Source organism: Ostrea edulis, chromosome 5, assembly GCF_947568905.1.
Source record: "Ostrea edulis chromosome 5, xbOstEdul1.1, whole genome shotgun sequence".
Classification (NCBI taxonomy): domain Eukaryota; kingdom Metazoa; phylum Mollusca; class Bivalvia; order Ostreida; family Ostreidae; genus Ostrea; species Ostrea edulis.
The window spans coordinates 62,607,199-62,751,377 of NC_079168.1; the positions used below are offsets into that span (position 1 = coordinate 62,607,199).

At 37.0% G+C, this 144,179-nt stretch overlaps 6 protein-coding genes and 1 pseudogene across 6 annotated transcripts; 5 read left to right on the plus strand and 2 right to left on the minus strand.

The window, feature by feature from the left end:
* Window positions 1–4,773: 4,773 nt before the first annotated feature.
* On the minus strand, window positions 4,774–5,670 carry LOC130054978 (uncharacterized). The gene has a single exon (XM_056166117.1). The coding sequence runs from the start codon at window positions 5,668–5,670 to the stop codon at window positions 4,774–4,776; it is 897 nt and encodes a 298-aa protein (XP_056022092.1).
* A 37,502-nt stretch (window positions 5,671–43,172) lies between these two features.
* Window positions 43,173–46,967, minus strand: LOC125652882 (uncharacterized; annotated as a pseudogene).
* Window positions 46,968–56,218: 9,251 nt separating this feature from the next.
* LOC125652885 (spidroin-1-like) lies at window positions 56,219–59,429 on the plus strand. The gene is made up of 3 exons (XM_048882357.2): window positions 56,219–56,283; window positions 58,406–59,238; window positions 59,320–59,429. Exons 2-3 carry the CDS (start codon window positions 58,408–58,410, stop codon window positions 59,326–59,328), a joined length of 840 nt encoding a protein of 279 aa, XP_048738314.1. The 5' UTR covers window positions 56,219–56,283; window positions 58,406–58,407; the 3' UTR covers window positions 59,329–59,429.
* Window positions 59,430–70,932: 11,503 nt separating this feature from the next.
* LOC125652884 (spidroin-1-like) lies at window positions 70,933–73,028 on the plus strand. The gene is made up of 3 exons (XM_056165059.1): window positions 70,933–71,001; window positions 72,046–72,824; window positions 72,931–73,028. The coding sequence occupies exons 2-3, from the start codon at window positions 72,048–72,050 to the stop codon at window positions 72,937–72,939; spliced, it is 786 nt and encodes a 261-aa protein (XP_056021034.1). The 5' UTR covers window positions 70,933–71,001; window positions 72,046–72,047; the 3' UTR covers window positions 72,940–73,028.
* Window positions 73,029–86,135: 13,107 nt separating this feature from the next.
* LOC125651081 (spidroin-1-like) lies at window positions 86,136–88,444 on the plus strand. The gene is made up of 3 exons (XM_048879674.2): window positions 86,136–86,198; window positions 87,472–88,241; window positions 88,350–88,444. Exons 2-3 carry the CDS (start codon window positions 87,474–87,476, stop codon window positions 88,356–88,358), a joined length of 777 nt encoding a protein of 258 aa, XP_048735631.2. The 5' UTR covers window positions 86,136–86,198; window positions 87,472–87,473; the 3' UTR covers window positions 88,359–88,444.
* A 17,489-nt stretch (window positions 88,445–105,933) lies between these two features.
* LOC125652883 (spidroin-1-like) lies at window positions 105,934–108,900 on the plus strand. Its single transcript, XM_048882350.2, has 3 exons — window positions 105,934–105,967; window positions 107,834–108,708; window positions 108,803–108,900. The coding sequence occupies exons 2-3, from the start codon at window positions 107,836–107,838 to the stop codon at window positions 108,809–108,811; spliced, it is 882 nt and encodes a 293-aa protein (XP_048738307.1). The 5' UTR covers window positions 105,934–105,967; window positions 107,834–107,835; the 3' UTR covers window positions 108,812–108,900.
* Window positions 108,901–120,746: 11,846 nt separating this feature from the next.
* On the plus strand, window positions 120,747–123,740 carry LOC125652886 (spidroin-1-like). Its single transcript, XM_048882359.1, has 3 exons — window positions 120,747–120,834; window positions 122,721–123,544; window positions 123,640–123,740. The coding sequence occupies exons 2-3, from the start codon at window positions 122,723–122,725 to the stop codon at window positions 123,646–123,648; spliced, it is 831 nt and encodes a 276-aa protein (XP_048738316.1). The 5' UTR covers window positions 120,747–120,834; window positions 122,721–122,722; the 3' UTR covers window positions 123,649–123,740.
* The last annotated feature ends 20,439 nt before the right edge of the window (window positions 123,741–144,179 follow it).

Here is a 144,179-nt window from a genome sequence, read left to right on the forward strand (position 1 = left end):
GGCTACTACCTGGCCAAGGATAATTTTTTTTTTTTTATTGTTTGATTTTTTTATTTGACTTTTACATTATATACATATATGTAATTTAATCTACACAATAATATCATCAATATTCATATGCAAAAGACATTTCATAAATAGAAAGAAGGAGAAAGAGAGAAAGAAAGAAAGAAAACATATAAAACAAAGGGGGCATCGAACACAATCTTAGGTTAAAAAAAAAAACAAAAGCAAAAAAAAACAACTTTTTAATACAATCATAATTTATCATAAATATTTTGCCAGTATCTCTCAAACTCCCTATACCTGCAGTTTTGCAACAACAAAAGTTTTTCAACTGTAATTCTATCAATGATAATTTTTTTGGATGCATCTATACTTAATTTGCTTATACTTGAGAATTTACTAATATAAATATATTGCTTTATCATCAGAATTATCAAATTTTCCACCTTGTGTACATTCTTATTAGCAAATTTTCCAAAAAGAATTGCTTGTCTATCAAAACTAATATGCCTGTCCAGTTTTTCGCAAAGCCATTCTTCAATTCCGTACCAGATCTCTTTCACACATGGACATTCTACAAATATGTGATCAATAGTTTCAAAATCCCTCTTGCAAAATGTGCAAATTGGGCAATCAACAATTCTAAGTTTATGTAAATAGTAGTTGCATGGAAATATTCTGTGTAAGATTTGAAACTGTAACCATTGCAATTTAGATTCTTGAGTTGTTTTAAAAGGAAGTTCAAATATATTTTTCCATTCTAGCTCTGAAAAACCTTCTTCTGTTTCTTCCCATTTTGATATAGATTTAATTTTGGTTGCTTTATGGCTTATCAATTGCTTATACATATCTTTACAACCTTTTTTATCTTTGAAATATATTGAAATAGTAGAGGGAATAATAGGCAAAAGTGGTTTTGTAGTTCTTGTATTGTCTTGTATAAGAACTTGTCTTTGTTGGATTGCTTTCTTTAGTCCTGCATATTCTACAAAATTCATTTTAACTTTCAAAACATTTTGTACATAATCAAAGCTGTACAAGTTACTATTTTCATCAAGAAGATCATAAATAAATATAATCCCTAAATCATGCAGACTTTTAAACAACACTAATCTTCCACCAATAGTAATATTTGGATTATAACAAATATGTTCACAATAAAAATCTGGGTTGATTTTATCTTTTGCAGAATTTATATTTGACCAGCTCTGAAACACATCTATCCAAAAACTGTTGGTTATTTTTATCCTTAAATTATTGATAAAATCTATTCCAAATACCCATATCTTTTCTATACAAGTCCTTAGTTCTGCCCCCAGTAGTTTTGTCCATTTTGCATTTGAATGTAGAATACGTCGAATCCATGTTGCTTTAAGAGCAGTGATAAATTCTTTATAGTCAACCATTTTAATACCCCCATTAGCATATTCTTGAATTATGACATTTTTCTTTACTTTATGAGTTTTGTTATTCCAAAGAAAGTTATATAAATCACTTTCAAAAGCACAAATGGTTTCATCTTTAGGATTTGGAATTGTAAGTATCAAATGATTTAATTTTGGTATCAGTAATGTTTTTATTACTGTTAACCATCCTAAAGGAGTAAGACTTCTATTATTCCACTGCATCATAACTTTTTTTTATTTCCTTCAGTTTAGTCTTATAATTCAGTTCTACCATTTCTTGTAAATTGATACTAAATTTTATTCCTAATAAATCGAATGTTTTATTGTTCCAATCAAATTTCCACCTTGTATGATGGAAAACGTCCTTTGAAAATTTTTTGCTACCTATCCAAATCATTTTTGTCTTTGAAAAATTTATCTTTAGACCTGAAATTATTGCAAAGTAATCTAGGACTCTAATAATGCCATCCATGGAAGTGGGAGACCCATCTAAAATAAGTGAGGTGTCATCTGCATATTGAGATATTTTATATTCTTCCCCATCAATAGTAATGCCTTTAATATCTTTGTTTTTGCGTATTAGAATACCAAGTATTTCAGCACATAGAAGAAATAAGTAAGGAGATATGGGATCACCCTGTCTACAGCCCCGTTCTGGACTGAAGTATTGTGACACAATTCCATTTTGAATGACACATGACTTTATTTGATTGTAAAATAATTTTATCCAGTTTTGAATAGAAATACCAAAATTAAAAAAACATAATGTTTCTTGAATAAATTTCCAGGAGACAGTATCGAAAGCCTTTTCAAAATCTATAAGCATCAGAAGCCCCGGTATTTGTTTGGATTCTGTATAATGCATGATATCATAAATTAATCTTATATTCTCACCAATATATCTACCTTTAATAAATCCAGTTTGATCTGTATGTATTAATTTATCTAGGAAAATTTTTATTCTTTCTGCAATACACCCTGATGCTAGTTTATAAACAACATTCAAAAGAGAGATGGGTCTCCAATTTTTTAGAAACTGTTTCGGTTTTCCGGCTTTCGGAATACAGGTGATCACCCCTAACTTGTTACATTCAGAAAAATTGTGCCTCTCAATGGAGTTATTTATTGCTCGAGTAACAAAAGAACTGATATCTTTCCAGAAAAATTAAAAAAATTCACATGTGAATCCATCAGGGCCTGGGGTTTTATCATTTTTCATTTTTTTAAGAAAATTAAGCACCTCTTTCTCAGTTAACATACCTTCTATGCTTTGTGCTTCATCATAAGTCAGTTTAGGAATATCATTATATTTATTAAGATTATTAGAGAAGTTATCGCTTTCTAAAACAGCTGGTTTTTTATAGAGGGTTTCATAAAAATCTTTTAGTTCCTCAAGAATTTTCTCCTGTTTACAAATAATTGATCCATTCTCTTTTTCTATTCTAGGTATTTGTTTACAAATATAATTTCTAGATTCTAAGGAACAGAAATATTTAGTAGGCTTTTCCCCTTCATCGATCCACTTTACTCGAGCTCTAACAGCTTGTCCTTTCATCCTAGATTTACGCATACTTTCTAGCTCTTTTTGTTTTTCTATCAAAATATCTGACACATTGTCATTTAAATTCTGTTCCAGATCTTGGATTTCTTTTTCGAGCTCATCTTCCATTTTTGTCATTCTTTTTTTCTTGTATGTTGAGTAGGAGATAGTCTTACCCCTAATTTCTGTTAGTAAAATATCTAAAAACAGCTGATCACAAATTGTAAAACATAGGGATGCATTATCTATAAATCTAATATTTTCAGTATTGTAAACTGGGCAAGCATATTGAGTTTTCACTTCATTCATTTTTTCTTTAATTAAATTGACATATTCTTTATCAGTAAGTAGAGAATTGTTAAATTTCCAAAATCCGGAACCTTTAATAAAATTATTAATTTTCAAACTCAACAGAACTGGAGAATGGTCGGATCGATAACTATTTTCATATTCAACACACATAGCTGAAGATAATAAAGATTCTGATACAAGGAAAAAGTCTAACCTAGCTTGTTTAATGGGCGATTTTTTCCTCCATGAAAAGCGCTTTTTCTGTGGGTACATTTCACGAAAAACATCTTTTAAATTTAGAGTATCCATTAGATGAAAAACTTCTATTCTTGCTTTAGGGTTATTTATATTTTTATAATCCATAGAGTCTAGTTCTTTATCCATAATCAAATTAAAATCCCCTGCCATAATAATATGGTGTTCAACATAAATTTCCGTAATTTTTGACAATACACTTGAGTAAAAACTTGGTGAATCCGAGTTTGGACCATAAATATTCACCAGTATAAATTTGTGCTCTTCAACTGTACAATCCAAAATTACATAATTACCACCCTCGTCATATAATTCATTTAAAATACAGAATTCAAAATTATTATTAAATAGTATGGCTACTCCCCTGGAGTTTGATTTAAAAGAGCTGAAATAGGCTTTATAACCCCACTGTGTTTGAATAAACTTTTCATCATTGGGAGTAAAATGTGTATCTTGCAGGAAGTAAACATTAAAATTCTTTTTTTTCAATTAGTTGAAAATATCACGCCTTTTACTAATATCTCCAAGACCCTGGCAATTAATTGTATTCACTTTCAATTGACTACCTTTATGTATTTCCAATGCCATGATTTGAAAAGTAAAATATGCCCCTGAAGTTTAAGAAGACAGTAAGATATAGTGAATAAAGAAAGGAAAAACATAACATATTTACAATAACAAAATCCTGTACGATGTTGTATCATCGTGCAATCATTGCATCGGTAAAGAATTGGTCAAGATGTAACATAAACACAAATAGTAAAGATATTACACAAAGTGACAAACATTTGTGCACCCAATGTGCATATCGGAAACATAAACTGCCTTACAAATCTTGAACTGAAAACAGTAGGACATTTCATATCCGGAATTACAACAAGTGCGTCCCAAGAACGGAAAAGATAAATCCGGATTATATATAAATATTCAAGTTAGAAAAACAAAAACATGATGTACATATTTTACAAATGTTTTGCAAACTTTCTGTGAATTCATAACATAATATAGTACAAAATAGGCCTAAAATATATTATGTTAACTGTTGGAAATCAACTATATTAATCTACGTTCATAAAATGGATATTGTTTTGGTTTTCCAATTGGCTTTAATAAGTGTCTTGTGCCAAAGAAATCACATTGACAATATTCACAGCTTAGCTGCGGCACTTAATGCCAGCTTGTTCATGATGTTAAACCTAAGTGGACCTAAATGTTTACCGAGCTTCCTGGAGACAATGACAGCGACGTTTAGAAATCCTTGGTCTGCCAGAGTTTTCAACATGCGTCGACCGGCCCCGTATTCACCATTGTCACAATAACCATCGTGAATTTTACCCTCTGCATCTTTGAATCGGTACGCCAATATGTTGTGATTTGCACAGGCGAAATCTGGGTCTCGAAGTACTTTTTTATACATATTTCGTACCTGTGCGTATGTATCTGCCGTAGAGGATAAGGACGTGAAAATGTTTCCTTCTTGAGAAAACTTGTCGCCATTGACAATTTGTCCACCTCTTGGTCATCCATCATCAAGATGTCTTCTGCTCTAGGTGGTAACACTCGATCCCGATATATATTCCCATTAGGAAATACAAGCTTGTTACCAACTATCTTGGTTTTGACATTTTCCTCTCTGTACTTGTTGTTCATTTCCTGCAGTTTTTTCTTGTTCTCATTCATCTGCAGCGGCGTTTGCGGGGTTATGTAGAAAAGCATGTCCGAAAGTCCCGATGTTTCTCTCTTCTGTCGGATTGCGCTAAGGATACGATCCTTATTACTAGAGTTTTGAAGTTTTCCTGTTATAGTTCTGGGCCTTGTACTCCCCGAGTTTTTTTGTCCGTTTCTATGAATACGTACGAAATTTACATCTATTTGCAAGTGTTCTTTAATCAATCCGCGAACTTTGTGCGATAAATCTTCATCTTCTTCCTCTGGTAAGTTATGGATCAAGATGTTGTCCCTCATCGATCTGCCTCTTAGATCCACCACTTCGTTTTCTTGTTGGGTCAGTCTTCTGTCCAAGTTAATTACAACGGATTTTAGAACTTGTAGCTCTCTACGTAGGCAAAAGTTTTCCTTTCTTAGACTTTCCAACTCTGATGTGTTATCTTCAAACTGTTGGCCCAAGGATAATTTTTGGCCGCCTTCATTCAGCAAGATTGCTTTCAACATTTATATCCGAGTAACTGTATATGCGTACATCTAGTTGTTGACTTTAAGGGCTAGGCTTGTTACTTTTAGCGCTAGGCTTGTTACTTTCAGGGCTAGGCTTGCTGCTTTCAGGGCTATATTGGCTACTTTGGGTTAGGGTGAAAAATGGCCGTCTTTAAGGGCTAGGCTTGTTACTTTGAGGGCTAGGCTTGTTACTTTTAGGGCTAGTTGTTTACTTTAAGGGCTAGGCTTGTCACTTTCAGGGCTAGTTTTGTTACTTTCAGGGTTAGTTGTTTACTTTAAGGGCTAGTTGCTACTTTCAGGGTTAGTTGTTTACTTTTATGACTAAGTGTTTACTTTAAAGGCTAGTTGCTACTTTCAGGGCTAGTTGTTTACTTTAAAGGCTAGTTGCCACTTTCAGGGCTAGTTGTTTACTTTTAGGGCTAGTTGCTACTTTCAGGGCTAGTTGTTTACTTTAAGGGCTAGGCTTCTTACTTTCAGGGTTAGGCTTGTTACTTTAAGGGCTACTTATTTACTTTAAGGGCTAGGCTTGTTACCTTCAGGGCTAGGTATGCTACTTTCAGGGCTATATTGGCTACCTATATCTGGGTACTTGTCTATAACTACCTATATCTGAGTATCTACATATGGCTACCTATATCTGACTACCTGTATATGGCTATCTATATCTGAGTACCTGTATATGGCTATCTATATCCGAGTACCTGTATATGGCTATCTATATCTGAGTACCTGTATATGGCTATCTATATCTGGGCACGTGTATATAAATACCTATATCCGAGTACCTGTATATGGCTACCTACATGTATATCTGGGTACCTGTATATAACTACCTATATCTGAGTATCTGTATATGGCTACCTATATCTGAGTACCTGTATATGGCTATCTATATCTGAGTACCTGTATATAACTACCTATAGGGGGTAAAACTTTACTATTTGCGCTTCTTGAAGACCAAATGGTCTCTAACCCCAACCTGTTTTAAATCTAACCCCAATGCATTCTAAACACATATTTTTAGGCTACAGTACTTTAAATAGTCCAAACTATCTACAGTAGAAAAGGTTTCCAGGTATCTCAACTCTAAACGCTATCCCGAGGGGGTAAAACTATACTATTTGCGCTTCTTGAAGACCAAATGGTCTCTAACCCCAACTTGTTTTAAGGCTAGCCCCAATGCAATTCAAACATATAGTTCTAGTCTACAGTACTTTAAATAGTCCGAACTATCCACGGTAGAAACGGTTCCTAAATATCTCAATTCTAAATGCAAGGTGAAGATAACGAACAGTGATCAATCTCATAACTCCTACAAGCAATACAAAATAGATAGTTGGGCAAACACAGACCCCTGGACACACCAGAGGTGGGATCAGGCGCCTAGGAGGAGTAAGCATCCCCTGTTGACCGGTCACACCCGCCGTGAGCCCTATATCCTGATCAGGTAAACGGAGTTATCCGCAGTCAAAATCAGTGTGCCAAGAACGGCTTAACAATCGGTATGAAACACGTCAGACAGCATTTGACCCAATGTGAGGTTGTATTGACGAACTAGATCGTTATAACGACTATAGAATTTGCGAAATGCTGACTTCAATCGAGACTATTGAAATCCCTGTACCATCAACTTGTTTGTCAGTAGCTTACCTCGATTTAAAAACTGACTATACCCAGAACAAGCTCTTGCATATCGAATCAGTTGAGATATATAAACACCATATGCAGGTGATAATGGAATATTGCTACACAAATATGGGAAGTTGACGATGGAGAAGCTGAAATCATCCCGTTTGTCATACAGTTGAGTTGTCAGTTTGCCGTTAATGTGTACTTTCAATAAAATATCTAAGTATGAAGCAGAAGTGGACGACTCTGTGGTGTCCTTTATTTCGAGCTCACAGGGATATATCAAATCGACATATGAATTTTTTTTTTACACTTTTTGAAGACCAAATAAAAAGTCTAACCCCAACCTGTTTTAAGGCTGCATTCTAAACACATATTTTTAGTCTAAAGTACTTTAAATAGTCCAAACTATCTACAGAAAAAAAGGTTTCCAGGTATCTCAACTCTAAATGCTATCCCTAGGGGGTAAAACTATACTATTTGCGCTTCTTGAAGACCAAATGGTCTCTAACCCCAACCTGTTGTAAATCTAACCCCAATGCATTCTAAACACAATTTTTAGGCTACAGTACTTTAAATAGTTCAAACTATCTACAGTAGAAACGGTTCCTAAATTTCTCAACCCCAAATGCTAATCCCAGGTGGTAGAACATTACTATAGATTGGTCTTTTTTTTTTTTTTTTTTTTTTTTTTTTTTTTTTACACTTTTTGAAGACCAAAAAAAAAGTCTAAACCCAACCTCTTTTAAGGCTAATTCCAATGCATTCTAAACACATATTTTTACACTACGGTACGTTAAATACTACGAACTAGCTACAGTAGAAAAGGTTTTCAGATATCTCAACTCTAAATGCTATCCCCAGGGGGTAAAACTTTACTATTTGCGCTTCTTGAAGACCAAATGGTCTCTAACCCCAACCTGTTTTAAGGCTAGCCCCAATGCATTCTAAACATATATTTTTAGTCTACAGTACTTTAAATAGTCCAAACTATCTACAGTAGAAAAGGTTTCTAAATATCTTAACCCCAAATGCTAACGCCATGGGGTAGAACTTAGCTATTAGCGCATCTTGAAGACCAAATGGTCTCTAACCCCAACCTGTTTTAAGGCTAGCCCCAATGCATTCTAAACATATATTTTTAGTCTACAGTGCTTTAAATAGTCCAAACTATCTACAGTAGAAAAGGTTTCTAAATATCTTAACCGCAAATGCTAATGCCAGGGGGTAGAACTTACCTATTAGCGCATCTTGAAGACCAAATGGTCTCTAAACCCAACCTGTTTTAAGGCTAGCCCCAATGCAATTCAAACATAGAGTTCTAGTCTACAGTACTTTAAATTGTCCGAACTATCCACGGTAGAAACGGTTTCTAAATATCTCAATTCCAAATGCTAATCCTAGGGGGTAGAACATTCCTATAGATTGGTCTTCTTTTTTTTTTTTTTTTTTTTTTTTACACTTTTTGAAGACCAAAAAAAGTCTGAGGTGACCATTTTTCACCCTAACCCAAGGTAGCCAGTATAACACTGAAGGTAGCAAGCTTAGCCTTGAAAGTAACAAGACTAACCCTAACCCTAACCCTAAACCCTAACCCTAACCCTAAACCCTAAGCCTAACCCAACACGTCAAAGTGTCCTTACCCTAACCCAAACAATAACCCTAACCCTAACCCAAAACATTAACACTAACCCTAACCCTAACCCTAACCCAAACCCCTAACCCTAACCCTAACCCTAACCCAAACCTAAAATGAGCACCCATATCAGGGTTAAGTCTTTAACCAAAGGGATCGGGAAGGGTTAAGGGTTCATAAGGGACAACATGACCCCACTATCCCAAAAAGGGCGTAACCCTGAATCATTGATACCTTTAAGGGGGTAACTCTGAGGTAACTCTGAAATGAGCACCTATATCAGAGTTCAGTTTTTAACCAAAGGGATCGGGAAGGTTTAAGGGTTCACAAGAGACAGCATGACCCCACTTTCCCCAAAAGGGCGTAACCCTGACTGATTGATCCCTTTAAGGGGGTAACCCTCAGGTAACCCTGAAATGAGCACCCATATCAGGGTTCAGTTTTTAACCAAAGGGATCGGGAAGGTTTAAGGGTTCACAAGAGACAGCATGACCCCACTTTCCCCAAAAGGGCGTAACCCTGAACCATTGATCCCTTTAAGGGGGTAACCCTGAGGTAACCCTGAAATGAGCACCCATATCAGGGTTCAGTCTTTACCCAAAGGGATCGGGAAGGGTTAAGGGTTCATAAGGGACAACATGACCCCACTATCCCAAAAAGGGAGTAACTCTGACTGATTAATCCCTTTAAGGGGGTAACCCTGAGGTAACCCTGAAAGGAGAACCCATATGAGGATTAAGTCTTTAACCGGAAAGGTAGGGAAGAGTTAAGGGTTCATAAGGGACAACATGACCCCACTATCCCAAAAATGGTGTAACCCTTAACGATTGATCCCTTTAAGGGGGTAACCCTGAGGTAACCCTGAAATGAGCACCCATATCAGGGTTAAGTCTTTACCCAAAGGGATCAGGAAGGGTTAAGGGTTCATAAGGGACAACATGACCCCACTATCTCAAAAAGTAACCCTGAATTATTGATCCCTTTAAGGGGGTAACCCTGAGGTAACCCTGAAATGAGCACCCATATCAGGGTTCGGACTTTAACCAAAGAGATCGGGAAGTGTTAACGGTTCATAAGAAACAACATGACCCCACTATCCCAAAAAGGGCGTAACCCTGACTGATTGATCCCTTTAAGGGGGTAACCCTGAGGTAACCCTGAAATGAGCATCCATATCAGAGTTCAATTTTTAACCAAAGGGATCGGGAAGGTTTAAGGGTTCACAAGAGACAGCATAACCCCACTTTCCCCAAAAGGGCGTAACCCTGAACCATTGATCACTTTAAGGGGGTAACCCTGAGGTAACCCTGAAATGAGCACCCATATCAGGGTTCAGTCTTCAACCAAAGGGATAAGGAAGAGTTAAGGGTTCATAAGGGACAACATGACCCCACTATCCCAAAAAGGGCTTAACCCTGACTGTTTAATCCCTTTAAGGGGGTAAACCTGAGGTAACCCTGAAATAAGCACCCATATCAGGGTTCGGTCTTAAACCAAAGAGATCGGGAAGAGTTAAGGGTTCATAAGGGACAACATGACCTCACTATCCCAAAAAGGGCGTAACCCTGAATCATTGATCCCTTTAAGGGGGTAATCCTGAGGTAACTCTGAAATGAGCATCCATATCAGGGTTCAGTCTTTAACCAAAGAAATCGGGAAGGGTTAAGGGTTCATAAGGGACAACATGACCCTATTATCCCAAAAAGGGCGTAACCCTGAACCATTGATCCCTTTAAGGGGGTAACCCTGAGGTAAACCTGAAATAAGCACCCATATCAGGGTTAAGTCTTTAACCGAAGGGATCGGGAAGGGTTAAGGGTTCATAAGGGACAACATGACTCCACTATCCCAAAAAGGGCGTAACCCTGACTGATTGATCCCTTTAAGGGGGTAACCCTGAGGTAACCCTTAAATGAGCACCCATATCAGGGTTCAGTCTTTAGCCAAAGGGATCGGAAAGGGTTAAGGATTCATAAGGGACAACATGACCCCACTATACCAAAAAGGGCGTAACTCTGACTGATTGATCCCATTAAGGGGGTAACCCTCAGGTAACCCTGAAATGAGCACCCATATCAGGGTTCAGTCTTGAGCCAAAGGGATTGGAAAGGGTTAAGGGTTCATAAGGGACAACATGACCCCACTATCCCAAAATGGGCGTAACCCTGACTGATTGATCCCTTTAAGGGGGTAACCCTGAGGTAACCCTGAAAGGAGAACCCATATGAGGATTAAGTCTTTAACCGGCAAGATCGGGAAGGGTTAAGGGTTCATAAGGGACAACATGACCCCACTATCTCAAAAAGGGCGTAACCCTGACCGATTAATCCCTTTAAGGGGGTAACCCTGAGGTAACCCTGAAAGGAGAACCCATATGAGGATTAAGTCTTTAACCGCCAAGGTCGAGAAGAGTTAAGGGTTCATAAGGGACAACATGACTCAACTATCCCCAAAAGGGCGTAACCCTGACTGATTGATCGCTTTAAGGGGGTAACCCTGAGGTAACCCTGAAATGAGCACCCATATCAGGGTTAAGTCTTTAACCGGCAAGATCGGGAAGGGTTAAGGGTTCATAAGGGACAGCATGACCCCACTATCTCAAAAAGAGCGTAACCCTGAATCATTGATCCCTTGAAGGGGGTAACCCTGAGGTAACCCTGAAATGAGCACCCATATCGGGGTTCAGTCTTTAACCAAACAAATCAAGAAGGGTTAAGAGTTCATAAGGGACAACATGACCCCACTAACCCAAAAAGGGTGTAACCCTGACTGATTGATCCCTTTAAGGGGGTAACCCTGAGGTAACCCTGAAATGAGCACCCATATCAGGGTTATCTCTTTAACCAAAGGGATCGGGAAGGGTTAAGGGTTGATTAGGGAGAACATGACCCCACTATTCCAAAAAGGGCGTAACCCTGACTGATTGATCCCTTTAAGGGGGTAACCCTGAGGTAAACCTGAAATGAGCACCCATATCAGGGTTCAGTCTTTAGCCAAAGGGATCGGGAAGGGTTAAGGGTTCATAAGGGACAACATGACCCCACTATCCCATAAAGGGAGTAACTCTGAACCAATGATCCCTTTAAGGGGGTAACCCTGAGGTAAACCTGAAATGAGCACCCATATCAAGGTTAAGTCTTTAACCAAAGGGATCGGGAAGGGTTATGGGTTCATAAGAGACAACATGACCCCACTTTCCCCAAAACGGCGTAACCCTGAACCATTGATCCCTTTAAGGGGGTAATCCTGAGGTAACCCTGAAATGAGTACCCATATAAGAGTTCAGTTTTTAACCAAAGGGATCGGGAAGGGTTAAAGGTTCACAAGAGACAACATGACCCCACTTTCCCCAAAATGGCGTAACCCTGAACCATTGATCCCTTTAAGGGGGTAACCCTCAGGTAACCCTGAAATGAGCACCCATATCAGGGTTCAGTCTTTAACCAAAGAAATCGGGAAGGGTTAAGGGTTCATGAGGGACAACATGACCCCATTATCCCAAAAAGGCGTAACCCTGAACCATTGATCCCTTTAAGGGGGTATCCCTGAGGTAAACCTGAAATGAGCACCCATATCAGGGTTAAGTCTTTAACCGAAGGGATCGGGAAGGGTTAAGGGTTCATAAGGGACAACATGACCCCACTATCCCAAAAAGGACGTAACCCTGACTGATTGATCCCTTTAAGGGGGTAACCCTGAGGTATGCCTGAAATGAGCACCCATATCAGGGTTCAGTCTTTAGCCAAAGGGATTGGGAAGGGTTAAAGGTTCATGAGGGACAACATGACCCCACTTTCCCCAAAAAGGCGTAACCCTGAACCATTGATCCCTTTAAGGGGGTAACCCTGAGGTAACCCTGAAATGAGCACCCATATCAGGGTTCAGTCTTTAACCAAAGGGATCGGGAAGGGTTAAGGGTTCATAAGGGACAGCATGACCCCACTATCCCAAAAAGGGCGTAACACTGACTGATTAATCCCTTTAAGGGGGTGACCCTGAGGTAACCTTGAAAGGAGAACCCATATGAGGATTAAGTCTTTAACCGGCAAGGTCGGGAAGAGTTAAGTGTTCATAAGGTACAACATGACTCCACTATCCCAAAAAGGGCGTAATCCTGACTTATTGATCTCTTTAAGGGGGTAACCCTGAGGTAACCCTGAAATGAGCATCCATATCAGGGTTCAGTCTTTAACCAAAGAAATCGGGAAGGGTTAAGGGTTCATAAAGGACAACATGACCTCATTATCCCAAAAAGGGCGTAGCCCTGAACCATTGATCCCATTAAGGGGGTAACCCTGAGGTATGTCTGAAATGAGCACCCATATCAGGGATCAGTCTTTAGCCAAAGGGATTGGGAAGGGTTAAAGGTTCATAAGGGACAACAAGACCCCACTATCCCAAAACGGGCGTAACCCTGACTGATTGATCCCTTTAAGGGGGTAACCCTGAGGAAAGCCTGAAATGAGCACCCATATCAGGGTTAAGTCTTTAACCAAAGGGATCGGGAAGGGTTAAGTGTTGAATAGGGACAACATGACCCCACTATCCCAAAAAGTGAGTAACCTTGAACCATTGATCCCTTTAAGAGGGTAACTCTGAGGTAAACCTGAAATGAGCACCCATATCAGTGTTAAGTCTTTAACCAAAGGGATCGGGAAGGGTTAAGGGTTCATGAGGGACAACATGACCCCACTATCCCAAAAAGGGAGTAACTCTGAACCAATGATCCCTTTAAGGGGGTAACCCTGAGGTAACCCTGAAATGAGTACCCATATAAGAGTTCAGTTTTTAACCAAAGGGATCGGGAAGGGTTAAAGGTTCACTAGAGACAACTTGACCCCACTTTCCCCAAAAGGGCGTAACCATGAACCATTGATCCCTTTAAGGGGGTAACCCTGAAATGAGCACCCATATCAGGGTTCAGTCTTTAACCAAACGGATTGGGAAGGGTTAAGGGTTCATAAGGGACAGCATGACCCCACTATCCCAAAAAGGGCGTAACACTGACTGATTAATCCCTTTAAGGGGGTGACCCTGAGGTAACCCTGAAAGGAGAACCCATATGAGGATTAAGTCTTTAACCGGCAAGGTCGGGAAAATGTTAAGTGTTCATAAGGTACAACATGACTCCACTATCCCAAAAAGGGCGTAATCCTGACCTATTGATCCCTTTAAGGGGGTAACCCTGAGGTAACCCTGAAATGAGCATCCATATCAGGGTTCAGTCTTTAACCAACGAAATCGGGAAGGGTTAAGGGTTCATAAGGGACAACATGACCACATTATCCCAAAAAGGGCGTAACCCTGACTGATTGATCCCTTTAAGGGGGTAACCCTGAGGTAAGCCTGAAATGAGCACCCATATCAGCGTTAAGTCTTTAACCAAAGGGATCGGGAAGGGTTAAGGGTTGAATAGGGACAACATGACTCTACTATCCCAAAAAGGGAGTAACCCTGAACTATTGATCCCTTTAAGAGGGTAACCCTGAGGTAAACCTGAAATGAGCACCCATATCAGTGTTACGTCTTTAACCAAAGAGATCGGGAACGGTTAAGAGTTCATAAGAGACAACATGACCCCACTATCCCAAAAAGGGCGTAACTCTGACTGATTGATCCCTTTAAGGGGGTAACTTTGAGGTAACCCTGAAATTAGCACCCATATCAAGGTTCAGTCTTTAGCCAAAGGGATCGGGAAGGGTTAAGGGTTCATAAGGGACAAAATGACCCCACTATCCCAAAAAGGGAGTAACTCTGAACAAATGATCCTTTTAAGGGGGTAACCCTGAGGTAAACCTGAAATGAGCACCGATATCAGGGTTAAGTCTTTAACCAAAGGGATCGGGAAGGGTTAAGGGTTCATAAGAGACAGCATGACCCCACTTTCCCCAAAACGGCGTAACCCTGAACCATTGATCACTTTAAGGGGGTAATCCTGAGGTAACCCTGAAATGAGTACCCATATAAGAGTTCAGTTTTTAACCAAAGGGATCGGGAAGGGTTAAAGGTTCACAAGAGACAACATGACTCCACTTTCCCCAAAAGGGCGTAACCCTGAACCATTGATCCCTTAAAGGGGGTAACCCTGAGGTAAACCTGAAATGAGCACCCATATCAGGGTTCAGTCTTTAACCGAAGGGATCAGGAAGGGTTAAGGGTTCATAAGGTACAACATGACTCCACTATCCCAAAAAGGGCGTAATCCTGACTGATTGATCCCTTTAAGGGGGTAACCCTGAGGTAACCGTGAAATGAGAATCCATATCAGGGTTCAGTCTTTAACCAAAGGGATCGAGAAGGGTTAAGGGTTCACAAGAGACAGCATGACCCCACTTTCCCAAAAAGGGCGTAACCCTGAACCATTGATCCCTTCAAGGGAGTAACCCTGAGGTAAACCTGAAATGAGCACCCATATCAGGGTTAAGTCTTTAACCGAAGGGATCGGGAAGGGTTAAGGGTTCATAAGGGACAACATGACCCCACTATCCCAAAACGGGCGTAACCCTGACTGATTGATCCCTTTAAGGGGTTAACCCTGAGCTAACCCTGAAATGAGCACCCATATCAGGGATCAGTCTTTAGCCAAAGGGATTGGGAAAGGTTAAAGGTTCATAAGGGACAGCATGACCCCACTATCCCAAAAAGGGCGTAACCCTGACTGATTGATCCCTTTAAGGGGGTAACCCTGAGGTAACCCTGAAAGGAGAACCCATATGAGGATTAAGTCTTTAACCGGCAAGGTCGGGAAGAGTTAAGGGTTCATGAGGGACAACATGACCCCACCATCCCAAAACGGGCGTATCCCTGACTGATTGATCCCTTTAAGGGGGTAACCCTGAGGTAAACCTGAAATGAGCACCCATATCAGGGTTAAGTCTTTAACCGAAGGGATCGAGAAGGGATAAGGGTTCATAAGAGACAGCATGACCCCACTTTCCCCAAAAGGGCGTAACCCTGAACCATTGATCCCTTTAAGGGGGTATCCCTGAGGTAACCCTGAAATGAGCACCCATATAAGAGTTCAGTTTTTAACCAAAGGGATCGGGAAAGGTTAAGGGTTCACAAGAGACAGCATGACCCCACTTTCCACGAAGGGGCGTAACCCTGAACCATTGATCCCTTTAAGGGGGTAACCCTGAGGTAACCCTGAAATGAGCACCCATATCAGGGTTCAGTCTTTAACGAAAGGGATCGGGAAAGGTTAAGGGTTCATAAGGGACAACATGACCCCACTATCCCAAAAAGGGCGTAACACTGACTGATTAATACCTTTAAGGGGGTAACACTGAGGTAACCCTGAAAGGAGAACCCATATGAGGATTAAGTCTTTAAACGGCAAGATCGGGAAGAGTTAAGGGTTCATAAGGGACAACATGACTCCACTATCCCAAAAAGGGCGAAATCCTGAATTATTGATCCCTTTAAGGGGTAACCCTGAGGTAACCCTGAAATGAGCATCCATATCAGGGTTCAGTCTTTAACCAAAGAAATCGGGAAGGGTTAAGGGTTCATTAGGGACAATATGACCCCATTATCCCAAAAAGGGCGTAACCCTGAACCATTGATCCCTTTAAGGGGGTAACCCTGAGGTAAACCTGAAATGAGCACCCATATCAGGGTTAAGTTTTTAACCGAAGGGATCGGGAAAGGTTAAGGGTTCATAAGGGACAACATGGCTCCACTATCCCAAAAAGGGCGTAACCCTGACTGATTGATCCTTTTAAGGGGGTAACCCTGAGGTAACCCTTAAATGAGCACTCATATCAGGGTTCAGTCTTTAGCCAAAGGGATCGGGAAGGGTTAAGGGTTCATAAGGGACAACATGACCCCACTATCCCAAAAAGGGCGTAACCCTGACTGATTAATCCCTTTAAGGGGTAACCCTGATGTAAACCTGAAATGAGCACCCATATCAGGGTTCAGTCTTGAGCCAAAGGGATTGGGAAGGGTTAAGGGTTCATAAGGGACAACATGACCCCACTATCCCAAAACGGGCGTAACCCTGACTGATTGATCCCTTTAAGGGGGTAACCCTGAGGTAACCCTGAAAGGAGAACCCATATGAGGATTAAGTCTTTAACCGGCAAGATCGGGAAGGGTTAAAGGTTCATAAGGGACAACATGACCTCACTATCCCAAAAAGGGCGTAACACTGACTGATTAATCCCTTTAAAGGGGTGATCCTGAGGTAACCCTGAAAGGAGAACCCATATGAGGATTAATTCTTTAACCGGCAAGGTCGGGAAGAGTTAAGGGTTTATAAGGGACAACATGACTCCACTATCCCCAAAAGGGCGTAACCCTGACTGATTGATCGCTTTAAGGGGGTAACCCTGAGGTATCCCTGAAATGAGCACCCATATCAGGGTTCGGTCTTTAACCAAAGAGATCGGGAAGGGTTAGGGGTTCATTAGGGACAACATGACCCCACTATCTCAAAAAGGGCGTAAACCTGAATCATTCATCCCTTGAAGGGGGTAACCCTGAGGTAACCCTTAAATGAGCACCCATATCGGGGTTAAGTCTTTAACCAAAGAAATCATGAAGGGTTAAGAGTTCATAAGGGACAACATGACCCCACTATCCCCAAAACAGCGTAACCCTCAACCATTGATCCCTTGAAGGGGGTAACCCTGAGGTAACCCTGAAATGAGTACCCATATAAGAGTTCAGTTTTTAACCAAAGGGATCGGGAAGTGTTAAGGGTTCACAAGAGACAGAATGACCCCATTTTCCCCAAAAGGGCATAACCCTGAAAGATTGATTCCTTTAAGGGGGTAACCCTGAGGTAAACCTGAAACGAGCACCTATATCAGGGTTCAGTCTTTAACCAAAGGGATCGGGAAGGGTTAAGGGTTCATAAGGGACAACATGACCCCACTATCCCAAAAAGGGCGTAACACTGACTGATTAATCTCTTTAAGGGGTTGACCCTGAGGTATCCCTGAAAGGAGAACCCATATGAGGATTAAGTCTTTAACCGGCAAGGTCGGGAAGAGTTAAGGGTTCATAAGGTACAACATGACTCCACTATCCGAAAAAGGGCGTAATCCTGACTGATTGATCCCTTTAAGGGGGTAACCCCGAGGTAACCGTGAAATGAGAATCCATATCAGGGTTCAGTCTTTAACCAAAGAAATCGGGAAGGGTTTAGGGTTCATAAGGGAAAACATGATCCCATTATCCCAAAAAGGGCGTAATCCTGAACCATTGATCCCTTTAAAGGGGTAACCCTGAGGTAAACCTGAAATGAGCACCCATATCAGGGTTAAGTCTTTAACCGAAGGGATCGGGAAAGGTTAAGGGTTCATAAGCGACAACATGACCCCACTATCCCAAAACGGGCGTAACCCTGACTGATTGATCCCTTTAAGGGGGTAACCCAGAGGAAACCCTGAAATGAGCACCCATATAAGAGTTCAGTTTTTAACCAAAGGGATCGGGAAAGGTTAAGGGTTTGCAAGAGTCAGCATGACCCCACTTTCCCCGAAAGGGCGTAACACTGAATTATTGATTCCTTTAAGGGGGTAACCCTGAGGTAACCCTGAAATGAGCACCCATATCAGGGTTCAGTCTTTAACCAAAGAGATCGGGAAGGATTAAGGGTTCATAAGGGACAACATGGCCCCATTATCCCAAAAATGGCGTAACCCTGAATCATTGATCCCTTTCAGGGGGTAACCATGAGGTAAACCTGAAATGAGCACCCATATCATGGTTAAGTCTTTAACCGAAGGGATCGGGAAGAAATAAGGTTTCATAAGGGACAACATGACCCCACTATGCCAAAAAGGGCGTAACCCTGAATGATTGATCCCTTTAAGGGGGTAACCCTGAGGTATTCCTGAAATGAGCACCCATATCAGGGTTCAGTCTTTAACCGGCAAGGTCGGGAAGAGTTAAGGTTTCATAAGGGACAACATGACCCCACTATCCCAAAACGGGCGTAACCCTGAATCATTGATCCCTTTCAGGGAGTAAACCTGAGGTATCCCTGAAAGGAGAACCCATATGAGGATTAAGTCTTTAACCGGCAAGATCGGAAAGGGTTAAGGGTTCAAAAGGGACAACATGACCCCACTATCCCAAAAAGGGCGTAATCCTGACTGATTGAGCCCTTTAAGTGGGTAACCCTGAGGTAAACCTGAAATGAGCACCCATATCAGGTTTCGGTCTTTAACCAAAGAGATCGGGAAGGGTTTAGGGTTCATAAGGGACAACATGACCCCACTATCGCAAAAAGGGCGTAACCCTGAATTATTGATCCCTTTAAGGCGGTAACCCTGAAATGAGCACCCATATCAGGGTTCAGTCTTTACCCAAAGAGATCGGGAAGGGTTAAGGGGTCATAAGGGACAACATGACCCCATTATGCCAAAAAGGGCGTAACACTGACTGATTAATCCCTTTAAGGGGTGACCCTGAGGTAACCCTGAAAGGAGAACCCATATGAGGATTAAGTCTTTAACCGGCAAGGTCGGGAAGAGTTAAGGGTTCATAAGGTACAACATGACTCCACTATCCCAAAAAGGGCGTAATCCTGACTTATTGATCCCTTTAAGGGGTTAACCCTGAGGTAACCCTGAAATGAGCATCCATATCAGGGTTCAGTTTTTAACCAAAGGGATCGGTAAGGGTTAAGGGTTCATAAGGGACAGCATGAACCCACTATCCCAAAAAGGGCGTAACCCTGACTGATTGATCCCTTTAAGGGGTTAACCCTGAGGTAACCCTGAAATGAGCATCCATATCAGGGTTCAGTTTTTAACCAAAGGGATCGGTAATGGTTAAGGGTTCATAAGGGACAGCATGAACCCACTATCCCAAAAAGGGCGTAACCCTGACTGATTGATCCCTTTAAGGGGGTAACCCTGAGGTAACCCTGAAATGAGCACCCATATCAGGGTTCAGTCTTTAACCGGCAAGGTCGGGAAGAGTTAAGGGTTCATGAGGGACAACATGACCCCACTATCCCAAAACGGGCGTAACCCTGAATCATTGATCCCTTTAAGGGGGTAACCCTGAGGTAACCCTGAAAGGAGAACCCATATGAGGATTAAGTCTTTAACCGGGAAGATCGGAAAGGGTTAAGAGTTCATAAGGGACAACATGACCCCACTATCCCAAAAAGGGGGTAACCCTGACTGATTGATCCCATTAAGTGGGTAACCCTGAGGAAAACCTGAAATGAGCACCCATATCAGATTTCGGTCTTCAACCAAAGAGATCGGTAAGGGTTCATAAGGGACAACATGACCTCACTATCCCAAAAAGGGCGTAACCCTGAACTATTGATCCCTTTAAGGGGGTAACCCTGAGGAAACCCTGAAATGAGCAACCATATCAGGGTTAAGTCTTTAACCAATGGGATCGGGAAGGGTTAAGGGTTCATAAGAGACAGCATGACCCCACTTTCCCCAAAACGGCGTAACCCTGAACCATTGATCTCTTTAAGGGGGTAACACTGAGGTGACCCTGAAATGAGTACCTATATAAGAGTTCAGTTTTTAACCAAAGGGATAGGGAAGGGCTAAGGGTTTACAAGAGACAGCATGACCCCACTTTCCCCAAAACGGCGTAACCCTGAACCATTGATCCCTTTAAGGGGGTAACCCTGAGGTAACCCTGAAATGATCAACCATATCAGGGTTCAGTCTTTAACCAAAGGGATCGGGAAGGGTTAAGGGTTCATAAGGGACAACATGACCCCACTATCCCAAAAAGGGCGTAACACTGACTGATTAATCCCTTTAAGGGGGTGACCCTGAGGTAACCCTGAAAGGAGAACCCATATGAGGATTAAGTCTTTAACCGGCAAGGTCGGGAAGAGTTAAGGGTTCATAAGGTACAACATGACTCCACTATCCCAGAAAGGGCGTAATCCTGACTTATTGATCCCTTTAAGGGGGTAACCCTGAGGTAACCCTGAAATGAGCATCCATATCAGGGTTCAGTTTTGAACCAAAGGGATCGGGAAGGGTTAAGGGTTGATAAGGGACAGCATGACCCCACTATCCCAAAAAGGGCGTAATCCTGACTGATTGATCCCTTTAAGGGGGTAACCCTGAGGTAACCCTGAAATGAGGACCCATATCAGGGTTCAGTCTTTAACCAGCAAGGTCGGGAAGAGTTAAGGGTTCATAAGGGACAACATGACCCCACTATCCCAAAACGGGCGTAACCCTGAATCATTGATCCCTTTAAGGGGGTGACCCTGAGGTAACCTTAAAAGGAGAACCCATATGAGGATTAAGTCTTTAACCGGCAAGATCGGGAAGGGTTGAGTTTTCATAAGGGACAACATGACTCCACTATCCCAAAAAGGGCGTAACCCTGACTGATTGATCCCATTAAGTGGGTAACACTGAGGAAAACCTGAAATGAGCATCCATATCAGGTTTCGGTCTTTTACCAAAGAGATCGGGAAGGGTTGAGGGTTCATAAGGGACAACATGACCCCATTATCCCAAAAAGGGCGTAACCCTGAAATATTGATCCCTTTAAGGGGGTAACCCTGGGGTAACCCTGAAATGAGCACCCATATCAGGGTTAAGTCTTTAGCCAAAGGGATCGGGAAGGGTTAAGGGTTCATTAGGGACAACATGACCCCACTATCCCAAAAAGGACGTAATCCTGAACTATTGATCCCATTAAGGGGGTAACCCTGAGGTAACCCTGAAATGAGCACCCATATCAGGGTTAAGTCTTTAGACAAAGGGATCCGGAAGGGTTAAGGGTTCATAAGTGACAACATGACCCCATTATCCCAAAAAGGCCGTAACCCTGAATTTTTGATCCCTTGAAGGGGGTAACCCTGAAATGAGCACCCATATCAGGGTTCAGTCTTTAACCAAAGAGATCGGGAAGGGTTAAGGGTTCATAAGGGACAACATGACCCTATTATCCCAAAAAGGGCGTCACCTTGAACTATTGATCCCTTTAAGGGGGTAACCCTAAGGTAACCCTGAAATGAGCACCCATATCAGGGTTAAGTCTTTAGCCAAAGGGATCAGGAAGGGTTAAGGGTTCATAAGGAACAACAACCCCACTATCCCAAAACGGGCGTAACCCTGAATCATTGATCCCTTTAAGGGGGTAACCCTGAGGTTACCCTGAAAGGAAAACCCATATGAGGATTAAGTCTTTAACAGGCAAGATCGGGAAGGGTTAAGGGTTCATAAGGGACAACATGACCCCACTATCCCAAAAAGGGCGTAAACCTGACTGATTGATCCCTTTAAGAGGATAATCCTGAGGTAAACCTGAAATGAGCACCCATATCAGATTTCGGTCTTTAACCAAAGAGATCGGGAAGGGTTAAGGGTTTATAAGGGACAACATGTCCCCATTATCCCAAAAAGGGCGTAATCCTAAACTATTGATCCCTTTAAGGGGGTAACCCTGAGGTAAACCTGAAATGAGCACCCATATCAGTGTTAAGTCTTTAGCCAAAGGGATCGGGAAGGGTTAAGGGTTCATAAGGGACAACATCACCCCACTATCCCAAAAAGGGCATAACCCTGAATTTTTGATACCTTGAAGGGGGTAATCCTGAAATTAGCACCAATATCAGGGTTCAGTCTTTAACCAAAGAGATCGGGAAGGGTTAAGGGGTCATAAGGGACAACATGTCCCATTATCCCAAAAAGGGCGTAACCCTGAACTATTGATCCCTTTAAGGGGGTAACCCTGAGGTAACCCTGAAATGAGCACCCATATCAGGTTTCAGTCTTTAACCGGCAAGGTCGGGAAGAGTTAAGGGTTCATAAGGGACAACATGATTCCACTATCCCAAAACGGGCGTAACCCTGAATCATTGATCCCTTTAAGGGGGTAACCCTGAGGTAACATTGAAAGGAGAACCCTTTGTGGATTAAGTCTTTAACCGGTTAGATCGGGAAGGGTTAAGGGTTCATAAGGGACAACATGACATGACCCCACTATCCCAAAAAGGGCGTAACCCTGACTAATTGATCCCTTTAAGTGGGTAACCCTGAGGTGAACCCGAAATGAGCACCCATATCAGGTTTCGGTCTTTAACCAAAGAGATCAAGAAGGGTTATGGGTTCATAAGGGACAATATGACCCCATTATCCCAAAAAGGGCGTAACCCTGAACTATTGATCCCTTTAAGGGGGTAACCCTGAGGTAACCCTGAAATGAGATCCCATATCAGGGTTCAGTCTTTAGCCAAAGGGATCGGGAAGGGTTAAGGGTTCATAAGGGACAACATGACCCCACTATTCCAAAAAGGGCGTAACCCTGAATTTTTGATCCCTTTAAGGGGGTAACCCTGAAATGAGCACTCATATCAAGGTTCATTCTTTAACCAAAGAGATCGGGAAGGGTTAAGGGTTCATGAGGGACAACATGACCCCATTATCCCAAAAAGGGCGTAATCCTGACTGATTGATCCCTTTAAGGGGGTAACCCTGAGGTAAACCTGAAATGAGCACCCATATCAGGGTTCAGTCTTTAACGAAAGGGATCGGGATTGGTTAAGGGTTCATAAGGGACAGCATGACCCCACAATCCCAAAAAGGGCGTAACTCTGACTGATTGATCCCTTTAAGGGGGTAACCCTGAGGTAACCCTGAAAGGAGAACCCATATGAGGATTAAGTCTTTAACCGGCAAGATCGGGAAGGGTTAAGGGTTCATAAGGGACAACATGACCCCACTATCCCAAAAAGGGCGTAACCCTGACTGATTAATCCCATTAAGTGGGTAACCCTGAGGAAAACCTGAAATGAGCACCCATATCAGGTTTCGGTCTTTAACAAATGAGATCGGGAAGGGTTAAGGGTTCATAAGGGACAACATGACCCCATTATCCCAAAAAGGGCGTAACCCTGAACTATTGATTCCTTTAAGGGGGAACCCTGAGGTAACCCTGAAATGAGCACCCATATCAGGTATAAGTCTTTAGCCAAAGGGATCGGGAAGGGTTAAGGGTTCATTAGGGACAACATGACCCCATTATCCCAAAAAGGGCGTAACCCTGAACTATTGATCCCTTTAAGGGGGTAACCCTGAGGTAACCCTGAAATGAGCACCCATATCAGGGTTCGGTCTTTAACCAAAGAGATTGGGAAGTGTTAAGGGATCATAAGAAACAACATGACCCCACTATCGCAAAAAGGGCGTAACCCTGACTGATTAATCCCTTTAAGGGGTTAACCCTGAGGTAACCCTGAGAGGAGAACCCATATGAGGATTAAGTCTTTAACCGGCAAGGTCGGGAAGAGTTAAGGGTTCACAAGAGACAGCATGATCCCACTTTTCCCAAAATGACCTAACCCTGAACCATTGATCCCTTTAAGGGGATAACCCTGAGGTAACCCTGAAATGAGCACCGATATAAGAGTTCAGTTTTTAACCAAAGGGATCGGGAAGGGTTAAGGGTTCACAAGAGACAGAATGACCCCACTTTCCCAAAAAGGGCGTAACCCTGACTGATTGATCCCTTTAAGGGGGTAACCCTGAGGTAACCCTGAAATGAGCACCCATATCGGGGTTAAGTCTTTAACCAAAGAGATCGGGAAGGGTTAAGAGTTCATAATGAAACAACATGACCCCACTATCCCGAAAAAGGAGTAACTCTGACTGATTGATCCCTTTAAGGGGGTAAACCTGAGGTAACCCTGAAATGAGCACCCATATCAGGGTTAAGTCTTTACCCAAAGGGATCGGGAAGGGTTAAGGGTTCATAAGGGACAACATGACCCCACTATCTCAAAAAATAACCCTGAATTATTGATCCCTTTAAGGGGGTAACCCTGAGGTAAACCTGAAATGAGCACCCATATCAGGGTTTAGTCTTTAACCGGCAAGGTCGGAAAGAGTTAAGGGTTCATAAGGGACAACATGACCCCACTATCCCAAAACCGGCGTAACCCTGAATCATTGATCCCTTTAAGGGGGTAACCCTGAGGTAACCCTGAAAGGAGAACCCATCTGAGGATTAAGTCTTTAACCGGCAAGATCGGGAAGGGTTAAGGGTTCATAAGGGACAACATGACCCCACTATCCCAAAAAGGGCGTAACCCTGACTGATTAATCCCATTAAGTGGGTAACCCTGAGGAAAACCTAAAATGAGCACCCATATCAGGTTTCGGTCTTTAACAAAAGAGATCTGGAAGGGTTAAGGGTTCATAAGGGACAACAAGACCCCATTATCCCAAAAAGGGCGTAACCCTGAACTATTGATTCCTTTAAGGGGGTAACCCTGAGGTAACCCTGAAATGAGCACCCATATCAGGTATAAGTCTTTAGCCAAAGGGATCGGGAAGGGTTAAGGGTTCATAAGGGACAACATGACCCCATTATCCCAAAAAGGGCGTCACCCTGAAATATTGATCCCTTTAAGGGGGTAACCCTGAGGTAACCCTGAAATGAGCACCCATATCAGGGTTCGGTCTTTAACCAAAGAGATTGGGAAGTGTTAAGGGTTCATAAGAAACAACATGACCTCATTATCCCAAAAAGGGCGTAACCCTGACTGATTAATCCCTTTAAGGGGTTAACCCTGAGGTAACCCTGAAAGGAGAACCCATATGAGGATTAAGTCTTTAACCGGCAAGGTCGGGAAGAGTTAAGGGTTCACAAGAGACAGCATGATCCCACTTTCCCCAAAATGACGTATCTCTGAACCATTGATCCCTTTAAGGGGGTAACCCTGAGGTAACCCTGAAATGGGCACCCATATGAGGATTAAGTCTTTAACCGGCAAGGTCGGAAAGAGTTAAGGGTTCACAAGAGACAGCATGACCCCACTTTCCCCAAAAGGGCGTAACCCTAAACCATTGATCCCTTTAAGGGATGAGCACACAAATCAGGGTTAAGTCTTTAACCGAAGGGATCGGGAAGGGTTAAGGGTTCATAAGGGACAACATGGCTCCACTATCCCAAAAAGGGCGTAACCCTGACTGATTGATCCTTTTAATGGGGTAACCCTGAGGTAACCCTTAAATGAGCGCTTATATCAGGGTTCAGTCTTTAGCCAAAGGGATCGGGAAGGGTTAAAGGTTCATAAGGGACAACATGACCCCACTATCCCAAAAAGGGCGTAACCCTGACTGATTAATCCCTTTAAGGGGTAACCCTGATGTAAACCTGAAATGAGCACCCATATCAGGGTTCAGTCTTGAGCCAAAGGGATTGGGAAGGGTTAAGGGTTCATAAGGGATAACATGACCCCACTATCCCAAAACGGGCGTAACCCTGACTCATTGATCCCTTTAAGGGGGTAACCCTGAGGTAACCCTGAAAGGAGAACCCATATGAGGATTAAGTCTTTAACCGGCAAGATCGGGAAGGGTTAAGGGTTCATAAGTGACAACATGACCTCACTATGCCAAAAAGGGCGTAACCCTGACTGATTATTCCCTTTAAAGGGGTAACCCTGAGGTAACCCTCAAAGGAGAACCCATATGAGGATTAAGTCTTTAACCGCCAAGGTCGGGAAGAGTTATGGGTTTATAAGGGACAACATGACTCCACTATCCCCAAAAAGGCGTAAACCTGACTGATATATCGCTTTAAGGGGGTAACCCTGAGGTATCCCTGAAATGAGCACCCATATCAGGGTTCGGTCTTTAACCAAATAGATCGGGAAGGGTTAAGGGTTCATAAGGGATAACATGACCCCACTATCTCAAAAAGGGTGTAACCCTGAATCATTGATCCCTTGAAAGGGGTATCCCTGAGGTAACCCTGAGGTAACCCTGAAATGAGCACCCATATCGGGGTTAAGTCTTTAACCAAAGAAATCGGGAAGGGTTAAGATTTCATAAGGGACAACATGACCCCACTATCCCAAAAAGGGCGTAATCCTGACTTATTGATCCCCTTAAGGGGGTATCCCTGAGGTTACCCTGTAATGAGCATCCATATCAGGGTTCAGTCTTTAACCAGAGAAATCGGGAAGGGTTAAGGGTTCATAAGGGACAACATGTCCCCATTATCCCAGAAAGGGCGTAACCCTGAACCATTGATCCTTTTAAGGGGGTAACCCTGAGGTAACCCTGAAAGGAGAACCCATATGAGGATTAAGTCTTTAACCGGGAAGATCGGGAAGGGTTAAGGGTTCATAAAGGACAACATGACCCCACTATCCCAAAAAGGGCGTAACCCTGACTGATTAATCCCTTTAAGGGGTTAACCCTGAGGTAACCCTGAAAGGAGAACCCATATGAGGATTAAGTCTTTAACCGGCAAGGTTGGGAAGAGTTAAGAGTTCATAAGGGACAACATGACCTACTATCCCAAAAATGGTGTAACCCTGAATCATTGATCCCTTTAAGGGGATAACCCTGAGGTAACCCTGAAAGGAGAATCCATATGAGGATTAAGTCTTTAACCGGCAAGATCGGGAAGGGTTAAGGGTTCATAAGGGACAACATCACCCCACTATCCCAAAAAGGGCGTAACCCTGAATCATTGATCCCTTTAAGGGGGTAACCCTGAGGTGACCCTGAAATGAGCACCCATATCAGATTTCAGTTTTTAACCAAAGGGATCGGGAAGGGTTAAGGGTTCACAAGAGACAGCATGACCCACTTTCCCAAAAAGGGCGTAACCCTGAATCATTGATCCATTTCAGGGGGTAACTCTGAGGTAACCCGGAAATGAGCACCCATATCAGGGTTCAGTCTTTAGCCAAAGGGACCGGGAAGGATTAAGGGTTCATAAGGGACAACATGACCCCTCTATCCGAAAAAGGGCGTAACACTGAATTATTGATTCCTTTAAGGGGGTAACCCTGAGGTAACCCTGAAATGAGCACCCATATCAGGGTTCAGTCTTTAACCGAAGGGATCGGGAAGAGTTAAGGTTTCATAAGGGACAACATGACCCCACTATGCCAAAAAGGGCGTTACCCTGAATGATTGATCCCTTTAATGGGGTAACCCTGAGGTATACCTGAAATGAGCACCCATATCAGGGTTCAGCCTTTAACCGGAGAGGTTGGGAAGAGTTAAGGTTTCATAAGGGACAACATGATCCTACTATCCCAAAACGGGCGTAACCCTGAATCATTGATCCCTTTAAGGGGGTAACCCTGAGGTAACCTTGAAAGGAGAACCCATATGAGGATTAAGTCTTTAACCGGCAAGATCGGGAAGGGTTAAGGGTTCAAAAGGGACAACATGACCCCACTATCCCAAAAAGGGCGTAATCCTGACTGATTGAGCCCTTTAAGGGGGTAACTTTGAGGTAACCCTGAAATGAGCACCCATATCAGAGTTCAGTCTTTAGCCAAAGCAATCGGGAAGGGTTAAGGGTTCATAAGGGAAAACATGACCCCACTATCCCAAAAAGGGCGTAACCCTGACTGATTGATCCCTTTAAGGGGGTAACCCTGAGATAACACTGAAATGAGCACCCATATCAAGGTTCAGTCTTTAGCCAAAGAGATCGGGAAGGGTTAAGGGTTCATAAGGGACAACATGACAACATGACAACACTATCCCAAAAAGGGCGTAATCCTGACTGATTGATCCCTTTAAGGGGGTAACCCTGAGGTATCCCTGAAATGAGAACCCATATCAGGGTTAAGTCTTTAACGAAAGGGATCGGGAAGGGTTAAGGTTTCATAAGGGACAACATGACCCCACTATCGCAAAAAGGGCGTAACCCTGAATTATTGATCCCTTTAAGGCGGTAACCCTGAAATGAGCACCCATATCAGAATTCAGTCTTTACTCAAAGAGATCGGGAAGGGTTAAGGGTTCATAAGGGACAACATGACCCCATTATCCCAAAAAGGGCGTAACACTGACTGATTAATCCCTTTAAGGGGTGACCCTGAGGTAACCCTGAAAGGAGAACCCATATCTGGGTTCGGTCTTTAACCAAAGAGATCGGGAAGGGTTAAGGGTTCATTAGGGACAATATGAATCTACTATCCTAAAAAGGGCGTAACCCTGAATCATTGATCCCTTTAAGGGGGTAACCCTGAGGTAAACCTGAAATGAGCACCCATATCAGGGTTAAGTCTTTAACAGAAGGGATCGGGAAGGGTTAAGGGTTCATAAGGGTCAACATGACTCCACTATCCCAAAAAGGGCGTATCCCTGACTGATTAATCCCTTTAAGGGGGTAACCCTGAGGTAACCCTGAAATGAACACCCATATCTGGGTTCGGTCTTTAACCAAAGAGATCGGGAAGGGTTAAGGGTTCATTAGGGACAATATGAATCTACTATCCTAAAAAGGGCGTAACCCTGAATCATTGATCCCTTTAAGGGGGTAACCCTGAGGTAACCCTGAAATGAGCACCCATATCGGGGTTAAGTCTTTAAACAAAGAGATCGGGAAGGGTTAAGAGTTCATAAGGGACAACATGACCCCACTATCCCAAAAAGGGCGTAACCCTGACTGATTGATCCCTTTAAGGGGGTAACCCTAAGGTAAACCTGAAATGAGCACCTATATCAGGGTTAAATCTTTAACCGAAGGAATCGGGAAGGCTTGAGCGTTGATAAGGGACAACATGACCCCATTATCCCAAAAAGGGCGTAACCCTGACTGATTGATCCCTTTAAGGGGGTAACCCTGAGGTAACCCTGAAATGAGCACCAATATCTGGGTTCAGTCTTTAGCCAAAGGGATCGGGAAGGGTTAAGGGTTCATAAGGGACAACATGACCCCACTATTCCAAAAAGGGCGTAACCCTGAATTTTTGATCCCTTTAAGGGGGTAACCCTGAAATGAGCACTCATATCAAGGTTCATTCTTTAACCAAAGAGATCGGGAAGGGTTAAGGGTTCATGAGGGACAACATGACCCCATTATCCCAAAAAGGGCGTAATCCTGACTGATTGATCCCTTTAAGGGGGTAACCCTGAGGTAAACCTGAAATGAGCACCCATATCAGGGTTCAGTCTTTAACGAAAGGGATCGGGATTGGTTAAGGGTTCATAAGGGACAGCATGACCCCACAATCCCAAAAAGGGCGTAACTCTGACTGATTGATCCCTTTAAGGGGGTAACCCTGAGGTAACCCTGAAAGGAGAACCCATATGAGGATTAAGTCTTTAACCGGCAAGATCGGGAAGGGTTAAGGGTTCATAAGGGACAACATGACCCCACTATCCCAAAAAGGGCGTAACCCTGACTGATTAATCCCATTAAGTGGGTAACCCTGAGGAAAACCTGAAATGAGCACCCATATCAGGTTTCGGTCTTTAACAAATGAGATCGGGAAGGGTTAAGGGTTCATAAGGGACAACATGACCCCATTATCCCAAAAAGGGCGTAACCCTGAACTATTGATTCCTTTAAGGGGGAACCCTGAGGTAACCCTGAAATGAGCACCCATATCAGGTATAAGTCTTTAGCCAAAGGGATCGGGAAGGGTTAAGGGTTCATTAGGGACAACATGACCCCATTATCCCAAAAAGGGCGTAACCCTGAACTATTGATCCCTTTAAGGGGGTAACCCTGAGGTAACCCTGAAATGAGCACCCATATCAGGGTTCGGTCTTTAACCAAAGAGATTGGGAAGTGTTAAGGGATCATAAGAAACAACATGACCCCACTATCGCAAAAAGGGCGTAACCCTGACTGATTAATCCCTTTAAGGGGTTAACCCTGAGGTAACCCTGAGAGGAGAACCCATATGAGGATTAAGTCTTTAACCGGCAAGGTCGGGAAGAGTTAAGGGTTCACAAGAGACAGCATGATCCCACTTTTCCCAAAATGACCTAACCCTGAACCATTGATCCCTTTAAGGGGATAACCCTGAGGTAACCCTGAAATGAGCACCGATATAAGAGTTCAGTTTTTAACCAAAGGGATCGGGAAGGGTTAAGGGTTCACAAGAGACAGAATGACCCCACTTTCCCAAAAAGGGCGTAACCCTGACTGATTGATCCCTTTAAGGGGGTAACCCTGAGGTAACCCTGAAATGAGCACCCATATCGGGGTTAAGTCTTTAACCAAAGAGATCGGGAAGGGTTAAGAGTTCATAATGAAACAACATGACCCCACTATCCCGAAAAAGGAGTAACTCTGACTGATTGATCCCTTTAAGGGGGTAAACCTGAGGTAACCCTGAAATGAGCACCCATATCAGGGTTAAGTCTTTACCCAAAGGGATCGGGAAGGGTTAAGGGTTCATAAGGGACAACATGACCCCACTATCTCAAAAAATAACCCTGAATTATTGATCCCTTTAAGGGGGTAACCCTGAGGTAAACCTGAAATGAGCACCCATATCAGGGTTTAGTCTTTAACCGGCAAGGTCGGAAAGAGTTAAGGGTTCATAAGGGACAACATGACCCCACTATCCCAAAACCGGCGTAACCCTGAATCATTGATCCCTTTAAGGGGGTAACCCTGAGGTAACCCTGAAAGGAGAACCCATCTGAGGATTAAGTCTTTAACCGGCAAGATCGGGAAGGGTTAAGGGTTCATAAGGGACAACATGACCCCACTATCCCAAAAAGGGCGTAACCCTGACTGATTAATCCCATTAAGTGGGTAACCCTGAGGAAAACCTAAAATGAGCACCCATATCAGGTTTCGGTCTTTAACAAAAGAGATCTGGAAGGGTTAAGGGTTCATAAGGGACAACAAGACCCCATTATCCCAAAAAGGGCGTAACCCTGAACTATTGATTCCTTTAAGGGGGTAACCCTGAGGTAACCCTGAAATGAGCACCCATATCAGGTATAAGTCTTTAGCCAAAGGGATCGGGAAGGGTTAAGGGTTCATAAGGGACAACATGACCCCATTATCCCAAAAAGGGCGTCACCCTGAAATATTGATCCCTTTAAGGGGGTAACCCTGAGGTAACCCTGAAATGAGCACCCATATCAGGGTTCGGTCTTTAACCAAAGAGATTGGGAAGTGTTAAGGGTTCATAAGAAACAACATGACCTCATTATCCCAAAAAGGGCGTAACCCTGACTGATTAATCCCTTTAAGGGGTTAACCCTGAGGTAACCCTGAAAGGAGAACCCATATGAGGATTAAGTCTTTAACCGGCAAGGTCGGGAAGAGTTAAGGGTTCACAAGAGACAGCATGATCCCACTTTCCCCAAAATGACGTATCTCTGAACCATTGATCCCTTTAAGGGGGTAACCCTGAGGTAACCCTGAAATGGGCACCCATATGAGGATTAAGTCTTTAACCGGCAAGGTCGGAAAGAGTTAAGGGTTCACAAGAGACAGCATGACCCCACTTTCCCCAAAAGGGCGTAACCCTAAACCATTGATCCCTTTAAGGGATGAGCACACAAATCAGGGTTAAGTCTTTAACCGAAGGGATCGGGAAGGGTTAAGGGTTCATAAGGGACAACATGGCTCCACTATCCCAAAAAGGGCGTAACCCTGACTGATTGATCCTTTTAATGGGGTAACCCTGAGGTAACCCTTAAATGAGCGCTTATATCAGGGTTCAGTCTTTAGCCAAAGGGATCGGGAAGGGTTAAAGGTTCATAAGGGACAACATGACCCCACTATCCCAAAAAGGGCGTAACCCTGACTGATTAATCCCTTTAAGGGGTAACCCTGATGTAAACCTGAAATGAGCACCCATATCAGGGTTCAGTCTTGAGCCAAAGGGATTGGGAAGGGTTAAGGGTTCATAAGGGATAACATGACCCCACTATCCCAAAACGGGCGTAACCCTGACTCATTGATCCCTTTAAGGGGGTAACCCTGAGGTAACCCTGAAAGGAGAACCCATATGAGGATTAAGTCTTTAACCGGCAAGATCGGGAAGGGTTAAGGGTTCATAAGTGACAACATGACCTCACTATGCCAAAAAGGGCGTAACCCTGACTGATTATTCCCTTTAAAGGGGTAACCCTGAGGTAACCCTCAAAGGAGAACCCATATGAGGATTAAGTCTTTAACCGCCAAGGTCGGGAAGAGTTATGGGTTTATAAGGGACAACATGACTCCACTATCCCCAAAAAGGCGTAAACCTGACTGATATATCGCTTTAAGGGGGTAACCCTGAGGTATCCCTGAAATGAGCACCCATATCAGGGTTCGGTCTTTAACCAAATAGATCGGGAAGGGTTAAGGGTTCATAAGGGATAACATGACCCCACTATCTCAAAAAGGGTGTAACCCTGAATCATTGATCCCTTGAAAGGGGTATCCCTGAGGTAACCCTGAGGTAACCCTGAAATGAGCACCCATATCGGGGTTAAGTCTTTAACCAAAGAAATCGGGAAGGGTTAAGATTTCATAAGGGACAACATGACCCCACTATCCCAAAAAGGGCGTAATCCTGACTTATTGATCCCCTTAAGGGGGTATCCCTGAGGTTACCCTGTAATGAGCATCCATATCAGGGTTCAGTCTTTAACCAGAGAAATCGGGAAGGGTTAAGGGTTCATAAGGGACAACATGTCCCCATTATCCCAGAAAGGGCGTAACCCTGAACCATTGATCCTTTTAAGGGGGTAACCCTGAGGTAACCCTGAAAGGAGAACCCATATGAGGATTAAGTCTTTAACCGGGAAGATCGGGAAGGGTTAAGGGTTCATAAAGGACAACATGACCCCACTATCCCAAAAAGGGCGTAACCCTGACTGATTAATCCCTTTAAGGGGTTAACCCTGAGGTAACCCTGAAAGGAGAACCCATATGAGGATTAAGTCTTTAACCGGCAAGGTTGGGAAGAGTTAAGAGTTCATAAGGGACAACATGACCTACTATCCCAAAAATGGTGTAACCCTGAATCATTGATCCCTTTAAGGGGATAACCCTGAGGTAACCCTGAAAGGAGAATCCATATGAGGATTAAGTCTTTAACCGGCAAGATCGGGAAGGGTTAAGGGTTCATAAGGGACAACATCACCCCACTATCCCAAAAAGGGCGTAACCCTGAATCATTGATCCCTTTAAGGGGGTAACCCTGAGGTGACCCTGAAATGAGCACCCATATCAGATTTCAGTTTTTAACCAAAGGGATCGGGAAGGGTTAAGGGTTCACAAGAGACAGCATGACCCACTTTCCCAAAAAGGGCGTAACCCTGAATCATTGATCCATTTCAGGGGGTAACTCTGAGGTAACCCGGAAATGAGCACCCATATCAGGGTTCAGTCTTTAGCCAAAGGGACCGGGAAGGATTAAGGGTTCATAAGGGACAACATGACCCCTCTATCCGAAAAAGGGCGTAACACTGAATTATTGATTCCTTTAAGGGGGTAACCCTGAGGTAACCCTGAAATGAGCACCCATATCAGGGTTCAGTCTTTAACCGAAGGGATCGGGAAGAGTTAAGGTTTCATAAGGGACAACATGACCCCACTATGCCAAAAAGGGCGTTACCCTGAATGATTGATCCCTTTAATGGGGTAACCCTGAGGTATACCTGAAATGAGCACCCATATCAGGGTTCAGCCTTTAACCGGAGAGGTTGGGAAGAGTTAAGGTTTCATAAGGGACAACATGATCCTACTATCCCAAAACGGGCGTAACCCTGAATCATTGATCCCTTTAAGGGGGTAACCCTGAGGTAACCTTGAAAGGAGAACCCATATGAGGATTAAGTCTTTAACCGGCAAGATCGGGAAGGGTTAAGGGTTCAAAAGGGACAACATGACCCCACTATCCCAAAAAGGGCGTAATCCTGACTGATTGAGCCCTTTAAGGGGGTAACTTTGAGGTAACCCTGAAATGAGCACCCATATCAGAGTTCAGTCTTTAGCCAAAGCAATCGGGAAGGGTTAAGGGTTCATAAGGGAAAACATGACCCCACTATCCCAAAAAGGGCGTAACCCTGACTGATTGATCCCTTTAAGGGGGTAACCCTGAGATAACACTGAAATGAGCACCCATATCAAGGTTCAGTCTTTAGCCAAAGAGATCGGGAAGGGTTAAGGGTTCATAAGGGACAACATGACAACATGACAACACTATCCCAAAAAGGGCGTAATCCTGACTGATTGATCCCTTTAAGGGGGTAACCCTGAGGTATCCCTGAAATGAGAACCCATATCAGGGTTAAGTCTTTAACGAAAGGGATCGGGAAGGGTTAAGGTTTCATAAGGGACAACATGACCCCACTATCGCAAAAAGGGCGTAACCCTGAATTATTGATCCCTTTAAGGCGGTAACCCTGAAATGAGCACCCATATCAGAATTCAGTCTTTACTCAAAGAGATCGGGAAGGGTTAAGGGTTCATAAGGGACAACATGACCCCATTATCCCAAAAAGGGCGTAACACTGACTGATTAATCCCTTTAAGGGGTGACCCTGAGGTAACCCTGAAAGGAGAACCCATATCTGGGTTCGGTCTTTAACCAAAGAGATCGGGAAGGGTTAAGGGTTCATTAGGGACAATATGAATCTACTATCCTAAAAAGGGCGTAACCCTGAATCATTGATCCCTTTAAGGGGGTAACCCTGAGGTAAACCTGAAATGAGCACCCATATCAGGGTTAAGTCTTTAACAGAAGGGATCGGGAAGGGTTAAGGGTTCATAAGGGTCAACATGACTCCACTATCCCAAAAAGGGCGTATCCCTGACTGATTAATCCCTTTAAGGGGGTAACCCTGAGGTAACCCTGAAATGAACACCCATATCTGGGTTCGGTCTTTAACCAAAGAGATCGGGAAGGGTTAAGGGTTCATTAGGGACAATATGAATCTACTATCCTAAAAAGGGCGTAACCCTGAATCATTGATCCCTTTAAGGGGGTAACCCTGAGGTAACCCTGAAATGAGCACCCATATCGGGGTTAAGTCTTTAAACAAAGAGATCGGGAAGGGTTAAGAGTTCATAAGGGACAACATGACCCCACTATCCCAAAAAGGGCGTAACCCTGACTGATTGATCCCTTTAAGGGGGTAACCCTAAGGTAAACCTGAAATGAGCACCTATATCAGGGTTAAATCTTTAACCGAAGGAATCGGGAAGGCTTGAGCGTTGATAAGGGACAACATGACCCCATTATCCCAAAAAGGGCGTAACCCTGACTGATTGATCCCTTTAAGGGGGTAACCCTGAGGTAACCCTGAAATGAGCACCAATATCTGGGTTCAGTCTTTACCCAAAGGAATCGGGAAGAGTTAAGGGTTCATTAGGGACAACATGACCCTACTATCCCAAAAAGGGCGTAACCCTGACTGATTGATCCTTTTAAGGGGGTAACCCTGAGGTAAACCTGAAATGAGCAACCATATCAGGGTTAAGTCTTTAATCAAAGGGATCGGGAAGGGTTAAGGGTTCATAAGGGACAACATGACCTCATTATCCCCAAAAGGGTGAAACTCTGACTGATTGATCCCTTTAAGGGGGTAACCCTGAGGTAACCCTGAAATTAGCACCCATATCAGGGTTCAGTCTTTAGCCAAAGAGATCGGGAAAGGTTAAGGGTTCATAAGGAACAACATGACCCCACTATCCCAAAAAGGGCGTAACCCTGAATCATTGATCCCTTTAAGGGGGTAACCCTGAGGTGACCCTGAAATGAGCACCCATATCAGAGTTCAGTTTTTAACCAAAGAGATCGGGAAGGGTTAAGGGTTCATAAGGGACAACATGACCCCACATTCCCCAAAAGGGCGTAACCCTGAACCATTGATCCCTTTTAGGGGGTAACCCTGAGGTAACCCTGAAATGAGCACCCATATCGGGGTTCAGTCTTTAACCACAGGGATCGGGAAGAGTGAAGGGTTCATAAGGGACAACATGACCCCACTATCATAAAAAGGGCATAACCCTTACTGATTAATCCCTTTAAGGGGGTAACCCTGAGGTAACCCTGAAAGGAGAACCCATATGAGGATTGAGTCTTTAACCGGCAAGGTCGGGAAGAGTTAGGGGTTCATAAGGGACAACATGACCCCACTATCCCAAAAAGGGCGTAACCCTGACTGATTAATCCCTTTAAGGGGGTAACCCTGAGGTAACCCTGAAATGAGGACCCATATCAGGGTTCAGACTTTAACCGGCAAGGTCGGGAAGAGTTAAGGGTTCATAAGGGACAACATGACCCCACTATCCCAAAACGGGCGTAACCCTGAATCATTGATCCCTTTAAGGGGGTAACCCTGAGGTAACCTTGAAAGGAGAACCCATATGAGGATTAAGTCTTTAACCGGCAAGATCGGGAAGGGTTGAGTTTTCATAAGGGACAACATGACCCCACTATCCTAAAAAGGGCGTAACCCTGACTGATTGATCCCATTAAGTGGGTAACCCTGAAAAAAAATCGGAAATGAGCACCCATATCAGGTTTCGGTCTTCAACCAAAGAGATCGGGAAGGGTTAAGGGTTCATAAGGAACAACATGACCCCATTATCCCAAAATGGGCGTCACCCTTAACTATTGATCCCTTTAAGGGGGTAACCCTGAGGTAACCCTGAAATGAGCACCCATATCAGGGTTAAGTCTTTAGCCAAAGGGATCGGGAAGGGTTAAGGGTTCATTAGGGAAAACATGACCCATTATCCCAAAAAGGGCGTCACCCTGAACTATTGATCCCTTTAAGGGGGTAACCCTGAGGTAACCCTGAAATGAGCACCCATATCAGGGTTAAGTCTTTAGCCAAAGGGATCGGGAAGGGTTAAGGGTTCATAAGGGACAACATGACACCACTATCCCGAAAAGGGCGTAACACTGAATTTTTGATCCCTTTAAGGGGGTAACCCTGAGGTGACCCTGTAATGAGCACCAATATCAGAGTTCAGTTTTTAACCAAAGGGATCGAGAAGGGTTAAGGGTTCACAAGAGACAGCATGACCCCACTTACCCAAAAAGGGCGTAACCCTGAATCATTGATCCCTTTCAGGGGGTAACTCTGAGGTAACCCTGAAAGGAGCACCCATATCAGGGTTCAGTCTTTAGCCAAAAGGATCGGGAGGGATTAAGGGTTCATAAGGGACAACATGAACCCACTATCCCAAAACGGGCGTAACCCTGAATCATTGATCCCTTTAAGGGGGTAACCCTGAGGTAACCCTGAAAGGAGAACCCATATGAGGATTAAGTCTTTTACCGGGAAGATCGGGAAGGGTTAAGGGTTCATAAGGGACAACATGACCCCACTATCCCAAAAAGGGCGTAACCCTGACTTATTGATCCCATTAAGTGGGTGACCCTGAGGAAAACCTGAAATGACCACCCATATCAGGTTTCGGTCTTTTAACAAAGAGATCGGGAAGGGTTAAGGGTTCATAAGGGACAACATGACCCCATTATCCCAAAAAGGGCGTAATCCTGAACTATTGATCCCTTTAAGGGGGTAACCCTGAGGTAACCCTGAAAGGAGAACCCATATCAGGGTTAAGTGTTTAGCCAAAGGGATCGGGAAGGGTTAAGGGTTCATAAGTGACAACATGACCCCACTATCCCAAAAAGGGCGTAACCCTGAATTTTTGATCCCTTGAAGGGGGTAACCCTGAAATGAGCACCCATATCAGGGTTCAGTCTTTAACCAAAGAGATCGGGAAGGGTTAAGGGTTCATAAGGGACAACATGACCCCATTATCCCAAAAAGGGCGTCACCCTGAACTATTGATCCCTTTGAGGGGGTAACCCTGAGATAAACCTGAACTGAGCAACCATATCAGGGTTAAGTCTTTAACCAAAGGGATCGGGAAGGGTTAAGGCTTCATAAGGGACAACATGACCCCACTATCCCAAAACGGGCGTAACCCTGAATCATTGATCCCTTTAAGGGTGTAACCCTGAGGTAACCCTGAAATGAGCACCCATATCAGGGTTCAGTCTTTAACCAAAGAGATCGGGAAGGGTTAAGGGTTCATAAGAGACAACTGAACCCATTATCCCAAAAAGGGCGTAACCCTGAACCATTGATCCCTTTAAGGGGGTAACCCTGAGGTAACCCTGAAATGAGCACCCAAATCAGGGTTCAGTCTTTAACCGGCAAGGTCGGGAAGAGTTAAGGGTTCATAAGGGACAACATGACCCCACTATCTCAAAACGGGCGTAACACTGAATCATTGATCCCTTTAAGTGGGTAACCCTGAGTTAACCCTGAAAGGAGAACCCATATGAGGATTAAGTCTTTAACCGGCAAGATCGGAAAGGGTTAAGGGTTCATAAGGGACAACATGACCCCACTATCCCAAAAAGGGCGTAACCCTGACTGATTGATCCCTTTAAGTGGGTAACCCTGAGGTAAACCTGAAATGAGCACCCATATCAGGTTTCGGTCTTTAACCAAAGAGATCGGAAGGGTTAAGGGTTCATAAGGGACAACATGACCCCATTATCCCAAAAAGGGTGTAACCCTGAATCATTGATCCCTTTGAGGGGGTAACCCTGAGGTAACCCTGAAATGAGCACCCATATCAGAGTTCAGTTTTTAACCAATGGGATCGGGAAGGTTTAAGGGTTCACAAGAGGCAGCATGACCCCACTTTCCCCAAAAGGGCGTAACCCTGAACCATTGATCCCTTTAAGGGGGTAACCCTGAGGAAACCCTGAAATGAGCACCCATATCGGGGTTCAGTCTTTAACCAAAGGCATCAGGAAGGTTTAAGGGTTCATAAGGGACAACATGACCCCACTATCCCAAAAAGGGCGTAACACTGACTGATTAATCCCTTTAAGGGGGTAACCCTGAGGTAACCCTGAAAGGAGAACCCATATGATGATTAAGTCTTTAACTGACAAGGTCGGGAAGAGTTAAGGGTTCATAAGTGACAACATGGCTCCACTATCCCAAAAATGGCGTAACCCTTAACGATTGATCCTTTTAAGGGGGTAACCCTGAGGTAACCCTGAAATGAGGACCCATATCAGGGTTTAGTCTTTAACCAAAGGGATCGGGAAGGGTTAAGGGTTCATAAGGGACAACATGACCCCACTATCCCAAAAAGGGCGTAACCCTGAATTATTGATCCCTTTAAGGGGGTAACCCTGAGGTAACCCTGAAATGAGTATCCATATCAGGGTTCAGTCTTTAACCAAAGAGATTGGGAAGGGTTAAGGGTTCACAAGGGACAACATGACCCCATTATCCCCAAAAAGGGCGTAACCCTGAACCATTGATCCCTTCAAGGGGGTAACCCTGAGGTAACCCTGAAATGAGCACCCATATCAGGGTTAAGTCTTTACCCAAAGGGATCGGGAAGAGTTAAGGGTTCATAAGGGACAACATGACCCCACTATCCCAAAAAGGGCGTAACCCTGACTGATTGATCCCTTTAAGAGGGTAACCCTGAGGTAAACCTGAAATGAGCACCCATATCAGAATTATGTCTTTAACCAAAGGGATCGGGAAGGGTTAAGGGTTCATAAGGGAAAACATGACCCCATTATCCCCAAAAGGGTGTAACTTTGACTGATTGATCCGTTTAAGGGGGTAACCCTGAGGTAACCCTGAAAGGAGAACCCATATGAGGATTAAGTCTTTAACCGAAGGGATCGGGTAGGGTTAAGGGTTCATAAGGGACAACATGACTCCACTATCCCAAAAAGGGCGTAACTCTGACTGATTGATCCCTTTAAGGGTTAACCCTGAGGTAACCCTTAAATGAGCACCGATATCAGAGTTCAGTCTTTAGACAAAGGGATCGGGAAGGGTTAAGGGTTCTTAAGCGACAACATCACTCCACTATCCCAAAAACAGCGTAACCCTGAATCATTGATCCCTTTAAGGGGGTAATCCTGAGGTAACCCTGAAATGAGCACCCATATCAGAGTTCAGTTTCTAACCAAAGGGATCGGGAAGGTTTAAAGGTTCACAAGAGACAGCATGACCCCACTTTCCCCAAAAAGGCGTAACCCTGAACCATTGATCCCTTTAAGGGGGTAACCCTGAGGTAACCCTGAAATGAGCACCCATATCGGGTTTCACTCTTTAACCAAAGAGATCGGGAAGAGTTAAGGGTTCATAAGGGACAACATGACCCCACTATCCCAAAAAGGGCGTAACCCTTACTGATTAATCCCTTTAAGGGGGTAACCCTGAGGTAAACCTGAAAGGAGAACCCATGTGAGGATTAAGTCTTTAACCGGCAAGGTCGGGAAGAGTTAGGGATTCATAAGGGACAACATGCCCCACTATCCCAAAAAGGGCGTAACCCTGACTGATCAATCCCTTTAAGGGGGTAACCCTGAGGTAACCCTGAAAGGAGAACCCATATGAGGATTAAGTCTTTAACCGGCAAGGTCGGGAAGAGTTAATCGTTCACAAGAGACAGCATGACCCCACTTTCCCCAAAAGGACGTAACCCTGAACCATTGATCCCTTTAAGGGGGTAACCCTGAGGTAACCCTGAAATGAGCACCCATATAAGAGTTAAGTTTTTAACCAAAGGGATCGGGAAGGGTTAAGGGTTCACAAGAGACAGCATGACCCCACTTTCCCCAAAAGGGCGTAACCCTGAACCATTAATCCCTTTAAGCGGGAAACCCTGAGGTAACTCTGAAATGAGCACCCATATCAGGGTTCAGTCTTTAACCAAAGGGATCGGGAAGGGTTAAGGGTTCATAAGGGACAACATGACTCCACTATCACAGAAAGGGCGTAACTCTGACTGATTGATCCCTTTAAGGGGGTAACCCTGAGGTAACCCTTAAATGAGCACCCATATCAGGGTTCAGTCTTTAGCCAAAGGGATCGGGAAGGTTTAAGGGTTCATAAGGGACAACATGACCCTACTATCCCAAAAAGGGCGTAACCCTGACTGATTAATCCCTTTAAGGGGGTAACCCTGAGGTAACCCTGAAATGAGCACCCATATCGGGGTTAAGTCTTTAACCAAAGGGATCGGGAAGGGTTAAGGGTTCATAAGGGACAACATGACCCCACTATCCCAAAAAGGGCGTAACCCTGACTGATTGATCCCTTTAAGGAGGTAACCCTGAGGTAAACCTGAAATGAACACCCAAATCAGGGTTTAGTCTTTAACCGAAGGGATAGGGAAGGGTTAAGGGTTCATAAGGTACAACATCACTCCACTATCCCAAAAAGGGCGTAACCCTGACTGATTGATCCCTTTACGTGGGTAACCCTGAGGTAACCCTGAAATGAGCACCCATATCAGGGTTCAGTCTTTAACCAAAGAGATCCGGAAGGGTTAAGGGTTCATAAGGGACAAAATGACACCATTATCCCAAAAAGGTCGTAACCCTGAACCATTGATCCCTTTAAGGGGGTAACCCTGAGGTAAACCTGAAATGAGCACCCATATCAGGGTTTAGTCTTTAACCGAAGGGATCGGGAAGGGTTAAGGGTTCATAAGGGACAACATGACTCCACTATCCCAAAAAGGGCGTTATCCTGACTGATTGATCCCTTTAAGGGGGTAACCCTGAGGTACATGTAACCCTGAAATGAGCACCCATATCAGGGTTCAGTCTTTACCCAAAGGGATCGGGAAGGATTAAGGGTTCATAAGGGACAACATGACCCCACTATCCCAAAAAGGGCGTAACCCTGACTTATTGATCCCTTTAAGGGGTAACCCTGGGGTAAGCCTGAAATGAGCACCCATATCAGGGTTCGGTCTTTAACCAAAGAGATCGGGAAGGGTTAAGGGTTCGTAAGGGACAACATGACCCCACTATCCCAAAAAGTGCGTAACCCTGAATCATTGATCCCTTTAAGGAGGTAACCCTGAGGTAATCCTGAAATGAGCACCCATATCAGGGTTAAGTCTTTAACCAAAGAGATCGGGAAAGTTTAAGGGTTCATAAGGGACAACATGACCCCACTATCCCAAAAAGGGCGTAACCCTGACTGATTGATCCCTTTAAGGGGGTAACCCTGAGGTAATCCTGAAATGAGCACCCATATCAGGGTTAAGTCTTTAACCAAAGGGATAGGGAAGGATTAAGGGTTCATAAGGGACAACATGACCCCACTATCCCAAAAAGGGCGTAACCCTGAACGATTGATCCCTTTAAGGGGGTAACCCTGAGGTAACCCTGAAATGAGCACCCATATCAGGGTTAAGTCTTTAACCGCAGGGTCGGGAAGAGTTAAGGGTTCATAATGGTCCTCTCTCTAAGGACTATTCGAATAATTTCTGAAGTATGTTTTACGCTCTTTGTGATTTGTTTTACCTCTTTATGTACAATGTTTGATTTGAACCAGACGCATGCAAGGCAAAACGTTACCATGAAAGAGATGGTTTTTTTTTTCATTTATAGACTGAACAATGTAAGAAAACATTTGATCATTATAAGCATTCCCTGCAACAAGAAATAAAACTTTTGTTCCATATAGAATAATGTCAGGTAGACTATATTGAACCAAGAAATAAAAATTGTCATAGAAAAAACTGATCTTTATTTTAATAACAGTTGTAATATTTTGCATAGGAATCACTACAAGTCAATCAATTCACTTATATTCTGGTTCATTTCGTTTGAACAGCTCTGAATGCTGCCAGTAAACTTGTCTTTAATAACATTGGTTATGTTTTGCATATCAAAGAATACAAGTCAATCGTCTTACTTATAATCTGCTTAATTTCGTTTCAAACGCTCTGAATGTTCGGAAAGGAATATTCCTTTGAGCGCATTTGGATTTGAAAAGTTCGAATTTCTGGCGAGTGGTTAGACCATCGACACGGCCCACTTCATGAAGGTGTTCTATCTCTTGCCCGGACCAAGTACTGCTGGTCAGTTTTCTTATTGGTTTGCAGTTTATGCTTCTTTGTGGTCCTATGTTTCTTTCAAACACAAGGAGATCGTCATCATCTCCTATTTTCGTGGATACTTCGTCCGTTGTTCTCTCTCCTTTCGAATTAGGGTCGTCTTCATTTTGTTTCGTCCTTTCTTTCCCCAATTCCATATCGACTTTATGCGGGACGGTAAAGTGTAGGCGGTGCAATGGTAGATTTCGTAAGTTTAATTTGGCCAGCCGCAATTTGGATAATATTTCAAGGGAAATTAAGCGATTCTGATCCACGGGAAGATCTCTCACCAGAGGAACAAGTCTGTCGTATTCAACATACAACCCCTGCATCAGGAAAGCGATGCAGGAGATGTATGTTAATACGATCACCGTTGAATCTAACTGGAGGTGTTCTCTTTTCAGTCGCCGTAGGCATATCGACATCCATGGTAATATCTTTGGGGTCTTCTTCAGTCTGCTTTGATACACTAGTCCGCGGTTTTCCAAATCACCGCGGACTAGATCTGACATAAGTTCTTGTGTACTAACATCTACTTCGGAAGGCTGATTATCCGTAACAAGACTCCAAAAATTCCCATGAAATGACCATGCCAGAGTCATATTTCCATGACGGTCGTATGTCGTTACTGCTGGAAAGTGTTTTAATTGGAGCTCCTGAAATCCAGCCTGCAGAACTTCTTTTAATGGAAGAGTATTTTTCTCCAAAAGTATGCACAAGCTTGGATATACCATTTGTGTTTTGGCTTCTCCTCTTCGATGCCAACAGTTTTACCAATGAATTTAGGGTCACGGTACCGATCGTCTTAAACCTGGTCTTGTCAGATTTCATCTCCCCTAAAAAGTCTTCAAATAGAACGTAACGAGAGGCGGTTCCAATTTCGTACAAGTCGCCAAGCAATGCAATAACCAAATGTCTACCAATGACTCCATAACAGGCATCCAAATGGTCGTGCAAACCCACTGAGCGTTTAATCATTTTACGGGTGCTCTCAGAGTTGGTCCATATCTCAGGTGGAGGGATGCTTCGATCATCAAGCATACTTGTTGAATATACGTCTAACGCCAAGAATCCATACTGGTCCGTCAAACTTCGACTTGGCGATAGACCTCCGGGACCAAGATTGACTGCATATCTTGTACTTCTTGCACAGAGTGGTTGTCCCCATAGCACTTTCTCGCAGGCTAATTCTAATTGATAGGATTGCCACGTGGTAAGCACATTTCCAGTGTTTTGAAACTCTCTTAGCATTTCTCGGAGTTCTTTACACATCCATATCCCCAGATGTCGTATGCATTTCAGCGTTTGCGGTGGGAAAGGAACCAGCAACGGAACGTTTTCTAGTAGTTCTTCTAAATTTTTCTGAACAAAAAAATCCCGAGAATTCAGGTGATCAGACGAAAGAGTATCCAGCGATACCACAAACTCCAGTCTGCAAGAACTATTTTTCATCAGCAGGAAATTGTTCTCTAAGCTTGAGATGTAATGATCAGCATCCTTTAGAAAAGCGTCTGATGTTGACCTTGGAAAGCACATGCCTCCCCCAATGCATGCTGAGACAGGATGAAAACGACCATTTGGCTTACGATGTGGAACATCCGCATACAGTTGAACAAATTGTATTTGGTCAGGAAAACGACAACAATTTCTTAGAATATTTTTAATATCCATTGGCCTGCCATCTAAATTACTTCGGAAATTGCCACAGTCTACGAAGGATAAGCAGGTGCTTAGAGTACCTCTATGGCCGATGATATTCTGTAGCCCTGCGGTAGACCACAGAAGGTCAACGTCACCATCTGTCGATATATTGGCAGCAACATGAAGGGTTGTTCGCAATATGAAATTGCTATTGAAATCACAAAGTGATAGTGCGCTGGTCATCTTCTCTCCGAATCGGAAACAAAACAGGATGGGTCTCATGTTCTCAATCTGAGATACCTGGTTTAAGGAAATCTGAAGGCATTTCAATATTAATGAACAGTCATCGGGCAAGACAAACAGTCTTTTAACATTATTCATATCATTCTTTTGAATTGTTCGAGTAGCCTCTCCACACAAAGCAAGAGACATCAACATAGCTTTGAATTTCTCTCGAAATTCCATAAAAAAGTTGGCGGTTTGCTGTCTGGTTTGCACTCTTGAAAGTCCTACTGAATTTCGTCGATGGGTTGGAATTAAAGCTATCCAACATTCCCAACCCCTTTCATAAAATAACTGAAAACCAACGCTACTGCTGAATGTCATCAGTTCACTTTTACTAAATTGTGTTAAGTCTACGTGTTTTTTAAAAACACTTCTTACTTCCCTTAGACTGGCAACGTCGTTTGATAACAGGGATATGTGTCGAACAGGCATTGTGATCGCCTCCAAGGTATTCAATTCCAAGACACACCCGTCAACATCAAAGGAATAGTGCAGCCATACATCTCTCTCTGCTTCATCGACAGTTACACTTCGTCCAAATATTATTTCATTCCTCCTAAGAAAAACCTGGGGATTCTCATATAAAGGACTGTATATCTTGGCTAGATTATTGTTTTCTAATACTGTATCTGCAAAGGACTGCTCATCATCGTCGGTCTCCATCTGCAACAAAAAAGGATAATATAGCTAACAATTAGTCCTATAACTCTAAATACCTAACGCTAACCCTTAACCCTAACCCTAAACCTAACCCTTAGGTATACCCTGAGTATATCCTTAGGTATACCCTGTGTTATACCAAACTAGGTATACCTTGGGTATACCCTGGAGTATACCAAATTAGGTATATCTTGGGTATACCCTGTGGTATACCCTGGGGTATACCCTGGGTATACCCTGGAGTATATTAAATTAGGTATACAACAGGGTATACCACCTTAGGTATACCCTGGGGTATACCCTGACTCTTGGTACACCTTGGGTATACCCTGGGGTACACCCTGGGTATACCCTGGGGTACACCCTGGGTATACCCTGGGGTATACCTGAGGTATACCGGAGGTATACCCAGGGTATACCATGGGGTACACCCTGGGTATACCCTGGGCATACCTTAGGTATACCCCATTTCTACTTATTATTATACGAACATATATATGTCTTCCGAATGCATATATAATATTATACAACAAAAAACACATTCTTTTCCTTGTCATTGTTCACTATCATATTCCAACCCATAATATTATTGTTCAATGTTATAACGATTAGCTATCGTGTTAAGTATTATTAAATGTCACATATAAATTTACATACTAGTCATATTCACTCACTTTGGCTAAGTACATACAATTAATTTAGGCCTATATTGTTATCATAAATCATAAACATATGACAATATATACTTACCATGAAATCGCTCTCCTACAATCCTAATTCATCTTTGGTTTTAATGTTCCATATAGCATCTCTAAGCAAGACGTCAGATACCATCAAACAGCTATCAAGTCAAGAATAAACACGCTTAGAAAGTCACATGACAAAAAGTGGGCGGAGTCCCGCAATCCCGCACCCGCAACACGTCAAAGTGCCCTTACCCTAACCCTAACCCTAACCCTAATTATGTTATAACCCTAACCCTAAACCCTAAACCCTAACCCTAACCCTAACCCTAACCTTTTATCCTCAGCCCTCGAAAGCTTATCCTCAACCCTTAGACACTGATCCTCATCACTTAAAAATTAATCCCCAGCCCTCATATTTTTATCCTCATCCCTCAATAGATTATTCTCAACCTTTTGACACTTATCCTCGTCGCTTACAAATTAATCCTCAGCCCTCAAAATTTTATCCTCAGCCCTCAAAAGCTTATCCTCAACCCTTAGACACTTATCCTCATCGCTTAAAAATTAATCCTCAGCCCTCATATTTTTATCCTCAGCCCTCAAAAGATTATCCTCAACCTTTTGACACTAATCCTCGTCGCTTACAAATTAATCCTCAGCCCTCAAAATTTTATCCTCAGCCCTCGAAAGCTTATCCTCAACCCTTAGACACTTATCCTCATCGCTTAAAAATTAATCCTCAGCCCTCATAATTTTATCCTAAAACCCTCACTTACTTATCTTCAACCCTCAGATACTTTTCCTCAGCACTTAAAAATTAATCCTCAACTCTTTTACATTTATCCTCAGCCTTCAATTGCTTATCCTCAACCCTCAAACACTTATCCTCAGCGCTTGAAAATTAATCCCCAACCCTCAGAAATTTATCATGAACCCTCAAAAGCTTATCCTCAACCCTCAGACACTGATCCTAAAAGATTAAAAAGTAATCCCCAACTCTTATAAATTTATCCTCAGCCTTCAATATCTTATCCTCATCCCTCAAAGACTTATCCTCAACGTTTAAAAATTAATCCTCAACCCTCAAAAATTTATCCTCAACACTCACTTGCTTATCCTTAACCCTCATAAACTTTCTCATCCCTTAAAAATTAATCCCCAAACCTCACAATTTTATCCTCAGCCCTCCAAAGCCTATCCTCAAACCTTGGACACTTTTCCTAAACGCTTAAAAACTAATCCTCAACCCTCAGAAATTTATCCTCAGCATTCAATTGCTTATCCTCAACTCTCATACACTTATCCTCAACGTTTACAAATTAATCCTCAACCCTCAGAATTTTATCCTCAACCGTCATTCCCTTATCCTTAACCCTCATGCACTTATCCACATTGCTTAAAAATTAACCCTCAACCCTCAGAATTTTATCCTCAGCTCTCAATTGGTTTTCCTTCACCTTCACACACTTATCCTCAACGCTTAAAAATTAATCCTTACCCTTATCCTTAACCCTCACTGGGGCTGGGGTATATTAGCGCGGAAGCATCACATTTCAATCAGTTAGAGTTTAGCTGTAGAGGAGCTGGGGAAGAAGTAGGTTTTCTTTATAGTGGTCCATTTACACATTTCTTATTAAATATTATAGTTGGTGCTTAATTTTTCTTTCAGATTTGCATCAAATTTGTTTAATTATCTAAAGTAATGGGTAAGTAATTGATTTTCTTAAATGTCATTCGCCTCACCGTATTTATCTAAATTATCTAAGATAACGTTAAACTTCCACTTCTTGTATTGAAAGAGATAAATTCCTTTTCACTCTTTTTCTGAAATGGTTTATGGATAACAAATTTCTTGGCATTGAAAATACACTACTCATCAAGAAAAAATAGAGTTTTATTGATAACTAGGATAAACAATTCATAGAAAGTAGTTTTAACAAAAATCAAACTCGTTTCATTGATTTCACTGATTGCTTTCTTTAGAGGAAGATAATGAATCAGTTATCGTGCAAGTCTTGGATCGCAGGGTTAATGTTGGAACAACATTTCCCCTATCACCAACGATGTCCTGTAAACCATAGCGCGACCAAAACAAACTTTGTGACAAAATAGGCGATGAAATGGTAAGGGCAGCATGAATGCTCACATCAGCTGGGTACACATTAAAAGCATTTATTTCTATTGGACTTGAATGATCTCTATCACCAAATTTGAATGCAATGATACATATATTAAAATTGTCAATTCTGTGCATCTTTTGAAGACTTGTCGAAGGTGTTCAAAATAAATTCTAGGTCATCTGGTAAAACATGCAATTTTCTTATATCGGAAATTACGTTTTTCTTCATTGTACTTCTGGACAAACTTTTTTCATCCAAATTCATTCTAGTATTTGAAAGTTGCTTTCTGAAATCTTCATAATAAACATACTGCAACTTCTGAAATTCACGTCTGTTGTACTTAGGATAATGCAAATTTCCTTCTCTTGGTAAGAAAGTAAAGTGAAAATCAAAGCCATCCCCTTCTAAACATTTAAAACTTTTTATCCATTTCAAATACTGCATACCGTCAGAATTGTACAACTGTAACGGTAAATGTTTTCTCAATATTTGGTATACATCAATTAAACTTCTCTCTCCTCTCGGTAATATACTGATATACGAAAACGGAGCAGTAATATCTGAAAAATTGTTGAGAATTCCTACTATGCCATCAATGTCCCCAGTTAAACGCAGCCACAGATCTTGGGCGATATTGACTATTCTACAGTATCTTATACATAGGGTTGAATCGCTTTTCAAGAAAGATTCAGCTTCAAAATTATTACTTTCAAACTCGGCAACAAGGCATTGCGTATTTTCTTCTCCAGTTGTTATCAAAACTTCTGTTTCACACATGTTAACTACAGAAAACTGAAAAAGAATAATTTGTACAAGTAAAAATTATAACCAGATAAGTTCCGGTTTATCAAATTCAAATATTTCAATTAGTAATCACGTGGTCAGTTACATTTCAAAGTCTCACAAGAATTAAGATAAAAACAATACCTGATTATTTTTTCCCTATTCATATATCCGAAGAAACAAAAATGGACGAATTCAACGCCAGAGCTTTATATTTATACTAATAGTTAACTCCGCCCACATACAACACGTGATTTTCACTTGACAGTGACGAGATGAACCTCCTAATGAACTCGTAATTATGTTATAACCCTAACCCTAACCCTTAACCCTAACCCTAACCCTAACCCTGCTTAGGATGCCTTTTCTGAAAAAGAACTAATTCCCGGGGGGTGTTGGCAGTTAGATCCTCCAAATTGCGCCAATTATTAACGTCCCCCGACCCCCGGGGCGCTAGGGGCATTTTTGACAAAGTTATGGCAAAATCCAAAAAAAGGTGAAAAATGCCCTATCCCCTAGGGTTCCCATAAAGGATTAGAAAAAACTCCTTCGGGGTTGAATGGAGGGTCAAAATTAATGCCTAACCATCAGGGAAGGGTTAGCCCAGCCCCTAGAAATATGGCTCCAAACGACTCAGGAATGAGGATGGTCTAAGTGGTATACCCAACTTACCCCATTATAATGTATAGGTATGAAAGTACTTAATTTTTTGGGGTATGGCGTAGGTTTTTTTATCCTTGGATTTTTAGGGGGATTTTTACCCTGGTCTGAAGGGAAATGGTCGAAAACATACCCTCCTAAAATTGCAGTCCGATCTTCCATCTTGGGGGGTGGGGAGGGACTTTGAATTTTTTTGGAGTAGTCAAAATTGCCCCGAAGTCTCACATCGGCGGTCAGTTCGAGCCTTTTTTTCAATCCCCACCCCGGGTGCTAAGCGCCCCCCCCCCCTCAGAGATTTTTTCTGGGTGGGGTTCTAAAGAGCGAGTTCTGCCCTACGGATCTGGCAAGTTTCGAGCCTGAAATCAGCCTGGAAAGGGGTTAGCATGGGTCTCGCTGGGTGTCAAAGCTTATCTGGTATCCCTCAACAGTAGGTGAATTTAGCGCCCGGGAACCCGAGCTAGTTGAGCCTTGATAATTAACTCGGTATCCCTGAAAGGCAGGTCTAGCATAGGGCTCGCTGGGTGGCAAAGCTTGTCCGGTATCCCTCAAAAGTAGGTGACTTTAGCGCCCATGAACCCGGGCTAGTTGAGCCCTATAAATCAACTTGGTATCCCTGAAAGGCAGGTCTAGCGTAGGTCTCACTGGGTGGTAAAGCTTATCTGGTATCCCTCAAAAGTAGGTGTTTAGATCACCCGGTTACCCGGGCTAGTTGAGCCTTGATAATTAACTTGGTATCCCTGAAAGGCAGGTCTAGCATAGGGATCGCTGGGTGGTAAAGCTTATCTGGTATCCCTCAAAAGTAGGTGTTTAGATCGCCCGGGAACCTGGGCTAGTTGAGCCCTAATAATGAACTCGGTATCCCTGAAAGGCAGGTCTAGCATAGGGCGTAAATCTTATCTGGTATCCCTCAAAAGTAGGTGTTTAGATCGCCCGGGAACCTGGGCTAGTTGAGCCCTAATAATGAACTCGGTATCCCTGAAAGGCAGGTCTAGCATAGGGCGTAAATCTTATCTGGTATCCCTCAAAAGTAGGTGTTTAGATCGCCCGGGAACCTTGGCTAGTTGAGCCCTATTAAGTAACTTGGCATCCCTGAAAGGCAGGTCTAGCATAGGGCTCGCTGGGTGGTAAAGCTTATCTGGTATCCCTCAAAAGTAGGTGTTTAGATCGCCCGGTTACCCGGGCTAGTTGAGCCTTGATAACTAACTTGGTATCCCTGAAAGGCAGGTCTAGCATAGGGCTCGCTGGGTGGCAAAGCTTGTCCGGTATCTCTCAAAAGTAGGCGACTTTAGCGCCCAGGAACCCGGGCTAGTTGAACCCTATAAATCAACTTGGTATCCCTGAAAGGCAGGTCTAGCGTAGGTCTCACTGGGTGGTAAAGCTTATCTGGTATCCCTCAAACGTAGGTGTTTAGATCGCCCGGTTACCCGGGCTAGTTGAGCCTTGATAATTAACTTGGTATCCCTGAAAGGCAGGTCTAGCATAGGGCTCGCTGGGTGGTAAAGCTTATCTGGAATCCCTCAAAAGTAGGTGTTTAGATCGCCCGGGAACCTGGGCTAGTTGAGCCCTATTAAGTAACTTGGTATCCCTGAAAGGCAGGTCTAGCAAAGGGCTCGCTGGGTGGTAAAGCTTATCTGGAATCCCTCAAAAGTAGGTGTTTAGATCGCCCGGGAACCTGGGCTAGTTGAGCCCTATTAAGTAACTTGGTATCCCTGAAAGGCAGGTCTAGCAAAGGGCTCGCTGGGTGGTAAATCTTATCTGGTATCCCTCAAAAGTAGGTGTTTAGATCGCCCAGTTACCCGGGCTAGTTGAGCCTTGATAATTAACTTGGTATCCCTGAAAGGCAGGTCTGGCATAGGGCTCGCTGGGTGGTAAAGCTTATCTGGTATCCCTCAAAAGTAGGTTACTTTAGGGCCCGGGAACCCGGGCTAGTTGATCCTTGATAATTAACTTGGTATCCCTGAAAGGCAGGTCTGGCATAGGGCTCGCTGGGTGGTAAAGCTTATCTGATATCCCTCAAAAGTAGGTGTTTTGATCACCCGGGAACCCGGGCTAGTTGAGCCCTATTAATGAACTCGGTATCCCTGAAAGGCAGGTCTAGCATAGGGCTCGCTGGGTGGTAAATCTTATCTGGTATCCCTCAAAAGTAGGTGAATTTAGCGCCCGGGAACCCGGGCTAGTTGAGCCTTGATCATTAACTCGGTATCTCTGAAAGGCAGGTCTAGGATAGGGCTCGTTGGGTGGTAAAGCTTATCTGGTATCCCTCAAAAGTAGGTGTTTAGATCGCCCGGGAACCTGGGCTTGTTGATCCTTGATAATTAACTCGGTATCCCTGAAAGGCAGGTCTAGCATAGGTCTCACTGGGTGGTAAAGCTTATCTGGTATCCCTCAAAAGTAGGTGTTTAGATCGCCCGGGAACCCGGGCTAGTTGAGCCTGGGTAATTAACTAAATTCACATAGTTTTTACGCCCCCCCCCCCCCCCCCTCCGCCCCCACAACGACCCCCTCAACTAGATATGATGAGTGTTTAAACTATAAACTATAAACTATAATCGATTAACAAGCAAGAACAAACGAGTATAAATAACTCTGTATACCCTATCTTCTGTTTATTCACAAATGGTCTCCAGTCAGTATTATGATGAGAGTTGGTCCTGCCTCGTGCGTCCACATCACGCAGAGCTCCGGGTTGGTTCGGAATCCTTTCTGAATGCATACACATACTAGGGCCAGTGGTCTCCTTGTCTACACAAAAGTTTTACGATCAGCTCAAGGTCACTGCACACAGGTACTAGTCACTGTAGGATTTATACACAAACAATTCACCATTCATAGACAATGCACATTTAGCACGGGTGGCTATACACTAAAACACGTAACATAGTTTCATGTTAGAAACATACAAATACATGTAACGGTACTAAATACTCGTTATACTCCAGGATTACTCAGTCTAATTTACAGAATCAACAACATCATTTGTTGACAAACTATTACTTTGAGACCATAACTGATCGATTGTTTGAAAATTGTTTAACGTCCCTCTCGAGAATGTTTCACCCATATGGAGATGTCAACATTACCAGTGAAGGGCTGCAAAAATTAGGGTATGCTCGGCGATTACGGGCTTTGAGCAGGGAGGGGTCTTTATCGTGTCACACCTGCTGTGACACGGGACCTCGGTTTTTGCGGTCTCATCCGAAGGATCGTAACTAAACACCATAATCATAATGGTATTTAATTATAGAACATTAACAGTAATCACAGAAATTTACAACAAAGTAAACAAAAGGAATTCCGTTTACGTGAACGATTTTAGGACTAAACATTCAAATTATTATTTATAATACATATAAATTAATAGAAAATGCTTACCCCAGAAAAGATGGACCAGCGCAATATCGCCTCAAAGTGGCATGTGCCATTTGGGTTTAAAGGAATGTTCAAATATTTCAATACTCAAAAATCGAACCACCAGCATAACACAAACTCGAATTGACTGATTTTAATGTGACAAAATAAATATGTATATCACTTATTTTGAAAGCATATTGCGGAAATATATAATCAAAATAAACTTAAAAACCAATAGAAAACTAAATGAAATAAAAACATGGTGGCGATTGAAGTTTGTATACCGGCTTCCTGCTGAGACTAGTCAGTCCCCTTGCCCTCCTTCGTTATGTATACTATCCAACGACGATTTTTTTCCAGTTTCAAATGATGTACCGTTAGAACACTTTTCAGGGAAAAAAACTATGCCCTTGAAGGAGATTTAAACTATGATGATAACATATGTCAGGATCAATTAAAACAAACACCGTCAGCATATTAATACGCAATGTGTGAATTAATTAATTAGACGTAATGGTCTGGTAGTGCTAATTAATTAACGAAGAAAAAAACATTTTAAATTACAAGGTCTACCGCTGTCAATGACTGTATCCCTTGGTAATTAATATAGAATATCTCATAACCTATGTATGTGTGAGCTAAGTGTGCAAGTTGGAAGGTGAGGGCATTTCTATGCAAAATATGTACAATGTTTACGTAATATGTAATATGTGTATGTAGCACAGGAATAAAGCATTACAAAAAGAAAATTCCATTACTATAATGATGTATTGTAGACGACACTGGTTTACATATATATATATATATTTCTCACATTATCACCAGTGTGAGATCGACTTTACCCATGCGAGACAGCCATGTGAGATTTTTCTGTCTCACACTGCTGCGACGTCATTTGATTGTGACGTCATATATTTTCTATGATTTACGTTACACGGTGAAGATTTACGTTACACGGTGAAGTAAAATATTTTGTATTGTTTTCTTTAAATTTTAATGTAGTATACTTTCTGATGGACAACCTTGGGTTTTTTAGTTTACATTTACAGTGTAAACCATTTTCAGGTGTGATCTTTCTGCCTATCTAATTAGTTTTTGCATTGAAGTTCAAATGAGGATTTTCATAATTTAAAATTTTCTCATAGCTCATAAATCTATGCACTAAACTGTAGGTAAAATGTGAGAAAAATAATCCTTCATTATTTACTTGTGTGGGATAGGGAAATCCCACCTCTGGAACAAGATTTGCCGTCTAGGACTCGGCACAGCCTCGTTCTAGACTGCGAATCTTGTCCCCTCGGTGGGATTTCCCTATCCCACACTCGTACTAATGAAGGATTCTATTAATATATTATACATGTATATATAAAGCACAGAAAATTTCACTTTATCTGCATACCCACTTGAGCCCCGTCTAAAGCACAGAAAATTGCACTTTATCTGGATACCCACTTCTGCCCCTTGAACTCACGATCTGCGGAACCAAATTTCCTAGCAGCATGTAACCAGCACGCTAGACCGCTCGACCATCTAGGCACCTGCGGAACCAAATTTCCTAGCAGCATGTAACCAGCGCGCTAGACCGTTCGATCATCTAGGCACTAGGATAGTCGAGCGGTCTAGCGCGCTGGTTAGATGGTCGAGCGGTCTAGCGCATGCAAGGGCATTCGCAATGTCATGTAGCCCAGCTATTTGGTGTACATGAGACAACGATATCCCATTTAGTTGTGCGTATCAGAGCCTTAGGGAGACTGGGATACCATCCCAGCAGCTGGTGCCCGCATGTTACGTCGCCACGTCAAGATACAGGCGTACGTCTCTCGCACCTCCGTAACCGCTTTTAGACGGCGACAGAGACGGCACGCCAAGTTGTCGACCAGTGTGTCCAAGAACGGTTAGGAATCGGTAGCAGGGGTTTGATTAAAGGTCATGATGTCCCTATGTTGGTCCGTGATTTACAGAAACTTGAATATATGCTACTTCAGGACGGTTGCATATGTATCAACATAACTAATTATGGCCCTGTTGTTTTTGAGAAAGATTTTTACATACATGTACTATCCTGTATATCCCCATAAAAAACATTTCCTTTCACCAATCTTGATTTCTCTTTTCCAAAGGATACTTTACATGAAGTTAATTGAAATTGGCCCTTTGGTTCTGAGAAAGAAGTAATAAAACTGTGTTAGGTTTTCAGATAGATGATAGAGTTGCATAGTTAGGCAGACAACATATGATAAGAAAAGTTTACTTGTGTTTATAGATCTGGTGAGCTAAACAATTACATTATGAAACATACATTAAAATGCAAGTCTCAAGTAAATATCATAACATTCACAAGTAGCATTTATTTCAAGGAAACAGGCTATATGTGGTTTTAGGTATCGTGCTGTTAATGATAGTATTTCCTTCATAATTAATCTTATAAAGATACAAATGAAAAAAAAAGAAACCACATTTCTCGCCTCTTTCTGTATCGTGTCTGTCCATCTAGTGTATATATATATCGTCGGTAACTTAGAGAAACTTCACTACAACATACGGTAGCCAGTCAAGACCGAAAAACCAGGTGAGACTTCTTCCTATCGAACCTTAAACTAAAGGATTTGAAACAAAGTTATCTTCATTAATTTGTATTTTTCCTATGATTTGTAATTCTTCGTTGAATTAGACTTCACTCCTCGTTAAATGACCTTTCACTCCTCGTTAAATGACCTTTTCCTCTTCGTTAGATGATGCTTACTTTTAAGTCATCGTTAAATAATGATTAACGATTGGTAAATTAAGCCCATATATTCGTTAAATGCAGGTTTATAATCAAGGCTTTTGCGAACTTGTACAAATATTTTCATGTTATTCTATAAACGGGCATTTATGACGAGCAATGGTAAGGTGAAAATAACAAACTGTGGCCAATCTCGTATTTTCTGTCTTTTAATAAAAATTAAGGAGAACAAAACTAATATCTACAAACAATTCAGAAATGATGTAAAAGTACTTCTACTTGTACGATTTGATAACCTATCGGTACGAATAGATTTCTATTTTATCGCCATTAGTGTACAACAATAACGCTTTCCTGATTCTAGCTTTCTATCAATGTCAAGACTAATGTCAAAACTGCATTTATCTGATATACAATGTAATTATCTAAGTATTTTGTTTTTCTTTACCGACAACATTATTTGGGCCATTCGAGTCAATATACGAGTATATCGTGTATAAAGACATCATTCATAAAACACAAATGAGGCAAAATTTCAATCATATCAGATAACGAACATCTTTGATTACAATTATTTGCTATGTTCAGTCTCTTCTTTCTCTTAAAACACAGAGTAACATGGAATTGTGTTTGAATGATTTACACATTATCCCCACAATAGTTATAATCAATTCGAAAAGATTGGAGTTAAAACAGCTTAATCTAGATCTGATTATGGCTTTAGTAATAACCAAATTTTATAAATAATGGTTGTACAAACTTGCTACTCGGTAGTTAAAACATGCATGTACGACATTTAAGGGACCGAGTGACTTTTTTTTTTGAAAAGCAAACTCATTTGTTAAAATCTTTAAAATGTTTAGAAATATAATTTATTCAAAGTCAACAACCATAACCAAAATTTGGACCTTAATGCATTGATAAAGGATAAATTTTAACTCTGTAATGTAAACAAGACTCGAGCCTAACAAACTTGGTGAATATTAATTTTGTAATTTTAAGCATCCAAATTTTGCAAGGACACAAATTTACCTTTGAAATGGCACGTTTGACTTAAAGAATATATCGATTTGTAAATACAACGTGCCGTTAGGTTGAATCCTCTCTGACTTGTTTCATACCAATTGTTACACCATTTATGACAATGGATAACTCCGATTATGAAGATACAGGGATCACGGTGGGTGTGATCAGTCATCAGGGGATGCTTAGTTGGAACTCACTCCTCCTAGTACACGATCCCACCTCTGGTGTGGCCAAAGGTCCATGTTTGCCCTATAATTTATTTCGTATTCTTTATGGAATTTATAAGGTTGATCACAGTTCGTTATCTTCACTTTTCATCGACACCCATACATTTTCAAAACTATAAAACGATCATATACCCAATATGTGAAAACACAACAACGAATAAACATCTTGTAATATATTTCTATCATATTTCTATAATGATGTATAACCTAAGTTCTTTGTGAAATGTTTTAAACACATTCGATGATAGCTTTTTAATAATTAAGATTGAAAAGCAAACTTGTCTCATTCCCTTTAATTATTAAGTTTTATTCACTGATCGAGGATTTAGTACACATGCATATCGTACGAAAATTGTGCAATTCTCAGTTTATTTTCATTCCTAAATCTATTTGGGTTAAGAAAGTATGTTCCACATACGTTGGTCAAGATCAAATTAACATTTGGTAATGAGAAATGCAGAGTATGTATGAAAATATAATCGACGCATGCATATCTAGTCTCTGTTTGTAAAATTGTCTGATTAGTAAACATTTCTGTGATATCGGAGGAAAATGTGTATTACCGACTCCGTTAAATTACATTCAATAACAGGACTCATTTTGCATGGGATCAAGACTTAATTTTTGTTTAAGATTATTTTACCTTCGAAACCAAAATTGCCTGTTGTCGAACTCGCGTGAATAATCTATCACTTTCTTTTGTCTTTAAACAGATATGCTGAGACTTCTATCCCTCGCTTGCATCATTGCCTGCGCTGTTGCAGACTACTACCCAAAGTCTTATGGACTTATGATGGGTGGTCTTGGGGGCGGATCTATTGTTAGCGGAGGAATGATTGGTGGAGGAATGATTGGCGGAGGAATGATTGGCGGAGGTTTTGGTGGTGGTTCAGCTGCCGCTGCTTCCGCTGCTGCTGCAGGAGGTGCTGCAGCCGCTGCCGCCGCCGCTGCCGCTGGACGAGGTGCCGCCGCTGCTGCTGCCGCCTCTGCTGCCTCTGGTGGTGTTGGAGGATTTGGTGGATGGGCCCCTACATATTATCTCCGACCCTCATATAGCTACCCAGTTTATGGATTAATGGGCGGTGGTCTTGGTGGACTTGGAGGTGGATCTGCTGCTGCTGCTGCCGCTGCTGCCGCTTCTTCTGGTCTTGGTGGTTTCGGTGGTGGATCAGCCGCTGCCGCCGCTGCTGCTGCCGCTGCTGGACAAGGTGCTGCTGCTGCTGCTGCCGCCGCGGCTGCCTCTTCTGGACTTGGTGGATTTGGTGGACTTGGAGGTGGATCTGCCGCTGCCGCTGCTGCCGCCGCTGCTGCATCTGGTGCTGGTGGTCTTGGAGGTTTTGGAGGCGGTTCAGCTGCAGCTGCTTCCGCTGCTGCTGCTGGAGGTGCAGCTGCCGCCGCTGCCGCCGCTGCTGCTGGACAAGGTGCTGCTGCCGCCGCTGCTGCTGCTTCCTCTGGTGGTGTAGGAGGATTTGGCGGATGGGCTCCTTCATACTACATGCCCTCTTATAGCTATCCAGTTATGATGGGTGGTTTCAGAAGCAAGAAGGTATTTTCTTAATCAATTCAAGTTACTGAAAACTAATTAACGATTATGACGTGCGAAATGACGTGATGTTTTTCTTTTCAGGTATACTAAATGAAAAACGAAGACAGGACAGTTTTATTGGTTTTTGATTGTATTGTTTTATGTGTGTATATATATATATATCTAATAAATGTCACAGCAGATGTAAACAATGTGTTAGGTACATATTTGCAAATGGTATATCAGACGTGTATTCCTGTGGAACATCTCTAAATGAAGTTCTACATATTTTTAACAGAGAATGTGTATCATATAAAACAAATAATTCTGAACTATAATGGCCTTAGTAAGCTTGAAGTCATATGCGGTATGACTAGGCACCTGATCCCAACTCTGGTGTGTTCAAGGACCTTATGAAATTTATGAGATTGATCACTTTTCATTGTCTTTACTTTTTCATGCCTACACTTCACCAGTTTCTCTAGTTAAAGAGCTGCATTAAAACCTCATATCTCCGCCCAGGTTCACTTGCTACAAGAGGATACTGATTTCCGAACACATATCTTATGTACCATGTAACATACAGAATTGATATCTATTTTTCAGTGATAATGATTCACGATGTACATATAATTTAGATATTTGCCTATATAGATATAGTTAACAAGAAAATTGAAATATGTTTAGGATTTTCATGGATATATCAACATCCTCAGTATCAAGTGACAATTTTGTCTGATCAAAGCGATTATCTAAGTTCATTGATTTTCTATTCACATACCTAGGGGTCCGTGTTTGCCCAACTCTTAATTTTGTATTCTTTATAATAATTATGAGATTGATCACTGTTCGTTATATTTACCTTTCCATATGTGTCTAAAATTTTCATAGCATAACATTCAGCATATTCATGTTTACCGGTGGATTTGAAAATATCTAAATTTGATCGATTATTTTTACTAATATCATAGATATATATTTATTGCCGATATAAAATAATTCTAACAATTTGAAAGTGCTAAAAGTAACATTTATGAATTCGTCCATCATAAATCGATGTTTTGTCTCTTGAATTATAAGAAACATTAAACGATAATTTGTTAGTATCATTTTGGAAAGGACACCACAGAGTCGTCCACTTCTGCTTCATACTTAGATATTTTATTGAAAGTAGACATTAACGGCAAACTAACAACTCAACTGTATGACAAACGGGATGATTTCAGCTTCTCCATCGTCAACTTCCCACATTTATGTAGCAATATTCCATTATCACCTGCATATGGTGTTTATATATCTCAACTGATTCGATATGCAAGAGCTTGTTCTGGGTATAGTCAGTTTTTAAATCGAGGTAAGCTATTGACAAACAAGTTGATGGTACAGGGATTTCAACAGTCTCGATTGAAGTCAGCATTTCGCAAATTCTATGGTCGTTATAACGATCTAGTTCGTCAATACAACCTCGCATTGGGTCAAATGCTGTCTGATGTGTTTCATACCGATTGTTAAGCCGTTCTTGGCACACTGATTTTGACTGCGGATAACTCCGTTTACCTGATCAGGATATGGGGCTCACGGCGGGTGTGACCGGTCAACAGGGGATGCTTACTCCTCCTAGGCACCTGATCCCACCTCTGGTGTGTCCAGGGGTCCGTGTTTGCCCAACTATCTATTTTGTATTGCTTGTAGGAGTTATGAGATTGATCACTGTTCGTTATCTTCACCTTGCATGTATCCCCAACAACTACAACACTATAGTGTATATCTGAAACGAATTATCACCACCTGAGAAAATCTATAATGTTCTATTGTAAGATTAAAAAAGATACAAATTATCAAATATGTATCAAAATTTATATCTTAAGTAAATAAGATTTTCGCAGGTATAGGATATTTTAAAGAAATTGTGCTATTTATTAGTTTTTAGGTATCGTACTGTTGGTGATGGTATTTCCTTGATAATTAATTTCGTAAAACATCTTTCACTGCATCGTGTATACATATGTGTTAATGAAAGGGTAAAATTAATGAACAATGACCTCAATCTATATTTAACCCATAAGGAATACAAAATTAAGAGTAGGACAAACACGGACCCCTGGACATACCAGATGCAAGGTGAAGATAACGAACAGTGATCAATCTCATAACTCCTACAAGGAATACAAAATAGATAGTTGGGCAAACAGATGTGAGACCAGGTGCCTAGGAGGAGGAAGTATGCCCTGTAAACCTTTCACACCCGCCATAATCCCTATTTTGAATTACAATACCTCGCATGTAAATACAGTATTCATAAAACCCTAATGACACTAAATTTCAATTACATCCTTGATTGCAATTACTTTGGTATGCTCGGGTTCTTTTTCCTCTTTAAAAGAACGCAAAGTAATGTGAAATTGTTTTTTTTTTTTTTTTTTTTTTTTTACACATAATCCCCATAGTTTCTATTACCAACTTATTGGGTTTGAAAAGCTTTTTCTAGATGTGATTTATACTGTATTAGCTAAACTATAGAAATACTTGTTGTACAAATTTGCTATTAAGTTTGTGAATTATACAATATTAATCATCAGTTCGAAACAATCATTTCAATATAACAAACTCCCACCTCTGGTATATCCAGGGGTCCGTGTTTGCCCAACTTTCTATTTTGTATTGCTTATAGGAGTTACGAGATTGATCACTGTTCATTATCTTCACATTTTATCTTCCACATCCACTGGTCAAGATTAATACCTTTTTTAAAGGTCATAGGGAACGATTTTATTATAATGGGGTTGTTTTTGTTTTAAATCAGTCTTGTTTATCAAACCTGAAATCTGCATTTCATGACGTCACAACGACCCAAAAATGCAAAGAGCGAGGAAGCAACGAAGAGACGGAATAAGATTTGAGTCGGTCAGCAGGTGGAATTAACCAGTTAACAATCACGAAAGATATTTCTAACAATAAGCTATATCACACATCATAGACTTAACATAAATATAGCCGTCCATAAAACATCCATTAAATGGAGTGAAATGATTCGAGTGACAATATACACGGGTTGCTAATTATGTTCCCCAAACAAAGTTTGGGAACATATTGTTTTTACTCTTATTATTATTATTATTATTATTATTATTATTCTTTTTCTCCGGTACTTTTTTGTCCGGTAGTGTTCTCAGAAACTACAAAAGGGATCGATATGAAACTTTCCAGGATGATAGTATAGCGTTTGTAGATGTGCATAGTGATAGTCATTTTGTTTGCACGTGCATGCACGCGCGCGCACGTGCATTCCAATTTTGGTATAAAAAATGGAAAATCAGAATATTGAAGGAAGCGATATAAATCCTAAATAGGATGATAGTATATGATTTGTACATATGAAAAATAATATTTATTTTGTCAGCACGTGCACGCATGCGCGTGCACGCGCATTACAAAATTTGTACACTAACTTTGGAATCAGTCTAACTTTTTTGTTGTTCATTGAAATGGCTTGAAATTCATATCAGAGGTAGATATTGAGACTCTTAACTGATTTGCATGGTCAAAATTACCAATTTGCACGTGCATGCACGTGCGCTTCATTTTGATTGGATAATACTAAAACGTTTGTAACTATCTTATTTATGAAGCGAATGAGATGATATTCACAGCATACGTAGACAATATCTGTATCTATATATTGGTGTAAGAAAAAAATGCCAACGCACACGCGCATGCGCGTGCAACGTTTTTAAATTTTCAATTTTTAAAGGACGATAACGTTTTTGTTTTTCATCAAATTCTATTGATATTAATGGTTTAGATGTGTCTTGTTACTCCTTACAAATTGTTGTGGTTAGAATTACTGCTCAGCACGTGCATGCACGTGTGCTGAATTCTGATTGGACGATTTTAAAATCGCTATAACTTCCTTGTATTTGGTGGAAACGTTATGAAATTCACACTGTGGGTATATGATACAAATGCCTGTTGAACGACATCAACAAAAATTCGGAATCATACACGCGTGCACGTGTATGCGCGTGCAACGCTTTCTTTCATTTTTTTTGGTACTGAAATGAGCATATTGAACGTACTACATGTAATTAAAGGCTAAAATAAAATGATTTTTTCCTATAGATTCACAAGGACATCACTTTTTAATTGGGGGAGGTTTGGGGAACATATGTAACGGTCCCCGTTACAATTAGAACTAGTTCTTTGTTTGGTATTGGAGAGGTCAAATACTGCAATGTCTAATGATCCTTATACCTAGAAAGCATATGATAGCAATTGGTATTAAAGAGAAAATAGAGACTCATATGTACAATTACAACATTCATTTCCCCTTAAAATGCACATACAGTTCACCGTTCCAAGAGCAAGTTGTATTAAAACTTTGCAAAATGACTAGTATCTACGCTTGGAATTTCAAGTACACTATCTATTGTACATCCATCATGCATGCATTTATCATATTATATCAATTATCTTTATCGGGGGTTCTAGAAAGAAGGTATAGGGGTACTAGTGTGATCAGAAGAGGCGGCCATCCTCTTTCTCGGGAATATCTGCGAAGTTTCAAAAGATTCGCATTTATAAAATAGTATATACATGTAGAATCTACTAAACTACGTAAATTGTCTGAAGTAATTTCTTTGAATAATTCACTACAAAGCTGTACAAGGCAATTTATATTGGGATAGCATCACTCTTCGTGAATAGATATTATAGCAAATATGGCATGCGTAGATATGAAAGGTGATGATAACGAACAGTGACCAAACTCGTAACTCCTATAAGCAATACAAATTAGAGAGTTGGACAGACACGGATCCCTGGACCCACCAGAGGTAGGATCAGGTGCCTAGGAGGAGTAAGCATCCCCTGTCGACCGGTCACACTTGCCGCGAGCCTTATATCTTGATCAGGTAAACAATGCATGTATTAACTACAGATGCGTCTGAGCTATAAATGTAGATGCAGATTGCATCATGTGTATGATATTACTGGGAAAGAAAAGACACCTCTAACTAATGCTCGTCACTTGTTCAAGGAACACTGTCAAGTTCCTCGGTATTTCAAAACTTGTATAACTTCTGTTTCGGGGGGTATGGTGGGTGGGAACTACATCAGACTTAGAATCATTCATCTTGTATCGCCATTTTTCTCACCTCTAGGTTTGATAATGAAACTGATTATAGGTGAATTGTTTTTGAACATTACAGTGACGTACAGAGTATCTCCACTTTCTTTATAAACTGGGTCTACCTTTCCAAAGATTCGTCAAAATTTCGGATTCCTTAGGAAAATTATAGATAGAAGCATATTTCTGTGTCCTTTCATACAATTAAATGCAGCACACTGTGATAATGTACTACGACTGTTGTCAGAGAAATTTGACAGGTCTACATTGACTTATCGTACCTGACGTCCTCAGCAAAGAGATAATCCATGATGCTCTAAATCTAAACTTAAAAGCTTGAACTTTTAATCAGTCGTGCCCTTTCTCTCTGTGAATAAAAATACATTCATTATTTCATATATGTTGTATACGTTTAAGCTGATTTCCCTGAAGACACAATTTATTTTTACACAAAACTACCTATTACTGTGACTTATACCGATATGAACATAAACTCTTGTATATCGAATCAGTTGAGAGATATAAACACCACAAGCAGGTGGCAATGGGATATTGTTACATAGAAATGTTAAGTTGCCGATGGAGAAGCTGAAATAATCTCGTTTCTAATCAAGTTGGTTTATTAGTTAGTCGTTAATACCTGTATCTATTTGCAATGAAATATATAAGTACGACGTCGATGTGGAAGACTCTGTGATTTTTCAATTTCAATCTAACAGGGATATATCGACATATGAATGAACATTATTATTGTTGATATATAAAACGTCGTCAATATGTCTAAACGATGAGTTGAAGGCCAAAGCAAGAATTGTTCTCTTCTCATGTAGAAGGTTTTGAATAAATGTGCGAACAGTTCAGCTAACAAATAAACACAATTCGTGCCCATGGCAAATCCAACAGACTTTTGGAAGACCTGATCACCAAAGACAACGAAGATATTGTCAATGAGCTACCCCAGCATACTTTTAATTCTAACTTCAAAATACTTTCGAGGGAAACAGAGTGGTGTTCAATAGAATAATGTTTAGATGAATGATCACTAGAAATTAATATTTTCTTTTTCTATTTTTGTTGAAGAAGCCTGTCAAAAAGTATAGGCTTTAATTTATCGTGAGGAACAGTCGTGTAAAGTTTTGAAAAGTCGTATGTTCTGTTGTTGATTTGAGAAACGTTTTACCATTTCACATTTATTAAAAGTTCTTTAGATTTGTATTAGAATCCACATTTGATTAATACCACTTTTGGCATAGGTTGTGGTACTGAACGTTTCGAGGCGTTCATTCAAAGTTGGTAATATTTTTGTCAGGAGCAAAGATCAGGGTTTCATAGAAGATTTACTCGATAACTCATATTCATCCATCTCGTTGACTGGGATATTAAATGTGTTTAAACTGAAGCATGGCATTGAAGAATTTCATCTTTTGGAAGGGCAGTTGGAGAATAAGTACCATTACCAAATGCGGAATTAATGCTAAGTTCGTTTAGAATACAGTTATAATAATTAATTCCCCTACAAACAAAGACAATGTTGTTACAAGCTTTGTCACCGGGTACCCAAACATAGTCCTCATGTAAGCTATCTAATTCTTTGATCATTTTCTGGTTTACTAAACGCAGAAGGATCTAGGGCACGTACTTTTTTATGTGTATAACACTGGAATTACTAAACGCAGAAGGATCTAGGGCACGTACTTTTTTATGTGTATAACACTGGATTTTTGATATTCTTCTTATGCAAGGTGAAGATAACGAACAGTGAGCAATCTCATAACTCCTACAAGCAATACCGTTCATCCATTCTGACAAGGTATCATTATGCTTTATGTTATATGGAAAACGAAAGGTCGTAGCTTTAACAGAAACCGTGACCTCACAAGTCAGAAACGTCAGTGCAAGTGTGCTTTGCATGAACAGTTACGAGCTGGTGATTTTGAACTGCCAAAAACTTAGCATAACAATTTGCTTTGAAAGTATCTTGCACGATTCCAGAGTGTTGTAAGTGGATATGTTCAAAACCTTACGGATAAAAAGATATTAAACTGAGAAGTATAACATGTTGTAAAATATCAAATGAAAGATGAAGATCAATGTCATAACTCCCACAAGAAATGCAAAATAACGAGTTGAGCAAACACGGTCCCCTGGACATACCAGAGGTGGGATCAGGTGCCTAGGAAGAGTAAGCATCCACTTTTGACCGGGCACACCCCTACACAGCCCTACATCTTGAGCAGGTAAACGGAGTTATCCGTAGTCAAAATCAGTATGCCAAAAACGACCAAACCATCGGTATGAAAGACGTCAGGCAATATCTGACCCAATTATAGGTTGTATTGGCAAACTACATCGTTATAACGACCATAGAATTTGCGAAATGATGATTTCTAACTAGACTGTTTAAACTTCTATAACATCAACTTGATTGTCAGTAGCCTGCCTCGATTTAAAAACTGATCATATGCAGAATAAGGCATTGCGTACCGAATCAGTTGAGAGATATAAACATCATATGCATGTTATAATGGAATATTGCTACATAAATATGGATAAGCTGAAATCATCCCGTTTGTCTTAAAGTTGAGTTGTTAATTTGCGGTTAATATGGGCTGCCTCCCTCTGTCTACAAGAAAATCTTCAATTCAATTAAAATAACACTTTGTTACACCAGGTTGATATTGCACCGGGTTGCGTCTCATCCATTTACATCCTACAAGCAGCAAAATTGGCGTGATGGTATATATGGTCATTCCTTTCTACCATCCAACAGATATCAGCAAAAGAGCTACTGATGAAAGTAGTTAATGTAGGCAATAGTTTTTGGGTTAGAATATAACTTCAGAAAACACCACAGAGGGGGGTTACACACATGTTGTCAGCATTGTCAATTAATGTATATGTGCAAAACATGTCCGTGTGTTTGTTCTTCATGCCTCCTTGCAGAAGACTGCAAAGGTACAGTCATTGAGTGATTCAGTATGTCGGTCATTCATAACATAACTTAGTAACTGATCTAAATTTCTTAATCTTGTGCAGCTCACAGCTGGTTTAAGTGAGAAAGTTATTGGATACATTGTTTCAAATGCACATTTTACGTTGGAAATTGAAGAAAATACTTAACAGAAGACGTACGATGACAATCTTTCAAACATATTTATTATATACTGTTCGTTAATTGACTGTTCGTTATCTTCGATTTTCATATTGTTGATAATGTAATGTAAATTGTAATGTATGGTATTTGGAACATTGTTGAACATACATGTTTTACTACTCTTTAGATCTACAAATTTTCAGAAAATAGTGCAGCATACTAAATATTTTAATGAATAGTAAATTACTTTTTTTCACAATACATTATTAATTATTGTAAACCGATATCAAATACGCATCATCTAATTTAAGTAAACCGTAGTGAATATAAATTAGTCTTATTTACAAATAAACATTTACAGACTATGCTTCTCTTCTTATATATTGTATAATAAAAACTTGATCGTTTGAAATTCACATTACCACAATATAAAACTTAAGGCGGCTGTAACCGGTCGACAGGGAATGCGTACTCCTCCTCAGTACCTGTCCCCTCTTCTGGTATGTTCTGGGTCCGTGTATGCTCAAATTTTAATTTTGTATTCTTCATAGAACTTATGAGGATGATCACGGTTCGTTATCTTCATTTTTTCTGGAAACTCCTGTAACATCACCTGCTTCGATTTATTTTTTTCATCTCTTATAGAAGTTCTGTGTGACAGGTCAACAGGAGATGTTTACTCCTCCTAAGCACCTGATCCCAAAAATGATGTGTCTAGGGGTTGACTATGTTTGTGTGTGGGGATCCGGGACAGAATAGGTCTTCAATACCACTTGCTTGTCGTAAAAGGCAACTAAAGTGGGCCGTCCTTCGGATGAGACCTCAAAACCTGATGTCCCGTGTAACAGCAGGTACGGCACGATAAAGATCCCTCCTTTCTCAAAGGCCGTAAGCGCCGAGCATAGGCCTGAATTTTGCAAGAGGGAGAGAGAGAGAGAGTCATTATCCAATATATTAAAGGTTGGTGTATATTTATTTTTTTCTTTAAAAAACACTCAATGAAATAATTCATTTCAGCGGTTTCAGCAGGTGTCAAACATATCTTTTTCACCATTTTTATATCCAATGTGTTTCTGATTTTCATTAAGTGTATTCATAAGCGATATCGCAGCATTTACATTTAGTGTCTTCCCTTTACATTTCATAGTGTAGATATAACATTTCAGCCAAAGAACAAGGTTATTTTGTATAGTTTTCTTTTCATCCAAGAATAGAATTATTTTTTCCTATTGATATTTGAAGGTTGGTTTTATGTTTAAAACAACCTTCCAATTCTCTTACGAAATGCTGAATACTATCACATTCCCAAAACAAATGTTCAATTGTTTCTTCTTCTATCTGACAGAATGTACCATTCTTATCATCTCTAATTTTGATTTTTAATAAGTTTGAATTTGAAGCTAAAATTGTGTTCAGAATTCTATATTAAAACCATTGATGTTTACAATTACTTGTAACTTTAAAAGGCAATCTGGAAATCATTTTCCACCCTGTGTCATTTCGAATATTTCATTTCATTTTCTTATACCAGTAGGTTCTGTGCAGTTTTGATCGAGAATAAAATTGTCTTGATTTTTTGTATCTTACAAGACTCGACACAATCAGAAGGTTTGTTAATTTAAACTTGACTTTTTTAAATGCGATCTTCAGTTTACTAGAGCTCTTTCATTCTTTATTCAATCTAACAATATTCCTTCTTTCCTCCTGTGCACTTCATCACATCTCTGATGTGTTGAGGGGGCATGTTATCTTAATTTTATATTCCTTATAGAAATCATGAGATTTATCACTGCTCGTCATTTTCTTCACTGTTTACTAAAGTAATTAATTGAATTACATTTATTGCAGCCCACATATGTAGTTAATTGAATTACAATTCCTTAATGATTAGACTTTTAAAATATGTGTTAAGAGTGGTTTTACAAGATTATACACATGTGCATATCATACAGCAGTTACGTATCATCTATAGTCAAATGTTACATGTATGCCACTCATTCAGTAACTATCAGGATGATTGATTATTCCTGGCACGCCGAAAAGAGGTCTACATGTACTAATTACAACAACTATCACATATAGTTAAGCATGTATCACCTGGGGGCATTTCATGGTCACCCATGTGTTATTAGTGATTAGTTATTTGAAGCAAGGTATGAGATCATTTAATCTACAGACACTTCTACCAATGTGCTGCTAAAACCCAGAACCTAGATACCAGACCCCACCTCTGGTCTGTCCAGGGGTCCGTGTATGCCCAACTCTCTATTTTGTATTAATCATAGGATTTATGAAATTGATCCCTATTCGTTAATAGATAAAATCAAATAAGTTAGATGACTGTGAAACCAACTCTGTATCGCTATGTAAATTCAATAAAATAATTTTATTTTCCTAAGTTGAAGAGGTTTTTTTTTAAATTGGCGATATACAAGTAGGTATATATTGAGATACAATGTATCAGTAACTTTAAAACTAGGCTATAGAAACTCTTCAATTTCAAGCGAACAGGAGTGTCACCTAAGTGCACATTAATTGCTAGAACCTGCCGAAGCTGAAAGTAAATTTCCAGCTATGAATTATGAAGTACTGCTCAGAGATTTGGTGATCAGTCCAAATATTCAGCAGAGCCAAATCTCGGCCGATATTATGCGTCGTCACAAACCCCTAAACTCCTGGTTTCTTCAGAGTTTCCACATTGGAAATCTCCAAGCTACTCCCTTTTGGCGTTTTACAAGAGGATACATATTCTGTATTCCTTGTAACAAATGGAATTAATATAAATTTTAAGTGACAACAATTTATGATATACAGATACACTGTAATTTACTTTAAACACTTCTCTATAACGAGATGTAGCTTTAAAGGGAAAAAATAAAATATTCTCATAGATATCTCAACATCAATGCATTATATTTTCCTCATTTTCAAGTGACATTTTGATCTGAATGAAATTCACATTCAGCCTATTGTTTGAATTCACCGCTGTATTTCAAAACATATCAATCGTTCAATAATTCATTTTGTTACACGGTGAACTTAAATATACCTATATGTTTCTACTATGAAATAATTAGAAAACTCTGAAAGAGTTGAAGAGAACTTTGATAAATCCATCCGGTATAAGACTACATCATTTTAGCTGTTTTGTATCTTGAATTTTAAGAACTCAAGTATTAAAAACTCAAAGAAACTTTAATACTATAGACTATACTTGAATATTCATCAACAAAAGAGAACTTCGCCATCTACTGCTGTAAGATTAAAAGAGAATTAATTCGAATTACGAAATTCACATCAAGAATTTAAAAAATTGATCTTGAATACTATCATTTGTCACAAGCATCAATTATTTCAAGGAAACAGTAATGTATACTTGTTTTAGGTATCGTGCCCTTAATGATAGTATTTCCTTCATAATTAATTTCATAGAAATACAAATAAAAAAGAAACCACATTTACCGCCTCGTGCTGCAACGTAGCTCTTCATCTAGTATATAAATCGTCGGTAAGTTGGAGAAACTTCACTACACCACACGGTAGCCAGTCAAGACCGAAACACCAGGTGAGACTTCTTTCTATGGAACCTTAAACTAAAGGGTTTGAAACAAAATTGTTTTCATTAATTTGTATTTTTCATATGATTTGTAATTCTTCGTTGAATAAGGCTCCATCTTCGCTAAATGATACCTACAGCTGAGTCTTCGTTAAATAATGTTTAACTCTTTATCGAATTATGCAACATCTCCGTGAAATCCAGGTTTGTAGTACGGGCTTTGCGAATTGTACAAACATTGCCTTGCTATCTTATGCACGGAGAGTTATGACGATACAAATCTATTTCTTTGATTAAGAATTAAGGAGAACAACATATATATATACAATTCAGAGATGATCGATCAAAGAATTTTACCTATGCGATTTCACAAACTATCTTAAAGGATAAAACACGAATTGATTTATATTTCATCGGCATTTGTGTACAACAATACTATCCAAAACTTCTACCAGCGTCATTACAAAACTCTTTTTTCAGATAATTATGAAATACGAGAAACCCACCAGTATCATTTTTAATATCTGATACTTTATCTACGTTGTTTTCTTTCCTGAAAAAAAAATGACCCTACATTTCAACTATACATGATCACGAATGTCTTTGTTTACAATTCTTTGTTATTTTCAGTTTATTATTTTTACAAGTTTAGAGTAATGTGAAATAATGTTTAAATTCTTTACACATTATCCCTATCTTTTCCATTCTTACATTGGATGTCAGTTCTCAAATATATTTGTGCTAACAAAATAAGTTCCAAATCCGTTGGTCAAGATAGAATTAATATTTGATAATAATGAATACAGATTATGTATGAAAACATAATCGAACCCATGCATCAATAATTTCTAGTTTTAAAATTCCCTGAGTAGATGACATTTTTGCAATTTCCAAGAACAATGTACATCATCGTGTTTGTGAAATCTCGTTCCATAATAGGAATAAGCTTGTGTGGAATCCATTTTTATTGAAGAATAGTTCACCATCAAAAACTAAAAAGCCTCATGTGTCACTGAAATGCAGTATGTTATCATTATCTTTGTTTTCAAACAGATATGCTAAGACTTCTAGCCCTCGCTTCCATCATTGCCTGCACCTTTGCAGACTACTACCCGAAGTCTTATGGACTTATGATGGGTGGTCTTGGGGGAGGATCTATTGTTGGTGGAGGAATGATTGGCGGAGGAATGATTGGTGGAGGTTTTGGTGGTGGTTCAGCTGCCGCTGCTTCCGCTGCTGCTGCAGGAGGTGCTGCAGCCGCTGCCGCCGCCGCTGCCGCTGGACGAGGTGCCGCCGCTGCTGCTGCCGCCTCTGCTGCCTCTGGTGGTGTTGGAGGATTTGGTGGATGGGCCCCTACATATTATCTCCGACCCTCATATAGCTACCCAGTTTATGGATTAATGGGCGGTGGTCTTGGTGGTCTTGGAGGTGGAGCTGCCGCTGCTGCCGCTGCTGCTGCCTCTGGTGCCGGTGGTCTTGGTGGTTTTGGAGGTGGATCAGCTGCTGCTGCTGCTGCTGCCGCCGCTGCTGGACAAGGTGCTGCTGCTGCTGCCGCTGCCGCTGCTGCTTCCTCTGGTCTTGGTGGATTTGGAGGTGGATCTGCCGCTGCCGCTGCTGCCGCTGCTGCTGCCTCTGGTGCTGGTGGTCTTGGTGGTATTGGAGGTGGATCAGCAGCTGCAGCTTCCGCCGCTGCTGCTGGAGGTGCAGCTGCCGCCGCTGCTGCTGCTGCCGCTTCCTCTGGTGGTGTAGGAGGATTTGGTGGATGGGCTCCTTCATACTACATGCCCTCTTATAGCTATCCAGTTATGATGGGTGGCTTCAGAAGCAAGAAGGTATTTTCTTTTAGTGCATCTTAATTATTGAAATTTCATTTAAAAACTATGAAATTGGATTGATATTTAAGTAAATTTCAATTTTTAAAAATGTTTTACTTTTCAGGTATACTAATTGAAAGAATGAAGAACGGACTGTTATTGGTTTTTGATTTGATTGTTTGTATATTCTATATGTGTAATAAATGTCCCAGCAGATTTCAATGATGTTTTCATTCTAGTAAATGGCATCTCAGAGGTATACCCTTGTTTTGTGCCTCTTGATGATCTTCGACAGGTGTTTAGGAGAGGTACATGTAGTTGTACTTTCTTCAGTATGTTGGCAGTTATATCCGATATTGTTTATTCGTCTATGAATATAATTTTACTTTAGTGAATTTTTTGATCTAGTTTCCTATATTTCATAAACATACTGTAAACATATGGTGTTTAAATGTAGGAAATCAATTAATTAAGTACTCAATATCATACTGCAATCTATAGGCGGCACTTAAGATATTCTTATGAATTCGTATGCACGTTTGCCCTGATTAAAATGAGTGAACTCAGTGGAAGTGAAAATGAATTCTACAACATATATGGCACACAACTAATTGTGTATATATATATATATATATATATATATATATATATATATATATATAGTGATAAAGAGTGAACTACGGCAACAAAACAAGGAAATCTTATAGAAAGTCTCGTACAGAACATGAGACGTAAGTGCAATATACGATATACGAAAACGTACGCATGATTTAGCAAAATCAAAATTGAAAGCTTTCGAAAGTGAAAAATAGAGTGACCAATCAAAGAAAAGCTAATGTTAGGAGCGAGTACAAAATGAAAACTGATATTGTATCACAGTGTGAAGATCAAAAGAAAATGAATTCGAATGATCTCAACGGCTGTTCACTTTCACATGGGCCAAATGCTATCTGACGTGTTTCATGCTGATTGTTAGGCCGTTCTTAGCACAGTGATTTTGACTACGGATAACTCCGTTTACCTGATCAAAATATAGGGATCAAGGCGGGTGTGACCGGTCGACAGTAGATGCTTGCTCCTCCTAGGCATCTGACCCCACCTCTGGTATATCCAGGAGTACGTGTTTGCCCAACTCTTTGCTTTGCATTGCATATAGGAGCTATTAGATTGATCACTGTTCGTTATCTTTGCATTTCATGAATAGGTGAAGATTATGAGCAGTGGCCAATCTAATTCATATAAAGAATATAAAATTAATGTAGGGAAAACATGAACTCTTGGACATACCAGAGGTAGGATTATATGCCTAGAAGGAGTAAGGATTCCCTGTCGACCGATATTATGAAATATGTCAAATGTATTGTTGTTGTCATTGACGAATAGGTACAAATAATTCTTGTATAATACCTCCACAATACAGGTGTAGCAATATTCCATTATCACATGCAAATGATGTTTGGTTTTCAAGTGATTCGATAAACCAAAGCTTGTTCTGCGTATGATCAATTTTGAAATCGAGTAGCAATATTCCACCATCACCTGCATATGGTGTTTATATCTCTCAACTGATTCGATACCCAAGAGCTTGTTCTCCGTATGATGCGTTTTTATATGGACGCAGGCTACTAGCAAATGAGTTGATGTTACAGGGTTTTCAACAGTCTTGCAAATTTTATGGTCGTTATAACGATCTGATTTACCAATACAACCTGTCATTGGTCAAAATGATGTCTTACATGTTTCATACCAATGAAGGCCTTTCTTTGTACATTGATTTTGATTACAGATCACTTCGTTTACCCGATCGAGATATAGAGTTCACGGCTGGTGTGACCGGTCAACAGGAATGCTTACTCCTCCTTAGCACCTCATCCCACCTCCAGTATATCCAATGGTCCGTGTGTGCGTTAATCTTGATATTGCAGTATTTATAGGAGTTACGATCTATGTTGGTTATCTTCACCTATTCACCATCTATAATCATAAAATTATGCTACATTAAGGAGATCAAATCAAAACATTAAATCATACTAACTATAAAAATAAGTTCTGATGAATACTTGGTCATTAAATGCCGGTTTCCTTTCACAGGCTTGTCTTATTTTGAAAATATGTAGTATTTGACTCATGAAAACGACAAACGAGAATGAGGCTCAGTTATACTCTGTGAGTGATTTTAACATTGGTATAAAAAAATTCTTTGCTACCGGTGTAATGTACAAATGATAGAAGCTTATGTAGTGTACTCCAGAATCAATACATGTTTTTATTTTAAGCAAAGGATCTGTCAATTAAAACACTGAAATGTTTGCTTTGTTCCCGAATGGGTGACAGGTGAAACTGATAATAAATATATACAGGAGATGCTTACTCCTCCTAGGCACCTTATCCCACCTCTGGTTTGTCCAGGAGTCCGTGTTTACCCAACTATCTATTTTGTATTGCTTGTAGGAGTTATGAAATTGATCACTGTTCGTTGTCTTCACCTTTCATACAGAACATGCATTCGAGGAACATGACTTTTTACTAAACCCAGTCAGAATGTTATGTTTGATGAGCAAACGCCCGAATTGTCTAGAAATATTCCGAGATGATATATTGCAAGCTTCGAGAACATTCAAAATTATCATTTAACTGCAAATATACTATTCTAACACCCCTATCTAAACACAATAGGCTATTGGCAAACATATTCTTCTGATAACATTGCCTCTTCTTTTAAACATATTTCGAATGGAAAATTCAGGGAACTCCTGAAGCATTAATGAAAAAATAATGAATTCTGTTCATTGTAAAGGGAAATTTATACCACGACGATGGACACTTGAATGTTGACCAAAGATGGAATAATAGAAAAGATAAGGAAAATATTTTTTCTATGAAATTTGTTACAAAAATGTGTACTTTGTGTGACAAATTGTTGCAAACCTTAATGTGCTTGATTTGTTTACTTGACGTCATGTTCCGAAAATAGAGAGCAGCACTTTAAAAGCATTTTGAATATCCTGTATGTTGAGAATACACACAAAATGAAAATCAAACCATTGAAACACACTTTGTTAAATTGCACAAATGATACAAGTTTCGCAAATATATCTTTTGAAATAAAAGAATAGAAAGTAGTTTTCAGTGTAGAATTAATAAAACGTCTTGTTACACAGACGTCTATACTACAAATCAAATGTTTGACATTTGCATTAAGGAAAGTGAAATTAACAAAGATAAGAAACTATCTATGCTACTAAAGGAATAAATTATAGGTTAGCATTCAGTTACTTCCCTGAATGATCACAATATCATAAATTATGTGAAGATATACCTAATAATAAGGTGACACACTTCATACAATTAAGGAATGATAAATTAGAAACTGCACATCGTAACAATCGTTAGAATAAGAAGTACGAGCGCTGTTCAAATAGATAATCAACCATGAAAAAATATCAACGAGAAAATATAGAATATTCAATCTTAAATTACACATCGCATGTTTTTAAACTTTTTAATTTTTTCAGCAAAATTAATTCATTTCATGCCTAAAACCACTTTACATGTGTTTTAAATGAAACAGTTTGCGTAGTTTTCGAGTTTGAAAGCGATGAAATTCAAATCTTGCGATATGCATATTTTTTTCGATATTTTACGCACCATTATCTGTGACGTCATATGGGACCTCGAGCGAGAAGATTTGAAAACAGTTGATAGCCATTTCATAAACAGATTAGATTTAATTGTCAAACAAACAATTATCACATTAACAGCTTGTAAATACCACTGAATTAGGGTGTTTTGTGCCGTTTAAGGGTGTACTTGCTATCAGTAGAGAGGATTTGGACTGTGTTTTTTTTTCAATTTTCGAAGGAAGGTATGAGGGACAAGACGTACGGAAGCCCATTAGTGCAAACCAAAACTAAATAAAAAACGACATTACTATATAAAAAACGAAATTATTATATAAAAAATGAAATTATTACATAAAAAACGAAATTATTATATAAAAAACGAAAATATTAAATAAAAAACCAAAACTAAATAAGAAACGAAATTATTATATAAGATACGAAATTATTATATAAAATACGAAATTATTAAATAAGAAAAGGAACGTACTGTACTGATGTGAACTGATACATGTAAGTCATTAATTCTACATGACACGGCAAAGTATTCAGTACTTGGCATAAACGAAGGCCACCTGGCACCAGTTTTAGCAGCCACACTGGTACACACTGTATCACACCACTGAAACTTAATTAGTGTAAAATCAAGTGATTGTTAAGGTACCTGACTGATGGGAGCCATATATTTTCTTACTTATACACGGTCAGCTAGCCTATGATATCACACCACTCTACACAAACATGCAATTTGAGGAATTAATGACTGCAGTAGAAACATACTACAGTAAATCGGACAAATCTGTCTATGCAATAAATACATCATTCATTGGCGATCTGAGCCTTCTCTTCAGATTAATTTTGGGAAATAATACTCAAAAGTTTATAAACAGATATTTGGATGTGTTATAAGGGTCTAAATGCTCCCCATCTGTATGCGATATCCGACTACATTAGATAACCAAGGATTTCCAGGTAAACATCGCATAACGTACCAAGTGCGTTATCATGACAGTGGCTTTATTTTATTATGTTCAAGGCGAAGAAAAAGAAATCCAGCCATGATTTATTCGCTATAGCAAATTCTGCTCATCAACTGCTTAAATTCACGTGTGAAATATCTGTAAATAAAATGCATTTCTTGGGCAGCACGGTGTATAAAGGAAAGTAATTTGAGGCAACTCGCATTCTAGATTTGAAAACGTACATCAAACCTACAAATTGGAACGAAAAAGTGCACATAATCCTTCAGTTTATAAGGGATTTATAAAAGGTGAAACTATTTGCCATATTTACTGGTAAATTAGCCGACGAATATACCACGTTATCTTAGAATGTAAATTACTATCCGCTCTACGGAAAGAATTTTGGGTTCCTAGATATTGTCATGTACCAAATACACTGAAATGTAGAGAGTTAATGACAACATGAAACCTAAAACAGTTTTTAAAAAAAACTACTATGTATATCCATAAGTTAGTCTGCTGTCCTTCCTAAGATGTATATATATATTAAATTATATGCATTATGTCCTCCACCTTTATTTTGTGCTAATGCACATACATGTGTATGTATTAGTTATATACTTGTACCCTTGGCAATGTTGTTTAAATACTAACTTATATATTTATGTACCTCGTGTACCATTGTATGAATGATTTGAGTGAAAAAATTAATTGAATTGATTGAAGAAATTCTTAAAGATTTCAAAACAAACCCTCTGAAGAGGGGCTATAGTGATAATTAAATCAATGAAAAAATTACAAGTGGTACTTGATAACTACGATCGAGCCACCTCTGTTATCGGGTGTAAATAAAAGCAAAAAACCGGGTATACCCCTTGTTTTTATCACTAAATACAACCCATAAAGCAAAAGCTTTTAAATTAATGGCACATCCTCCAGAGAGACAAAGACGTTTCCTCTGTTCTACATTGTACCTATAGTGTGGTTCATACCAACGCAATAAAAAATTAAGGGATATGCTCACACCTTCATTTCAAAATAATCAACCTGCATGATAATTGTGAAGTGCAAATAGACTTCTGATGAGGCGGATCTGCATGCAGCTAAACTTCAATCTATCGATTAATCCAATCAATTTGCTAAATTTTCACACCGCCGAAACACTTAATTACTGCAGAATCAAGTGATTGTTGAGGTATGTGGCTGATGGGAGTCATACATATTCTTACTAGATTTATGGGGGCTAGTGTTGAAGTAATTTTGGAGAAATCCTGTAATCCGATACACGAGGTTTGGGACCTTCCAGCGAACATAGTAGATAAACGTGTAGTGAATGGATAGGTTGGCTAATTTGTAATGTCATTAGATTTCTGTAAAACTCCATTGGCGATGATGAAATCGCAGTAAATCAAAGAATTAGGAGCCATGTTTCCTTCCTTGTTAAGCTCCACTGACACACACACATTATATTCTCAAAAACTGTTCTTAATTACGTTTTTTATTTAATAATTTCGTTTTTTATATAATAATTTCGTTTTTTATTTCGTTTTCGTTTTTTATATACTAATTTCGTTTTTTATATACTAATTTCGTTTTTTATATAATAATTTCGTTTTTTATTTAGTTTTGGTTTGCACTAATGGGCTTCCGTAAAGACGTGAATATTTTTTGTCGGTACAACGACTTTGCCATAAAAACCTCCAGTAGAATTTGTCCCTGTACTTTTTCAAACAAGCACTTGGACATAGACGTAGATAAACTGCGAGAAAATTGTTCTATCGAAGCTACGCACTGTTACATATAGGCCTACGGCATATGCTTTCCGTTCTGCTCTCGAATTCAATACACACTCGCACCAACTGACCTTCACCTTGTAACAACATATAGGCAGAACTTTGCTAGCAGTGTCTACCAACTGGTAGTTTTAAAAAAAAGAAATTCAAAGATAAAAGATAATTCAACTTTCAATTATAGATAATAAAATATGATATTTCCCGACTTTGAATTGAATTATAATGCTTTCATTTTTTTTTTAAGGAACGCATACGTGTTTACAACAACAGCACGCCGCGCTCTCACTTCCTAAGTAACAACGTGTTCATAACAAAAAATAATGATTAGGCCTAATAAAATTGCTTTAATAAAATAACTTAAAAGTATTGTGATTTTCACGATAAGTTTGATCATTATTATTTTTTTTTCGAAATGCACCCGTGACAGTAGGCCTATATGTAAATGATACATAATCATATCATAATTTAGGCCTTCATGTATCTAACTTCTCCAAAAATAAATTTAATAATTATTGCACTGTTTATTTTAGAAAAGCAACAACGCTAATTACAGTTGTTTACAGAAATGGCATTACCAAATTGTGTTTAGACAGTGATCCCATGTAAACATTATTTTCTCGCAAATTTATGCAGATTTCATACTCGCTTTTCTCGCTACATTTGGGTCCCTATTTGTATGCACTGGTGGCTAAAAGATATAAGACTCGGGAAATTTGTCAACATCGAAATAAATGTTATCCATGGTAAATAAATTAGGCCCCTAAAACCCGAGTTTTTAAAAATATCTAACACTACTTTTACAACAAGTTGATCGACGAAGGTCGCATATGACGTCACTGTACCACGTGACTACCTATCTAATTAACTAGGCTTTTTGAAATCGGGGCTTAGATTTAAGTCCGTATTGTGGCTAATTATCGCAATACTTCAGCGAACGAACTATTACAATTAATTTCTATAAGGAAGACAAAATGCATATAATTCTGTATACTTTGAAAACACGAGATGTGCCCTTTAATATCAAAACCTTATAATAAAGATATTCAGATTCTTTCAAACACTTCAGAGAAATTCCGGAATAAACATGGAATGACATTTTCTCGATTTCATTTTTGTTTATGTTGCTGTAATCTTTTTAGTGCAGTTCTAGAAAATTGTACTAAGATTAGGACAAGTTTTGGTTATGTGACCGTAAAAATGTGAAGATAACAAACACGCAGGTATCTTAAGGCAGGTCATGCTCCATTTATGCACGTAAACTGCATACTTTTAAAAATCTGTCCTTCACAGAGAGAGGGAGCTACCAACTCTTAAAAACTATTTTGGTTGTTTACATCAGAACATTTTGTATCATAACAACATGACAAACATGTGCTTCCGTATGAAGTCATTGCATGACTGATATAAATAGATCACGGATGTCCCTTAAATGGAAGGTAGCACACCACCCCAGGATTTAAATATTGGTCTAACTGGTGATAATGACGGTAAAACACCCATAATATATCAGAATTATTGATAGAATCCTACCACTTTCAGTAAGAAATAATCATTAAACATTTAAACATGAAACCATCTAGCCCATGTTTTACATTTTGCACTGATGCTATGCAGTTTTCGTTAAAAGTTGTCGCAAGCTTTGACAGCTGGACCCAAAACATATTACTCAAGTAACCGATCTAAGTATGTCATTCAATTTTATTTAATTGCGTTTTATTGTTGAATTTCTCTTCTTACCCTTGAACCCCTAGAGTAGTTTGTTTTATTAAGACGCTAAATACATATTAATACTATTACAGCATATCATACTATAAATTCATCAAATATAAACAATCTATCATAGCAATGTACATATGTATAACAATCATAGTACATATCCATAGAAATGGATGGTGGGATTTGTATAATCATTTCTCAATCCTCAATTACCGTTTGTGGTGCAAAATTATAAATCTTCTTATTGTTTTATTCTGTTCATTTCTAATACTCTGCATATTACTCTACATCAAATATAGACATATAAATAAAAGAACTACAGCTATCGATCTTAACCATGTTGTTTTATTTTGATAATTTAACAGATATAGGAATCTTATGTCATTTAATTTTATTTAATTGTGTTTTATTGTTGCATTCCTCTTCTTACCCTTGTACCCTTAGAGTAATGTCTTTTATTAGGACACTGACTCACTTTTGTTACTATTATAGGGTTCATCAAATATAAACAATCTACCATAGCAATTTTCAACATTTTTATTACTGCTTTATTCATTTCACTTAAACTTTTACATTAAAGTCTGTGGGAAGAGCATGTTTTATTCAAATGTTTTTAAAAGAAATTTTGTGTTCAGATCTCTTGGTAAAAGTTTATATACACTTTCTCTTTATGAAAATATGAAATTAGATTAATCAATTTACTGCATATAATTTTAGAAAAATGGATTTCCATTTCATTTACCATCCGTCTACTTCATTTTTATATTTTGTAACAATCTAGTTTGCCAATACAACCTATCAAATGCTGTCTGATGTGATTCATACCGATTGTTAGACCGTTCTTGGCACACTGATTTTGACTAAGTATAACTCTATTTACCTGATCAAGATATAGGGCTCACGGCGGATGTGACCGGTCGAAAAGGGATGCTTACTCCTCGTAGGCACCTGATTCCACCTCTCGTAACCTCTGGTATATCCAGGGGTCCGTGTTTGCCCAACTCCCTATATGGCATTGCTTATAGGAGTTATAAAATTGATCACTGTTCGTTCTTTTCACCTTCTATTTCGTAATAAACATTTGTTTTAATTTAAATCATTCAAAATTGTTCATTATCGTTTCGTTATGTTTGGAGTACCTTAAATCCCAAACACATAGTTTATCTTAATGTGTTTGGAAAAAAATCATTGAGGTACTTTTTCATAAGATCAGACTCATGTATTTGTAGCAGTGAAAATGGGGTTTTCTGTTGATTATCTATATTTTTACTATGCCGCAAAATCTTTAAAGATAGGATTACTCCGCTTACCTGATCAGTCAATAAGAGTTACTTACTCCCCCTAGGCACTTAATTCCACCTGTGGTACGTCCACGAGGCAGCGTTTGCCATACTCTCAATTTCGTATTCTACATAGCAGTTATGAGATTGATCAATGTTTGCCATCTTCACCTTTTCATATTCCATGGGGATCTGGGTTAGAATAGATATTACAAGTTTATTGTTATTTCGGATTTCCAATATTTCGGCTTGAGCATCACTGAAGAGACATTATTTGTCTAAATGCGCATCTGGTGCATTAACATTGGTACCGTACAAGTTTTACATCTTCAGTACCCCTTGCTTGTTGTAAGAGGCGACTAAATGAGGCGGTCCTTTGGATTATATCGTAAAAATCGACTCCCATGTTACAGCAGGTGTAGCATGATAAAGAACCCTCCTACTCAAAAGCCGTAATTACCGAGCATAGGCCTAAATTTTGCAGCTCTTCACCAGCAATGATGACGGCTTCATATGACCGAAAAAAATTCGAGGAACTTTAACAATATATAATCAATCAATCAACCACCTTTAAATACTGAAAAAATATTGAAAGGGTATCCATTCAATATAGTTTGCATGAATTTTAGATAGAAAATAATTTCAAATGACATTTAACAAGACTAAAGGTGATATGATTAGTGTTGGTACTTTTTACGACGAGGTGATTCCTCGATGCCACTACCTCCATTTAATAACAGGAACCCTCACATGATTTCATTATATTTGTATTCAGTGTCCTCTGTACTACGATTTACGAGGTGTGAGGACAATTCATTGACAATTTTATTTGCATACAACTGTTTCACCTATCCCTATAAGGATTTTGATTAAGATTGCTGATTTATTAAATTGATTATGATTGAAAGTCAATATTGTCAATAGACAAAACGCCGTTTATGGGTCTAAATGCCGTATTCAAGGCCACGGTAAGAGAAATTTTCTCAGGTAGAAGAGTTGTTTTAACACCCCCATATAGAAGCATTAGAAAAAGAATCTGCCTCATAATAGAAATACGAAAATCAACACAACAGCTAATATACAAGCACAACAGTTTCCGAGCACTAAAAAAAAAAAAAAAATTCACTACACGAAAAGATATGGTGGTTTGAATATTGTAATGTGCCTCAGATACTGTATATATATATATATATATATATATATATATATATATATATATAGTAAAATATCTCTATCTCGAAGTCCGAGGGACCTCGAAAAAACTTCGAGATATCCGGGGGTTCGAGATATCCGAAATCGATATTGGATATGGGTTTTTTTTTAAGGAGGAGGATATTTGATGCATAGTATGGGATTTGCATTATAAACAAAAATCCCGTTTCCGTTTCTTATAGTTTTTGTTTAAATATATATATATACATTTAATTGAATTCACAATGTGTTTCAAAATTAAGATGATCGTGCCTGTATACTTACTTTAACTTTACTGATGTCCAGGCTCGACTGGGATGTAGTTATTGCGTTGTAATGAAAGAACCTATGACGTAAGAAACAAAACAAAAAAGACGGATTCAAAAAGAAAAACCAAACTTTTAAATGTTTATTAAAGAAATTTTCCTGTTTTCTCTGTACTAGTTTTAATGATGAAGCGTGTATTATTAAATGCATTATTGTTATTGAGATCATTACCTTCAAGCGTACTTCGACGATTTTGTGCGTTTATCTAACCCACATGTTAATGATAGAGCGTGTGTCATTCAAACCATCATCCCTGGAATCGGGTGTGTTAGTTCCTAATTGGTGGTGAACTTTAGCCATAATGTTGAAAGGCTTCCCTAATCACCCAAGCTGTTAAACCATTAATTGTGACTTGGGTCTACTCGGAAAAGGCGAGCGTTGATTAGCGGTCATTAATTATAATTGATGTAGCCGCGGGTGTGAATATGTGACTTAACGACGTCAGGTATGATAAGCAGAGCGGAAAATTGACTGCACTTCGAGACGAACCAGGTGAATTTAGGTTATGGGACCTTGAAAATACTTCGACATAAGCGGAGTGTTCGAGATTACCGTGTTCGAAATATCAGAAGTTATTTTAATCATTTATATTGGGAAAACGGCCGGGACCGGCGGTCGACTTCGACTCAAGCGGGGTATTCCAGATAAACCATATTCCAGATACAGATATTTTACTGTATATATACCTCGACGTGCAAATCGGAGTTGCAGACACCACATGGCGAGTCTAGCAAAATATCATCCTTAAGTAGCACAGACCCAGGAAACCATCACAATACAGATGGTGTGTATTTCTCGTCATTATATTCAATGGCAAATTGCTATATAGACATAAAAAAAAAAACCTGAAACCCTATGAAAATCACACATAATTCCCTCAGGATAATCGTTATGTTTTTCAAAAATATTTTCCGTCACTTTCATTCCATGGACAGATATCTTCATCACACAAGAATTCTAAAAGCTTGAATTTGTAATCTCATAACATCTATAAGGAATAGAAAGTTAAGATACACAGACCCCTGGACACATCAGAGGTAGAATCAAGTGTATAGGAGGAGTAAGTATCCTCTGATGATCGATTATATCCACCGAGAGCTCCATCTCTTGATCAGTTCAACGGAGTAATCCGTAGTCAAACCAGTGTGTAGAGAATGTCCTATTAATTATTATTGAACACGTCAAACAGTATTTGACCCAATGATAGGTTGTATTGACAAACTAGATTATTTAACAACTATACATTGAATATGCGAAATGCTGACTATTAACGAGACTGTTGAAACCCCTGTAGCATCAATTTCCTTGTCAGTAGCCTACATTGATTTAAAAACTGATCATACACAGAACAAGATCTTCCATATCGAATCAGTTGAGATACATAAACATCACATGTAGGTGATGGAATATTGTTACATAAATATGGGAAGGAAAAGAAGAAGTTGAAGTCATTCCATTTGACATAAAGTTGAGATGTTAATATCCCGTTAAAATCTATGTTCAATAAGAGTCATTTTAATATTTGTAAGGAATAGTGTGTTTATCAATATGCACCTGCATCAGTATATTTATAATTATGTTGGAATGATATATCATGCACTCATAATTTCTGAAAATCACACACAAGTACATGTATCCTTACATAGGTAATAATATTCATAGTACTACTTTTTGATAAAGTGAGTATTTAAAAAAAAAATATTTCTGATTCCAGTTTTGAATAAAATATACCATATTCCAATTTCCGTGTTTTCATGGAAATAGTTTAAAATGCTTAAGGTTTAGAAGCATATTTCATGCTTTCAATTAATTTTTTTCAAATAATATTCTCAATGTTTTTAGAATGAATCACCACCAAAAGTAAAATTATTTGTAATGTGTTATCATCTCTACATGCGTGCATAATTTTTCTCATGCAAAAACTCCACTTTTTACAGCACTATGATCCTTTTAATGAAATTATCTTCCGATTAAAGTGAAAATTTTAAAACACTTTAATTCTTTTATAATTATTTACTATTGTATTTTTCAATGAGTAAATCTATGTATATACATCCATGTTAAAACTGCCATTCTTACTCGGGGCATAGTTATATTCAGTTGGATGTAAAGCAGATTCAAAATTTCTGTCTTAATCGGAAAAAAAAATTGCGAAAATGGCAACTGATGTACAATCATTTCAATTACAAAATCCATAAAAACTCTTATTTCTTATTCGGTATTTGACCCGCAATTTAAATTCAGAAAGGAAATTAAAATTTCAAGAAAAAACCCTGAATTATAAAACACTTAAAGTATAATTTAAACCTTTGATGAAATGTCATGAAATGTTTCAAGAATATAATTTTTTCAAGGAAAACGAGCTTCCTTGATAATCAATTTGAAAAAAATGACCACATTCCCCGCCCCTTTCTCTAACGTGGCTATTGAAAAAGTATATATATCCATGATAAGTTGGAAAAGCTTCACTACACCACCGTAGCTACCAAGACCCAAAAACCAGGTGAGATATTCTTTATATTCCATCGACAACGTCAAAATGTTTATGAACTCTAAAACCAAATAATGACTACAAATTATCGGATTGTGATCTCCTCTCATAATTGTACATTTTGGATATCTGATCTGTATACAAGTACATGCGATTGTTTTACGAATATCAACAAATATGTGTACAGTTATCCAAAATTAATGCAATTTGAAACACAAGAAGGAATTTTAAGGGAAGATTAAGAATTACGGGGAAAAAAAACAAAAATGCATCTAATCTCTATATCATTAACCAAGATTTACTTTCACTCATACAAAATTATAACGAAAGACAAAATTGTACTCTTAAGTATATATTAACCTTGTAAAAGTTATATTCTACAGCAATATTGATATCATATCGAGTTGTACTAAAAATAATGATAGTTAATTTGATATATTATATTAAACAATTCCATACTATAATTAACTATGTTAAGCTATAATTAATTATAGCATTTACTGTCAAAAAACAATTGCACTTTACATTGTTTAACCGTGTGCCAGTATACATCTTCTTTTAAGGTCAAAACCAGAATAGTTTTAATATCAAATAAATGAAAACAATTAGAAGGATATATTATTCCATAATTATTCTCTCTCTCTCTCTCTCTCTCTCTCTCTCTCTCTCTCTCTCGATTCACAATATTCAAAGTAAATATGACATGCAATATCAATAGAATGAAGTGCTTGATGAGATAATCCTAAGAATCTACTGAAACAATAAGAGCAGTGAATTTTTACTACTTATTATGTCAAATTCCATAGTCAAAGTGTTCAAAACGTTGTTTAAAAACATATGGCGCCCAATTTTGTTTTTCCCCATGCTATAATAGATAAAATGTAGGCGATGAATAATAATGAAGTGTTTTGCATAACTCTTTTTACTAAGTACATGCTAGATACAAAAGCAGTCATAGCTTTAATCTCAAGTTATGAATTCCGTATGATTATAAAAATTAAACACATCTTGCTATCCCCAACCCCTGACACTTCTTTCAATTCAACCATCGCTGTTTTCCAAGCTGTTTAGGTTCATAAAAATACCCATATTCATCGATCACTTTCAATTTTATGTTCCCTAATAACATTATCTTGAACTAGATATATAGATTGCACTGATCTATTTATCTACATATATGTTCAAAAGAAAATCTTCAAAATGATCACATCATAATAAACGATCAATTCCTGCTAGTATACAAAGTATGAAATTCTAGACACCATTTTCTTTTGTTTTCCAACAGAAATGTTGAGACTTCTAGCCCTCGCTTGCACCATTGTCTGCGCGGTTGCAGACTACTACCCGAAGTCTTATGGACTTATGATGGGTAGCCTTGGGGGTGGATCGATTGTTGGCGGAGGAATGGTTGGCGGAGGAATGATTGGTGGAGGTTTTGGGGGTGGTTCAGCTGCCGCTGCTTCCGCTGCTGCTGCAGGAGGTGCTGCAGCCGCTGCCGCCGCCGCTGCCGCTGGACGAGGTGCCGCGGCTGCCGCTGCTGCCTCTAGTGGTGTTAGAAGAATTGGTGGATGGGCCCCTACTTACTACCTACGACCTTCATATAGCTACCCAGTTTATGGATTAATGGGTGGTGGTCTTGGAGGTGGATCAGCCGCTGCCGCTGCTGCCGCTGCTGCTTCTTCTGGCCTTGGTGGATTCGGTGGTCTTGGCGGTGGATCAGCTGCTGCCGCTGCTGCCGCTGCCGCCGCTGGACAAGGTGCTGCTGCAGCTGCCGCCGCCGCTGCTGCTTCCTCTGGTCTGGGTGGTCTTGGAGGTGGATCAGCCGCTGCCGCAGCTGCTGCCGCTGCTTCCTCTGGTTTTGGTGGTTTTGGTGGTCTTGGAGGTGGATCAGCTGCTGCCGCTGCTGCCGCCGCTGCTGCTGGACAAGGTGCTGCCGCTGCCGCTGCTGCGGCTGCTTCCTCTGGTGGTGTAGGAGGAATTGGCGGATGGGCTCCTTCATACTACATGCCCTCTTATAGCTATCCAGTTATGATGGGTGGCTTCAGAAGCAAGAAGGTATTTTTAGTTCATCTCATTTACTGAAATTTCATTAAAAATATGAAAATGAATTACACTTTTAGTGGATTACAGTAGTGCAAAATAACACAATATTTTCCTTTTCAGGTATACTAAAAGAAGAACAAAGACAAGGCGGTGCTATTAGTTTGTGATGGTTTTGTTTGTATATAATATATGTGCAATAAATGTCAGCAGATTTCCATACAATTGTTTACTAGTAAATGACATATTAGAGCTGAACCCCTCTGGGTGCCTCTAAATGCTTTCTGACAAGTGTTTAGCAGAGGTAGTAAACTACTCTCCTCAGTAATTTGGCATTAATGTCAGATACGTTTATTCGTCTGTGAATATGGTGTTTCAATTTCCTGAATTTCTGTCTACGTTCTTATACTTCATAATGAAATTGGTGTTTATTAAAGAAACTCAATTAATCGAATCAAGTTACGTCTAGAAATATGGGCATCCTTAGTGATTTAAGTGCTTGTCTCAGTAAAAACCATGCACAATGGTCCAGAACCAAAGTTCGTGAAAAAATTCACATTTCCTATGTGGAACCACATATCAATCAGAAACATTTTGGCAATATATTTTGGACTCATAATCCCGTCGGCTCTGACCTTTACCCTTGTTTCAAAAAATAGTTCGATTCTGGTTTGGAATAGGATATTGATTGATTGAATGATTTATATTGTTTAACATCTCTTTCTAGAGTTTAAACAATATAAAATCAATCAATCTCCTATTCCAAACCATAATTAAATAGGAGAAAACAAACAATAAAATTCACACCTTTTCACGAAAATTTTACATAAATTCCTTCATTTCATGTTTAGGAGGTAAATATGATGAAAACAATTAAATTCAGAAAAATCTATCATGATTAATAAAATTTGTTATATCACTCTAAACTTAGAGCAGAAGGGTTACAAAACTTCCAGGTTTAAAAAAAATTCCCTTTTTAACCACATTCTGAGACTTGTAACTACCGGTAACAGCAAGGGTAAAACAAAATAATGTTACTACTTAGTACTATCAACCATACCCTTCTCTTTGATATAAGAAAAATCTGCCATTGGCTCCACTTTCATTGATAAGATACATGTATTTACCTGATCAAGATATAGTGCTCATGGCGGGTGTAACCGGTCGACAGGGTATGCTTACTCCTCCTAGGCACCTGATCCCACCTCTGGTATATTCAAGAGTCTGTGTTTGTCCATCTCTTTATTTTGTATTCCTTGTGGGAGTTATAACATTGATCACTGTTCGTTATCTTCACTTTTCATATTCTCGCTTAAAGAAAATGAATTTTTACGTATTCTAAAAGATGGTAATTACCTGCTTTTCACAAGGCAAAGTCTAATTTTAAAATAATAAACCTCTTTCAAAGAGGGTTTTTTAAAATTAAATTTACACCATTTTAGAAAAAGCGAATCCCCCTCCTTCTTCAGCCTGGGGGAACATCAACAGGGAAAAAACCCAATTATTTTGCAATTACACCTACTTTCTGATTTAGAGTGTTTGATCTTTATTTAATATAATATAGACTAAATCAATATCAAAATGTTGATCAATTAAAAAAGCAAGTCCTCGCTAATGATGGCTAATGGGGGGAGGGGAAGTGTCGTCTCAAAGTGCTTAATTTCAGATCTTTCTCTTCATGAATTAAACAGAAATTCTGAATTTTTTCACAACAAATAAATTAATGTGCTTACTGATACCTTGAACTTATAAACCACATATATGCCTAATCATCAAATAAGATATTGACACATCATTGGATATTTTGGACAAGAAACTGTTTCAAAGAATGGAATTTAAAACTTTATTTGTCTAATGAGGATTACAATTGGCCCCATGGATAGAAACATCCTCTATTCATGTATGAAAAGTAAAGTTTTCATTCAATATCATTTCATTATTATCAACAATAATGTTGTAATCATGAAGAGAACTTGATACATTGTCAGATTGGATTAAATGTATAAGAGCAAGGTGAAGACAACGAACAGCGACCAATCTCACAACTCCCAAAAGAGTAATAATAAAATCCCGCATTATATATATTAAAACAAAAGTATGTACCATGTAAAACTTATACGGTACCACTTTTGATGCACTAGATGCGCATTTCGACAAATAATGTCTCTTCGGTGATGCTCAAGCCGAAATTTTGGAAATCCAAAATAACAATAAACTTGTAAGAATTAAAAGGAAACACAGAGTGCCAAAGACTGGAGCCAAAATTCCTCTAAGGATCAGAGCTATGCATGACGGAGATAATCCTTAATTTTGAATTTCTAAATTTTATCACAGCAATTAAATATACAAGCTAGTAACGAAATACTTGGCTACTGGGCTGTAGAGACCCTCGGGAACTCACAGTCCACCAGCAGAGGTCTCGACCCAGGGGTCGTAATGTAAAACTTATACGGTACCAATTTTGATGTACCAGATACCCATCTCTCCTTCTGTTTTAAGTAAACCAGAAATGATAAAAGAATTAGATAGGTTACATGAGGAATGTTTTGGTTCCAGCTGACAAAGCTTGTAACAACATTGTCTTTGTTTGTAAGGCTCATTATTACAACTGTATTTTAAACAAACTTGGCATTAATTCCACTTTTGGTAATCGTACTTATACTCCAACTGCCCTTTTAAAGGATGAAATCTTCAAAACAGAGCTTCAGTTTTAGACACATTTAATATCCGAGTGAATGGGTTGAATGAATATGAGTTACGGTACCTATACTGGATTCCTAAACTCCATAAAAACCCGTACAAAGATACATTGCTGGATCCAGTAAGTGTTCATCCAAGCCCTATCTATACTCCTCACGAAAATATTAACAGCTGTGAAGGAAAAATTCAAACATATTGTGCGACTACATGTACCAAAAGTGGTGTAAATCAAATGTGGATTCTAAAAAATTCTAAACAACGTTTAGTAAACTTGAAATCGCAAAACTTTTCCCAACTCAAAAACATCAAAACCTATGACTTTTCAACACATTACACGACCATTCCTCAAGATAAATTTAAAGACTAGACTTTTTGACATCATAGACTGTTCCTTCTTTAACAAAAATTGAAAACGGAAATATTCATATCTAGTGATCAGTCATCCAAAACAATACTTTGTGAAACACCACTCTAATTCTACGCACAAATCAAAACAAAAATATGCTAGAGTTCATCATTGACAATATTTCCGTGGTCTTCCAACAGTCTATAGGAATTCCTAGGGGCACGAACTGTGCTCCTTTGTTAGCTGACCTGTTTCTATATTCATTTGAAGCAGAATTTATTCAAAAACTTTTACATGACAAGAAAAATATTTCTTGCTGTGGCCTTGATCAATTCGATATTTAGATATATCGACGACGTTTTCTCTATTAACAATACTAATTCTCATTCATATATCGATTCGATATATCCCTGTGAGCTCAAAAAAAACCCAGAGTTGTCCACTTTTGCTTCATACTTACATATTTTCTTGAAAGTAGACATTAATGGCAAACTTATAACTTAACTGTATGATAAACGAGATAATTTCAGCTTTTCCATCGTCAACTTCCCATATTTATGTAGTAATATTCCATTATCACCTGCATATGTGTTTATATCTCTCCACTGATTCGATGCGCAAGAGCTTGTTCTGAGTTTGTTCTGCGTACGGTCAGTTTTTAAATTGAGGTAAGCTACTGACAAACAAGTTGATGGTACAGGAGTTTCAGCAGTCTCGATTGAAGTCAGCATTTCGCAAAATCTAATGTCGTTATAACGATATAGTTCGTCAATACACATATCATTGGGTCGAATACTGTCTGATGTGTTTCATACCGATTGTTAGGCCGTTCTTTGCACACTGATTTTGACTACGGATAACTCCGTTTATCTGATCAGGATATAAGGCTCACCGCGGGTGTGACCGGTCGACAGAGGATGCGTACTCCTCCCAAGCACCTCATCCCACCTCTCGTGTGTCCAGGGGTCCGTGTTTGACCAACAATCTATTTTGTATTGCGTATAGAAGCTATGAAATTAATCACTGTTCGTTATCGTTCATCTTTCTGTATCAATGTTAGCAAATCAACAAATACTATGGGTAAATCACTGCATATGTTGACTCGACGTCATATCAAACGGTTGCATTTAGTCAAAAAATTTCTTTCTTGTACTTCCCAAACACGATCAGACGACAAAATGACCGTTAAAAGCTTCCTCTGTTATTGAACCTCTTTTGCAACTTCAAGATGGAAGAGTTTCGTACTTGCAAGAGGCGTTAAAAGGGGTGACCAAAAGCAGATCTACGTGATTCCATTATATAAAATGAAAAATGAACACGTAATCTTCTGAGAAAAGTTCAATTAGCTTTCATTCAAAGCAATACTTCCATGCAGATTTACTTTTATAATTGCTACAAATTTATGGAACGTCTTTAGATTTCTGCTAACAGAGCATCTATCCATAGAATTATGCATAGCAAAAAAAAGTCGGTACCAAGGCATTTTTAATTGGATATTGACTTTATAGGCATAAAGGAACTACTTCATGACATTAGTTCAGATAAATCCAATACCTCCTTCTGGGCGAAAATAATAATTTTGAATGCTTTTTACTGATACAAGCACTTTAAAAGATACAGAATAGTCCAAAAGTATACTGCAAACTATGAGCGGTGCTTCGAACACTCTTATAAGCTCGTGTGTATGTCTTGCTGTGATTAAAATGAGAGAAGCCAATGAATGTGAAAATGTATTCCACATCATATACGGTACACAGCCAATTGAGGGTGTATAAGAAAACAAGCTCATTGACTACATCACTCACCTGAGTCACCTTGATCCATATCTAAAGATTTCCCCTATGTATTCTCATGTAAAACTTTGATCCTTATTGTGGCCCTAACCTACCCCCGGTGGCCATGATTATTGCAAATTTGAATCTGCACTTTTCATTCATGTAAATGTAAACTTCTTTGGCCGAATGCAAGGTGAATATAACGAACAGTGATCAATCTCAAAACTTATATAAGCAATACAGAATAGATAGTTGGGCAAACACGGACCCCTGGACACACCCGAATGTTTCTTGAGATTTTCTCTATATGCATGTATTTATTTGTATGTAAACTTTTGATCACTTATCTAGGGCCCATCCTACCCCCGGGGACCATGACTTTAACAAACTTGATTCTGCACTATGTCAGAAAGCTTTCATGTTAAGTTGTACTTTCCTAGCCCAGTGGTTCTTGATAACAAGATTTTTAAAGATGTTCCCTACATATTTGTATGTAAAACGTTGATCCCCTATTGTGGCCCCATTCTACCCCCGGGGTTCATGATTTTAGCAAACTTGAATTTACACTATGTTAGGAAGCATTCATGAAAATTTGTACTTTTCTAGCCCAGTATTTCTTGAGAAGAAGATTTTCAAAGATTTTACCTACATATCAAAATGGGAAACTTTGATCCCTATTGTGGCCCCATCCTACCCCTGGGGGCCATGATTGTAACAAACTTGAATTTGCACTGTGTTAGAAAGTTTCTTGTAAATGTCAGCTCTTCTGGCTTAGTGGTTCTTGAGAAGATTTTAAATGACCCCACTCTATTTTTTTATTTTTGTAATTATCTCCCCTTTCAAGGGGATATGACTTGAACGTTCTTCACCCAAGGATGTTATCGGCTAAGTTTGGTTGAAAGTGGCCCAGTGGTTCAGGAGAAGAAGTCGTGAAAAGTGTACAGACAGACGAACAGTTCAATAAAGAGTGAACTACGGGAACAATACAAGGAATAACAATAGAAAATCTCGTATCAAATATGTAATTGAACTGAAAAATGCAAACATTGCGCAATTAAACACAATTGGAATATGAAAGCTTTCAGGGTTCAATTTAACAGTACGAAGACAACGGGCGCAATCCCGTAAATTTGAAAGAGAAAAATGCCACAGATATGTAGTATTTGTATGCTTTGCTTTATATGGCGACCAATCAAGGAAAGGCTGACGTTAGGAGAGAGTACAAAATTAATCACTCTTTGATTTTGAATGATCTTAACGGCTGCCCACTTCCAGATCAAAAGGTAAATGTAACGAGTAGTGACCAATATAAGACAAACACGGAACCCTGGACATACCGGAGGTGGGATCAGGTGTCTAGGAGGAATAAGCATTCCCTGTCGACCGGTCGCACCCGATATTATGAAATATATAAAACGTAAGTTTCTTCCCATTGAAGAATATCCGGGAAGGTATAGGCTTCTTTTTTAAACATTCCAAAAAATTTATTTTATATAGAACTGTATATTGTTTTACGTCCCTCTCGAACATATTCCACTCATATGGAGACGTCACCACTGCCGGTGAAGTGCAGCAAAATTTAGGCCTATGCTCTGCACTTATGGCTATTGCGCAGGGAAGGATCTTTATCGTGCCACACTTGCTGTGACACGGGACCTCGGTTTTTGCGGTCTCATCCGAATGACCGCCCCATTTAGTCGCCTCTTACGAGAAGCAAGGGGGTATTGAGGACCTATTCTAACCCGGATCCCCACGGGATCTTTATATAGGAGATAAAATCAATACATGAAAACATGCTGGATCTAGAGGTAAGTTCTGATAAACTCTTAGTCATTGAATGTCGACTTTCTTCAACAGACCTGTTTAATTTTGATTATAGAAGTATACAATGCGAAGTATTTCGCTTATAAAAACGGTACAATATACTGTGTTGGTGATTTCAATACTGATACAAAAAATACATTGATAATGGTTTGATATACACATGATTGAAGCTTATGTATTATGTTCAATGCATGTTTTCATTTCAAGCAAACGATTAATTAATTAAAATATTATGAAATTTTCTAATGCGTATATAAAGAACATCCATTTGAGGAATATGACCACCTAATACTGTTTACTGAACTCAGTCTAAAAATCCTGTTGGTGATCAAACGCCCTATTTATGTAGAAAATTCTGAGATGGTCGATTGGAAGCTTCGAGTACATTCAAATTATCAAACTGCTTGCGATAATTTACTGAAAACGTACAATTCTAATACCAGCATCTAGCAGAATACACTGCTGGCCAATATACTGTAAATGTATTACATTTGGCTGTGTATTCTATTTAGCGCCTTTGGCGGAACGCAGCTTCCGCTAAATCAAGTACATCGCTAAATGCCATCCGTAAATCTAGATGTTTAAAGTAATTCAGGAATGCGCTAAATCAAATCTACGCTAACTTGTTGAAAAAACGATTTCCGCCAAATATCGTACACGCCAAATATAATACGTTTACAGTATATTCTTTAGATAACAATGCCCCTTCTTTCAATCTCTAATAAAGTAAATATATTTCGTATGGAATATCCAGACAACTCCTGAAACATTATCGGAAATAAAATTACTCTGGATTCTGCTCACGGTGAATTGAAATGGACGCTCGAATAAACCAAGAATGGAAAAATCGAAAAATTAAGAAAAACTTTTCTATGAGACTTAATGTGATAAAGTGTTGAAAACTTATGTTCTCGAGAATAAATCAACAAATTGTCTTGTTAAAACGTTTTGCTGCAAACATGTTGTATACTATATTTGAAATATGTTTGACATTTGGTTTAAAGAAAATGAAATTAACAAAGATAAGACAAAATATATGCTACTAAAGGAAACATTATTCATAAACGATTCTCCGTTTAACATTTATAATTAGTTAGCATTTAGTTACTTCCCTGAGTGATCACTATGTTGCAAATTTTGTGACGATATATCTTTTAGAAGCTGACAACTTTCATATAATTAAGGCATAATAAATCAAAAACCGCACATTGTTTTCTGATTTCGGCGGTGAAATCGTATCAAGCAACAGTACCGGCGCTATTCAAATAAATAATCCACAATGAAGCAAGTTTTTTCAACGAGACAATTTAGAATATTCAGTCTTAATATTATTCACGATCAAGAGTCATCAGTTTATGAAAGGTGAAGATAACGAACAGTGATCAATCTCATAACTCCTATAGGCAATACAAAATAGAGTTGGGCAGACACGGACCCCTGGACACACCAGAGGAGGGATCAGGTGCCTAGGAGAAGTAAACATCCCCTGTCGCCCCGTCACAACCGCCGTAAATCCTATATTTTGACCAGGTAAACGGAGCAATCCGTAGTCATAATATATTGTCACGTAAAAATTTCAAAATTTTAGCAGACTGTTTGGACAGCATAGATGGATATGAATAATTTAAGTTACCAAAATGATAAAAGTAAATAAGTTCTTTCTTTCATTTATTGAGATATTCCTTAGGCTACAAATGAAGGAGTCGAATTCGTTCTTCAGCAAGAGTAGCGTTGACAGGTACTAGTATTGGAATGAGTCGATTTTTGAAACTTTACAAAATGGAGGTACGTTAACAATTCTCATCAGAACATTATGAATTTGGGTGACGTAGGAGATATGGACAGTCCACAAAAAAGCAGATCGTGATGTCAAGAGATCTAGAGCTTCTAGACAATCTTTTCTTCCTCGAATATACATATAAGAGAAAACCGGACGATTTCTGATAGTTTACAAGAAAAGGTGAAGATAAACAGCAATCAATCCATCAATACTATAAAGAATATGAAATGAGGGAAAGGGAAAACACGGACCCTGGACACACCAGAGGTAAAGTCAGATGTTTTAGAGGCGTATCTTCCCTCTGTTTACAGGTCACATGCGTCGTGATCCTTCCTTCTAAATTCTTTACACGCAAGATTAAGACACCGTAAAGTATGAAGACCCTACTGTTAGTGATTTTAGGTATATAATAAGTTGCGATATGTCTAGTAGAAACTTTCTCTGTGTACTGTTTGTTGGATTTTGTTTAATTGATGTAGTTTTCCTCTCACTTGTTTAACTTTATTTGAAGCAAAATATACATAAAGATAGATTTTTAGAATTTTTAAAACATATGACTTTTCAACACTTTACTCGACCATTTCTCGCGATGAATTAAAGAGTTGACTATTTGACATCATAGACATGTGAAAGGTGAAGATAACGAACAGTGATCAATCTCATAACTCCTACAAGCAATACAAAATAGATAGTTGGGCAAACACGGACCCCCTGGACATACCAGAGGTGGGATCAGGTGCCTAGATGGAGTAAGCATCCCGTCGACCAGTCACACCCGCCGTGAGCCCTATATCCTGTTCAGGTAAACGGAGGTATCCGCAGTTAAAATCAGTGTGCCAAGAACGGCTTTACAATCGGTATGGAACACGTCAGACAGCATTTGACCCAATGATAGGTTGTATTGACGAACTAGATCGTTATAACGACCATAGAATTTGCGAAATGCTGAGTTCAATCGAGACTGTTGAAACCCCTGTACCATCAACTTTTTTGTCAGTAGCTTACCTCGATTTAAAAACTGATTATACGCAGAACAAGCTCTTGCATATCGATTGAGTTGAGATATATAAACACCATATGCATGTGATAATGGAATATTGCTACATAAGTATGGACGTTGACGATGTAGAAGCTGAAATCATCCCATTTGTCATACAGTTGAGTTATCAGTTTGCCGTAAATGTCTACTTTCAATAAAATATCTAAGTATGAAGCAGAAGTGGACGACTCTGTGGTGTCCTTTATTTCGAGCTCACATATCTCATATGCTTCCTCAACAAATATGGAAAAAGGAAATATTCATATCAAGGGATCAGTCATCCCAAAAAAATTACTTTGTTAAACGCCACGCACAATGATTCCAGGCACAAGTACTCTGAAGTTGACATAAAAATATGCTGGAGTTCCTTATTGACAATATCTTTGGCGATCAGGTCTTCCAACACTCTTGGAATTCCCATGGGCACGAATTGCATTCCATTCTTAGCTGTCCTGTTTTTATATTCGTATGAAGCAGAGCTTATTCAAAAGCTTCTACATGGGGAAAAATATTTTGCTTTGCCATCACCTCAACATAAGATATATCGACAACGTATTATCTATTAAAAGCCTGTCTAGCAAATAATCATGCAATACTGTCCAAACCGTAGGTTACCACATCTTGATGAAATTTGGTGAGTAGGTAGACATCCAAAATAGCAATTTAAAAATACTCCCCAAAAATTGCTAATTTCAACATAGCCGTCATAGGCAGCGCCATCTGTATTTTGCATATTTTCATCAACATTATATACAAAAACCCAGAAAAAGGGTAAAAATCAAATGTAATTTATTTCACTAAAAAATTAATTTTATTTTTTTTTCAAAAGTATTTCAAAGTTACAACAGACACTCCTCTGCCAAAAACGGCGTAAGTCATAATCAAACATGAAACACATCAAAGGGCAGACAACTCCTAAAAATCGACATATTACCAACTTTTCAAAAATGAAGAAAAAGTACAAATTGGAAGGGTCAAATCGTCCAAGAGCAGGTTAGGAAATAATTCATTTTCATACTACTATCAAATTAGACTACTAAACACCATTAAATCATATTATTGAGCTTAGCATCTGTAAAAGGGGTACCAGTAGTAAAAAGAACCTTCATCGTGATATATATCAATCACTACATATTATCATATCACATTCACGAATGACGTCAAACATACATTACATTTTTAAGTTATACAACACATTCTATTCAGCAAATGTTCGGCTTTCACAATAAAGTTACCAGTCAGAAATTACAGGTGATATCATAAATAATCATTCATAAAAATCATTCATAACAAAAATAGCCTATTCAGATTCTGTTATGTGTAAATTGATTACAATGTAAAACTTATACGGTACCAATTTTGATGCACCAGATGCGCATTTCGACAAATAATGTCTCTTCAGTGATGCTCAACCGAAATGTTTGAAATCCGAAATAACTATGAAGTTTTAGAGCTAAATATAGCCAAAAACAGCGTGCCAAAAGATTGGAGCCAAATTCGTCCAAGGATAAGAGCTATGCATGAGGGAGATAATCCTTAATTTTGAAATGAATTTCTAAATTTTGTAACAGCAATTAAATACACATCCGTATTTTCAAGCTAGTAACGAAGTACTTAGCTACTGGGCTGTAGAGACCCTTGGGGACTAACAGTCCACTAGCAGAGGCCTCGACCCAGGGGTCATAATGTAAAACTTATACGGTACCAATTTTGATGCACCAGATAATATGATATCACATAATGAATGCAATCAAAATTATCTATCCTAATTCACTGAGAGACGTAAATTATTGTATGTGTGAAATGCTACATGTAGTACACATTACTTGTTAAGCAATATAAAATAATTCAATGTGCATGACGTTGTCTTGTGTATCTCTGTGATGACCTTTCAATAAACTGCAAGGATTGTGTTTTTTACTTCTCATTGTACTCAGTTATACTAATTTATAGAGTTGATAATGAAATTCCTCACTGTTTTGAATATGAAATACCATTGAGTAAACTTAGTGGTAAAAAATAGAATATAAATCATTGTTATCATGGAAATATAATTGAATTGAACACACTTAATTGACGTTAAAACAATGTTATTGACTATCGACTGACTGTCAGATGTAGACTGGTAAAATACATTTTTCAAAATGTTGTGAAAAAAAGTTCCAGTATGTATGATATAAGCAAAACAAATCTATGTTGTATGATGGAAGAATATCAAATATATAGCCCTAACAAACATTGCAATATGCAAGAGTTGACATGCCAGGTTGTGACAGTATTTTGGTTCAGTGTGAGCCCTGCTGCTAACAATTGTAACACAACCCAACCCTTTCTATTTTCGAAAAATATATGGGCTTTAAAACATGAATACTGTAGTCATTTATCAGAGACCTGCACTGTAAATGCCATGAATGCATATTTCATTTGTAAATAAACATGCAGCCTATCAATTCGTACTATATTTAAAATGCAACTCTTATGATATTAGCATTACCTCTAACATTCTGTTTTTATCTCTTACCAGTTCCCACTGTAATGAGTTGTCTTTTATGCAGTATTCTTTGCATGGGGATGGCTGTGTACCTCTGCTCGCTTTCGCCTTACTGGTTTTGGAATGACCTTCACATTGGCATATTACTTTGTTGATCACTCCAGTACATACCGAACTCATCACGATGCTAACTTTTAAACAAGTAGCTATCGTAAGTCGTACATATTCCACTTTAGTACTGTAAACAAGAAATGCTAAGTCGCCGAAATTTCCAGACCTGTTTGAGCGTCTTAAATGAGTTGTGGTTTCTTTAGAACACTCATCTATATTTAACAATCTATTTTCACTTTCGTAGTGCAGCGATGTTCCACAACAACTCCCGTAAGTTGAAAAATAACATGAAATATTGAGATTACCTCCTTGCATCGTTTGTACAACTGCTTTTTTCACCAAACAATATTGAAGAGTTCTTACAATGGGAGATAAAAACGCCCAAACCCTCAATAATACATTTTTGTAGATTTTTCAAAACAGCGCTTTACAATATCCAAAAATCAATTATATTTTAATGTAAAAATTGAATAAGGTTCTAAACAATATTTTTCAGCAAAATAATAAGCAAAGGAAACATTAATTTTACAATCATCTTTAATAATCAAAACATACTAAATTGTAGCTATATATACTATTTCTAATTCAATTTTCGCCATGTAGATATTATTTGCCAAGCTCAATATTTGTATATATGTTGGAACTAGGAATAGTCTAAGGAATATTTTTTATTTACATCTATTTTTTCACCTGCTCGTGATAGAAATTAGCTTCTCAAAAGGGGGGGGGGGGGTAATTATTAATGTGGGCCTATCTCAAGATCTCATAAAAATTAATCTAATCACCAGAATTCATTTTTACAGTATTTATTGTGTTTTTGATAACACGTTTTTATAAGAAAAACAGAATTTCAAAATGAATGCATTGTAATAAATCAATTGCTACTATTATGCAAATGAGCTGTTACTAAAAATCGATGCAGGATTGGGAAATTTTAGGATGATATTTCCACTTTAACACATATGAAGAAAATATTAAGCAACAAAAAATCCTTGTCTTGTGGCTACCCTTCTGGACGATTTTTGGTATTTTTCATGATTTTCTGACGGATTTACTCTTAACACTAACCATTTTAAAACAAACGGCACGACTTTATCTACAAGAACTCCTCAAAGTGCATGTACCAGCCAGTATTACTACGCTCTGAAAACTCGATGTGCCTCATCCAGCTAAGCGTTCGGACAAAGGCATTAGGAAATGGACGGTGTGGTGTGTCTAGCGCTGCACTGTGGAACACATTGCCTGAAACAATGAGATCCGAAACAAATCTAAAAAGTGTTATAAAACTTTTCTTTTTTAAAAAGCATACCCCTTCTACTCTTAGATCGTTCTCATCTTAATTTATTGACTGTATACAATGTTATATTAGATCGTTCTCATCTTAATTTATTGACTGTATACAATGTTGTATTAGATCGTTCTCATCTTAATTTATTGACTGTATACAATGTTGTATTAGATCGTTCTCATCTTAATTTATTGACTGTATACAATGTTGTATTAGATCGTTCTCATCTTAATTTATTGACTGTATACAATGTTGTATTAGATCGTTCTCATCTTAATTTATTGACTGTATACAATGTTGTATTAGATCGTTCTCATCTTAATTTATTGACTGTATACAATGTTGTATTAGATCGTTCTCATCTTAATTTATTGACTGTATACAATGTTGTATTAGATCGTTCTCATCTTAATTTATTGACTGTATACAATGTTGTATTAGATCGTTCTCATCTTAATTTATTGACTGTATACAATGTTGTATTTGTTTTTCATGCAAATCTAAAAACAATTTATATGTTCCCTTTTCTTAACTTATTGATAATTTAATTGTTGCTTTTAATTAATTGTTTTATATATTTTTAGAGTGATGTCATTTACCTGTACATTTTTTTATAATCCTGTGCAGCATTTTAGAGTAATTACATATTATATTTAGCGCTTTATATATCCTGAATAAAGATTAGACATTTGATTTCAGCTTCTCCATCCTCAACTTCCAATATCTATGTTGCAGTATTCCATTTTCACCTGCATATGGTGTTTATATCGTTTAACTGATTTAATATGCAAGAGCTTGTTCGAATCCTGAGTCGTTAAAACAGGTAGTGACAGGCTCTACATCAGGTGTGAATATCATGGGTCCTCGGAGATGACCTTAAAAACGGACGACCCGTGTCACAGTAGGTGTGGCACCCTCAATTCAATTCTTTATTGTCCTTGAGTTATACAACTCATCGGAATACATGTAGCACATATACATGTACATGTATATACACAGTATATCTAATTGTATAAGATAAACAACAGGTGAGTGGACAGGAGAAGATAGAAGGAGAAGGAATTACAAATTAAAATAATATATAAGTAATCACAGTATGAGATACACATGTTATAAGAATAATACTGTAATTACATTATTGACTTACAATGCTAAACTTCGTATTTTCACAGCTTGAACCAAGAATTTTCTTAAGTTATTGAGTTCTTCAGTATTGTCTACACTAAGGAACTTAATTCATTTAAAGACACTTGGTTTTGTGTAATAAAATACATTAATATATTTCTTTCTAAAATCTTTGTAAAATGGACATTTCAGGATAAAATGAAACTCATCTTCTATATCATTATAATCACATAATTTACAAAGCCTCGCAGTCCTTAAAATATTGTTATGCCTGCCTTTTTCAATATTCAAAGAATGTGAAGACGTTCTGAATTTAATGATAATTGTTTTCCCTTTTAAGTTGATTGGTCTTTTGAGATATAATTGAAAACAAAAGTTATATATTAAATGTTGATAAAGAACACTTTTTGTAGAACTTCAAATAGACGACATTAGGTTTTGTTTGTAAATATCCAATATTCTGAATTATATTATTTTATAATCTTTAAGCTGATTCACACACGACTTTTCAAACAAATATTCTAAACCAATGCTTGACAGATCATGTTTCACATTAACTATCCAACTGTCATTGTTTACAATCATATTTTCTGATAGATACTGTTATTCGTGGTTTTCATTTTTAACCAGAATTTAAAAATTCTCAATTTTCTTCTAACGTACAGTGGAAATCTGCCAAGTTCACAATATACCATACTTTTCTTTACTCCTAACACTTTTTTACAAAAAGAAAGATGCACCTTTTCAATGTCCGATGCTTTATGAAAACCCCAAATTTCACATGCATATGAAAGAATACTGTGTACATCAGAACCGCTGTTCAATGGCCGTGAGTGCAAAGCAAAGGCCTAAATTTGAAGCCCTTCACCGGTCTTGGTGACGTCTCCATCTGAGTGAAAAATTCTCGAGCGAGACGTTAAGCAAGATACATTCAATCATGCTAGTGAAACGATTCGCTACAATTGCACAAAACGTGATAACTTGAATTTTATTAGGCCTCGTCAATATTGTATTCTTTGTAGCAGTTATCAATTTGATAACTGTTCGTTATCTTCACCTTTCATACTGAAAAAAATATTGAAATGATATTCATTCAATAGAGTTCGTATGAATTTCAGAACAAAAATGATTTCAGAGTACATTTAACAAGACTACAAGAGGCAATCTTCATCAGTTTCGCTTTTTGTTTTACAAGATAATACTTCCAACTCTATTTGATAACAAGAACCCGCAAATGATTTAGTGCTAATTGTATTGAGTATCCTCGACACAACGCTTTACGAAGTGTGAAGAAAATTCATTGACAATTAAATCATTCTAACATTAAAACCTATGACTTTTCAACACTATACACGACCATTCCTCACGATAAATTAAAGACTAGAATTTTTGACATCATAGACAGTTGCTTCAACAAATATAGAAAACGGCCCTAAACTGTGGAATGCTCTACCATATGATATCAGAACTGCTGCTAGTCTCTGTATCTTTAAATCTAAACTAAAGACTCACCTGTTTACAATTTATTATAACTAGTCTGTGCAGACACACACGTACATACATACATACAAACACACACACAGATATATATATATATATATATAAAATTGTATTTCATTTTATAGCTGTTTGAAGAGGCATTAAAGCCGAAAGCGCTAACAGTGAAATGTTATATTAGAGTATTGTGTTTCTTGACCTTTAACATATATATATATATAGCGTTTCCAACAAATGCATACTGATCGTCTTTTGATTTTGTTTTTCTAAACTGAAGTAATCCCTATTGTTATAAGACTGATTGTTAATATCCCATTAATAGTTATATTCAATATGTGTCATTTTAAGATTTTGTGTTTATCGAAATGCACCTGCTAAAGTATATTTAGAGGTATAATTGAATGATATATCATACATTTCTAATTTTTGAAAGTGTCGCACAAGTGCCCTTGCATAGATAATAGTATCAATAGTAATAAGTTTTAAGAAAGTGAAGATTCAAAATCGCTATTTCTGTTTCAAATTTTAAATAAAAGATGTCATAATCCAATAAGCAACTTTCGAGATATCAGCTCTTCTGTGATGGAGGTACGTTCAATATTCTATTGAACGCCTGGATGGGTACACGATGTATGCATGTATTATAAACTAGCTATGTAAACAAGGATAAAAGTTATGAAAGCGTAACTATTGTCTTTTATCAGCCGTTGGTATACATTAAACTGACCATATGAAGAATAATATTTAAATGGCCATTGAATTATATATTAACTTATTTTCACTTCCTCTTCTGCATGATTGATACTTTAATCAATGAAAGATGGTGATTATTGATTTTTATTTGAGCTATTTTATCAAATACTCAAAAACTTACTGAAATTGTGTGTTCCAGCAATTTGGGCGATTATTTAATGTCTGATAATCGTCATTTAGGTAATATATGAAGGCAGCGATAAGCATTTGTACCCACCACGTGTGGACGAAAGTATGTTTTACGACTCACTGTACGTAAAAGTTCCACAAAGGGAGAGATCAATTTGGGCAACTCGGAAATTGCGTATTCCTGTATATTTCCATGGAAATAGTTTAGAATTCTTAAAATTTTGAAAGCCTAGTTGATGCTTTCAATTAAGATTCTCTTTTAGGACAGTATTCTCAAACTTTTTAAGATACATCATCAACCGAAGTAAAAAATATTTGTAATTCGTTATCATTTCTAAATATGTACTTCATTTTCCCCTCCAAAATTACACTTTCTTTAGCACTGTGAGGGTCACAAAAACATCTTACGATTAAGATGAAACTTTTAAAACACTGTCATTCTTTTATAATTCTATATTTCTGAATGACTAAACTCATTTGAGTGTAAAGCAGATTCAAAATCTCTGTCTTAATCGTAATTTTGTTTTCGAAAATGACCACTGAAATTCAATTTATTCAATTACAAAGACCCACAAACACTGCCTTTCTTATTCGGTATTTGAGTGGAAATTTCAATTCAGACAGGATATGAAATTATCAAAAAAGAAAAAACCCTGAATTATACGACACATCAAGTAGAATTGAAACCGTTGAAATGTCACATGGAATATTTCAAGAATATCAATTTTTCAAAGAAAACGAGCTTCCTTGATAATCAATTTGAAAAAAAACGACCACATTCCCCGCCCCTTTCTCTAACGTGGCTATTGAAAAAGTATATATATCCATGATAAGTTGGAAAAGCTTCACTACACCACCGTAGCTACCAAGACCCAAAAATCAGGTGAGATATTTTTTCTATTCCATCGACGACGTAAAAAGATTCTAAAACTAAATAATGATTACAAATTTACGGGTTTCATTCACTCATAAATGCACCTCATTGTTATATGATTTGAATATAAGTTCATGCAATTTTTTTTCCGCCAATATAAATAAAAATGTGTCAAGTTATCCAATATAGATAAAATTTGATCGATTCAAAAATACTCGAGAAGACGTATAGATGGAAAGTTAAGAATTGCAGAGAAAAGAAACAAATGCATGTACTCTACAAATGATGAACCAAGGTTTACTTTTACTCATACGATATTAGAGCAAAAGACAATCCACTTTTTCATTGTACTCTTAATGATATACATGTACTAACCTAGTAAAAGTTCAATAATATTTAACTATAGTTTACTATCTTGGATACTTTGAAACATTTTGATTAACAAATACAGTAAAAACAAAAATGAAGATTCAGTTAACTATGACAATATACTTTAACACTTTGTTGTGAGTGAAATATCATTGATGTTCTGAATGAATGCATTTAATCATATTTTGATGTAATTTGTGATGCTACAGTAAATATTAATTAATTAAATCAACACTATGTACTTTCTATTGCTACTACAACAAAATTAAATATTAATTAAATAAATCAACACTATGTACTTTCTATTGCTACTACAACAAAATTAAATATTAATTGTATTCCAAACTAACACAGTTACTTTGATAGTTAAAATGATCCAATTTCTCAATACCTGTAATTGGGTCAGATGCTGTCTGACGTGTTTCAAACAAATTGTTAAGCTGTTCTTTACATACTGATTTTGACTACAGATTCGTCTTTTATCTGATCAAGATATAGTGTTCACGGTGGGTGTGACCGGTCGGCAGGGGATGCATACTCCTCCTAGGCACCTGATCTTACCTCTGATATATCCAATGGTCCGTTTTTGCCCAACTCTTAATTTTGTAATCCTTAATCCTTAAAGGAATTATGAGAGTGATCACTGTTCGTTATCTTGGCATTTTCATGAAATACATGTACGCTTAAAAAATTGGATAGTCTCTTCGATGTATTACATTAAAAACTTTTATACCATAGTTTACTATGGTAAACTATACATTTAATTAATTAGAGTATTTGCTATCAGGAAACAATTGCACTTTACAAATTTTTAACATTATACCTTTTATGTTAGGACCAAAATCAAAAGTGTTTTAATATTAGATAATTATTAAATAAATGATTGACTGATTGTATATTGTTTTAACCTCCCTCTCCAGAATATTTCACTTATATGGAGACGTCATTATCGCCGGCGAATGGCTGTAAAATGTAGGCCTGAGCTTACCTTTTTCGGCCTTTGAGCAGGGAGGGATAATTATCCTACCACACCTGCTGTGACACGGGGCGTCGGTGTTATGGCACGTTATAGAACCAAAATGCTTATATACGATAATCATTGAATATTTACTTGTTATCCTCCTCAATTCAACAGTCAAATTGTTCAAGGTTAAGGTTTAAAAATGACTTCGTACCATTTTGATTTTGCCCATGCTATAATATAATAGGAAAACTTAATTAAGTTCTTGCTAAGTATACGAGTGATACAGATTCAATTATAGTTTAAGTCACAAGTCCTGAATTCTGTATATATGTACAAAGTCAAAACTTCTTGCTTTCCCCAACCTCTTTTTTCAACTCTAATCATTGCTGTTTCCAAGCTGTTTAAGACTATGACGAATAACCACTATGTAGTTTAATATTTGTTAATGATAGTAGATAGTATCTTGATATCATAGAATGAAAGGATTTGGTCTTTGTCGCACCGACATGCAGTACGTTATCAATTTCTTTTTTCCCCAACAGATATGCTGAGACTTCTAGCCCTCGCTTGCATCATTGCCTGCGCTGTTGCAGACTACTACCCAAAGTCTTATGGACTTATGATGGGTGGACTTGGGGGCGGATCTATTGTTAGCGGAGGAATGATTGGTGGAGGAATGATTGGTGGTGGTATTGGTGGTGGGTCAGCCGCAGCTGCTTCCGCTGCTGCTGCAGGAGGTGCTGCTGCCGCTGCCGCCGCCGCTGCCGCTGGACGAGGTGCCGCCGCCGCTGCTGCCGCCTCTGCTGCCTCTGGTGGTGTTGGAGGATTTGGTGGATGGGCCCCTAGATATTATCTCCGACCCTCATATAGCTACCCAGTTTATGGATTAATGGGTGGTGGTCTTGGAGGTGGATCAGCCGCTGCCGCTGCTGCTGCCGCTGCTTCCTCTGGTTTTGGTGGACTTGGAGGTGGTTCAGCTGCTGCGGCAGCTGCCGCCGCCGCTGCTGGACAAGGTGCTGCTGCTGCTGCCGCCGCCGCTGCTGCTTCCTCTGGTCTTGGTGGTTTTGGTGGTCTTGGAGGTGGATCTGCCGCTGCCGCTGCAGCCGCCGCTGCTTCCTCTGGTCTTGGTGGGTTTGGTGGATTTGGAGGTGGATCTGCCGCTGCTGCTGCCGCCGCTGCTGCCTCTGGTGCTGGTGGTCTTGGAGGTTTTGGTGGCGGTTCAGCTGCAGCTGCTTCCGCTGCTGCTGCTGGAGGTGCAGCTGCCGCCGCTGCCGCCGCTGCTGCTGGACAAGGTGCTGCTGCCGCCGCCGCTGCCGCTTCCTCTGGTGGTGTAGGAGGAATTGGCGGATGGGCTCCTTCATACTACATGCCCTCTTATAGCTACCCAGTTATGATGGGTGGCTTCAGGAGCAGAAAGGTACTAACCAGTGATCAAACAATTTTGAATTTCACTTCTATTTTCGGAAGAATCAATTGTATGGAATGATATGATGGTTTTTCTTGCTTTCCAGGCATACTAAAAGGGAGACAAAAACAGAGGATTAATCAGTTTTTGGTTTACTTGTTTGTGGATAGAGATATATTTGTAATAAATCTTATAACAGATTTAGATAATGCTATTCTTTCTTATTTAGTATAACCATTTTAAACTTTATATTTTGTGCAATCATTTTACAACAATGTCAACATACATTATTTTCAATTATAAAGCTAGATTTCAACGTTCTATGTCTAAAATAGCAAAAACATACTGTTCATAAGTTAAAGGACACATCGTATATACATTTTGTCTTTCCTATGCGTACATAGCAATTACTTATAATAGTTAGTTCAACGAAATATTGCAATAATTAGCCACAATATGGATTTAAATCTAAGCCCCGATTTCAAATAGTCTCGCTAATTAGTTCGGTAGTCACGTGGTACAATGCGGTCTCATGGTACCTTCTTCGATCAACTGATTTAGTAAGTAGTGTTAGATGTTTTCAAAAACTCAGCTTCTAATTTGTTCACCATGCACAACATTTATTTCGATGTTGATACATTTCCTTAGTCTTTAGCCATCAGTGCATACAAATATTTATATCAATATATATGTACATGTAAAAACCCAAAGTGTTGCAGAGAAAGCGAGTATGAAATTAGCAATTTTCAAGTAAATAATGTTTATATGGGTCGCTGTCTAAACACTATTTGGTAAGATTATTCCTTTAAACATCTGTAATTGGCGTTGTTTTCATAGTAAACAGTAAAATTATTATTTATTTTTTTGGATTAGAAAAATTATGATACAGGCACCCGTTACATCGTTGACCAATAAGTGGTACATTTCCAAAATATAAGTAAATAAAAATGATCAATTTTAAAGTACAAATCACAATACTTTATTTTTGATAAAGCAATTATGTTTCCTTTTCTTTTCTCTATTTCTATTTTCTGTGACACGTCCTTAGGAGCAGGACGTTTATACTGTACTTGATCTTACGAGTTCAATTTTTTTTTTTTAAAAAACATGAAAGCATCATAATACAATTCAAAGTTAGAAATTACAATATTCTATCATCTATAATTGAAAGTTCAATTATTTTTTATTCTAAATTTTTGTACATCCACCAATTGGAAAAGGCCGGAAGCACAAGTATATAACTTTACCTGATCAATGGATCTTTACGTTTCCAATGTTTTTACCTACGATATCTCAACTGATTCTATTGATAATGTTCAATGTTCGCTTGAATCTTTATAATTGCATTACGTCTATTTTAACAGCTAGAAATTCAAGGATATATATATATATATATATATATATATATATATATATATATGTGTGTGTGTGTGTGTGTGTGTGTGTGTGTGTGTGTGTGTGATAGAATTTAATGCTTTATTTATCTAATGAGGATTGCAATCAGCCCTAGAGATAGAATTATGCTCTCTTCATGTATGTAATTTGAACCTTTTCTATAAAAAGAAAGCTTTCATTCAATATCATTTCATTATTGTCAACAATAATGTTGTAATCATATCCTAAATTAAAAACCATGTCAAGGTATCGTCTCAAATTTCATATTTTGGACTTCATATATTGTGTAATTTTTCTACCTTAAAATCCAGCATTTAATCAAAATCAAGTGAATGAGGGTTTTTATATTGGCTTTAAAATATTTTCAATTGGCGACAGAACTTCATATCTATTATGAATTCTACCGAAGGTTATGCCAGACGATGGGCTAAATATGGAAAAAGAACTTGCTACATTTTCAGAATGGGTTAAAAGCATAAGAAGAATATTAACATTCCGCATTAGATATATTAAAACAAAAGTACGTACCATCTATCCTTCTGTGTTTAGTAAACCAGAAATGATAAAAGAATGAGATAGGTACATGAGGAATATGTTTTGGTTCCAGCTGACAAAGCTTGTAAAACATTATCTTTATTTGTAAAGCTCATTATTACAACTGTATTTCAAACGAACTTGGCATTAATTCCACTTTTGGTAATCGTACTTATATTCCAACTGCCCTATCAAAAGATGAAATTCTTCAAAGCCATGCTTCAGTTTTAGACACATTTAATATCCCAGTGAATGGGTTGAATGAATATGGATTACCGTACTTATACTGGATTTCTAAACTACATAGAAACCCTTACAAACAAAGATACATTGCTGGATCCAGTAAGTGCTCTATCAAGCCCCTATCTTTCCTCCTCTCGAAAATATCAACAGCTGTGAAGGAGATACTTCAAACTTACTGTGCGACTACATATACCAGATTGGTGGTGTTAATCAAATGTGGCTTCTAAAAAATTCTAAACAACGTTTAGTAAACTTGAAATCGCAAAACCTTTCCCAAATCAATAACATCAAAACGCATGACTTTTCAACACTTTACACGACCATTCCTCATGATGAATTAAAGACTATACTTTTTGACATCATAGACAGTTGCTTCTTCAACAAAAATGGAAAACGTAAATATCTAGTGATCAGTCATCCAAAAAAATTACTTTGTTAAACACCACTCTGATTCCACGCACAAGTACTCTGAAGTTGAAATAAAAAATATGCTACAGTTCCTCATTGACAATATCTTCGTGGACTTTGGTGATCATGTCTTCCAACAGTCGGATGGAATTCCCATGGGCACGAATTGTGTTCCTTTGTTAGCTGACCTGTTTCTATATTTATATGAAGCAGAATGCATTCAAAAACGTCTACGTGAGAAGAAAACATTTCTTGCTGTGGCCTTCAATTCGACTTTTAGATATATCGACGACGTTTTCTCAATTAACAATAATAACTTTCATTCATATGTCGATTCGATATATCCTTGTGAGCTCGAAATAAAAGACACCACAGAGTTCTATTCTAACGGAAAGAGAACGCCATTTTGTTCACTCTTACTACCTACACAAATGTTACACAATGTTACAAAATGTTATTCAATGTTACACAATGTTACACTGTGTTACACAATGTTACTCAATGATTAAAAAGAATCAGTTTCACAAACAGTATATTTGTATCTAAACAGGGTAAGTCATTGCAAGTTTCCATTATTTGCTGTCTGACAGGCTTCATACCAATTGCGGCCGTCTTTACACATCGATTTTGACTACGAATTGATATGTTTGCCCGATTGGGAAATGGTCTCACGGAGGGTGTGAATGGTCAACAGGTGATGCAAAAAAATACAATGGTCAATCTTACAACTCATACAAAGAATACAAAATTCAGAGTAGGGCAAACACGAACCCCTGAACACACCAGAGGTGGGATCAGATGTCTAGGAGGGGTAAGCATCCCCTGTTCACACCCGCCGAGAGCGCTATATCTCGATCGGACAAACGGAGCAATCCGTAGTCAAATTATGTGAACAAAGATGTCAGACAGCAATTTAACCAACGGTAGTTTGTATTGGTGAATTAGATCGTTATGACGACCATAAAATGCGAAATGCTTACTTTAAACCGGACTGATCAAACCTTCGTAACATCAACGTATTTGTCAATAGCCTGTCTCGATTTAAAAACTGACCATACGCAGAACCAACTCTTGTGTATCGAATTATTTGATAGACAGAAACACCATATGCATATAGTAATGGAATATTGCTAGTTGCATATCGAAAGTTGACCATGCAGAACCTGAGGTAATATAGTTGAGTTGTTAGTTGAACATTAACATCTCAATAAATATCTAAATATGAATCAGATGTAATGTCTTATTTGAGCTTACTGAGAAATATGCAATGTATTTTCTGTTTATAGCTTGTAGAATTATTGGTACAGGTTTTGGTAGATATGCGCGTCATGATATTTGAAGGCACTCCAAGCCAGCAAAACCACTGTATGCAAATCATCTTTAACGGTTCTGAAAAACTATAGCATGTTAATTAGCATAAATTAAGACAATCAGGCACATACATGTATATCAAAAGGGAAACGTGAAGAAAAATTCTAAAACTCCGTACAAAGTCAATTGAAAACTATCACTATTAATACATTGGATCAAATGTTTACTGGCCTCAGCAAGAAACCTTGCCTCATTACACTGTATATCACACTACAACACGGTTTCTTTACGCGCATTGATGAAAAAGTTTTCCGTCCAATGTTTCGTTTGATACATGCATCAAACAAAGAATTATAAGTTTTATTTCTTATTATTTATTATGTTTTAAGATAGAAAAACAAATAGTTTCTCCCATCAAAAAGCTTGAATTAACGTTTTTGAAATGGCGCGTAGGAATACATGTACATATATGTAAGAATGAAAACAACAACAAAACAGCATGGCTATGCATTCAGGTCAGGAAAAGTTACTGTGCAGATTTAAATAAATTATACGCCAAATTAAAGGTGCAATGGTTAAAAGCTGAATTAAATATAAAGGAAGATAATAAGTGGTGACTGGATTTATGCTGCATTGTGTTGGAGGGGACGTTGAACACTGGTTGTGTCGTTTGAACGGTGGAATGCAACTCGGCTCCATTTCAATATCGAGTAAAAATTTCAACACCTCTTCATCTAAAACGCACTCGTTGACTGAGCCCCATATAACGCAGTTCAATTTCATTAATATTTACCAGATCATAAGTCGCCACTTGCTCCGCCATGTTATCGATCTCGTAAAGCAGACGATTCATACTGGGAACACGTGTAATCTGTCTACGTCTACCAGTAAGTGGTCTACGCCATCAAGTTGGCTATTCTGACACATAATCGCCTATGTATGTTGTTTCTTTAAATTAATTTGTATTTTATTCATATCTTTACTTGTGCTTATTTTTTATACCAATAAAAAACAAAAATCAAACGTATCTAATGCTTGTGTGGAAAATCCCGTTCTATGAATAGCGCTAAAATTAGAACGGGGAAGACGCATTCCAGAGAAAAGTAGTCCCACGTGCTTAGTGCAGATGAACTCCGAACGAAATTTTGACAGAGAAGTCAAACGAATTTTTCAACCAATCAGCATCGTTGTTAAGTCATCACTTTAAATGTTATTAATGATTCGTAGATCATACCGGGTGTTGCTAAAACGCAGAACAGAAAACGGAACGGAAAATATTGTATGCATTAATGCATTGTGAAGAGGTCAACATTTTGCAAAATAAAGGGAATCAGATATTACAAAGAGAGCGGGAAGTCACCCACATAATCCACCGTTCCATATACTTCATACTAATGCATATGTATTTCAATAACTTACTTTGAAAAATATTAATAAAGAAAAAAAATTGACTTTTCAAATTCTATATCCAATGAATACCCCCCCCCCCCCTCCCGAAAACAACACTGTAAAATTTTTAAAACAATTTCCCCCAAACATAGCCTTCTTAAATTGAACTTGCTTTTATTTGTAATAGAGTTTTACACCTGGTATAATACATGTATGTATTCATGTATCACATCAAATTTTAAAGCGAACGAGTCCGGTGTGTATAAAAGGTCAATTGGGATGGATTTATGTGAAAATTCGTACATGTAGCCTACCGATATCCTGCGAATTAGTGTTAAAGAGATACAGCTGGAAACAGAACCAATGAAAACTAAGGTGAAGTTTACAATCCATAGTATGAGAAATTAACAGATACATGTATGAAATAGCTAAAAGGCTAACATATAATTATTTATGCTTGAATGAAATCAAAAGGTCATATCATTATTAATATAAATCTCAAGATACAAGTATTTAGTTTAGAAATAAACTGCTACCAGTCCTAACTATTTAGGATTGGAGTGCTGCGGTCACAAAGTCTCTGTTAGTTAAAAAGGGACGTTTTGCCGCCGGAGGGGGAATTTAAAGTACGTGTTTTCTTTCCATTCTCTATCCATAGGTTTCGCTGCTCCCTAACACATCTGCCAATGTCGATATTTCAAAATTCTTGTAAAACGCTTTGTAAATTTTTATACAAACGTTTAACTTCGCTTAGTCAATTTATGATGCAGAATGTTAACATCAAATTGCTAATTACCGCTTGTACACAAATTCCCAAAATTTCAATTTTAATTATGATTAAAAAAAATTCTTCCGATTTCTGGTGTTGTCCGAGCTACATTAATCATTCTGATTCTTAAATTCTGTTCCGTTCCGTCTTCCGCTCCGTTTTCCGTTCCGTTCCGCGATTTAGCAACATCCGATCATACCTGGGGGAACTTCACAAGTTCACATATCTTGTTCATGATTAACTTTTCAGCTCATCAAGTTGCCACGACCAACTAATTGCAACATTCAATTAAAGGTAGAGCGGAATTGGGGCGCTTGTACAGTTATAGCCGGCGTTATTGAAATTTTGTTTTATATCTTCATGTAATATTGCCATCAGGTATCTTCCTAGAGTCAGCTAAGAAAACAAGGCAAGTGCAAATGATAACATGGAATGGCAAATTTTAAGCATAGGACATTCTGCGGTTTATCATATGAAATAGTTTCAAACACCAGTCTAAACTAGCTACTTTAGGTACTAGTTAATCAATACAACCTATCATTGGCCAGCGGTCAACATTAACGTTTGTCCGCTTGTCCGGTACCAGTGGAAAAACATTTCGGACAAGTGAATATTGATGGGCATTTCTCCGATTGGACAAGTGCTTTTTTTATGTAAAGAAGTCTTCAAACAATTTGGTGAAAAGTTTATCGGTAGTTCAGAGTCGGAAGTAATGCATGAAAAATGAACTTCGATCCCGATATCAATTGCTATTTAAACTAGCTGAGTCATACTCGATCGGGATCGGTGTTCACTTATTGCGTACTACTTTCAATCATCCATGGATCTTACCAACTCATTGATTCAAGACAGGAAGTCGGGATAAAATTTTGTTTTATGTGTTTGTTGTTTTTATCAAGAAAATAAGATTAACAATTAGTCAAGCAGGTATAAAAATAGACTATATCTTAAGTAAATTGAATACAGTTTTCAAATTGACAGTATTAGATCTTTTTGAACAATTTTTCGGACAAGTGAAGTTGAAGTTCGGACAAGTAAATATCTTTGAATGGACAAGTAGGAAAAAAAGTTGATATTGAGCCCTGATTGGGTCAAATGCTGTCTGACTTTTTTCATACCTATTGTTAGGCCATTCTTGGCACACTAATTTTGACTACGGATAAATCCGTATAAATCCGTTTACCTGATCAAAGATATAGGGCTCACGGCGGGTGTGACCGGTAGGGGATGCTTACTTCTCCTAGGCACCTGATCCCACCTATGGTATGTCCAGGGCTCTGTTTTTGCCCAACTATCTACTTTGTAATGCTTATAGGAGTTATGAGATTGATCATTGTTAGTTATCTTTACCTTTCATAAAACCAGGTGCAGTATATCATAAATTTCGGGTCATATATTGTAATACTCTTAATTGTCTTGATGAATGAATACCATCCAATGTAACACCATCACTTATGGCATAAAAATTGTGAACCTCGCCGAACATTTTAGCAATAAATTGTCTGGTCATAGTTTATACTCCTTTTCACTTGTAATATTTTATCAAGTTGAATTGATGGAACTAGAGAGAGTTAATAATTCAATTCAATTCTCAAATTTCTAAAGCATAATTTGCATGTAACATTTTGGAAACACAGATGTCTCTGTTCAACCCAATGCCTTTGAGCAACTGTCATCAATCATCTATTTTACAGGAAGCATTTCAAGAACATTAGAGCTGAGGTCTTTACCACATCCCAATCTTTTAACCCCTCATTACATCTATTAAAAATTGGTGTTGGCACGCATATAGCAGGGCACAGAATTAATTTTTTTATTCGACATACTGCTATGTGATATTCCTATATGAGGCAGTTAGTGTGCTGGTATACGATATGGAGTCAAGGCGGGTGTGACCAGTCAACAGGGGGACTTACTTCTACTTGCCACCCCATCCCACTTCTATAACGTTCAGAGGTCTATGTTTGCCTTAGCTCCTCTTATTATTCTATTTTTTACAGAATTTATAATATTGATCACTGTTCTTTATCTCCATTTTTCCACGCTTACTATGACGTAAGGTTATCTCGTATACTAGTGTTTTAAGCATATCCGGTAAGTTTCTGATGTTTATTTTCTTCTGATATGTTAATGTATTAAAATAAATCATCACAAATATCGTTAGGCGTATTGACACATATAAATCAAAGAGTCCTTTATTATTGTAAATAAAAGTATCAAATTATATAGTAAAGTTAACTATATAATCATCCTTTTAACCAAAAAACAGTAAATCAAAGTTAGGTTACGGAGTGGACCATCTACTATGATATGATGTATGACTTGCAGTAAGGTTCGCCCATGCTCTGTGGTAAAGCAAATGGTTCGCCCATATACTACATAAGACTTATGTTTCGTGTATTTACTGTGGTTAGGCGTATGCATTGCTCTTACCATACTACGATCATTATCGTTCACCCATGTACTACTAAGAGAGTTACATCGGGATACCGTTTGCTTGACCACAGCGCGCAAAGATCATTCCTCAAACAAATATCTGTTGAAACCGGAGGAGGTCATAAAGTTATTAATTCAGATTCTAAATATAATTCCAGAGAAGTGATCGACAACAGTTTCCCATTTGGAAATGCTGATGGAGTTCCTGGATATAGTAATACCTTTACAAAGATACATTGCTGGATCCAGTAAATATTCTACCAAGCCCCTAACTTTGCTTTTAAAGCTATGAAGAAGAACCTTCCAACGTATTGTGCCATGAGACATACATGTACCAGAAATGGTATAAAAATCAAATGTGTATTCTAAAAGATTCTGAAGAACTCTTAGTAAATTTGAAAAGTTTTCGCAATTCAACAATCTCAACATGTACATGTATGACTTTTCAACACTTTACATGACCATTCCTTACAATAAATTAAAAACTAGACTTTTTGACATCATAGACAGTTGCTTCTTCAGTTATATATTGTTTAAGTGGGACACTTGAGAATATTTCACCCGTATGGAGACGTCACTATTGCCGGTGAAGTGCTGCAAAATTTAGGCATATGCTTGGTGCTTATGGCCTTTGAGCAAGGAGGAATCTTTATCGTACCACGCCACACGGTTTTGCGGTCTCATCCGAAGGATTTCATTTAATCGCCTCTTACGACAAGCTAGGATACTGAAGACCTATTCTAACATGGATCTAATGGGAAAAGGAAATATTCATATCTAGCGATCAGTCATCCACAAAAGTACTGTGTCAATCCACGCACAAGTACTCTGAAGTTGAAATTAACAGTATGCTGGAGTTCCTCACTGACAATATCTTCGTATTCTTTGGTGATCAGGTTTTTTCACTGTCTGTTGGAATTTCAATGGTCACGAATTTTCCTTCAATGTTAGATAATCTATCTTTATATTCTTATGAGTCAGAATTTATTCAAACAGCTTCTAAATCAAAAGAAAAATCTCTTGTTGTGGCCTTCAGCTCGACATTGAGATATAACGACGACGTTTTATCTATTAACAATAATCACACCACAGAGTCCTCCACATTTGCTTCTTACTTAGATATCTTATTGAAAAACACGTAGATGTTACAAGGGTTTTAACAGTCTCGCTTAAAGTCAGCATTTTGCAGATCCTATGGTCGTTACAACGATCTGCTTTGACAATGCAACCTGTCAACTGCTGTCTGAAATGTTTCATACCCATTGTTAGGCCTTTCTTTACACACTTATTTTTACTACGGATTACTCCGTTTATCTAATCAAAATATAAGGCTTACGGCAAGGTGTGACCGATCGACAAGGTGTGCCTCCAAGGCACCTGATTCCACTTGTTGTATATCAAGGGGTCCGTGTTTGTTAAACTCTTAATCTTTTATTTCTTATAGGAATAACGAGATTGATCCCTATTCGTTTACAAAATCACTATTAAATCCATTTATATATAGAATGTACGTCTTTGGCATGTTCAGTGAAAGACTACTGGGGTATTCTGACTTTGCATATATGTGTGATAGACATTTCATTATTTTGTTCACACTCTGACCTCACCTTTGGTATATCCAGGGGTCTGTGTTTACACAACTCTCTGTTTTGTATTGCTTATGGGAGTTATGAGATTGATCACTGTTCGTTATCTTTCATGGTACAAGTTATATTAACATGTAAACGTCACTTGATCACTTAACCTGTAACAAATGTTTTGACACTATTGTTAATGTTACATGTGTAGTTATGTGTATATTACGTCATTATCATCCTTACATGATGTAATTATTTCTATATGTAAAACAATCTGTTGGATTTCCTTGGGCACAAATTGTGTTACTTTATTAGCCAATCTGTTTTTGTATTCTTGTGAGGCAGAATGTCTTTAAAAAATTTCTACAGGAGAAGAAAAAATACCTATGGTGGCCTTCAACTCAACATTTAGACATATCGACGACGTTTTATCAATTAACAATGTTCATTTTCATTCATATGTTGATTCGATCTATCCAAGTGAACTATAGATAAAAGACACCACACATAGTTCTATATCTGCTTTATACTTGGATATTTTATTGAAGATAGAAGTAAACAGTAAACTGACAACTCAGTTTTATGAGAAACGGGATGACTTCAGCTTCTCAAACAAGTTGATTTTTTGGGGTTTCAATTTTCATAAAGTCAGTATTTCGCAAATACAACCTCTAGTAAGTTGGGCGAGGCTCAGACTTACGACCTCCTGGTCACGAAGTGAACACTCTACCACTGAGCCACTGCGACCTGCTTACATTATTTAATCTATATATGTATATGAAACATAGGTATTGATTTCTTTGTATATATGTTTCTTTGTTTCATATCAATCCGAAAAAAACAATGTTCATTCTTGTCGCCACAAGCTGTAAGTGAGAAATAGTTATATGATATTGTCTTACATATAATACAGATATCTAAGAATAATTTTCATTTTTGAAAGTACGTCATGTTTCAGAAAACATGCAATTATTTTCTTATGAATGAGTTCTAGTGAAATGAATTCATTAATGCATATAAATAAAATACGCCTTTTTAACGGCTATGAATTGTAACAGAAATGAAATTTCAATGTGAATATAAGACATTTGCTTATCTTAATACTTGAGGCTATGAGCTGCGATTATTGACATCGGAATACTTCATGAAGCGCGTTAATATTTCTTATATGTACATTCTACTTTCAGTCTGTAGAAATGTTCAGCCGTTAATATCAATAAAGAATCAATATATGTGCATTGTTTACAACATGAAGAAATGTCTATCTTTATAATATATAAAGACGTCAAAATAAAAAAAATGAAAAGTATGTAAATGTTCAAAGGTGATGAAGAAGAAATCATCAGACTAACTAAAATAAGTTTTCTTCCTTTCACGATGGTTCCAAACTCGACTTACAGTGATTGAAACTCCCCGCTCGCTAAATATTATCATACGAAAGGAAAAGGAAAGTAGTAGACAATAAAAAAAAACTGTTCCCACACTATCCATTTCAAATTTGGAATGTTAAGTACATTATGATATACATCTTTCTATGCATTTTACCAGACATGTACTATATAATAATTTATAGCTGAATCAAGAGGTTGATCTACCTGCACCATGATCTTCATCCTTTAAGCATGGTCATTTTGTGCCACTCAGATTTAGGATACCATATACTTTTCTCCTCTTTCTTTTTTTTTTTTTAATTTTTTACAAACATTGAAACAGATGGCCATTTTGCGCTTACACCAGATAAACATGTTCATATATTTAAATTTCACATTCAAAACTAGACACGAATTTAAAACACCGAAAAAAGTGAAAAAAATATTGTGCAAAAAAGACCCGGATTCATTAAAAATGCATAAAGATTTAAACCTTTAGTAAATGTTAAAATTGTTCTAACGATATTAATTATTTCAAGGAAGAAAAGCTACCTAAATAATTAATTTTGTGAAAGTACAAATCAAATAGGACACCACATTATCCGCCTCTTTCTGTAATGTGGCTGTTCGTATGGTATATATATCGCCGGTAAGTTGAAGAAACTTCACTACACCACACGGTAGCCAGTCAAGACCGAAAAATCAGGTGAGATCTTCTTTCTATAGGCTAAAGAATAAACTCTAAATTAAAAATAATGTTAACAAATTCACGGATTTAACATTTAACAAGATGTTTTGCTCCTCTTTATCGAATGCTAAGTGTAAATGTGTAAATGTTAAATGGTAAGTGTGCATGCTAAATGCTGAGTGTAAATGTTAAATGTTATAACTATGTGTAAACGCTAGATGCTCAGTGTAAATGTTAAAAGCTAAGTGTAAATGTTAGATGCTGTCATGTAGCCATGTTTATCCTACTACCTTACCATTTCGTCGTTATACACAAACTACACAAGGAATTTCTTTCTTTGCAAAGGAAGAAAGGAAAACAAAGAAATGTTTATACTTTACGATTTTTATCGCCTTTCTTGGGAACGAAGATCGAGCACATTTTCAATGTTGCCTTATTGATGTACTATATCACCTCAAACAAGAAAATTAATCTATTACAAGAACAATTTTAACAATTTAGTTATATTAAAACTTTGATACTTTAGTTTACTGTGTGAAAAAAATGTTCAAAATATTGTTGATATTTTGAGCACTTTCTGCGATTTTCATGGCGATTTGCCTCAGTACATCTACAAAAATACTTTGATTTATTGATAGAAAAAATATCTGATAAATCTAAGTTCGGACCAAATCATTTTAAAGATGCAATATAAGAAAACCATTACTAGCAAGTTTTATACATTTTCTTCGTTTTCCGCACCAACCAACAACATCATTTGGACCATTCGATATACAATATATCTATTATGCGTATGCATTTAGATATGACATTTAAGACATTTCTAGAACATCTTTCTCTTTACAATCCATCATTTAAAAAACAGTTCCTACAATTTCTTCATTTACATATCTAAATATTCAAGTTCATAAACATCTAATTGAAACATTTATACCTCATTCTGGCCATAATCTATTATTACTTGAATAATCATCTTCACAAATCAAGGTTTATTGATATATTACCTCGCACTAACCATTGACATCAGTCATCATTCAAGTCATGGTTCGAGTCAAAGCATATGATTGGTGTCACAGCCTGTAGCGTGGATCCAATCAAAAAATTGTTTTTATAATAGGTCGAAAACGAAACTAAACACGCATAGCGACGGCAACATGATGTAGCATTTTGTGGCTAGTTACCAGTAGATAGCTACCGTCGATTGATTTTCGTAAATTCATTTTTTCAAAGAAACAATCAGACGAAGTTTTAGATATTTTTCATTTAATACCTTTTCGTCAATATATGCCAATTTTTACTTTCTGTTTATGTTCTTACCCAAACATCTGAAACAAGGGATATCATTGGCTGATTTAATTTTAGCGCATTGCGTCATCCTCCATCTCGAAACCATGTTTTGAATAGGGACTGATGTCAAGGGTTAGTGCGAGGTAAAGAATCAAGAAAGCTTGACTTGTGAAGATGGTGAATAATACACATATCAGTTTGATAGTGAATAGATGAGATAACGAAAATTATTCATAATTCTGTTGATGAACCATGAATGTAGTGCGGTTTGTCATAGTAATGACTACATCTATCGACCACAATCAAATTAAAAAATAAAATTGTAATTGTGTGTAATGTGCCATATGCATGAAATGATGGTCAATATCTCCTTATCCTTCTTTTAAAGTTTGACATTTGGAGATAATATTGGAGGAAAATTGTGATTAATTTGATAAGTTGATATTAGAAAATAGGAAACAAGTTCAAAGGGTAATAATTTTTTTCTATTTTGTTCAAGAATATATAAAATTAGAAACTACTAAATTTCAGAGAAATTATAGATCATTGAAAATTAAAGACGAAAAATATATTCTGTCGTACATATGTACCTATAATTTTCATTTCTCTTCGAATAGAAATGCTGAGACTTCTAGCCCTCGCTTCCATCATTGCCTGCACTGTTGCAGACTACTACCCAAAGTCTTATGGACTTATGATGGGTGGTCTTGGGGGTGGATCTATTGTTAGCGGAGGAATGATTGGTGGAGGAATGATTGGCGGAGGAATGATTGGCGGAGGTTTTGGTGGTGGTTCAGCTGCCGCTGCTTCCGCTGCTGCTGCAGGAGGTGCTGCTGCCGCTGCCGCCGCCGCTGCCGCTGGACGAGGTGCCGCCGCTGCTGCTGCCGCCTCTGCTGCCTCTGGTGGTGTTGGAGGATTCGGTGGATGGGCTCCTACATATTATCTCCGACCCTCATATAGCTACCCAGTTTATGGATTGATGGGAGGTGGTCTTGGTGGACTTGGAGGTGGATCAGCCGCTGCTGCTGCCGCTGCTGCCGCTTCTTCTGGTCTTGGTGGTTTCGGTGGTGGATCAGCCGCTGCCGCCGCTGCTGCTGCCGCTGCTGGACAAGGTGCTGCCGCTGCTGCTGCCGCCGCTGCTGCTTCCTCTGGTCTTGGTGGTTTTGGTGGTCTTGGAGGTGGATCTGCCGCTGCCGCTGCAGCCGCCGCTGCTTCCTCTGGTCTTGGTGGGTTTGGTGGTTTTGGTGGTGGTTCAGCTGCCGCCGCTTCCGCTGCTGCTGCTGGAGGTGCTGCTGCCGCTGCTGCCGCCGCTGCTGCTGGACAAGGTGCTGCTGCCGCCGCTGCTGCCGCTTCCTCCGGTGGTGTAGGAGGAATTGGTGGATGGGCCCCTACATACTACGTACAGCCCTCCTATATGATTGGTGGCTTCAGAAGCAAGAAGGTAGTTTTCAATTAATCTATTATTATGGAATTTGATTGATGATTTTTCATCAATGAAGGATGTATTTGAAATGTTAATGATGTTTATCTTTTCAGGTATACTAAATTGAAAACCAAGACAGACGAGTTTGATCAGTTTTGGGCTGTATTGTTTGTATATGTGTATGTCTATGTAATAAATTTTAAACCAGTTTTAAGGAATGTTTGCGTATTTCATAATTGCTCTATGTATGTGGTATTCTTTGTGTGCAGTCATAAATACACAGCAGTGTGAATGATCTATCCATTTCCATGTTCCCCTTTCAAGAATAGGAAAATGAAAACGAGAAGATAACGAAAAGGTAAACGGAGTAATCTGTAATAAGTATCAGTATGTAATGACCTTCCAACAGCCCCATGGGTTTGAATCGTGCTCCTTTGTCAGTTATATTCTATGAGACAGAATTTTTTCAAACATTTCTATATGAGGATTTCATACATCTCGCTGTGGCGCCTTATCTATCAACAAAATTTATTTTTATTCATCTGTGGATTTGAAATTTATTAGCTGATCTATGGAACGTCATCACTGCCTCATATGGGTGTGTTTTATGATAAGGTGGTGCTTTGTCGTTAGATGATATGATTCTTTCATTATAAGGTGGTGCTTTCTTATCATATATTGGGGTTCTTTCATGATAAGGGTTTCTTTATGATATGCTGTGGTTCTTTCATGATTAGGTGGTGCTTTTTATGATGTGCTTTTTCATTATATGTTGTGGTTTGTTTATGCTAAAATAGTGACACATTATTACATGGTCTGGTATCTTTTTCAAAAGATGGAGCTTTCTTCAATACATGTCTGATCTGTGTCTAGAGTCTTATCAGGTACACTTTCTTCAATATTTTGTATATGAGAAGAAAAAATTCCTTGCTCTAGCCTTCATTTCAACATTTCGATATATCAACGATATATTATCTATTCATAAAACTCATTTTTATTCTACCGCCGCGGTGGTCTAGAGGTAGAGCGTTCGCCCCGGTTCGAATCCCAGCCGCAACAGACCTAAGTCGTTAAACGCTCGATATCGTGTGTGAATGTCACGTGTCTTCGGGATGACCTTAAAAACGGATGTCCCGTGTCACAGTAGGTGTGACACGCTAAAGAACCATCACTGCTCAATGGTCGTAAGCGCCGAACATAGGTCTACAATTGAAGCCCTTCTCTGGCATTGATGATGTCTCCATATGAGTGAAATATTCTAGAGCGGGGCGTTAAACAATATAAAATCAATCAATCATTTTCATTCATATGTCGAATCGATAGATACCAGTTAGCTCAAAATAATAACACCACTGAGTATTGCACATTTGCTTCATATGTTAACGGTAAACTAGCAACTCGACTAATGAAAAACGGGATGACTACAGTTTTTCCATCATCATCTTCTCAATATTTCATTGTCACCTGCATATGCTATATATGTCTATCAACGGATAAATACGCCTGGACATGTTCAGTGCATTATCATTTCTAAACTCAGATGATGTTACAGGGGTTTCAACAGTCTCGTTTAAAATTTGCATTTCCTATTTCATGTTCGCGACATGTACATGTATGATGATATATTTCGCAATTTTAGCCTGCCATTACCAGTAGGCTGAATACTGTTTGACATGTTCCATACCAACTGTCAGGCTTTTCATTATACGCTGATTTTGACTACGGATTACAGATTACTCTGTTTACATGATGAAAATATAGGGCCCAGAGCGGGTGTGAAAGGTCAACAGGCGATGATTGCTTCTCATAGGCATCTGATCCTCTTCTGGTATGCCCAGGCGCCCATGTTTGTCCTACTATTAATTCTATGTTCTTTATGGATTGTTCTCTGGTCATCTTTTCATCTCCGTACACTCAAAAATATAACACTACCGTCTTCATTATCTTCTCATACTGAAGATAAATGTTAATGGCAAACTAGATATATTGACGACGTATTATAATAATAATTTTCATTCATATGTCGATTTGATACATCCCTGTGAAATCGAAACGAAAGACACCACAGAGTCGTCCACTTTTGCTTTATACTTAATTTTTTTTTATTGAAAGTAGATATTAACGGCACACTAACAACCCAATTTTATGACAAACGGGATGATTTCAGCGTCCCCGTCGTTAACTTACCATATTTATGTAGTAATATTCCATTATCACCTGCATATTGTACTTATGCAAGGTGAAGATAACGAACAATGATCGATCTCATAACTCCTATAATGTAAAACTTATACGGTACCAATTTTGATGCACCAGATGCGCATTTCGACAAATAATGTCTCTTCAGTGATGCTCAACCGAAATGTTTGAAATCCGAAATAACTATGAAGTTTAGGAGCTAAATATAGCCAAAAACAGTGTGCCAAAAAAGTGGAGCCAAATTCGTCCAAGGATAAGAGCTATGCATGAGGGAGATAATCCTTAATTTTGAAATAAATTTCTAAATTTTATAACAGCAATTAAATATACATCCGTATTTTCAAGCTAGTAACGAAGTACTAAGTGCAAGGTGAAGATAACGAACAGTGATCAATCTCATAACTCCTACAAGCAATACAAAATAGATAGTTGGGCAAACACGGACCCCTGGACACACCAGAGGTGGGATCAGGTGCCTAGGAGGAGTAAGCATCCCCTGTTGACCGGTCACACCCGCCGTGAGCCCCATATCCTGATCAGGTAAACGGAGTTATCCGCAGTCAAATCAGTGTGCCAAGAACGGCTTAACAATCGGTATGAAACACGTCAGACAGCATTTGACCCAATGATAGGTTGTATTGACGAACTAGATCGTTATAACGACCATAGAATTTGCGAAATGCTGACTTCAATCGAGACTGTTGAAATCCCTGTACCATCAACTTGTTTGTCAGTAGCTTACTTCGATTTAAAAACTGACTATACCCAGAAGAAGCTCTTGCATATCGAATCATTTGAGATATATAAACACCATATGCAGGTGATAATGGAATATTGCACATAAATGTGGGAAGTTGACGATGGAGAAGCTGAAATCATCCCGTTTGTCATACAGTTGAGTTGTCAGTTTGCCGTTAATGTCTACTTTCAATAAAATATCTAAGTATGAAGCAGAAGTGGACGACTCTGTGGTGTCCTTTATTTCGAGCTCACAGGGATATATCAAATCGACATATGAATGAAAGCTATCATTGTTAATAGACAAAACGTGGAGAAACTGAAATCATCCCGTTTGTCATACAGTTGAATCTGTCATGCCAATTGTTAGATCGTTCTTTACATACTGATTTGGACCCGTTTGCCAGATTTAGATAGAGGGAGGGATCAAATGGTTTTGACCGGTCAACAGAGGCTGCTTACTCCTAGTAGGTACCGGATCCTCCTCGGGTGTTTCAAGGAGTCCGTGTTTGTTTCTCGATCGATCGATCGATCGATCGATTGAACACTATTTAAGGTAGAAATTTGTATGGGTCAGTGAAAATTAATAAACCCATGAATATGTTTTATTTTTACATATGTTGGTGTTAAATGTAGCTGTAACTTATTATGAAAGCACCATGCTACGGTTACCATAGTAACCCCATAATCAACATTCCGTATTAAATGGTTCATGTTTCCGATGGTATTTAAAATTGATATAAAAAGAGGGAGGGCTTCAAATTTATATTTGTAGCATGATACTTTCAAAATGAGTTAAAATTACATTCAACAACAACACTCTGGGTATTCCACCTTCAGTACTGGGGATGTGGGGTCACCTTTAGTTACATTAGGGACCAGCTTGAGGTACCAAGAGCAACTTTTGTGGTTTACCCCTGTGTATGGCACCAGGGGAGGCAGGATGGAGTAAGGATCTGCGTCAGTACTTGATTTCCTCTTCATATGTGGTATTCTCTCTTGTTACGGTACCAAGAGGTCTCGTTCATCACAGTTACCCGTGGGTGCACCTTCTGCCAATTGAAGGCCGGTGGCTCTTCAGGCAGTTAGCGATTCTCTGGGTTCCGCCGGGGAAACTTACATGTCGTATAAATAGATTGACAAATGCTTGCCACAAATTGTAACTTCGTTTTCTCATTCAATAAAGATTTCAATACAAAATAAAGAGTTGGACAAACATGGACCACTGGATACACCAGAGTTCAAATCAAGTGTCTAACAGGAGTAAAATCCTCTGTCGACCGGTCACATCCGCCATGATCCCTATATCTTCATCAGCTAAACTGTGTAATCAGTAATCAAAGTGTGCCAAGAACGGTCTAACAATCGGTATGAAATAAGTCAGACAGCATTTGACCCAATGATAAGTTATATCTGCAAACTAGATCATTATAACTACCATAGAATTTTCGAACTGTTGACTTTAAAAGAGACTGTTGAAACCTGTGTCACATCAACGTGTTTGTCAGTAGCCTACCTCGATTTAAAACTCATCAAATATCATATATGATTTCTTTATTAGTTACTACGTCTGGAATTAAAATAATGACTATCTTTATTTGTGTCATCTATTCCCCTTGAAATTTATATTAGTGCATCCATCATTTATTCCTATATCTTACTGAACTGTTATAAAGTATTTATTCCTATACCTTATTTAACTGTTATAAAGTATTTATTCCTATACCTTACTGAACTGTTATAAAGTATTTATTCCTACCTTACTGAACTGTTATAAAATATTTATTCCTATATCTTACTAAACTGTTATAAAGTATTTATTCCTACCTTACTGAACTGTTATAAAGTATTTATTCCTATACCTTACTGAACTGTTATAAAGTATTTATTACTATACCTTACTGAACTGTTAGTAAAGTATTTATTCCTAACTTACTGAACTGTTATAAAGTATTTATTCCTATATCTTACTGAACTGTTATAAAGTATTTATTCCTACCTTACTGAACTGTTATAAAGTATTTATTCCTATACCTTACTGAACTGTTATAAAGTATTTATTCCTATACCTTACTGAACTGTTATAAAGTATATATTCCTACTTTACTGAACTGTTATAAAGTATTTATTCCTATACTTTACTGAACTGTTATAAAGTATTTATTCATATACCTTACTGAACTGTTATAAAGTATTTATTCCTATACCTTACTGAACTGTTATAAAGTATTTATTCCTACCTTACTGAACTGTTAGTAAAGTATTTATTCCTATATCTTACTGAACTGTTATAAAGCATTTATTCCTATATCTTACTGAACTGTTATAAAGTATTTATTCCTACCTTACTGAACTGTTATAAAGTATTTATTCCTATATCTTACTGAACTGTTATAAAGTATTTATTCCTATATCTTACTGAACTGTTATAAAGTATTTATTCCTATACCTTACTGAACTGTTATAAAGTATTTATTCCTACTTTACTGAACTGTTATAAAGTATTTATTCCTATATCTTACTGAACTGTTATAAAGTATTTATTCCTATACCTTACTGAACTGTTATAAAGTATTTATTCCTACTTTACTGAACTGTTATAAAGTATATATTCCTATACCTTACTAAACTGTTATAAAGTATTTATTCCTATATCTTACTGAACTGTTATAAAGTATTTATTCCTACCTTACTGAACTGTTATAAAGTATTTATTCCTATACCTTACTGAACTGTTATAAAGTATTTATTCCTATACCTTACTGAACTGTTATAAAGTATTTATTCCTACTTTACTGAACTGTTATAAAGTATTTATTCCTATACCTTACAAAACTGTTGTAAAGTATTTATTCCTACTTTACTGAACTGTCATAAAGTATTTATTCCTATACCTTACTAAACTGCTATAAAGTATTTATTCCTATACCTTACTAAACTATTATAAAGTATTTATTCCTACTTTACTGAACTGTTATAAAGTATTTATTCCTATACCTTGCTGAACTGTTATAAAGTATTTATTCCTATATCTTACTGAACTGTGATAAAGTATTTATTCCTATACCTTACTGAACTGTTATAAAGTCTTTATTCCTACCTTACTGAACTGTTATAAAGTATTTATTCCTATATCTTACTGAACTGTTATAAAGTATTTATTCCTACCTTACTGAACTGTTATAAAGTATTTATTCCTATATCTTACTGAACTGTTATAAAGTATTTATTCCTACCTTACTGAACTGTTATAAAGTATTTATTCCTATACCTTACTGAACTGTTATAAAGTATTTATTCCTATACCTTACTAAACTGTTAAAAAGTATTTATTCCTACCTTACTGAACTGTTATAAAGTATTTATTCCTATACCTTACTGAACTGTTATAAAGCATTTATTCCTTATATCTTTCTGAACTGTTATAAAGTATTTATTCCTACCTTACTGAACTGTTATAAAGTATTTATTCCTATACCTTACTGAACTGTTATAAAGCATTTATTCCTATATCTTACTGAACTGTTATAAAGTATTTATTCCTACCTTACTGAACTGTTACAAAGTATTTATTCCTATACCTTACTGAAGTGTTATAAAGTATTTATTCCTATACCTTACTAAACTGTTATAAAGTATATATTCCTACTTTACTGAACTGTTATAAAGTATTCATTCCTATACCTTACTGAACTGTTATAAAGTATTTATTCCTATACCTTACTAAACTGTTAAAAAGTATATATTCCTACCTTACTGAATTGTTATAAAGTATTTGTTCCTTTCTTTATCTGAACTGTTATAAAGTACTTATTCCTAAATCTTACTGAACTGTTATAAAGTATTTATTCCTATACTTTACTGAACTGTTATAAAGTATTTATTCTTATACCTTACTGAACTGTTATAAAGTATTTATTCCTACTTTACTGAACTGTTATAAAGTATTTATTCCTATATCTTACTGAACTGTTATAAAGTATTTATTCCTATACCTTGCTGAACTGTTATAAAGTATTTATTCCTATATCTTACTGAACTGTTATAAAGTATTTATTCCTATACCTTACTGAACTGTTATAAAGTCTTTATTCCTACCTTACTGAACTGTTATAAAGTATTTATTCCTATATCTTACTGAACTGTTATAAAGTATTTATTCCTACCTTACAGAACTGCTATAAAGGATTTATTCCTATATCTTACTGAACTGTTATAAAGTATTTATTCCTACCTTACTGAACTGTTATAAAGTATTTATTCCTATGCCTTACTGAACTCTTATAAAGTATTTATTCCTATACCTTACTAAACTGTTATAAAGTATCTATTCCTACCTTAATGAACTGTTATAAAGTATTTATTCCTATACCTTACTGAACTGTTATAAAGCATTTATTCCTATATCTTACTGAACTGTTATAAAGTATTTATTCCTACCTTACTGAACTGTTATAAAGTATTTATTCCTATACCTTACTGAACTGTTATAAAGCATTTATTCCTATATCTTACTGAACTGCTATAAAGTATTTATTCCTACCTTACTGAACTGTTATAAAGTATTTATTCCTATACCTTACTGAACTGTTATAAAGTATTTATTCCTATACCTTACTAAACTGTTATAAAGTATATATTCCTACTTTACTGAACTGTTATAAAGTATTCATTCCTATACCTTACTGAACTGTTATAAAGTATTTATTCCTATACCTTACTGAACTGTTATAAAGTACATATTCCTACCTTACTGAACTGTTATAAAGTATTTGTTCCTTTCTTTATCTGAACTGTTATAAAGTATTTATTCCTATATCTTACTGAACTGTTATAAAGTATTTATTCCTATACCTTACTGAACTGTTATAAAGTATTTATTCCTATACCTTACTGAACTGTTATAAAGTATTTATTCCTATATCTTACTGAACTGTTATCAAGTATTTATTCCTATCCCTTACTGAACTGTTATAAAGTATTTATTCCTACTTTACTGAACTGTTATAAAGTATTTATTCCTATACCTTACTAAACTGTTATAAAGTATTTATTCCTATATCTTACTGAACTGTTATAAAGTATTTATTCCTATACCTTACTGAACTGTTATAAAGTATTTATTCCTACACCTTACTGAACTATTATAAAGTATTTATTCCTATACCTTACTGAACTGTTATAAAGTATTTATTCCTACTTTACTGAACTGTTATAAAGTATTTATTCCTATACCTTACAAAACTGTTGTAAAGTATTTATTCCTACTTTACTGAACTGTTATAAAGTATTTATTCCTATACCTTACTAAACTGTTATAAAGTATTTATTCCTACTTTACTGAACTGTTATAAAGTATTTATTCCTATACCTTGCTGAACTGTTATAAAGTATTTATTCCTATATCTTACTGAACTGTTATAAAGTATTTATTCCTATACCTTACTGAACTGTTATAAAGTATTTATTCCGACCTTACTGAACTGTTATAAAGTATTTATTCCTATATCTTACTAAACTGTTATAAAGTATTTATTCCTACCTTACTGAACTGTTATAAAGTATTTATTCCTATATCTTACTGAACTGTTATAAAGTATTTATTCCTACCTTACTGAACTGTTATAAAGTATTTATTCCTATACCTTACTGAACTGTTATAAAGCATTTATTCCTATATCTTACTGAACTGTTATGAAGTATTTATTCCTACCTTACTGAACTGTTATAAAGTATTTATTCCTATACCTTACTGAACTGTTATAAAGCATTTATTCCTATATCTTACTGAACTGTTATAAAGTATTTATTCCTACCTTACTGAACTGTTATAAAGAATTTATTCCTATACCCTACTGAACTGTTATAAAGTATTTATTCCTATACCTTACTAAACTGTTAAAAAGTATATATTCCTACTTTACTGAACTGTTATAAAGTATTTATTCCTATACCTTACTGAACTGTTATAAAGTATTTATTCCTATATCTTACTGAACTGTTATAAAGTATTTATTCCTATACCTTGCTGAACTGCTATAAAGTATTTATTCCTACCTTACTGAACTGTTAGTAAAGTATTTATTCCTATATCTTACTGAACTGTTATAAAGTATTTATTCCTATATCTTAATGAACTGTCATAAAGTATTTATTCCTACCTTACTGAACTGTTATAAAGTATTTATTCCTATATCTTACTAAACTGTTATAAAGTATTTATTCATATATTTTACTGAACTGTTATAAAGTATTTATTCCTATACCTTACTGAACTGTTATAAAGTATTTATTCCTACTTTACTGAACTGGTATAAAGTATTTATTACTATATCTTACTGAACTGCTACAAAGTATTTATTCCTATACCTTACTGAACTGTTATAAAGTATTTATTCCTACTTTACTGAACTGTTATAAAGTATTTATTCCTATACCTTACAAAACTGTTGTAAAGTCTTTATTCCTACCTTACTGAACTGTTATAAAGTATTTATTCCTATACCTTACTAAACTGTTATAAAGTATTTATTCCTACTTTTCTGAACTGTTATAAAGTATTTATTCCTATATCTTACTGAACTGTTATAAAGTATTTATTCCTATACCTTACTGAACTGTTATAAAGTATTTATTCCTACCTTACAGAACTGCTATAAAGTATTTATTCCTATATCTTACTGAACTGTTATAAAGTATTTATTCCTATACCTTACTGAACTGTTATAAAGTATTTATTCCTATACCTTACTGAACTGTTATAAAGTATTTATTCCTATATCTTACTGAACTGTTATCAAGTATTTATTCCTATCCCTTACTGAACTGTTATAAAGTATTTATTCCTACTTTACTGAACTGTTATAAAGTATTTATTCCTATACCTTACTAAACTGTTATAAAGTATTTATTCCTATATCTTACTGAACTGTTATAAAGTATTTATTCCTATACCTTACTGAACTGTTATAAAGTATTTATTCCTACACCTTACTGAACTATTATAAAGTATTTATTCCTATACCTTACTGAACTGTTATAAAGTATTTATTCCTACTTTACTGAACTGTTATAAAGTATTTATTCCTATACCTTACTGAACTGTTATAAAGTATTTATTCCTATATCTTACTGAACTGTTATAAAGTATTTATTCCTATACCTTGCTGAACTGCTATAAAGTATTTATTCCTACCTTACTGAACTGTTAGTAAAGTATTTATTCCTATATCTTACTGAACTGTTATAAAGTATTTATTCCTATATCTTAATGAACTGTCATAAAGTATTTATTCCTACCTTACTGAACTGTTATAAAGTATTTATTTATATATCTTACTAAACTGTTATAAAGTATTTATTCATATATTTTACTGAACTGTTATAAAGTATTTATTCCTATACCTTACTGAACTGTTATAAAGTATTTATTCCTACTTTACTGAACTGGTATAAAGTATTTATTACTATATCTTACTGAACTGCTACAAAGTATTTATTCCTATACCTTACTGAACTGTTATAAAGTATTTATTCCTACTTTACTGAACTGTTATAAAGTATTTATTCCTATACCTTACAAAACTGTTGTAAAGTCTTTATTCCTACCTTACTGAACTGTTATAAAGTATTTATTCCTATACCTTACTAAACTGTTATAAAGTATTTATTCCTACTTTTCTGAACTGTTATAAAGTATTTATTCCTATATCTTACTGAACTGTTATAAAGTATTTATTCCTATACCTTTCTGAACTGTTATAAAGTATTTATTCCTACCTTACAGAACTGCTATAAAGTATTTATTCCTATATCTTACTGAACTGTTATAAAGTATTTATTCCTACCTTACTGAACTGTTATAAAGTATTTATTCCTATGCCTTACTGAACTCTTATAAAGTATTTATTCCTATACCTTACTAAACTGTTATAAAGTATTTATTCCTACCTTAATGAACTGTTATAAAGTATTTATTCCTATACCTTACTGAACTGTTATAAAGAATTTATTCCTATATCTTACTGAACTGTTATAAAGTATTTATTCCTACCTTACTGAACTGTTATAAAGTATTTATTCCTATACCTTACTGAACTGTTATAAAGCATTTATTCCTATATCTTACTGAACTGTTATAAAGTATTTATTCTTACCTTACTGAACTGTTATAAAGTATTTATTCCTATACCTTACTGAACTGTTATAAAGTATTTATTCCTATACCTTACTAAACTGTTATAAAGTATATATTCCTACTTTACTGAACTGTTATAAAGTATTCATTCCTATACCTTACTGAACTGTTATAAAGTATTTATTCCTATCCCTTACTGAACTGTTATAAAGTATTTATTCCTATACCTTACTGAACTGTTATAAAGTATTTATTCCTATATCTTACTGAACTGTTATCAAGTATTTATTCCTATCCCTTACTGAACTGTTATAAAGTATTTATTCCTATACCTTGCTGAACTGTTATAAAGTATTTATTCCTATATCTTACTGAACTGTTATAAAGTATTTATTCCTATACATTACTGAACTGTTATAAAGTCTTTATTCCTACCTTACTGAACTGTTATAAAATATTTATTCCTATATCTTACTGAACTGTTATAAAGTATTTATTCCTACCTTACAGAACTGTTATAAAGTATTTATTCCTATATCTTACTGAACTGTTATAAAGTATTTATTCCTACCTTACTGAACTGTTATAAAGTATTTATTCCTATACCTTACTGAACTCTTATAAAGTATTTATTCCTATACCTTACTAAACTGTTATAAAGTATTTATTCCTACCTTAATGAACTGTTATAAAGTATTTATTCCTATACCTTACTGAACTGTTATAAAGCATTTATTCCTATATCTTACTGAACTGTTATAAAGTATTTATTCCTACCTTACTGAACTGTTATAAAGTATTTATTCCTATACCTTACTGAACTGTTATAAAGCATTTATTCCTATATCTTACTGAACTGTTATAAAGTATTTATTCCTACCTTACTGAACTGTTATAAAGTATTTATTCCTATACCTTACTGAACTGTTATAAAGTATTTATTCCTATACCTTACTAAACTGTTATAAAGTATATATTCCTACTTTACTGAACTGTTATAAAGTATTCATTCCTATACCTTACTGAACTGTTATAAAGTATTTATTCCTATACCTTACTGAACTGTTATAAAGTACATATTCCTACCTTACTGAACTGTTATAAAGTATTTGTTCCTTTCTTTATCTGAACTGTTATAAAGTATTTATTCCTATATCTTACAGAACTGTTATAAAGTATTTATTCCTATACCTTACTGAACTGTTATAAAGTATTTATTCCTATACCTTACTGAACTGTTATAAAGTATTTATTCCTATATCTTAATGAACTGTTATCAAGTATTTATTCCTATCCCTTACTCAACTGTTATAAAGTATTTATTCCTACTTTACTGAACTGTTATAAAGTATTTATTCCTATACCTTGCTGAACTGTTATAAAGTATTTATTCCTATATCTTACTGAACTGTTATAAAGTATTTATTCCTATACCTTACTGAACTGTTATAAAGTATTTATTCCTACCTTACTGAACTGTTATAAAGTATTTATTCCTATATCTTTCTAAACTGTTATAAAGTATTTATTCCTACCTTACTGAACTGTTATAAAGTATTTATTCCTATATCTTACTGAACTGTTATAAAGTATTTATTCCTACCTTACTGAACTGTTATAAAGTATTTATTCCTATACCTTACTGAACTGTTATAAAGCATTTATTCCTATATCTTACTGAACTGTTATAAAGTATTTATTCCTACCTTACTGAACTGTTATAAAGTATTTATTCCTATACCTTACTGAACTGTTATAAAGCATTTATTCCTATATCTTACTGAACTGTTATAAAGTATTTATTCCTACCTTACTGAACTGTTATAAAGAATTTATTCCTATACCCTACTGAACTGTTATAAAGTATTTATTCCTATACCTTACTAAACTGTTAAAAAGTATATATTCCTACTTTACTGAACTGTTATAAAGTATTTATTCCTATACCTTACTGAACTGTTATAAAGTATATATTCCTATACCTTACTGAACTGTTATAAAGTATTTATTCCTATACCTTGCTGAACTGCTATACAGTATTTATTCCTACCTTACTGAACTGTTAGTAAAGTATTTATTCCTAAATCTTACTGAACTGTTATAAAGTATTTATTCCTATATCTTACTGAACTGTCATAAAGTATTTATTCCTACCTTACTGAACTGTTATAAAGTATTTATTCCTATATCTTACTGAACTGTTATAAAGTATTTATTCCTATATTTTACTGAACTGTTATAAAGTATTTATTCCTATACCTTACTGAACTGTTATAAAGTATTTATTCCTACTTTACTGAACTGGTATAAAGTATTTATTCCTACATCTTACTGAACTGCTATAAAGTATTTATTCCTATACCTTACTGAACTGTTATAAAGTATTTATTCCTACTTTACTGAACTGTTATAAAGTATTTATTCCTATACCTTACAAAACTGTTGTAAAGTGTTTATTCCTACTTTACTGAACTGTTATAAAGTATTTATTCCTATACCTTACTAAACTGTTATAAAGTATTTATTCCTACTTTTCTGAACTGTTATAAACTATTTATTCCTATATCTTACTGAACTGTTATAAAGTATTTATTCCTATACCTTACTGAACTGTTATAAAGTATTTATTCCTACCTTACTGAACTGTTATAAAGTATTTATTCCTATATCTTACTGAACTGTTATAAAGTATTTATTCCTACCTTACTGAACTGTTATAAAGTATTTATTCCTATATCTTACTGAACTGTTATAAAATATTTATTCCAACCTTACTGAACTGTTATAAAGTATTTATTCCTATACCTTACTGAACTGTTATAAAGCATTTATTCCTATATCTTACTGAACTGTTATATAGTATTTATTCCTACCTTACTGAACTGTTATAAAGTATTTATTCCTATACCTTACTAAACTGTTATAAAGTATTTATTCCTATATCTTACTAAACTGTTATAAAGTATTTATTCTTACCTTACTGAACTGTTATAAAGTATTTATTCCTATATCTTACTGAACTTTTATAAAGTATTTATTCTTACCTTACTGAACTGTTATAAAGTATTTATTCTTATATCTTACTGAACTGTTATAAAGTATTTATTCCTATACCTTACTGAACTGTTATAAAATATTTATTCCTATATCTTACTGAACTGTTATAAAGTATTTATTCCTACTTTACTGAACTGTTATAAAGTATTTATTCCTATATCTTACTGAACTGTTATAAAGTATTTATTCCTATTCCTTGCTGAACTGTTATAAAGTATTTATTCCTATATCTTTCTGAACTGTTATAAAGTATTTATTCCTATACCTTACTGAACTGTTATAAAGTCTTTATTCCTACCTTACTGAACTGTTATAAAGTATTTATTCCTATACCTTACTGAACTGTTATAAAGCATTTATTCCTATATCTTACTGAACTGTTATAAAGTATTTATTCCTATACCTTACTGAACTGTTATAAAGTATTTATTCCTATACCTTACTAAACTGTTATAAAGTATATATTCCTACTTTACTGAACTGTTATAAAGTATTCATTCCTATACCTTACTGAACTGTTATAAAGTATTTATTCCTATACCTTATTGAACTGTTATAAAGTACATATTCCTACCTTACTGAACTGTTATAAAGTATTTGTTCCTTTCTTTATCTGAACTGTTATAAAGTATTTATTCCTATATCTTACTGAACTGTTATAAAGTATTTATTCCTATACCTTACTGAACTGTTATAAAGTATTTTTTCCTATACCTTACTGAACTGTTATAAAGTATTTATTCCTATATCTTACTGAACTGTCATCAAGTATTTATTCCTATCCCTTACTGAACTGTTATAAAGTATTTATTCCTACTTTACAGAACTGTTATAAAGTATTTATTCCTATACCTTACTAAACTGTTATAAAGTATTTATTCCTATATCTTACTGAACTGTTGTAAAGTATTTATTCCTACCTTACTGAACTGTTATAAAGTATTTATTATTACACCTTACTGAACTATTATAAAGTATTTATTGCTATACCTTACTGAACTGTTATAAAGTATTTATTCCTACTTTACTGAACTGTTATAAAGTATTTATTCCTATACCTTACAAAACTGTTGTAAAGTATTTATTCCTACTTTACTTAACTGTTATAAAGTATTTATTCCTATACCTTACTAAACTGTTATAAAGTATTTATTCCTACTTTACTGAACTGTTATAAAGTATTTATTCCTATACCTTGCTGAACTGTTATAAAGTATTTATTCCTATATCTTACTGAACTGTTATAAAGTATTTATTCCTATACCTTACTGAACTGTTATAAAGTATTTATTCCTACCTTACTGAACTGTTATAAAGTATTTATTCCTATATCTTACTAAACTGTTATAAAGTATTTATTCCTACCTTACTGAACTCTTATAAAATATTTATTCCTATATCTTACTGAACTGTTATAAAGTATTTATTCCTACCTTACTGAACTGTTATAAAGTATTTATTCCTATACCTCACTGAACTGTTATAAAGCATTTATTCCTATATCTTACTGAACTGTTAAAAAGTATTTATTCCTACCTTACTGAACTGTTATAAAGTATTTATTCCTATACCTTACTGAACTGTTATAAAGCATTTATTCCTATATCTTACTGAACTGTTATAAAGTATTTATTCCTACCTTACTGAACTGTTATAAAGTATTTATTCCTATACCTTACTGAACTGTTATAAAGTATTTATTCCTATACCTTACTAAACTGTTAAAAAGTATATATTCCTACTTTACTGAACTGTTATAAAGTATTTATTCCTATACCTTTCTGAAATGTTATAAAGTATTTATTCCTATACCTTACTGAACTGTTATAAATTATTTATTCCTATACCTTGCTGAACAGTTATAAAGTATTTATTCCTACCTTACTGAACTGTTCGTAAAGTATTTATTCCTATATCTTACTGAACTGTTATAAAGTATTTATTCCTATATCTTACTGAACTGTGATAAAGTATTTATTCCTACCTTACTGAACTGTTATAAAGTATTTATTCCTATGTCTTACTGAACCGTTATATAGTATTTATTCCTATATCTTACTGAACTGTTATAAAGTATTTATTCCATTACCTTACTGAACTGTTATAAAGTATTTATTCCTATATCTTTCTGAACTGTTATAAAGTATTTATTCCTATACCTTACTGAACTGTTATAAAGTATTTATTCCTATATCTTACTGAACTGTTATAAAGTATTTATTCCTATACCTTACTGAACTGTTATAAAGTCTTTATTCCTACCTTACTGAACTGTTATAAAGTATTTATTCCTATATCTTACTGAACTGTTATAAAGTATTTATTCCTACCTTACTGAACTGTTATAAAGTATTTATTCCTATATCTTACTGAACTGTTATAAAGTATTTATTCCTACCTTACTGAACTGTTATAAAGTATTTATTCCTATACCTTACTGAACTCTTATAAAGTATTTATTCCTCTACCTTACTAAACTGTTTTAAAGTATTTATTCCTACCTTACTGAACTGTTATAAAGTATTTATTCCTATACCTTACTGAACTGTTATAAAGCATTTATTCCTATATCTTACTGAACTGTTATAAAGTATTTATTCCTACCTTACTGAACTGTTATAAAGTATTTATTCCTATACCTTACTGAACTGTTATAAAGCATTTATTCCTATATCTTACTGAACTGTTATAAAGTATTTATTCCTACCTTACTGAACTGTTATAAAGTATTTATTCCTATACCTTACTGATCTGTTATAAAGTATTTATTCCTATACCTTACTAAACTGTTATAAAGTATATATTCCTACTTTACTGAACTGTTATAAAGTATTCATTCCTATACCTTACTGAACTGTTATAAAGTATTTATTCCTATACCTTACTGAACTGTTATAAAGTACATATTCCTACCTTACTGAACTGTTATAAAGTATTTGTTCCTTTCTTTATCTGAATTGTTATAAAGTATTTATTCCTATATCTTACTGAACTGTTATAAAGTATTTATTTCTATACCTTACTGAACTGTTATAAAGTATTTATTCCTATACCTTACTGAACTGTTATAAAGAATTTATTCCTATATCTTACTGAACTGTTATCAACTATTTATTCCTATCCCTTACTGAACTGTTATAAAGTATTTATTCCTACTTTACTGAACTGTTATAAAGTATTTATTCCTATACCTTACTAAACTGTTATAAAGTATTTATTCCTATATCTTACTGAACTGTTATAAAGTATTTATTCCCACCTTACTGAACTGTTATAAAGTATTTATTCTTACACCTTACTGAACTATTATAAAGTATTTATTCCTATACCTTACTAAACTGTTATAAAGTATTTATTCCTACTTTACTGAACTATTATAAAGTATTTATTCCTATACCTTGCTGAACTGTTATAAAGTATTTATTCCTATATCTTACTGAACTGTTATAAAGTATTTATTCCTATACCTTACTGAACTGTTATAAAGTATTTATTCCTACCTTACTGAACTGTTATAAAGTATTTATTCCTACATCTTACTAAACTGTTATAAAGTATTTATTCCTACCTTACTGAACTGTTATAAACTATTTATTCCTATATCTTACTGAACTGTTATAAAGTATTTATTCCTACCTTACTGAACTGTTATAAAGTATTTATTCCTATACCTTACTGAACTGTTATAAAGCATTTATTCCTATATCTTACTGAACTGTTATAAAGTATTTATTCCTACCTTACTGAACTGTTATCAAGTATTTATTCCTATACCTTACTGAACTGTTATCAAGTATTTATTCCTATCCCTTACTGAACTGTTATAAAGTATTTATTCCTACTTTACTGAACTGTTAAAAAGTATTTATTCCTATACCTTACTGAACTGTTATAAAATATTTATTCCTATACCTTACTGAACTGTTATAAAGTATTTATTCCTATACCTTGCTTAACTGTTATAAAGTATTTATTCCTACCTTACTGAACTGTTAGTAAAGTATTTATTCCTATATCTTACTGAACTGTTATAAAGTATTTATTCCTATATCTTACTGAACTGTCATAAAGTATTTATTCCTACCTTACTGAACTGTTATAAAGTATTTATTCCTATATCTTACTGAACTGTTATAAAGTATTTATTCCTATATCTTACTGAACTGTTATAAAGTATTTATTCCTATACCTTACTGAACTGTTATAAAGTATTTATTCCTACTTTACTGAACTGGTATAAAGTATTTATTCCTATATCTTACTGAACTGCTATAAAGTATTTATTCCTATACCTTACTGAACTGTTATAAAGTATTTATTCCTACTTTACTGAACTGTTATAAAGTATTTATTCCTATATCTTACTGAACTGTTATAAAGTATTTATTCCTATACCTTACTGAACTGTTATAAAGTATTTATTCCTACCTTACTGAACTGTTATAAAGTATTTATTCCTATATCTTACTGAACTGTTATAAAGTATTTATTCCTACCTTACTGAACTGTATTAAAGTATTTATTCCTATATCTTACTGAACTGTTATAAAATATTTATTCCTACCTTACTGAACTGTTATAAAGTATTTATTCCTATATCTTACTGAACTGTTATAAAGCATTTATTCCTATATCTTACTGAACTGTTATAAAGTATTTATTCCTACCTTACTGAACTATTATAAAGTATTTATTCCTATATCTTACTGAACTGTTATAAAGTATTTATTCTTACCTTACTGAACTGTTATAAAGTATTTATTCCTATATCTTACTGAACTGTTATAAAGTATTTATTCTTACCTTACTGAACTGTTATAAAGTAATTATTCCTATATCTTACTGAACTGTTATAAAGTATTTATTCCTATACCTTACTGAACTGTTATAAAGTATTTATTCCTATACCTTACTGAACTGTTATAAAGTATTTATTCCTACCTTACTGAACTGTTATAAAGCATTTATTCTTACACCTTACTGAACTATTATAAAGTATTTATTCCTATACCTAACTAAACTGTTATAAAGTATTTATTCCTACTTTACTGAACTGTTATAAAGTATTTATTCCTATACCTTACAAAACTGTTGTAAAGTATTTATTCCTACTTTACTGAACTGTCATAAAGTATTTATTCCTATACCTTACTAAACTGTTATAAAGTATTTATTCCTACTTTACTGAACTATTATAAAGTATTTATTCCTATACCTTGCTGAACTGTTATAAAGTATTTATTCCTATATCTTACTGAACTGTTATAAAGTATTTATTCCGATACCTTACTGAACTGTTATAAAGTATTTATTCCTACCTTACTGAACTGTTATAAAGTATTTATTCCTATATCTTACTAAACTGTTATAAAGTATTTATTCCTACCTTACTGAACTGTTATAAACTATTTATTCCTATATCTTACTGAACTGTTATAAAGTATTTATTCCTACCTTACTGAACTGTTATAAAGTATTTATTCCTATACCTTACTGAACTGTTATAAAGCATTTATTCCTATATCTTACTGAACTGTTATAAAGTATTTATTCCTACCTTACTCAACTGTTATAAAGTATTTATTCCTATACCTTACTGAACTGTTATAAAGCATTTATTCCTATATCTTACTGAACTGTTATAAAGTATTTATTCCTACCTTACTGAACTGTTATAAAGTATTTATTCCTATACCTTACTGAACTGTTATAAAGTATTTATTCCTATACCTTACTAAACTGTTAAAAAGTATATATTCCTACTTTACTGAACTGTTAAAAAGTATTTATTCCTATACCTTACTGAACTGTTATAAAATATTTATTCCTATACCATACTGAACTGTTATAAAGTATTTATTCCTATACCTTGCTGAACTGTTATAAAGTATTTATTCCTACCTTACTGAACTGTTAGTAAAGTATTTATTCCTATATCTTACTGAACTGTTATAAAGTATTTATTCCTATATCTTACTGAACTGTCATAAAGTATTTATTCCTACCTTACTGAACTGTTATAAAGTATTTATTCCTATACCTTACTGAACTGTTATAAAGTATTTATTCCTATATCTTACTGAACTGTTATAAAGTATTTATTCCTATACCTTACTGAACTGTTATAAAGTATTTATTCCTACTTTACTGAACTGGTATAAAGTATTTATTCCTATATCTTACTGAACTGCTATAAAGTATTTATTCCTATACCTTACTGAACTGTTATAAAGTATTTATTCCTACTTTACTGAACTGTTATAAAGTCTTTATTCCTATACCTTACAAAACTGTTGTAAAGTATTTATTCCTACTTTACTGAACTGTTATAAGGTATTTATTCCTATACCTTACTAAACTGTTATAAAGTATTTATTCCTACTTTACTGAACTGTTATAAAGTATTTATTCCTATATCTTACTGAACTGTTATAAAGTATTTATTCCTATACCTTACTGAACTGTTATAAAGTATTTATTCCTACCTTACTGAACTGTTATAAACTATTTATTCCTATATCT

Excerpts from the sequence above, each read along its gene's own strand:
- LOC130054978 (XM_056166117.1), bottom strand. The coding sequence starts at position 5,670 with ATGTTGAAAGCAATCTTGCTGAATGAAGGCGGCCAAAAATTATCCTTG.
- LOC125652885 (XM_048882357.2), top strand. The coding sequence starts at position 58,408 with ATGCTGAGACTTCTATCCCTCGCTTGCATCATTGCCTGCGCTGTTGCA.
- LOC125652884 (XM_056165059.1), top strand. The coding sequence starts at position 72,048 with ATGCTAAGACTTCTAGCCCTCGCTTCCATCATTGCCTGCACCTTTGCA.
- LOC125651081 (XM_048879674.2), top strand. The coding sequence starts at position 87,474 with ATGTTGAGACTTCTAGCCCTCGCTTGCACCATTGTCTGCGCGGTTGCA.
- LOC125652883 (XM_048882350.2), top strand. The coding sequence starts at position 107,836 with ATGCTGAGACTTCTAGCCCTCGCTTGCATCATTGCCTGCGCTGTTGCA.
- LOC125652886 (XM_048882359.1), top strand. The coding sequence starts at position 122,723 with ATGCTGAGACTTCTAGCCCTCGCTTCCATCATTGCCTGCACTGTTGCA.